Below are 133,989 nucleotides of genomic sequence, written 5' to 3'. Positions count from 1 at the left end.
TAATAGTTAATAGTAATCATAGCAATAATAGTAATCATAGCTTATATTCACTGGGAGCTCTCTGTGCCAGCCTCTGTGCTCAGTGTGATCTAATTTAATCCCCAGAACAGCTGTGAGAGGGGATTATTGTCATTATTTTAGCCATAGCACAGGGAGGCATAAAGGGTATGTAATTTGCCCACTGTTAACACAGTTTAAAAGAGGTGAAGCTGAGATTTGAACCTAAGCCCTGGGATTCCACAGCCCATGGTTCCCCCACCGCCTCCCAAGCAAAAGTCTCAACCTTCCAATGTGTGAGCCAGGCTCAACCAACAAACTGTTTTCTTTGGCCCACATTTTATTTTTGAAAATGTGAATTAGTGGTCAACTCATTCCCTATAAACATCCAGGAGGAGTCCAGCTTCTTTTGAAAATAAAAACCCCAAATTTGGCAATGTTTGGCTCACATTCCCTGACAAAAATCATCTGGATTCAATAGTGACTGTCTCTTTAGACAAGTTATGAGTTCCCAATCTCCACCAGCCCCTCTTCTCACACTAACATGACTTCCCAGGGCCCTGTGGACATTCTTTTATGGTTTTGTTTTTCTTGGGCGGGGGGCGGTGGTTGGTGGGGTGGGGTGGAGATTGCAAACTTCCACAGAATACTTAATACTGCTACTTACCTATCCCTCAGCTTCAGGAATTGCCAGACATGTGGTCCAGTGTTGCATTCTTTTGTTTTCTCTTTTTTCTGGAACAATTTAAATCCCCGATGTCCTGTTAGCTTCCAAGAAATATTTGAATTCTCATTTCTAACAGATAAAGACTAGTTTTGTAACATAATCACCTAGCCATTTTAATTTTTTTTTTTTTTTTAAGAGAGAGAGCAAGAGCGCTCCAGCAAGCATGCAAGCAGGGGGAGGGGCAGGAGAATCTTAAGCAGTCTCCACGCCCAGCACAGAGCCCAAGAAGGGGCTCAATCTCACAACCCTGGGCCAAAATCAAGAGTCAGACACTTTGGGGCACCTGGGTGGCTCAGTGGGTTAAGCCGCTGCCTTCGGCTCAGGTCATGATCTCAGGGTCCGGGGATCAAGTCCTGCATCGGGCTCTCTGCTCGGCAGGGAGCCTGCTTCCTCCTCTCTCTCTCTCTGCCTGCCTCTCTGCCTACTTGTGATCTCTCTCTGTCAAATAAATAAATAAAATTAAAAAAAAAAATAGACACTTCAGCGACTGAGCCACCCAGGCAACCCCACCTAGCCATTTTTCACACTTCACATTAGCGGTCACTTTTTTTTTTTTTTTTTTTAAGATTTTATTTATTTGTCAGAAAAGAGAGAGCACAAGCAGGGGGAGCAGCAGGCTCAACATCGAGAAAGGAGCCCGAGGCGGGACTTGACCCCGGGACCCTGAGATCATGACCTGAGCCTCCCAGGCATCCCAGCGCTCATTGCTTAATATCATCCAATGCCCAGCTCATGTTCGTGCACCTCCAAAATGTGCACAAATTTTATTTTTTTATTTTTTATTTCCAAAATGTGTCTTTCCCTGGGGGTATTTGAATGGGAAACTTCTGACTCACCCTTTGACTTCAGAGAAAAAGCAGAAGGACCAGTTGGCAGGGTAAGAGGAAAATCGGGAGAATGTGGCTTTGGGATGCTAAGAAGAAGAGAGCAGTTGTAGAAGGAAAGAGTGGAAAGCAGGTCTGGGATTTCGCCAGGATCTAGGGAAGGCAGGACCAGGGAGAGAAACATGGTGCAGATATGGAAGGCGAGGTGCAGTGAGATTAAGAAGAAATCCTACCTAGCACTGCTCTGAGTGTACGATGTGCATTGCTTTTTTTTTTTTTTTAAGGTTTTTATTTATTTATTTGTTAGAGAAAGAGAGAGAGAGTGTGGGAGAACACAAGCAGGCAGAGCAGCAGGCAGAGGCAGAGAGAGAAGCAGGCTCCCCACTGAGCAAGGAGCCCGATGCGGGACTCGATCCCAGCACCCTGGGATCATGACCCGAGCCAAAGGCAGTGGCTTAACCAACTGAGCCACCCAGGCATCCCTGCATTGATGCATTTAATTAATCCTTGCCACAGCCCTGTGAAGTAGTGAGGAGCTGTGCTTATCCCCATTTTCAAGATGGCCAAAGTACTGTTACACCCTGGCTGACGTTGAACAATAAATACTAGAGCCAAGATTCATTTCCTAGCCCCAGAGGCTCCATGCCACACTGTCCCGTTTGTAGTGCCTCTCCGCTCTGCCCTGGGCTCAGGTAGACACGTCACAGCCAAATAAGTTGCACCTGGTAAGCCCCGCTACATCGGGGGTCAGAGCTGCCCCTTGAAGTGATGGCCGCTGGGTGCAGGAGCCACCTGGCTTAGCCGCCTCGCCTTCCAAATAGAACCCGTTACTGCCTGATAACAGTGCCACGGGCATTGCCTCCAGGATTGTGACAAGGTATGCGCCCAATCTCAGGAACGTAGGGTGCTCCAGAAAGCCCCAGTGCTCGGGCCTCCTGTTGGATTTCTATGGAGTGTTCCCAGTTTTCCCAGGCAGGTGCGGTGGATCCTTCAGGAGTCATTGTTGCCTGGTGATGCTGTGGAATTATCTTAGGATTCCTGAGAAACAGGAACCTCGCCCATGGAGAAGAAAGGATTTTATTCAGCCACATTTCAAAGTCAATAGGACAGGGGCAGCTGGGTGGCTCAGTGGCTTAAGCGGCTGCCTTGGGCTCCCGTCATGATCCTAGGGTCCTGGGATCGAGCCCCAGTTATGGGTCCCTGCTCAACAGAGAGTCTGCTTCTCCCTCTTCCTCTGCTCCTCCTCTTTCCAGCTTTCACACCTGTGCTGGCTCGCATGCTCTATCTCTCTGTCCAGTGAATTTTAAAAAAGAAAAATCTTTTTAAAAAAAAGCAAAGTCAGTAGGCCAGCCCTCGTATATCTCTGGTGAGAACATGAAACAGCTTGCTGGGCTCCTCCATAAGTTACTCGTGGAGTTGACCTGTGACCCTCCAGGGTCCACATGCCTAGAAGAAGTAAAGTCAGGTGATGAAACAAAAACTTGTGTGTGCCTGTTCGAAGCAGCGCTATTCACAATAACTAGAAGGCAGAGACAGACCGAACCTGCATTCACTGGTGATAAATGGATAAACAAAATGTGGCTTATCCAGACAATGGAATATTGTATAGGCGTGTAAAAAAAATAAATAAGTTTGTTGTTATTGTTGTTCAAAAGGGAGAGAAGATGGGGAGAGACTGAGGGAGAGAATCTCAAGCAGGCTCCATGTCCAGCACGCCAGTGCGGGGCTCGATCTCATGATGCTGAGATCATGACCCGAGCCAAAATCAAGAGTCAGATGCTTAATGGATCAAGCCAGCCAGACGCCCCTAAAAATAGGGTGTTGGACGAAAAAAGCCAGGCAAAAAGAGTCACAGATTGTAAGGTTCCTTTTCTGTGAGATATCCAGAGTCAGCAAATCCACAGAAACAGGAAGCAGATCAGTGGTAGCCAGAAGCTAGGGACAGGGGAAGGGGAGAGTGACTGCCCAGTGTGAACACAGTTTCCTTGCAAGGGGTTGGAAGTATTCTAGAAGGAGATCCTGGTGATGGTGGCATGTCCTAAATGCTGCTGAACTGTATCCTTTACAATGCTTAACATGATGAGTTTTTGGTTATAATGTATCTTATGTTTAGGGGTTATTTTCCTTCTACAGAGGAAAAGAATGAGCAGGGGGGCAGAGGGGTGCAGGTGTCCTCTCCCAGAGGATTCTAGGCAGGGATTGAGCTCCCCCAGCTGCCTCCAGACCCCATTCCGAACTGTCTTCATCTCCCACAGGCCTGGCTGGACACCCAGGACCGACACTTGGGTCACTATGTAAACGGGAAGTGGTTGAAGCCAGAACACAGGAACTCAGTGCCTTGCCAGGATCCCATCACAGGTAGGAGGTGTCCCCCAGCTGCTATGGGAGGGAGAGGCATCTACACCCCCAGCTGGACCGACAACAAGGCCCCATTCCCTTTGCTCAGGGCTCTGAGGGCAGGGTATAGCCAGTGAGGGAAGGCCAAGATTTCTGGCTCTTTCTGGTAATGGTCATCCTAATTACTGCTCCAAGCCCGTGTGGATGCTTCTTGAAGTCACTCTCTACTAAGATCCCTTCCTTGATTATGGGAGACAGTCAGAGCAATGACCAACAGAGTCATCACAGAACTGGGGACTAGCTGTCCTGCCTTGGGGTGCGCCTGGGCTCTGGAAATCTCAGCCCCCTCCAGCTCTACACGGGCTCCCCCACTCTTCCCATCTGGGATCCCTCCATTCATCTCCCCAGGAGAGAGCTTGGCCAGTTGCCTCCAGGCACAGGCTGAAGATGTGGCAGCAGCCGTGGAGGCAGCAGGGACTGCGTTTGAGACCTGGAGCGGACTCCCTGGAGCCTCTCGGGCCCAGCACCTAGTCAGGTGACGCAGCTGAGGCGTGGGTCTCGGGACGTGGGGAAGGACTCCATCCCCCAGCATCTACTTGAGACTGTGGGAACAGAGACTCTCTTTCCCGAGAGCTCTAGCTCGCTGAATTACTTGCATGCTAAGGCTCCTGTGGGCTCCACACCCTCAAGCCTCTAGCAGCTAAAACATCCCATACACCAGGGCTAATATGAGAAAGCTCTGTTCCCCAGAATAGCCCCAGGGCTCACTGAGCCTCCCATTTTCCCCACCCCAATGTCCATTTTCCATTTTCTCTTATTTGGGGCAACTAGAGACAAAGTTTCCACTTTCTAAGAGAACAATTGCTCGGACTACATTTCCCATAAATCTCTGGGGGGGGTGCTCTCCACCCCTGGCAAATGATAGGGATGCCCCCAGGAGATCGTAGGGATTATAGTCCAAATACACAGGGGGTGTTCCAGGACTGTGTGACTGAGGGGCAGAGGGAAATGACTCTCCCCGGCTTTCTCTGCAGGCTGGCCAAGATGATCCAGAAACACCAGAGGCTGCTATGGACCCTGGAGTCCCTGGTTTCTGGGCGAGCCATTCGAGAGGTTCGAGACGGGGATGTCCCACTGGCCCAGCAGCTGCTCCAGTACCATGCCATCCAGGCGTCCACCCAGGAGGAGGTGCTGGCAGGCTGGGAGCCCATGGGTGAGAAGCAGGAGTCCTGGCCCCCAGCCCCTTTCTCCCCCATGACCTAGCAGTACCTGCCGCAGTCCCCTTATTTATTCTTACAGGAGTGATTGGTCTCATCTTGCCACCTACATTCTCCTTCCTTGAGATGATGTGGAGGATTTGCCCAGCCCTGGCTGTGGGTAATTGATGGGCTGGATCTGAGGGAGGAGGGGCTGGGGGCCTGCACCCCTGGGTCTGAGGGAGCAGGGGACTGAGGGCCTGGACTGCTGGGTCTGAGGGAAGAGGGACTGCGGGTCTGGACTCCTGAGTCTGAGGGAGGAGGGGCGGTGGGGGGAAACTGGACCCCTAGGTCTGAGGGAGGAGGGGCTGGTGGCCCGGACTCCTGGGTCTGAGCTGGGGGCCCAGACTCCAGGGTCTGAGGGAAGAGGGGCGGTGGGGGGAAACTGGACCCCTAGGTCTGAGGGAGGAGGCACTGGGGGCCCAGACTCCAGGGTTTTTGAGCTGCCCACCTTTTCCAGGTTGTACTGTAGTGGTCCTCGTGCCACCAGCCTCCCTGACACCCCTCCTCCTGGCCCAGCTGGCAGGGGAGCTAGACTCGTTCCCAGGAATCCTCAATGTGGTCAGTGGCCCTGCCTCCCTGGGCCCCGTCCTGGCCTCCCAGCCTACAGTCCAGAAGGTGACCTTCTGTGGAACCGTTGAGGTATCTTCGGGGCTGGGAGGGGGACAGGACGTGGCTGGGAGGCCAGAAGGCCCCTCCCTCAGCTGAATTCGGTGGGGATCCTGCAGGAAGGACGTGCCCTTCGGCGGAGCCTGGCAGGCAGGGGTGCCGAGCTGGGCCTGGCCCTGGGAGCCGAGTCGCTGCTGGTGCTGACGGAGGCGGCAGATGTGGACTCGGCTGTGGAGGGTGTCGTGGATGCGGCCTGGTCCGACCGCAACGCAGTAAGGCCCATGTGCTCGGGGTCCCCTGAGTCCTGGGGGTCATGCCTGTCCATCTCCAGACCTCAGGGGCTCTTGTCTCTCCACCAGTTGTAATTTTCAGTGTTTTGGGTTGCACATTCTCTCTCTGCACCAGCACAAGAGGAGCACAGGGCTCCTCTTCGCCTCAGATTCCTGGATCTCCCTGTCCCGGCCCTCCTGTTTCTGCAGGAGCTCATGTCTCTTGTTTTTAGAGGTTCTGTGCACTTTTCTGAGTGTGCATGTCCCTAGTTTTCCAACCTCTGTCTTCACTCTGAGTCACCCTCTTCTGTAACTTGCCCCCCTGCCTGACTGTGGCGCCTTGGTGAGTGTCTGGGCTCCCCAGTCACTCCTCCCTGACTCTCCTCTGATCTGTGTATGTCCGCAAGGCTCGACCCTCTGTGGGGGACTGTCCCCTAAAGGTGGGCCCTGCTTTGCCCTCCCTGACATCCCTCTCCCTTGCAGGGGGGACTCAGGCTCCTCATCCAGGAGTCTGTGTGGGACGAGACGATGAGGCGGCTCCAGGAGCGGATGGCCCGGCTTCGGGGTGGTCGAGGACTGGATGGGGCCGTGGACATGGGGGCTCGAGGGGTGGCCGCACATGACCTGGCCCAGCGCTATGTGCATGAGGCCCAAAGTCAGGGCGCACAGGTGAGCAAGGGGCACAGACTCCAGGATGCCAGGGGAGGAGGGACCTGGAGACCTGACCCCTGGGTCTGAGGGAGGAGGGGCTGGGGCGAGGACTCCCAGGTCTAAGGGAAGAGTGGCAAGGGGCAAGGACTCCTGGGTCTGAGGGAGGAGAGGCTGGGTGTCTGGACTCCCGGGTCTGAGGGAGGAGGCGCCAGAAGTGAACTTGTCGATCTGCTTCTCTTCAGGTGTTCCAGGCTGGAGATGTGCCTTCAGACAGTCCGTTCTTCCCCCCGACTTTGGTCTCTGACCTGCCCCCAGCTTCCCCATGTACACAGGCAGAGGTGAGCCCTCCAAGGCCCCAGAGATCCTATTCCATCCACCCACCTGCGGCCAGACCTGAGCAGCAAGACTCCGCCTGCCGAGGCCCCCGTGGGGTGACCCCTGGGTCTGGGTCCGGGGGCTGCTTATGGTTGGAAGCTGCTCCCCTAATGGATGTTGGGGAGAGAAGCTATCCGGGCCCCCTGAGCTCCGTCCTCACCCCTTCCAGGTTCCCTGGCCCGTGGTCGTGGCCTCCCCATTCCGCACAGCTAAGGAGGCCCTGGCTGTTGCCAACAGGACGCCCCGAGGAGCCAGTGCCAGTGTGTGGAGCGAGAGACTAGGGCAGGCCCTGGAGCTGGGCTGGGGGTCAGTCGGCGCCTGCGGGGGCCACAGGGGGCAGCCTGTTGGGGGGCGCCCAGCTTCTGCTCTTTTTTCTCAGTCTTGAGGTCTCTATCCCCTCTCTCTGGAGTTCTGCCCGCCCCTCCTCCCTGACTCCAGGCCCCCCGCCACTTTCCACTCTTGCCACTCTTGCTCCCGTCCCCCTCTCTCCCCACAGGCTCCAGATGGGCACCGTCTGGATCAATGCCCATGGCCTGCGAAACACTCAGGTGCCCGCAGGCGGCTGCAAGGAGAGTGGGTCTTCCTGGCACGGGGGCCCCGACGTGAGTGCGCCCCTCCTCCGCCCGATCATCACCCCCTTCAGCCACCGCATGCCCTCTCCTGTGTCCTTCTGACACTGCCTCTCCCCCAGGGTCTGTATGAGTATCTGCGGCCCTCAGGAACCCCCGCCCGGCTGTCTTACTTTTCTGAGAATCTGAACTATGACACCTTTGGCCTCTCTGTCCCCTCCACCCTGCCAGCAGGGACTGAAAAAGGACCCAGGTGAGTTGTCTCGGGCTGCAACTCCCAGAATCCCCCCGGGGTGGGGAAGGGGAGAAGGGAGGTTGGGGCTGGCTCCTCGTGGGCTGCAGTGGGGGGTTCATTAGAGCTGTCTTGAGGGGTCCCTGTGTGGCTCCACTCCGACTCCCTCTCCTAAGGAGAGTCTCCATCCTGCTGAAAGAAGGACTGTGCTCTCCCAGAGGCACAGCGGGGTGGAGCATGGGGTCTGAGGAGACGTGACCCCAGGACCCACACCCACGCCTCACCCTTCTCCAGCCCGGCAGCCCCCTATGGGCTCTTCATTGGCGGCGGTTTCCAAGCTCCGGGGTCCCGGAGCTCCAGACCCATCCAGGATTTGCAAGGCAATCTCCACAGCTACGTGGCTGAGGGCGGAGCCAAGGATGTCCGAGGGGCTGTGGAGGCTGCTCACCAGGCTGCCCCTGGGTAAGGAAGTCACGTGGGAGAACCCAGAGGTAATGGGGCATTAGAAAGAGTGGTCTGAGACCCCCAAGTGCTGGGGGCATATGGGGTCTGGGACTGGTGGGCTGTGAGGTCCGAGCTCCCAAGGCTGACAGGATACGGGTCATGGCCCTCACTCCCCTCCGCAGACAGATGAGGCTGTGGGGCCTGGAGCCCCATCATCAGGGCTGTGGACAGAGGAGGGATATCTGGAAGGATCCAGGACCAGAAAGCTGACCCTAATTTGCACTGTGTCCCCTTCCCCCCAGCTGGGTAGGCCAGTCGCCAGGGACCCGGGCGACCCTGCTGTGGGCCCTTGCAGCTGCCCTGGAACGCCGGGAGTCTGCCCTCACCTCGAGGCTGGAGAGGCATGGTGTGATGCTCAAGGACGCCCAGGCGGAAGTGAAGCTGAGCGCCAGGCAGCTCCGGGCCTGGGGCACCCGTGCCCAGGCCCAGGGCCATGTGTTGCAGGTGAGAGGGTCGTGTGAGCCGGCAGACAGCGAGGGCAGCTTGGGGTGGGAGTCAGAGCAAGGATCTGGGAGTGAGCTGGACTTGCGGGAAGACAGCGAGAGAGCACGAGCGGGAGGGCAGAGGGAGGGAGACCCTCAAGCAGGCTCTGCACTGAGCGAGGAGCCCAACAGGAGGCTCGATCTCATGACCCTGAGATCATGATCTGAGCCGAAACCAAGAGTTGAAAGCCCAACAGACAGAGCCACCCAGGTGCCCCTAACTCCTAGGTTTTAATCTGAGAACAGTGAAAACTTGTATCCATACGGGATTTATGCCCCAATTTTATAGTGACATTATTCCTAATAGCTGAGGACTGGAAACAGTCTCGCGCCCGGCCCCGTCTGTACCGCACGTGACTCTTGATCTCAGGGGGAGTGAATTTGAAGCCACTCTTTGGGCATGGGGTTTATTTCTATTTATTTATTTTTATTTTTATTTCTTTTAAAGATTTTATTTATTTATTTGGCAGACAGAGATCACAAATAGGCAGAGAGGCAGGCAGAGAGAGAGGAAGGGAAGCAGGCTCCCCACCGAGCAGAGAGCCCGATGCGGGATTCGATCCCAGGACCCTGGGATCGTGACCTGGGCTGAAGGCAGAGGCCTCAACCCACTGAACACCCAGGCACCTGGAGTTTATTTTTAAAACAAATAAATAAATATGATAAATAAAACAAAAAGTGGGAGTAATCCAAACGTCCCTTGGGAGGTTTAACGAACAAAGCGTGCCTCACCCGTAACAGCGGGACCCTGCTCAGCGTCCTGTGGGTGAATCTCAAAGGGACCCTGAGGAGTGAAAGAAGCCAAATTAGAAACAGTGCAGCCTATATAATTCTGTATCTAGAAAATTCTAGAAAAGACAAACTATAGTGAGCGGAAGCAGAGCGGTGGTTGAGGAGGGAGAGGGTTCAGGTGGAGTCAGGTGGAAAGGATCACTAAGGGGCACAGGGAGGTTTGGGGGAGTGAAGTCCATTATCTTGATTGTAGTGATGGCTTCAAGCGATTTGAGGGCATCTGGCAGGCTCAGTTGGTAGAGTATAAAACTTGATCTCAGGGTCATGAGCTCAAGCCCCATGTTGGGCATAAAGTTACTCAAAAAAAAAAAAAGAAAGAAAAAAATAACAAATTATGACCTTTAAAATGCATGCAGTTTAGTGAATGTCAATTATATTCAATAAAGTTTAAAAAAAATTATACACATGCACATAGAAACAAACCCACGGGCCAGGTTCTGAGCTCTCTGCACACAATTTATTTCATTTCAACAACAAACCTCTGAGGGAAGCACCGTTTGGCTCATTTGAAAGATGGGGCACTGAGGCCAGGAGAGGTTAAGTAACTCCCCCAAGATCACACAGCTGGTGAGTGGCAGAGCCCACAGCCTGGCTCCAGTCGGCTCTGCACTTTTACCCAGTGAATCATCTATAGGCGTTGTTACAGAAAAGGAAAGGTGGGGAGAGGAGGAATGGGGCAGATGACGAGGCTCCTGTGCCCAGCCCTTGACCTCCTGCATGTCCCTGCAGGTGGCAGAGCTGAAAGGCCCGGTGCTCCGGCTGCGGGAGCCGCTGGGCGTGCTGGCCATTGTGTGCCCTGACGAGTGGCCCCTGCTTGCCTTCGTGTCCCTGCTGGCTGCTGCCCTGGCCCATGGCAACACTGTGGTCCTGGTGCCCAGCGGGGCCTGTCCCATCCCCGCCCTGGAGGTCTGTCAGGTACAGTTTCCTGACTTCCTGCTGCAGCTCCCAGCCACCCCTGGGGCAGCAGGTGAATGGGAGGTGCCCGGGGCTTGCACTCACCCCACCCCCTTGGTAACCATGGTAACCCCACCCCGCCCCCATCCAAACCTGCATCCAAGCCTGCATTGCTCATCCACCCTGGGACCGTTCTGTCCAGGCCTCAAGCGTTCGCCACTCATGACCTGCGTCCCGTTCCTTCCAGGAGCCCCAAGGGCTCTCCCCAGATGCTCACTCCTCACCCAGCCTATTGCCTCCGGGTCTCTGACTCCCTTCTCGCCCAATCGTCTCTACTGTCCCCTAGGATATGGCCGCCTTATTGCCAGCAGGCCTGGTAAATGTGGTGACTGGCGACCGGGACCACCTGACCCGCTGCCTGGCCTTGCACCAGGATGTCCAGGCCCTGTGGTACTTCGGATCTGCCAAGGTACCCTTTGCTTTGCTGTCTTTTTGCCGTCTCGAACCTCACCGACAGCCTCTCCCTTTTCTGGAATCAGGGCATTGCCACCTTAGAGTTCCAGTTACTAGGGAGGACAGACTCCTCGGCAACCGGGTTAGGAGGTCCTGCCCTTTTAGAGTCCAGGTTGCTAAGTAAGAGGATCTCCTTAGCATAGCAACAAGGGCCCAAAAACCTCATCTCATTGGACGACCGGTTGCTAAGGACCACACCCTAGTAGCAGAACCAGAGGCCCACTGTCCACCCTCCTGATGATAACAGGGGAACTCCTTGTCACCAAGAACCCAGGCCCCATTCCTTTCAATGTGGGCTGTTAATGGGGAGGAAATCCCCTAGCCACAAAGGTCAGCCTTGTTTCCCTCAGCATCTGGAAGGTCTGTGGACTACAGACCGAGCATTGTCGAAACAGAGCCTAGGTCAAGCCATCAGGCCCCTCAGTAATAAGACACAGCTGCTTGGCATCCCAGCTGGCAGAAGTCCTGATCCCCCTCTTCTCGTGCCAGGGCTCCCAGTTTGTGGAGTGGGCCTCAGCTGGAAACCTGAAGCCGGTATGGGTGAACCGGGGCTGCCCTCGCGCCTGGGATCAGGAGGCCCAGGGGGCAGGCCAAGAGCTGGGGCTGCGGGCAGCACGGACCAAGGCCCTGTGGCTGCCCATGGGAGACTGATGCCCGAGTGCCTCCCGCTCCACCTTGGACAGAGGAGAGATGGACTCTGACAGACACCAGAAGCCTGGAACTTTCTTTTATTAGGACTTCCATGTCCTCCAATAAACTCTAACCAACCTTGGCTGTGCTTCTGAGGGGAGGAAGTGGGGGAGTAGCAACTTCTGGTCTGTTCGAGGCCATCTGAGTTCAGAGACTCAGCAGCCGGGTGGGCTGGCTCTGGTACAACACAGTGTTTGTCAAACAGATAAAGGGAACTCTGAGAAGCCCCAGACAGGACCCCAGGGCCTCTTGTTTTCCCCCCGGTCTTCTCCATCCTAAGGCTCTCACTCTTTGACTTGCTCTGCCAATGCGTCGTTTCAGGATCCGTGGGGTGCTGGTACAGGGTAAAAGCACAGTGGCTCTCAGGAGTAGGATAAAGGCCTGGTAAGTAACACTCGCAGGTTCCCGTTGGAACTGGGACATGCTCCCACCATGTCAGATTTCCAGCACAGATGACTGAACAACAAACAGGCTGACAAAATTCCTGAATTTTTTTTTTAAAGATTTTATTTATTTAACAGAGAGAGAGAGAGGGAGAGAGAGTGAGCACAGGCAGACAGAATGGCAGGCAGAGGCAGAGGGAGAAGCAGGCTCCCCGCCGAGCAAGGAGCCCGATGTGGGACTCGATCCCAGGATGCTGGGATCATGACCTGAGCCGAAGGCAGCTGCTTAACCAACTGAGCCACCCAGGCATCCCAAAATTCCTGAATTTTTAACCGTCCATTCCCACGAACCCATCTGAGTGGCTCCGGCACAATGCCCATTTCAGAATTCTTTGGGATGCCAGGACCCCATTCATGCTAGCTTAGGATAAAAGGGAATTTTCTGGGAGGCTGCAGAGACCTCTCACAGAAAATAGGGCAAGACATGCACCTAAGGGGCCCCAGGTCCTGGAGAAACCAAAAGTACGCAGGAACCAGGACTGGTCCTTTCTTGGAGGCTCATGATTTCTGGGGTCTTTTTTTCCCTTCTTCCTTTTCTTTTTCCTTCTTTCTCTTTGATCTCTGGGGCTTTTCTTTCTTTCTTTTTCTTTTTAATAGTATTTTTTTTTCTAAAGATTTATTTATTTGACAGAGATCACAAGTAGGCAGAGAGGCAGGCAGAGAGAGAGAGAGGAGGAAGCAGGCTCCCTGCTGAGCAGAGAGCCCGATGCGGGACTCGATCCCAGGACCCTGAGATCATGACCTGAGCCGAAGGCAGCGGCTTAACCCACTGAGCCACCCAGGCGCCCAATAGTATTTTTTTTTTAAAGATTTTATTCATTTATTTGGGAGAGAGAGAGAGAACATGAGAGGGGGAGGTTCAGAGGGAGAAACAGATTCCCTGCTGAGCAGGGAGCCCAATGTGGGACTTGATCCTGGAACTCCAGGATCATGACCTGAACCAAAGGCAGTCGGTTAACCATGTGCCACCCAGATACCCTGTCTGGGGCTTTTCTTTTCTTTAACTTTCTTTTATTTTTTTAAAGATTTTATTTATTTATTTATATATAAAGAGAGAGATCACAAGCAGGCAGAGGGGCAGGCAGAGAGAGAGGACGAAGCAGGCTCCCTGCCAAGCAGAGTCTGATGCAGGGCTTGGTCCCAAGACCCTGAGATCATGACCTGAGCTGAAGGCAGAGGTTAACCCACTGAGCCACCCCTGTGCCCCTAACTTCATTTTCTTTTATAATCTCTATACCCAACGTGGGGCTTGAACCCATGACCCCGACATTCAGAGTCCAATGCTCCACTGACTGAGCCAGCCAGGCGTCCCATCTCTGGAGTTTTCTGTCCCTACCTGTCTGCTTCTGTCACCTCTTACAGCGATGTGACTTTAGGAAAGCTTCTTCACTGCTCTGCGCCTGTTTCCTCATCTGCAAAATGGGACTAATAGTTCCAACCAGACTGATTGACCTGGTGGGTACACGGGACATGCTTTGTGAATGCTTGCTGCTTGTTAGAGGTTAATTCTGTCATGAGGCAAATGGGAATAGGCAGCCAGCCTCCTGTCAGGATCTGACTAAGGCTGGGCGGAATAATTACCTCTCCCAGGATCTGGACGTTTGGAAAAGAAAGGAATGAGAGAGCTGGAAGGAAGTCCCTGGAAGGCTCTTGTTCCCATCTGTGGTTTGACAGTTCCCCCCAGGATCCCATGGGCTGCCTCAGTGTCCTTCCTAGTAATCCTGTTGCTTTAACCAGCAGAAGGTGACCACCAGCCAGGTCCACAACCCCCCAGCCCAGAGCCCAGGCAATTGTCCGTGCTGTTTCCAGGGAGAGAAAATCTGATTGGCCAGCTTGGGTCAGGCCTCCGCTTCTGAGCCAATCATCTCTGTCCTGGGGGGGGGGCAGGAGGACCCGGTCTGTGCCGCCTCCAATCAGGCAACAAATACCCAGTGAGCTCTCGCTGTGAGTGAGGTGCTGTTCTAGGTGCTGGCAAGACCACCGGCTGCAGGAGCCCATGTGCTAGCAGGAGACAGGTGTATTAGGCTCCTGTCACTGCTGTAACAAAGTTCGTGGCTTAAGTAAAACAACACAAATGTATTATCTTAGGGTCCTAGACGTCAGACGTCTGAAGTGGGTCTCACTGAGAGAAAATCAAGGTTTCAGCAGGACTGCATTGCTAGCTAGAGCCCAAGGGGAGGGAGAATCACTTTCCCTGGTGCATGACCGCCTAACACTTCTTTATTTTTTTTTAAGAATTTATTTATTTATTTGAGAGCACAAGCGGGGTGGGGGGTGACAGGGACAGAGGGAGAAGCAGGGGCTCCCCACTGAGCAAGGAGCCCACTGTGGGGCTTGATCCCAGCACCCTAGGATCACGACCTGAGGCAAAGGCAGACGCTTAACTGAGCTGCCCAGGCACCCCCTGCATCACTTCTCATTGCCAACAGTGGCCACTCGAGTCTTTCTCTCATGGCATCACTCTGACTGTGATCTTCTTGCCTCCCTCCTTCTCTTCCAAATCCGTCTGTGGTGACACTCGACCTACTCAACCCGTGATAATCTCCCCATCTCAAGATAATTAACAAAGTCGTATCTGCAGAGGCCCTTTGGCCATGCAAGGGAAAAATCAGAGGTTCCAGTGGACCTCTCCGGGGCCAGGTATCCTGCCCACCGCAAGAGGAGATAGACTGAAAGCACATGAATAATCGAGAAGCATCTGTTCAGTGCAACAAGGGAGCTAAGCCAGGCTGAACGTGAAGTGAAGAGGGCAGGGAACAGAGATGGCAGGTGTAACAGGACAGGTGAGGCTTTGCTGCAGTAACAACCCCCAGACCTCTGCGGTCGTCAACCACAAGTTCATTGGTTGCTCACGCTAGCTGTCCATTGGGGGTGGCAGGGGTCCTCTGTTCATCAGAGCCATGCAGGCTCTGCTGACGTGATTCACGTGAATTGGGCTGATGGAGGCCGGATTCAACGTGGTTTCTGCCATTAAAGATCCACTCCCTGCCCTGTTAATCTCATGCAGAAGTGATGCTTGTCACTGTCCTCACTCTCACTCTCATTGAGCAAAATGAGTCACATGACCATGCCTGAGGTTTCCCCCCCCCCAGCAGGGTGCAAGGAAGGACAAGGAAGGACAGCCAAGCAAGAGATTCCCAGACACACAGATGTGGAGGGGTCTTCATATTTTCTTATTCACCACCTCAGCCCTCGATTTAGAGTTGAAGAAATTGAGGCTTAGCGAGGATAAGAGGCTGGCCAAGCTCCCGCAGTGACCCAGCCAGGGTTGGAAGCGACTCTTGCCAGGCCTGACGCGATGGGACGTATCTCCTGGGTCTTCTTGTGTGCCTGGCCCTGGCAGGGCAAAGCTGGAAACCCAAAGAAAAGTCAGACCCAGCAATCCAACAAGCTCCCAGCCTGTGCTGGGAACCCATAATCCATACATCTGTGGAGGGGACTCAGGAGGACACTGGGGGACCCAGAGGAGCCCTCACGCCAGGCTGGATTTGGAGCTGAGGACTGAGGATCTTATCAAGGGTATGGGGACGGGGGTGAAGGGAAGAGATAAAGGGAAAGTGGGCCCCGTGGCAGAAGGGCTGGAAATTTGTCCTAAGGGCAATAGGGAGCCACAGAAGTTGTGTGAGCAGAGGAGAGGTAGGCTCAGCTCTGGTTGGAAGACAGAAGGTAAGGTGACATGTACTATAATAACAGAGGAAACTCAGGGCACGTGGCGTGCCTGGAGATGGCACCCTACCCAAACTACATGAGCGTGTGTGTGTGTGTGTGTGTGTGTATGTGTGTGTGTATGAGGGAGGGAAAGATGTGTGTTGGCTCCCTTCCCAAGGAAGTTGCCATGAGTGTTGAAGCTTTTTTCCAGCTTTATTAAGGTATGATTGACAAGGAAATACTGTATGTTTTAGATATACAACATGGTTTTTAAGTGTATGGAACATGGTAACTTAATATACCCATACATTGTAAAATGGTTATGGTGATCAAGTTAATGGACAACACCCATCGCTTCACAAAGTTACCTTTTTGTGCCTGATGAGAACACTTAAGATCCACTGTCTTAATCAAACTGGAAACAAAATTCAGATATACCCAAAAGCAAAGCAAAACCCAACCTCTAGGGGCGCCTGGGTGGCTCAGTGGGTTGAGCCGCTGCTTCGGCTCAGGTCATGGTCCCAGGGTCCTGGGATCGAGTCCCACGTCGGGCTCTCCACTGGGCGGAGAGCCTGCTTTCCTCTCTCTCTCTCTCTCTCTGCCTGCTTGTGATCTCTCTCTGTCAAGTAGATGAGTGGAATCTTTAAAAAAAAAAAAAAAAAAAAAAACCAACCTCTAGGAAATTTCAGAGACAATACAGTATTGATTTTTTGGTTTTATTTCAAGGGTTATTATTTTTTGAGCGAGAGAGGGAGCAGGGGCAGAGGGAGAGAGAGAATCCCAAGCAGGCTCCACGCCCAGTGCAGAGCCCGATGTAGGGCTCGATTCCACGACCCTGAGATCGTAACCTGAGTCGAAATTAAGAGCTGGGGCGCCTGGGTGGCTCAGTGGGTTAAGCTGCTGCCTTCGGCTCAGGTCATGATCTCAGGATCCTGGGATCGAGTCCCGCGTCAGGCTCTCTGCTCAGCAGGGAGCCTGCTTCCTCCTCTCTCTCTCTCTGCCTGCCTCTATGCCTGCTTGTGATCTCTCTCTGTCAAATAAATAAATAAAATCTTTAAAAAAAAAAAAAGAAATTAAGAGCTGGATGCTTAAGCAACCGAGCCAGCCAGGCGCCCCAATACAGTATTGTTATTTATCGTCACCATGCTGTACATTGGATCCTCAGAACTTTGTGAGTTTTGACCAACATCTCCCTATCTCCCCTGCACACACACACCCCAGCCCCAGGCTGGGACTACTCACACTCTGAATTGCCTTTTTTAGATTCCACATGAGTGATACCCTACAAGATTCATCCTTCTCTGGCTTATTTCACTTAGCATCACATCCTCCAGATGTATCCACGTCGTTGCAAACAGCAGGATTTCCTTCTTGTTATGGCCGAAAGAGATTCCATTGTGTGTGTATACCACATTTTCTTTTTCCATTCACCCATCCATCAGCGGACCCTTAGGTCTTATCTTGCTATTGTGAATGAGGCTGCAGTGAACAAAGAGATAACCTCTTGAGAGACTGATTTCATTTCCTTGGGACAAATACCCAGATGTGGGATTTTCATGGGGTAGTTCTGTTATTTTCACAGTATTTTTTTGAAAAAGCGTCATACCAGTTTCCATAGTGGCTGCATCCACTTACATTGCCACCAGAGCTTAATTGACTGAGCCACCCAGGCCCCCTAACACTTCCGTCTTTTTGATGGTGATCGTCCTAACTGGTGTGTGGTGATCTCATTGTGGGTGTGATTTGGTTCTCCCTGATGATGAGCGCGTGCACTGTATCCAGAAGGACCATGAGGATCTGATGTGGCTAGAGAGCAGTCCAGGCAGAGGAGAGCATGTGCAAAGGCCCAGAGGTGGGAAACAGCCTGGTGAGAATTTAGTGGTTTGAATGGTCAGCCCACCACCCAAAAGATATGTCCACATTCTTACCCCTGGAACCTATGGATGTGACTTTATTTGGAAAAACAGTTCTTGCAGATATAATAAAGTTGGGGATCTTGAGCAAAGATCATCCTGGGTTATCCAAGTGGGCCCTACATCTCATGATGAGTGTCCTTAAAAGGGACACCCAGAGGAGAGACACTTCTAGAGAAGAAGGCCAGGTAAAGACAGAGTTGGGGATGGAGTTATGCAGATACAAGCCAAGGATCCCTGGAGCCCCCCAGAAACTACCCTTAGCCCACACATCCAAGATGGTGGTGAGGCTATGTCACAAGGGGCAGTCCCGGAGGCCAGGGCAGGACAGCAACAGCAGGGAGGTCTGTGGGCTCGGGGTGGGGATGCCCTGTTGGCCCCACACGCACCCTTCACCTGCCATCCCCCCACCCCGCCTCGACCCCCTTCTGTCTCTCCCTTTCCAGGTTCCATTCCACTCGGTCCAGTGCCCAGCCCTCCTCCTCCTGGCGCCTCTGTCCGTCTCCGACCAGTCTTCCCTATACAAGGCAAGGATGAAGGCCCCAGGCTGGCCGTCTCCTTGCCCTGCGGGCATTGCTTCCGGCTGGGGGCAGCTCCCCCTTTGTCGTGTGTCCCAGCCAGAGCTTCCACCCAGCTCAGGACTCTGGGGGCGCGAGTCGGCCGCCACCTGTCACCACCAGGGGGCGCCCCTCGCCTCAGCCAGATCCACCCCAGCTCACTGTCGCCCCCCAAAATTTCCTTTCGCTTTCGATCTCTGGCTGTCACCCGGTCTGGCCCCTTCCACGCCCAGCCGGGGCAAGCCTGGTGCGTGAGGAGAAATGGACTCTGGGTCCCCGAGGGGCGGGGCTGGGGTCCCCCTCCTGGATGAGGGAGGAGGGATGGGGGTCAGGTCGCTGGGTCCCTGGCCTGGGAAGGGTTCCGAGGACCGGACGTCGGGGTTCTTAGAAGGGGAGATGAGTTTTCACCATAACTGGGGCTCACGCAGGAAGCCCGAGGGAGTAGGAGGCGGAAACTTAGCCACATCAAGGAGCCAAGGGAGGGGTGGGGAGGTGAAGGGGCGGGTGAGGAAGGGGCTGGGGTGTGAGGGTCTGAGACTCCCTCTTCTGTCCCCTCCAAGATCCGGCCATAGGCATGAGGGGCCTCCGGCCGAGATGATAGTGCTGGCGCCAGCCGGGAGCCCAACAGTGCGTATACCTGGGGGACAAGGCGGGGGAAAGGCAGAGCAATACCAAGGTGGGCGGAGCTGAGAGAGCAGATGCACAGAGGAGGGGGACATGGACAGGGGTAAGGGAGAGAAGGAAGGGGTGGGGCACATGCACAGGGCAGGGGAACATGCACGGGGTGAGGACATGGGCAAGGGTGGGGGATATGGGCAGAGGTGTGACATGGGTGGAGCAGGGTACGTGCACAGGGGTGGGGAACACGGGCAGGAGAGAGGGACATGGACAGAGGAGGGGGGACATGGGCAGGGGTGGGAACATGGACGGGGTGGGACACGGACAGGGCAGGGTATGTGCACAGGGGTGGGGGACATGGGCAGGGGTGGGGGACATGGACAGAGGAGGGGGACATGGGCAGGGGTGGGGGAAAGAAATGGAGGGAGGTGGACACAAACGGGAAGGTAGGACACAGGCGGAGAGAGAAACGGGAGAGAGGAGCAGAGAGGGAAAGCCTGGGGCTGAGGCAAGGAGAGATGGGAGCCTCAGGCACAGCCGGCAGATGGGGAGAGGAGCCAGAAGGGTCAGCCTAGAGGCAGAGAGGAGACTGGGGAAGGCTGCTCTCAGAGGGACACGGAAGCCAGAAGGAGGAGGGCCGAGCCCTGGACGGGAGGGAATGAGACCTGGAAAAGGAGAAAGACGGCAGAGAGACAGATGGGGGCTGGGGGGGCGCAGGCGAGGGGTGCGTGTGGAGCCAACAGAGGGCGCCCCCGCCCCGTGTCGCGCCCCCAGACCTCCCTGCTGCTGCTGCTGCTGCTCAGCCCTGGCCTCCGCGGGACCCCCGACTGCTCCTTCAGCCACAGCCCCATCTCCTCCACCTTCTCGGCCACCATCCACAAGCTGGTGAGGGGCATGTCCCAGCCTCCCCGGGCGCCTGCCTGAGGCCCTGGCTCCGTCACTGGGACCGACCTCCCCGTCTAGGTGTCCTTCTTTAGGGTTCCCTGTCCCCTTTCTCTGGTTCATTGTCCCCCTCTCTGGGTCCCTGTCTCCCCCCTCTCTCTGTGGGTCCCTGTCCCCCACTCTCTGTGTCCTTGTCCTTGTGTCCTGTGTCTGTGTCCCTCTGGCTCGCTGTCCTGCTTTCTCGGGGTCATTGTCCCCTACTCTCTTCATTGGTTCCCTCTCTGTGGGTCTCTGTGCCCCTCAGCTCACTATCCCGCTCTTTCTCTGGCTCGCTGTCCCCCTCTCTCTGGGTCCCTGTCCTCCACCCTCTGGCCCACTGTCCCCCTCTCTGTGGGTCCCTGTACCTGGCTCTCTTCATTTGTCCCCTCTGTGTGTGGGTCTCTGTCCCCTTCGGCTCACTGTCCCCCTCTTTCTCTGCCTCTGCGTCCCCATAGTTCTGTTTTCTCCCGTCCTCAGCCCCGCCTGACCCTGTTTTCTCCCGCAGTCTGATTACCTGCTTCAGGACTACCCGGTCACCGTCGCCTCCAACCTGCAGGACGTGAGTCACCGATGGGCGGGGCTAGGGCTGAGGTGGGAAGGAGAGACTTGAGAAGCACCGCCCCTCGGGGGACGAGTTGGCCGACTGGCTGCGGTCCCCTCCTCCTCCTCCTCTCCCTCCCCCACCACCCATCCCGGGGATGCAGGACTCCCAGCCCCAGCCCCTCACCCTTCCTGCCCCACCAGTCCAAGCCCCCAGCCACCTCTGCCGGGCAGACCCGAGCTGGGGCTGTCTCTCCCAGGACGAGCTCTGCGGGGCCTTCTGGCGCCTGGTCCTGGCCCAGCACTGGATAGGACGGCTCAAGGCTGTGGCCGGGTCCCGCATGCAAAATCTACTGGAGGACGTCAACACGGAGATACACTTTGTCACTTTATGTTCTTTCCAGGTAAGCCCTGAACTTGGGGGACAAGCTAGGGGAGCGAGTTACCTTCCTGGGGATTGGAAGCCAAGCTATGCTAGACCTTGCTGGAGATTTCCTTTGACTAGCAACCCAGGGAAGGTGGGGCTGGAACCCCCAGCCCCCTGGGAACCCCCTTGCTGGAAAGAGCACTTCTCCAGAGACTAAATGAGGGCGGGAGTCCTGGGCCCAGTGCACCGATTCCGAGTTTATTTCTCAGGTTCTATTGCTGGGTGCTGCAGAGGGGTTCTCTCCCCCTAGCAACCCTGGGGGACAGTGGTCCGAACTCCTTCTGTGACCCAGGCCTCCAAGGGGGGGCCCCTGGTAGGCATTGCCAGGCAGGGAAGGCCCTTGGCCTGAGCAGACTGTGGGGGCGAAGCCCTGGTGACGTCTCCCTCCCCTGCCCCCAGCCCCTCCCCAGCTGTCTTCGCTTCGTCCAGACCAACATCTCCCACCTCCTGCAGGACACCTCCCAGCAGCTGGCAGCCTTGAAACCCTGGATCACCCGCAGGAATTTCTCTGGGTGTCTGGAGCTGCAGTGTCAGCCGGGTAAAAGCCCCCCCCAACATCCTCCAGCCCCCCTCCCCTCCCCCATCACACAGCCCCTCACACACCCCCCACCCCACCCCGTCCTGGCCAGCCCAGACCCCACCCTGCTCCCACTGGCTATGTGACTTTGGGCGTGTTCCCCCAAGTTCGGTCCTTTAGCTGGGTCTCATTTTCCTCACCTCTGACAAGGGAACCATAACCCCTGCCTATTTCTCCAAGGCAGCCCTGTCCTGTAGAAACATTGCAACCGCTTGTGTAAGTGCAGATTCTCTAGCAGCCAAGGTTTTTTGGTTTTTATAAAGATTTTTTATTTATTTATTTGACACAGAGAGAGATCACAAGTAGGCAGAGAGGCAGGCAGGGGTGGGGGTGGGAGGGAAGCAGGCTCCCTGCGGAGCAGAAAGCCCCATGCGGAGCTCGATCCCAGGACCCTGAGACCATGACCTGAGCTGAAGGCAGAGGCTTAACTAACGAGCCATCCATGGTTCCCTCTAACGACCAAGGTTTTTAAAGGTTTTGGGGGGTTTTTTTTTGTTTATTTTGTTTTTTTGTTTGTTTGTTTGTTTGTTTGTTAAAGATTATTTATTTGACAGAGAGAGATGAGAAGCAGGCAGAGAGGCAGACACAGAGAGAGGAGGAAGCAGGCTCCCCGCCAAGCAGAGAGCCCGATGCAGGGCTCGATCCCAGGACTCTGAGATCATGACCCGAGCCGAAGGCAGTGGCCCAACCCACTGAGCCACCCAGGCGCCCCTGTTTTTTTTTTTTTTTTTTAAGTGAATTCACTCCCCACCCCGTTACTTTTGTAGAAAATGAATGGTGGTCTTGTCTTTAAAACGTTTTCTTTTGGAATCATTCCAGATTCAAAGGAGGGTACAAAGAAATTGTACAGGGGGTGGGGTGGGGGGCTGGTCCTGGATGCCCTTTACCCATGCTTCCCATTCCTGATAGCACGATAGCCGAACCAGAAATACGGCAGGGTCCAGTCCCGCCCTATAGTCCAGAGTTGATGCCCAGTTTACGAGTCACGCATACGCACTTGTGTGCCCGCGCGTGTTGGTATCTTAGGGCTGGCGGGACTAAGTAGCGTGAACCGGGTGATCGCAACAACAGACGTAGATTATGTCACGATTCTGGAGGTCAGAGGTCTGAAATCAAAGGGTTGGTAGGATTGGCTCCTTCCCAAGGCTCAGAGGGAAGGTTCTATTCCAGGCTTTTCTCCTTGGGCTTTGCTGATGACCATTTTCACGTTCACTTGGCTTTCTCCCTCTGTGCACGCCTCCGTGTCCAGATTTCCCCTTTTTATAAGGACACCTGACATATGGGCTGAGGGCCCCCCCCCGATGACCTCATTATAACTTGGTTATTGGTGTAAAGACCGTCTCTAAATGAGGTCGCCTTCCAAGGTACTGGGGGTTAGGATTCCAATGTATTAATTTTGAGGGACACAGTTCACTCCGTAAAAGCATAGATGTCTTTGCAATTTTATTATACGTGTGGCTTCTTGTGATCCCCACCGCAATCACACGACTTAACTTGACCCCCTTTGAATAATTCCCACCCTTAGCCCTGGACAGCAGCAAATCAGTCCTTTAGAACAATGCTATTGGCTTCATAATTTTAAAATTATTATTCTTTTTTTAAAAGATTTATTTATTTATTTATTTGACAGACACACAGCAAGAGAGGGAACACAAGCAGGAGGGAGTGGCAGAGAGAGAAGCAGGATTCCCGCAGAGCAGGGAGCCCAGTGCAGGACTCGATCCCAGGACCCTGGGATCATGACCTGAGCCAAAGGCAGATGCTTAACGACTGAGCCACCCAGACGCCCCTTTAAAATTATTCTTAATAATTCGGGGCGCCTGGGTGGCTCAGTGGGTTAAGCCGCTGCCTTCTGCTCAGGTCATGATCTCAGGTTCCTGGGATCGAGTCCCGCATCGGGCTCTCTGCTCGGCAGGGAGCCTGCTTCCTCCTCTCTCTCTCTGCCTGCCTCTCTGCCTACTTGTGGTCTTTCTCTGTCAAATAAATAAATAAAATCTTTAAAATAAAATAAAATAAAATAAAATTATTCTTAATAATTCATCATTGAGGGGCGCCTGGGTGGCTCAGTGGGTTAAAGCCTCTGCCTTCGGCTCAGGTCATGATCTCAGGTTTCTGGGATCGAGCCCCACATCAGGCTCTCTGCTCAGCAGGGAGCCTGCTTCCTCCTCTCTGCCTGCCTGTCTGCCTACCTGTGATCTCTGTCAAATAAATAAATAAAATCTTTAAAAAATTTGGGGCGCCTGGATCGCTCAGTTGGTTGGGCAGCTGCCTTCGGCTCAGGTCATGATCCCAGCGTCCTGGGATCGAATCCCACATCGGGCTCCTTGCTCGGCGGGGAGCCTGCTTCTCCCTCTGCCTCTGCCTGCCTCTCTGTCTGCCTGCGCTCGCTCGCTCTCTCTCCCTCTATCCCTGACAAATAAATAAATAAAATCTTAAAAAAAAAAAGAAATCTTTAAAAAATTAAAAAATTAGGACGCCTGAGTGGCTCAGTGGGTTAAGCCGCTGCCTTCGGCTCAGGTCATGATCCCAGGGTTCTGGGATCGAGTCCCACATCGGGCTCCTTGCTCGGCAGGGAGCCTGCTTCTCCCTCTGCCTCTGCCTGCCTCTCTGTCTGCCTGTGCTCACTCGCTCTCTCTCCCTCTGTCTCTGACAAATAAATAAATAAAATCTTTTAAAAAAAATTTTTTTTTAATTTAAAAAAAAAATTTAAAAATTATAAATAAATAAATAAATAATCATTGAGGGGCGCCTGGGTGGCTCAGTGGGTTAAAGCCTCTGCCTTCAGCTCAGGTCATGATCCCAGGGTCCTGGGATCAAGCCCTGAATCTGGCTTTCTGCTCAGTAGGCAGCCTTCTTCCCCCGCTCTCTGTCTGCCTCCCTGCCTACTTGTGATCTCTCTCCCTGTTAAATAAATAAATAAACTATTTAAAAAAAAATTCATCATTGAAATCACAAATCATATTTAACCAAATGGCTCCAAAGTAGTACTATTTGAACACATACCTGATACTGTTTTCAATTCTATTTTGTTTTGTTTTGTTTTAAAGATTTAAAGTATTTTTTTAAAAATTAGTGAGATATTTTACATCCTCTATCCCCTACTAAGTCTCTATCACAAGTGTGTATTTAACAAGGATGGCATGTGGGAATTCAGAGTCGACAGAGACCATGTGTCAACGGCCCCACGGCTCTAAGGGATCAATGAGAAATAATGTCATCAGAGTGTGTGAGAGACTATGCGCTGTGGGTACTTGACTTGGCCCAGCATATTGAGGTTTACTTTGGGGCTCCCAGGTGGTTCAGTTGGTTAAGCTTCTGCCTTTGGCTCAGGTCATGATCCCAGGGTCCTGGGATCGAGTCCTGCGTTGGATTCCCTGCTCAGCAGGGAGCCTGCTTTTCCCTCTCCTGGACCCCCATTCATGTGTTTGCGCGCGCTCTATCTCTCTCCAATAAGTACATAAAATCTTAAAAAAAAAAAAAAGTTTACTTTATGGCCAAGTCCATAACAAGTTCTGTAACTGACCCTGTCTTAGGAGGAAAAGAAAAAATGAGATTAATTTTCTTGATAGGATCAGGGTTGAGTCTGTGTGAAGTATTCTCCCCACCTTACCCTGGTATTATTCAGAAGCTTCCTATCCTTGTGTTTGGTACTGCATCTGTCAAGTTCTCATCTTTATTTTTATTTTTCGTAATCTCTACACCCAAGATGGGGCTCAAACTCGCAACCGTGAGGTGAAGAGTCGCATGCTCTGCCGACTGAGCTTCCAAGCGCCCCAAGAAAGATATTTAAAAACCTTCCCCTCTAATTTTCTTACTTTCTCCCCATACTTCCGATCATCTTGCCCTCTATATTAAGCTTCATTGCTCATTTGTACTTACATTTATGACTGTTTATTCATTCAACCACATTTTATTAGGCACCTCCTGGGTACCCAGCATTAGCAACACAGCTCAGAATGAGACCCAGGTGCTTGCACGTGTAGGGTTGACATGCTAATTGAGGCAACAGGCAACAAACATGCAACCAAGTAATTAACAGGAAAAGATCTGAGTGTACTGAGCCCCATGCAGGCAAATTACAACAGGGTGATCGAATCATGGCATGAGGTGGTTGGCTAGAACATCGCTGAGGGTTGGGAAAATGAGAACAGCCAGTGCAAAGGCCCTGAGGCAGAAACCTGCCTTCATGTTTAGGGAACAGTGAAGAGGCACATGTGCCTGGAGTCTGGCAAGTGAGGGGAAGAGAGAGCAGCGGGGTGGGGGTATAGAGGGCACAAAGACCCCAGAGCCCACAGGGAGCTCACAGCCCACTGGAGGAAAAAGGAATAAACAAATCAATACATAAGCACTAGCAATACATATGTCAAATTGTAAAAGAAAATGCAAACTGACTGGTGCCACACTGTTCTAAGAACTTCCTGTGTGGCCACTCATTTAATTTTCGTGACTACCTTACCCAGTGGGTATAATGAACATCCCCATTTTACAGGTGAGGAGACTGAGGCACAGAGAGACAGGTGGCCCACCTCAGGTCACACAGCCAGCACCGGGCCTGCTTTTATTTCCTTCCCTTGTCTGGCCCAGCCCTTCTCCTCAGTCACCCAGCCTCTTTTTCTTGCCTCAGACTCTTCCACGCTGCTGCCCCCGAGGAGTCCCGGGGCCTTGGAGGCCACAGCCCTGCCAGCCCCTCAGGCCCCCCTGCTGCTGCTCTTGCTGCTGCTGCCCGTGGCTCTCCTGCTGATGGCTGCTGCCTGGTGCCTGCACTGGCAGAGAAGGAGGCGGAGGACAGCCTACCCTGGGGAGCAAGTGAGTCTGCAGGTGGACAGAGGGCATGGGGAGGTCTGGGGGCTGGCAGCTACAGGTGACCTATGCCTCCAGTCTCCAGGATATCCTGCCTCTGTGGCTCATGAAGTGTGGACTCATGTTGGTGAACCCTTCAGCAGGCTGAGAACCCTGGACTTCGTTGGGGGTGGGGGTTGCTGGGGCCAGGAGGGAGGACAGACTGGAGGCTGGCTGAGGGTCCAGGGTGAGAGGACAAGGCCTGAGTCAGGGCTAGGACCAGCATCATGGGGATGGAGAGGAGGGTCAGGCAGAGTCAGGGGTCAGGGATCAAGAAGGACAGGGCTGAAGGGTCCACAGCTGGTTCAGTCAGTGGGGTATGTGACTCTTTTTTTTTTTTTCTTAAGATTTTATTTATTTATTTGACAGAGAGAGATCACAAGTAGGCAGAGAGGCAGGCAAGGGGGCAGGGAGCAGGCTCCCTGCTGAGCAGAGAGCCCAACACAGGGCTTGATCCCAGGCTTGATGGAACCCCGCATCTGGCTCTCCGCTCGGCAGGGAACCTGCTTCCCCACCCCCTCGCCTGCCTCTCTGCCTACTTGTGATCTCTGTCTATCAAATAAAGAAATAATGCCTTTAAAAATAAATAAATAAAATAAAATCTTAAAAAAAAAAGGACAGGGCTGGAGACTGACAGGCTTGGGCAGGTGGCACAGATGACCCTGGGTCTGGCCCAGTGGGAAATGGTGGGGAGCTGAGAGATTAGGGAAAGAGGGTGAGCTCAGTAGGGATGGGGAAGGTTGTGAGGGTCCCCAGGGGAGCTATTTGGCTACAGGAGTCTGCAGGCCCGAAGAGAGTGGCCTCCTGAAGCAGGCGGAGAGAACCACCTCTGCAAAGCCCTCCAGGTGTGAAAAAGCTCTGGGTGTTCCAGTAACTTCAGCGAGCCCGGGGTTGGGTGTGAGTGTGGGTGTGAAAAGTCTAGGCCCCAAACATTGAGTAGGGGAGCTGGGACTTCCTGCCCAGGGCAGCAGGGAGGTAGGGGAGGTGAGTGATGGAAGACAGGTGTGGAGGCAGGAGGCAAGTGGGCCAGGAAGGAGGAAGCTGGGGAGGCCCTAGTGGGCTCTTGATGGGCCCAGAAGGTTCTAACAAGAAACATTTTGCAATAATTGTTGGCACATACAATGCCTCAGTGATACAGCCCTTACGCTGGGGCTTTCTACAAATTAATTTAAATGAGAAGCTGGTGCCATGATTATTCTGTTTCACAGAGGCTGAAACCAAGGCACAGAGAGGTAAACAATTTGCCAAAAGTCACTGAGCACATGAGTGACAGAACCAGGATTTGACTCTGGGCATTCTGGAAATCTAAGCTTTTCATTCTTCTGCCTCAGTTTCCTTATCTATACAAAAGACTCTAATAATAATCTTTCTATCATAGAGCCATCTGGGAGTTTAAGTGCATGCAAAGCCCTTAAAGAGAACACAACAGAAATAATCACAAGCCATATATGTTGTTGAAAACTTTAGAATAATTGGGGCACCTGGCTCTCTCAGTAAAGCATGTGACTGTGGATCTCAGGGTTGTGAGTTCAAGCCCCACGTTAGGCATAGAGATTACTTAAAAAAAATTTTTTCCCCCAGGGGCACCTGGGTGACTCCATCAGTTGGCGTCTTGACTCTTGGTCTCATCTTGGGTCATGGGTTTGGCCTGCCTTGGGCTCTACAGTGGATGTGGAGCCTACTTAAACAAACAAACAAAGAAAACAAATGACTTCCCCTCTACTTAAAGTTCTTGAAATTTACATTTGCAAAAGTAGACTAACCTGCTCAAGTTTTGAAACAAAAGTTTTCAAAAAAAGGAGAAAGAAACAAGTTTTCCAAGTACCCAAGATCAGTTTCCTTTTTTCTTTGGGGGGATTGGGGGGATAGAGGGAGAGAGAGATCATCTTAAGCAGGCTCCACACCTGTGGGACTCAGTCCCCTAACAGTGAGATCATGACCTGAGCCAAAAAATCAAGAGTCGGATGCTTAACTGAATGAGACACCCAGGCACCCCCAGGATCAGTTTCTAAGTTTAAGTGATTTTTCATTTCAGCACTTGTTTCTGTACAGTAATTTTTATTACAATTTTTTGGGAAAGGGTAGCCAGTTGGGAAGTTTTCCTCATATCCTTGCTCCTGTCCACTCTGCTTCCCTGCTCTTCTAATAAGCACACTACCAGTTTAAGTTTAAATTAGGTAAAATGTAAAACTCAGCTCCTCAGTTACCGTGGGCACATTTCGAGTGCTCAGTATTCTCACGTGGCTGCTGGGTGGCTGTGTGGGAGAGCGCGGATCTCACAGGTTCCATCTTCGCAGAACTCTGCAAAGATCTCTTGGACAGTGATGCCACGACACATAGTGGGCACTCACTGGAAATGGAATTGTTTGTAGTACTGAGTCTGTGCAGAGCGCTGAGCTTGGTGCTCTCCTCTGTCCACGGATCCCCAGAGGGTCCAGTGAGACGGACACATCTATCATCCCATTTTACAGAGGAGGACACTGAGGCCCAGAGAGACGAGTCACCTGCCAGAGGACACAGAGCTGGAACTCCGAGGACGTCAGCTAGAGACTGGTCCCTTCCTCGACAGCGCTGCCCCGCTCACGCTCTCCCCAGGATGAAGGCAACGCCAGCCCACAGCCCCAGCCCCAACTATTCCCATCTGTACAAACTCCTTGTCCCCAGGAAACTGTATATAAATCATCCTTTTCTACCAGCTCTGGCCAGGTACTGTCTGTAGATGGGACAGGGGGTGTGAGTCCTGGTTTTTCTGTTAATGCAAAGTTTCATCCGGTACCGAGAGACCCCCGACAGGGGCCTGAGCCAGTGCGTTGCAGCGCTGACCCTGACCGCGTCAGAAGCTGGCCTGTCGGGGCTCCTGATCTATGTAGGAGAAGACTCGCGACCCAGGGAGCTGCGGTTGAGCAGGACACCCGTTCTAATGTCAGCAGTCCAGGCACTCCGGGAGCCCGCGGCGGGTGACCTGACCCACCCCGAGATCCCAGGACACGCTTTGGAGGAAAGGACTCTTGAGCCAAAAAGTCCTGGGACTGTGAGAGGTCAGATCTGAGAAGGTAGGGCTGGAGGGGGGGCCATCCGAGGCAAGGGGTACAGTCGAAGAGAAGACCCAGCAGTCATCTGGAAGTCACTCCCTCGCACACTCTTAGATCTCATAGGGAAACCTACTTCCACCTGTTTTACAGATGGGGATACTGAGCCCCACACAGGGCCGGGGTTCGCCCAGGTCAGGAGGAGGCAGAGCAGGCACCAGAATCCAAACGTTTAAGCCCAGATTGAGCGCTGAAGGGAGAGCCCACTTGCCCCCTGCGGGCCACCACGAGCCCTGCAGCCTGCTGTCGCTTTAGCGAGTGACGGCGCATCCCTCCACCGCAGACACCCCGGCAATCCCCGAGAGATTAGCAGCCCCTCAAAAATATGGCGGCCAAGGCGGGCCAGCCCCGCCTCAGTAGAGCCGCTTCCTACCCCACGTGATCTCTCGCCCGGCACACCAATGGACACCTAAGAGCCGACGAGAAGGATTGAACCCGGATTGGACAGTTAAAAGACGACCCGCCTTCTAGCGGGGCCCCTCAGCGCACGCGCGAGACACTTGGGCCAATGAGAAGACGGAAAGCTGCCCGTACAGCCCCTGCGGCGTCACTTCCTCCGCCCCTGTTTCAAGGGATAAGAAACCCTGCACCGAACCTTCCTCCTTTCCCAGGCGGCTGCCGAAGATGGCGGAGGGGCAGGTGCGGGCTCCGCGCGGGCCGGGGAGGCGTGGGGTGGGGTGGGTTCCAGGCCGGAGCAAGGTTGGGCCCTCTTTTCCCTCGTAGGTGCGTTCTGAAACCTAAACTCGATAATTGAGCGAAAAGCGAGGCTTTCAGCCTAAAAGAAGTCTGTAGCAGTGGAATAATAGGAAAATACCGCGACGGTTTACTTGACCCGGAGCTGACTAAAACGCGGCATCATTTCTTCTTCGGGCGACTGTGGGGGTTCCCAAGACGAGGAGAGTTACTTTAAAATTAGGCCTCGTTTGCCTTTTTCTTAGCCAGGCCTTGGCTGAATCGGGCCCGTGTGTCCCCAGCAGCGAGGAAGCGCGCGGGAAGCGCCTGGGCGGCCTTGAGGTGATAAAGTAGATCGAGTATCGGCCAAAATGGAGGCCGCTCCCGCTCTGCCCCAGGCCCGCGTCACTTCACCCTCGTGTGAGTGCTGGTCCGTGCCCTGCAGCTCTGGTCGCTGTGGTGGGAGATCTTACCCGGTGGTTTCCGAGTTCCTGCCTACAGGACGACCAGGAACGCGTTGCTAGTCTTCCCTTGTTCGTTGGGGCTGACGGATGCTTTAAAGGCGAGGGAGCTGATAAAAGGCTGCACTGCCCGTAATTACCTGGGGGCCCTCGAGGGACGCAGCAGTAGCTTGGCTCTGAGTTCCTGGACTCCTCGTATGATTTCTTCCATGCAGGGGAGGGGATGGCTGGGGAAAAGGGTGTCCGTGGGAATTGGGTGTAATGAGTCCCAGCGGTAGAGGAAGGAAGAGGCACGACAGTGGAGTCGGGAAGGTGGTAGAGTTCTCGGAACACGTGTTCTGTGCCCTCACTGAGTACCTGGTACAGTTGGCTTTGTGTTTGGTGTCATTCGGTTGACTTAGCAGAATGTTCCTGAGGCAGATACTGTTCTCCTCATCTTCCAGGTGAGGAGGCTGGAGATTTTTAGCCAAAGTCACATTGTCAGGAATTCTGGCTTTAGATTCTGTACCCTTCTGCTTCCAACAATCACAAGTGTTTAACAAGCGCTGGGTAAGAGTGGGGACGTGACTCGTGAAGAAACTAAGGATTTGGTTTTGAGCAGTTCGTCAGGGATCCAGAGCTGAATACGGCGTAAGGTAGAGGAGATGCTCCGGGCTATTCTGCAGGGCCTCGCCTATGCTGAACCTGTTCCTTTACTGATCGTTCTGTGCTGGAAACTAATACTCTTGAGAGAATTAGCCTGTTGGGATTCCACAACTTGGATCAGGGATTACACATTCTAGCTGGGTCGAAGGACAGAGTGTTGCCAACCTTTGTTCAAATTCCAGCACATCCTCTCCCCCTTGAATATAATTGGGGCTTAGGAATTCCGGCCCTTCAGGCAGCTGAGATGTGCGGAAAGGCCCTTGTTTTATTCCATTTACTGAAATTGTGAGTCAGCCATTTGCTTTCTTGGCCATATCTGTACAGTGGACCTTGAGTCCTAGTTTCCAGGGCTGTTCATGGGTAAGAGGTACATTGGGGGAATGGTGAAAGAAACAAGTAAAAAGCCATGCTTGGTTTGGGTTGGGGAGTCAAACCTGAGGTTGCATCTAAGCAGTTTCACTTTATTTCCACCAGGTCCTGGTGCTCGATGGCCGAGGCCATCTCCTGGGCCGCCTGGCGGCCATCGTGGCTAAACAGGTGCTTCTGGGTAAGTCTGCTCTGTCCTCAGCTCCCCTGGTTATGAGTCCCAACCAGCGGTCAGTGATGAGCAACAATCACCATCTTTCGTTTGAGTCTCACGACTGTGAGATCAACCCCATGCACCGCTCTGAGACCCGGCAGCTACCCCATCTCCTGGGATCTGGGGCTCTGAGATGGAAAATTAATTTCCATCACGCTGTTAATTTAAGCACAAATCGAGCTCTGCTGGGGTCTTGGGTTTCTTGTGCATGTGGTCAGCTCCACACGGGCAGAACCCTGTTTCTGGTTCACAGCAGTAGCTGGGCAGATGGATGGTGGCCAGTTTGTAGGTAGAGCCCTTGGGTGGCTTCCTAGTCTTTGTCCTTATTTGCCTCACTTTCCTTTTCCTCTAGGCCGGAAGGTTGTAGTTGTGCGCTGTGAGGGCATCAACATTTCTGGCAATTTCTACAGAAACAAGTGTAAGTTAAGTTATGTCCTGGGAGAATGGCTGGAGAGGGTGGACCTGGGAGATTCTTGGCCTTCATTGGCTCCAAAAGTGAGCCCACTAGTGGTGGGAAGTGCTCATTTGCGTTCCCTAACAGGCCCTTGGGATTATGGATGTGTGTGTTGAAGAAGTTAGCATGTGGCTGGGGGCTGAGGCCTCGCACGCTCTCTCTCCCCAGTGAAGTACCTGGCCTTCCTCCGCAAGCGCATGAACACCAACCCATCCCGCGGCCCCTACCACTTCCGAGCACCCAGCCGCATCTTCTGGCGGACCGTGCGAGGTGAGCTGGGCCTGAGGACTGCAGGGGTCGGTGGGATGAGTGGCCAGTGATGAGGACTTCTCCCACCTGTGTTCGAGTTCCCAGACCATGAGATGACTCCACATGCACTACCATCTGAGGCCATCCCTCTACCTGTTTGGGGGGGTGAGGTGGGGTCCTTGTGAGCCCCGCAGAGCAAGCCTGCTGTGCCTCCCACCAACAGGCATGCTGCCGCACAAGACCAAGCGAGGCCAGGCTGCCCTGGACCGCCTCAAGGTGTTTGATGGGATCCCGCCACCCTACGACAAGGTGAGCTCGACGGCTGGCTGCGCAGCATTCGTGTGTCTGGCGTCCGTGATGTTGCAGTTGTACCTACATTGTTTGACCCTCATGAGAACAGCCCTGGCTGAGACGCTGCTCCAGCCAGCCTTCTGCCTTGCCTGTCCCTTACTCCAGGGCTCTTAAGCCCCTCTCCTTCTCCAACAGAAAAAGCGGATGGTGGTTCCTGCTGCCCTCAAGGTGGTGCGCCTGAAACCTACACGGAAGGTGAGTTCCAGGTTTCACCACGTTGTCTTGCTAGGGGGCAGCCTTGAGGCCCGGGACTGGCAGATGATGGCTCTTTCTCACGATGGTCTGCGGATGCTACTGTGGGCGATGCCGATAATGCCTATGGCTCAGCTGATGCCAGCAGGGGCACTGTCTCCGTGGGTGGGTGTGTCTCTGCTGGGGAAAGTTGGGTCCTATAGGACAGCTTGTCTGCTCCCTCTCCCATAGCCGCCCTGGCCCCCCTTGCTCAGGACTTCTTTCTTCTCCCTCCCCCATAGTTTGCTTACCTGGGGCGCTTGGCTCATGAGGTTGGCTGGAAGTACCAGGCAGTAACAGCCACCCTGGAGGAGAAGAGAAAGGAAAAGGCCAAGATGCATTATCGGAAGAAGAAGCAGCTCATGGTAAGGATGGGCCAGAACCTGAGGACACCACACTCCTGGGCAGGGCCTTGTGGGTGAACTCTCTCTGGACACAGTGGTCTTTGGTCCAAGGGGCCTCTGCTTGAGGCCCAGCTTGGGGCAGAGAGTACAAGTGGGTTCCCGGGCAGCAGCAATTGACCACCATCTGTCCTTTTCACCCCACAGAGGCTACGGAAACAGGCCGAAAAGAATGTGGAGAAGAAAATTGACAAATACACAGAAGTTCTCAAGACCCATGGACTCCTGGTCTGAGCCCAATAAAATTGACTGTTTGTTCCTCATGCTTGGCCTGGCCTGCCCTTCCTCCATCGCCGCCCTAGGATATGGGGAGCTCCCCGGGGCTGCTGTCCTCAAGCCACAGGCAGCCTGGGACTTAGAATGCTGGGAACACAGAAAGGGTTTTAGTCCTTGCTGTTAAGAGGGTGGAGGAAAAAAAAAAACTCTTTAAGAGTTTTGAGGCATAATTGCCTGTGACCTACTCCTTCCTGACAGTTCAATGAAATTGATAGTTGGAACAACTATTTCAGTGTTGAGATCGGAAAATGATTGGAGGGGAGCCCTGCATTGTGAATGTGGGTGTGTTTGAACTTGCCGCAGGCTTGGGTGCTAATACTCTGCAGCTGTTAGGGTGTGAGGGCGCTGGGGCCAAGCCTAGGGTTGTACAGCGGTGGTTCCAGACGCGTAGCCTGGGAAGTACAGTCAAGGGCTCACAGGCACTGCCCTTGTGCTTTCCCTGTATTTTGTGATCCAAAACTAATAAATTATTTTTAAAGAAATTTGGCGTCTTTGCTGTGTGTGTCTGCTATGGAGGCAGGCCTTTGGCAACAAGCAAAGGGAGCCCTGCTCGGGTCACTTTCTGCAGTGGTTGGATTATAACCTGTCTGTGGAGGAGTTTTTATCTACCACACAAGGAATTTTCTTCAGAATCCTGTATAGGTTTCTCAGAACCATCATGGCCTGAGGTTGCCCAGTGGACCTTAACTCTCACTAACTCAGCTGCAAAGTATGGAATTGTCATCTTAAAACCAGTCCCATCCTTGAAGGGTAGGTGGGCTGTTCTGGTCTTGTGCCACATCCAGTGGTCTGGGCATTGTGTGAAGAAACAGGGAGGTGAGTAGCATTAGGCAGTGGGGATGGGAATGTGAAATCTAATGCTTCAGAAGAGGAAAGCTAGACTTGAGAGACATGGTGGAGGGGGAGACAGAATCAAGCAGGCTCCATTCCCAGCACGGAACCCAAGGCAGGGCTCCGTCCACCCTGGGATGACCTAAGCCGAAACGGAGTCCAAAGCTGAAAAGTGACCCTGAAACTAGACTTTGATCTGGAAGAGTAAAGGGAGCATTGAGTAGGTACCAAGCTCTCTGCCATCACCTGTTTTATACTGACCTTGTAGATTAGTAGGCAGTAATAAATCTCTTTTTCGACTTTATTTGACAGCAACAGAGGGAACAGAAGCAGGGGTAAGCTGGAGGGGAAGAAACAGGCTCCCTGCCAAGCAGGGAACCAGAGGCCGGACTCAATTCCAGGGCAGACACTTCACCCCACCCCCACCCCAGGCACCTCCCACTTGGAAGTTTATAATTTAGAATTTCAATATTCAAATGCCTAACAACACAGAAACTAGATGAATGTAATACTCATTTTACTATAATGGATTTTTTTTTTAAGATTTTATTTATTTGACAGATCACAAGTAGGCAGAGGCTTTAACCCACTGAGCCACCCAGGTGCCCCAGGGCATTTTTCTTAAATGATTTTATTTATTTGACAGAGATTACAAGTAGGCAGAGAGGCAGGCAGAGAGAGAGGAGGAAGCATGCTCCCTGCTGAGCAGAGAGCCCAATGTGGGGCTCGATCCCAGGACTCTGAGATCATGACCTGGGCCGAAGGCAGAGGCTTACCCCACTGAGCCACCCAGGCTCCCCAGGTCATTTTACTTTTAATTTAGGGGGCAGATGACAACTCACATATCTGTCACGATTAGTCTTCCCAAAATGCCCAAGATGCCACAGCGACTTCTGTTTTCTCAGAATCATTTAATAAATGGGTGCTGTGTTTACCCGTCCTGGGGCTCCCCCTCACCACAGGAGCTTCCTCCAGAAGTGGCCAAAATCAAGTATTAAGTTTAGCAAAACTGCTTGTTAAAGCAGCACTAATATAGTCTCCCGAAAACATGATCCCTTGAAAAGATAAATTTGGCTGTACAAACGTAAAAACTTTCCACTTCAAAAACAAGCCACGGACTGGGAGGAAATATTTGCCAACCCCACCCCTTTTGAAGAACTTGTTTCCTGGATATATTAAAAAACAAAACAGGGGTGCCTGGGTGGCTCAGTGGGTTAAAGCCTCTGCCTTCGGCTCGGGTCATGATCCCAGTGTCCTGGGATCAAGCCCCTCATCGGGGGTCTCTGCTCGGCAGGGAGCCTGCTTCCTCATTTCTCTCTACCTGCCTCTCTGCCTGCTTATGATCTCTGTCAAATAAATAAATAAAATCTTAAAAAACAAAAACAAAAAATGGGCACCTAGGTGGCTCAGTGGGTTAAGCCTCTGCCTTCAGGTCATGATCTCAGGGTCCTGGGATCAAGCCCCACATGGGGCTCTCTGCTCAGCAGGGAGCCTGCTTCCACCTCTCTCTGCCTGCCTCTCTGCGTACTTGTGATCTCTCTGTCAAATAAATAAATAAAATCTTAAACACACACACACAGAAAAACGGGCACCTGGGTGGTTCAGTAGTTAAACATATGCCTTTGGCTCAGGTCATGATACTGGAATCCCAGGATGGAGCACCTCATCAGGCTCTATGCTCAGTGGGGAGTCTGCTTCTCCCTCTGCTCCTGCCCCCATTTGTGTTCTCCCTCTCTTTCAAATTCAAAACAAAACAAAACAAAAAACAAAAACCTCCAGACACTGTAATAAGGAAAACCAACTACAAATTGGGGAAGAATTTGAAGAAATATTTCACCAAAGATACACAAATGGCCCATAAGCACTTTAGAAGGTGCTCAACATTGTTCATCATCAGCCGGTCAAATGGGATCTCGGCCAACCCCTTAATCCTTCGGGGGCAGACACCGAGGCTCAGAACCTCCCGGTCAGCCGCAGGAACATTTTCCAAGCTCTGTCTCGCGCCCCGCCCAGTGGGCGGGCCTAGCCCATCTCCAACTCCTCCCCTAGGAGCTCTAGCACACCTTCCCATCCTGGTCCATAGCAGGGCCCAAGGGAGGGTCTTAACCTTGATAAGCATTGGGCGCACATGGCAACGTGAGCTTCCCCAGGTCAACCAGCATTTGCATTTCGGTCATGAAACCCTGGTTCAGTACGTCTGAAATCCCGCAGAGGCCAGAAACACTCCGTCAAGTGGTCATCCCTGGAGCTGGCTGGAGTTCATTATTGGGCGTCAAGGCCGTCTGACCCTGCGGGGCAGAAAGTCGATGTGGTAGGTTGTAACCAGCCTCAAAATGATAACAAACCTGAATAGAAACAGAAAGGAGAAAAATCAGTATATTGCAGGAAGGAAAGGAGAAAGTTGAGTTAGAAAGCAAGAGGAAGGAGGCAACTGGCTTGTTCAGCTGGGAAAGCATACAGCTCCTGATCTCAGGGTCATGAGTTCAAGCCCCATGTTGGGTGTAGAGATTACTTAAATAAGTAAACTTAATAAAAAGAAGAGAGAGAAACAGGTGTTTGGTCACGATGCAACCATATTTCCTACTGTGGGTTGTGGTCATTAAAAGCTGTGGGCCAAAATATCTCCAAACTGCCCCCATATCCCCCTTCACTGTGAAGCAATATATATTTTTTTGCTTTCCCTTATCATCAAAATCTCACCAGCCATTCTGAGCCATTTGCAAAATACCGAGCATTTTAAAAACTAGAGAGGAAATCACACCTAATCTCACCACCTGGAGATGCAAACCACCGGGGCAAAGTCATGCATTTCCTTCCAGGCTTTTTTCTAAGTCACTTTTGTTAGCTTAGCACACGCTGCAAATAACAGCTATAGGCCCTGCCTTTTTTTTTTTTTTTTTTAATGTGGTTTACTCTGAAACTTTATGGCTCCACTTTTTTTTTTTAATATTTTATTTATTTATTTGACAGAGAGATATCACGAGTAGACAGAGAGGCAGGCAGAGAGAGAGAGAGAGAGGGAAGCAGGCTCCCCGCTGAGCAGAGAGCCCGATGCGGGGCTCGATTCCAGGTCCCTGAGATCATGACCTGAGCTGAAGGCAGAGGCCCAAACCCCTGAGCCACCCAGGCACCCCAGCCCTGCCTTTTTTATTTTTTTTTAAACTAAATATCATAAATCCTTATCAAGTCATTCAAAAACTCCAGAAATTACTTATGTCTTCAAAAAATAGAGCTACTGGATGCCTGGGTGGCTCAGTGGGTTAAGGCCGCTGCCTTCTGCTCAGGTCATGAGCCCAGCGTCCTGGGATCGAGCCCCACATCGGGCTTCCTGCTCAGCAGGGAGCCTGCTTTCTTCTCTTTCTCTGCCTGCCTCTCTGCCTACTTGTGATCTCTGCCTGTCAAATAAGTAAATAAAATCTTAATTTAAAAAAAAAATAATAAAGCTACTACAAGGTCGGGGGTGGGGGAGACATAGAAGGTTTTAAAACAGAAAAATGAAAAGTCGGGGTGCCCGGATGGCTCAGTGGGTTAAAGTGTCTGCCTTTGGCTCAGGTCATGATCCCAGGGTCCTGGGATGCAGCCCCACATTGGGCTCTCTGCTCCGCAGGGAGCCTGCTTCCTCTCTCTCTGCCTGCCTCTCTGCCTACCTGTGATCTCTGTCTGTCAAAAAAAAAAAAAAAAACCTAAAAAAAAAACAAAAATGAAAAGTCCTTCCCTCTGAATGGTACCCCCAAAGGGACTGAAGCAATTACAGTTAAAAATGTTTCATTCAGGGGCACCTGGGTGGCTCAGTGGGTTAAGCTTCTGCCTTCAGTTTAGGTCATGATCTCAGGGTCCTGGAATCGAGCCTCGAGTGAGGCTCTCTGCTTAGCGGGAAGCCTGCTTCTCCCCCTCTTTCTGCCTGCCTCTCTGCCTACTTGTGATCTCTCTGTCAAATAAATAAAAATAAATAAATAAAATCTTTTTTAAAAATGTTTCATTCAGGGGAGGCTGGCAGACTCAGTCACCAGAGCAAGAGAGACTCTTGATCTTGGGGTTGTGGGTTCGAGCCCCACAGTTGGTATAGAGAATACTGACACAATAATACAATGTTTCAGAATTCACAAGCTTAAAAGAAAAAATTTTTTTTCACAAAACTATTAAGTGTGAAAGAAATTTAAGCAATTCAACTTTCGAATTATTTTTGTAAGTTAGTAGCATTTACATCTTCGAAGTTAGTACAACTTAAAAGACACCATATACATATGAACAGTCTACTCTATAGCTACATTGTCCAAGAGAACTTTCTGTGTTGATAAAAATGTTTTGAATCAGGGTGCCTGGGTGACTCAATCAGTTAAATGTCTGCCTTCAGCTCAGGTCATGATCCTGGGGTTCTGGGACGGAGCCCTGTCTTGGGCTCCCTGCTCAGCAGTCAGCCTGCTTCTCCCTCTCCCTGTGCTCCTCCCCCTGCTCAGGTTTCTCTCTCTCTCTCTCTCTCTCTTTCTCTCTCAAATAAATAAAATCTTTAAAAAAAAAAATGCTCTGAATGTTTTCTAATATGGAAGCCACATCTGGCTTCTGGGCACTTGACCTTTGAATAAGGTGACTGAAGAACTGAGTTTTAAATGGTATTCAATTTAAATTTAATCTGTATCTCTTAAAGAATGAAAAGCCAGTGGTTGGAAGTGCCAGGGCTCAAAGCCAGGGTTTCATAGTGCAAAGCATGGGCTCTCTCACTGAGCTACACCCTGTCACTCAATTTAAATAACCACATATAGGGTCCCATGGGTGGCTCAGTGGTTGAAGCCTCTGCCTTAAGCTCAGTTCATGATCTCAGGGTCCTGGAATCGAGCCCCGCCTTGGGCTCTTTCCTCCGCAGGGAGCCTGCTTCCCACTCTCTCACTCTGCCTACTTGTGATCTCTCTCTCTGTCAAATAAAATATTTTTAAAAATCACATATAACTATTAGTTAAGTTACTGAACAATGCAGTGTTTGAAATCTATAAAGTCTGCAGTTATATCACATAAGGAGATTTAAAAGAAAAGGCAGTCATCCCACAGACTATCAATAAATATTAAAAATAGATGGGCCATAGTATGCATTCTGTTCTGCAATTTACTTTGTCCATGTACAAATTCAACCCAAGGTAAAACAGCCTGAAGACCCATTGGAAGCTAACAGGATGACAGTGGTTGTGTTTGGAGAGGGAAACTAGGCATCGGTGTCTGGGGAGAAGAGTGGGAGAAAGATTCATTCATTTTTGTAATTTTTGAATTTTGCACCGTGGGCATGAAATACCTATTCAAAACCAGCTGCACATTTAAAACAATGAAATACGGCTTGGCAATCTTTTCATTTCCTGATCGATCGAGCTCCCTCCCCTTTATTAACTGCCTGCAGAGTATCCCATGGTGGAGACATGCCTTGATTTATAGAGCTGCCTATAAGGGTGGGCGTTTTGGCAAATCCCAATCCAAACTTCATTCATTTGATGATTTAGTCAACAAGTATGAATCGAGCACTGAACCACATGACAGCTGCCAGAAAGCCCTGGAGAGCAAAGCAGGTAAAAATTCCTGCCTTCCTTCTAGTGGAGAAAGGGAAACGGGATAAATGTAAAATCCAGCCTGCTAGCAGAGCTATGGACACCGCACACTCTTTTAAAATATTTCATGTATTTATTTGAGAGAGAGCACGGGGTGGGTGGGGGAGCGTCGGTGAACCGAGTGGAAGAGTGGAAGGCAGACGCTCAACTGACTGAGCCACCAATCGCCCCAGAAATCTCACCCTCTTCATAGTGGGTCACCAGTGTGGAATCTGGGGGGAGGGGCGGGTTGGTTTCCTCGGGAACCTGCCTGAGAGGTGAGGCGCTGAACAAAGAGTTCAGTTGAAGGGGTGCCTGGGTGGCTCAGTCAGTTGAGCTGCTACCTTCAGCTCAGGTCATGATCCTGGGGTCCTCGAATCGAGTCCAAATGGGCTCCCTGCTCAGTGGGGAGCCTGCATTTCCCTCTCCCTCTGCCTGCCACTCTGTCTACCTGTGCTTTCTCTCTATCCATCTGTCAAATAAATAAATAAATAAATAAATCTTTTAAAAAAAAAAAGATTTTATTTATTTATTTGACAGGCAGAGATCACAAGTAGGCAGAGAGGCAGGCAGAGAGAGGAAGAGAAGCAGGCCTCCTGCTGAGCAGACAGCTCGATGCGGGGCTCGATCCCAGGACCCTGGGACCATGACCCGAGCTGAAGGTAGCAGCTCAACTGACTGAGCCACCCAGGCGCCCCTAAATAAATAAAATCTTAAAAAAAAAAAAAAATTATTCAGTTGAAGAAACAGCAAGTTGAAAAGTCCCAAGGCCCAGATGGATCTACAAGTTTTAGAAGCAGCAAGGAAGGGACGCCTGTGTGGCGCAGTTGGTTGGACGACTGCCTCCGGCTCAGGGCGTGATCCTGGAGTCTCGGGATCGAGTCCCACATCAGGCTCCCAGCTCCATGGGGAGTCTGCTTCGCTCTCTGACCTTCTCCTCGCTCATTCTCTCTCTCACTGTCTCTCTCTCAAATAAATAAAATAAAATCTAAAAAAAAAAAAAAATCTACTGCTGTAGATTTAAAAAAAAAAAAAAAAAAAAAAAAAGCAGCAAGGAAGGAGGAGAGGAGAAGCGTTCTGCAGTTAAGAAAAAAAATGGAAGCGCCTCATCACTAAATGTGGCCTGTGCACCAGTGCCTCATGCTACAGGATAAGTACACAAATTGAGACGAGCTTTCAGACCCTGGGAGAGCAATTTTTTGTCAGCCGAATCGAAAAGAATAAAAAATATTAAAACCTGTGCTTCGTTAAGACTTTGCTTTCTAACAAGTGACAAAATAACAAATTTGTATCCAGTTATAGACCTGCACCGCCCAATGATATAGATGTTAGTTAGCTCCATGTAGCTGTGTAAATTTAAGTTAAATATGAAACTAAGTTAAAAATTCAGGTCCTCAGTCTCATACACATTTGAAATGAAAGCAGCCACCGTGTTGGATAGTCCGGATAATAGAACATTTTCATCACTGCGGAATGTTCAAATGGACAGTGCTGTTACAGACAGAAAATCAGCACGGGGGTGTTTGTTTTGTTTTTCACTAAACCACCACGGTCTGGGGATGAAACAGGGTATAAAGCACAACTTCATTACTCGGGGGAAAAAAACTCATGGTCCATGCCCGCCCCTCACAAAAATGGCAGCGCCGTCGGCTCATGCTCTTCAGACCGCCGACCGCCCCGCAAAAAGATGGCCGCCACCGCATCCTGTTTGAATTCTGCAGGCGCACAGCCACGCGGTTTCCATACTCCACGTGATCTTAGCCCCGTCGAAACATGCCCGCCTCCCTATAACTCTCGCGATAACGTTAGGGGGCTAGAAGCTGGCCTCGCCTTGCCAACGTGAACTAGCAGGACCAGCGCATTCCTGGCGTGAATTTGGCGAGAGCGCTTCCGCCGCTTTCCTACCCCCAGCCTTTCATACTGTGGGGCGTCCGTGCTGGCTTTGGGCCGCCCGTCAATCACAGTCGCGCCCGAAGCCCCGCCCCAAACCGTGTTCCCGCCCCCTTTCGTCACTTCCTCCTTTGCCCCTGTGCAGTCGATAAGGAAACCCGGACGTCTTTCCGGCTTTCCTTTTTTGAGGCGGCCGGGAAGATGGCGGACATTCAGGTGCGGGCTCGGGGCTGGCACGGATGCTGCGGGGCCCACCCTCGGCCTCAGGGGCGCGTCCCGGAGAGAAAGACCCTGCGCCCCAGTTTGAGGACTGATACCAGGCGACCTCGATTTCCCAGGCTTTACCTCGGGGGCACGTGTCTTTGAATTAATCTAGATAAGCGCCTCCTAAGTCCCGGGGGCTCCCCGCGTGGGGTTTAGTGGCGGCTCAGGCCTTTTTGGAGTTATCTTCTTAAAACTCACGGTTTACTGGGTGGTTTTTTCCGGAGGCCTTGGCCGTCGGGTTAATCCTGTGAGAACTGAGCCCTAAGGGCTAATCCAGGAAGCCCATGGTTTTGGTATTTATTTCTGAAATCGCATGTATTATATACGGAGAGAATCCTGGGTGGGTGTCCTTGTGGCTTGGAGAGTAGTTGCTGAAAGATGTTCACGTTGTTAAAGGAATGATTTTGTGCGCCTGGGTTTTAAGAAATGAGTGCTGCAGGTGACGGGAGGTGTTTTAGAGCATAAATGCTGAAGTAAACGCTGGTTCAGAGTTGAATCTCAACTCAAGAGACTCGGGGTGAGTGTTTTCAGTGGTAGTGATCGAGGCTTGGGAGTCTGTCGTTTGGGGAGTAAATGCTAGGAAGGATGGGTTCTGGGGTTTCTGGGAGGGCTTCCAGGCCGAGTTGCAGTCTCCAGGCTCACCAGCTGCCTCCTTGTCCATCTAGACTGAGCGTGCCTACCAAAAGCAGCCAACCATCTTTCAAAATAAGAAGAGGGTCCTGCTCGGAGAAACTGGCAAGGAGAAGCTTCCGCGATACTACAAAAACATCGGTCTGGGCTTCAAGACGCCCAAGGAGGTATGGGGGCTACCCTCAGAAGGAAGGAGACCCCTGGGTTCCTGCACGTGTGTGCGCAAACCAGTTACCTTGGCCACAGCTGGGTGGCTGGTCCCGGGGCTGGTGGGAAATGTAGTTCCCGACCCGGGGCCACGTCCCCTGGTTATTTCAGGAAGTGTTTGTTCAAGGCTCGCTTCTTTCCTTATTCAGGCCATTGAGGGCACCTACATTGACAAAAAGTGCCCCTTTACTGGTAATGTCTCCATCCGAGGGCGGATTCTGTCTGGTGAGTGAGGGCACCTGGGTGCTTGGGTTCAGATTTCTGGATCTGAGGGATGACGGGCCCGGGGTTGCTCAGATTCCTGGGTGAGGAGGGGATGGGCGGACTCCTGGTTCCATGGGGGCACTGGCAGATGTCTTTTCAAGATGGTCTTCAGTCACCCACCATGGGCATGTTGAGAAGGCCATTTGGCACAGCCGATGTCAGCAACAGGGCTTGGGATCCTACCTAGGTAGCTCCCAGTTCCCAGCATGCTCTGGGCTGCCCAAAGCCCCCGTTCCTCGTGGGGCTGACCTACAGTCTGTCCCCTCCCCCCAGGTGTGGTGACCAAGATGAAGATGCAGAGGACCATTGTCATCCGCCGAGACTACCTCCACTACATCCGGAAGTACAACCGCTTTGAGAAACGCCACAAGAACATGTCCGTCCACCTGTCACCCTGCTTCAGGTGAACACAGTGGGCCCGCAGGTTCCCAGGCAGAGAGGCGGGCGTGGTGTGCCCCCGAGGCTGAGTGACACAGGACCTGGCTGCTGTGTGGGTACTAAACTGTTGGAGATGGTGTGAGGAGACTGGTGCAGCCAAGCACAGGTCCTCAGGAGCCTCCAGTCTGGGTATAGTGGAGGGGATCGATGGAGGTCTTCTGCCCCGAGACACCTCTGAAAGGTTTGGAGTGTCCTCTGTCCAGTTTTGGGTTTGGTACCTTGGACACAGTTTGTGTTCAATAAATAATGATCGGGGACAGGTGGAACTGGAAACTGGAGCTTGGGTAGGGTGGGGAGTGGGGGGCAAAGCAGAGAGGCCTCGGCCTCCAGTGGCCTGCATGGGACAGGCCAGCCTCTGACACAGCCCCTGCCCACCTCCACAGAGATGTCCAGATCGGCGACATCGTCACAGTGGGCGAGTGCCGGCCCTTGAGCAAGACAGTGCGTTTCAACGTGCTCAAAGTCACAAAGGCTGCTGGCACCAAGAAGCAGTTCCAGAAATTCTGAGACTAGACACCTGTCCACACCCTTGAAGAAAATAAAGTTATTTTCCCAGTCGGGGACCTGGCCTAGGGTATCTGCTCCTTTGCCAGAGGGGTTGTTCCTGGGAGGGGAATGGGGTTGATGGCAAAAAATGGGGTTCTCTCTCATTCTCTGGACCCAAGTATAAAGGAGGGACCGGGAGCCACATCCTTCCTGTCCTCACATCTCTGGGTAAAGATAGGAACCTGTATTAAAACACTGCTCCCCTTTTTGCGTCTCCTTTTGGTCCATGCTACTTCTTGTAAGTAAGCCCTTCTACCTGGCGGTGGGGTGTGCTCCCCACCCCCCAGTCTCTGGGGAGGAAGTGAGTGAGGGCGGAGGGCCCTCTGGACCTGGCTAAGGTTGGGGAAGTGGGGGAGGGGGAGGCAGGGGGGCTGGTGGATGGGCTTGTGGAGTCCTGTGCTACCTGTTCTTGAGCCGCAGGGGTCTTGACTTCAGCCTGGGCTTCTCTGTCTCCCCCCTGACAGTAGAGAAGTGGAGCATGGAGGCCAGGCAGCTCCCCCCTCCAGCCCCAGGCCACGCTGCCCCTTCCTGAGTGAGCACCATGCCCCATTGCAGATGAGCAAACTCATCTGTCGCAACAGGTTCTCCCCTGGGTGAGCAGCTCAGCTCCAGGTCTCACTCAGGTTCTAGAAACTTCCTTTGCCTGAAAGTCCAAGGAAACTGGCTTTGAAGGTCCCTCTCCTAGTGAGGCAAGCTGGAGCCAGCCTGGGACCCACCTTAGCAGCACCTGCTTACAGGCTGCTAGACGTGGGTTAGGAAAGGCCCTGGAAGGGAGACTGACCAGGTCAGGGTAGCCTTGGGGGAGGAGAAAAATGGGGACAGGGTCAGGGAAAGAGCCTTCTGACATGGCCAGATGGTGATGCGGAGTGTCAGGAAAATGTGGGAAAGGGAGAGAGGTTGACCCTAACAGTGAAAGGCAGTCTTTTAGGGAAAAAGGGACATTGAGGATCAGTTAGAGACCCGGAAAGGGACTCAGCTGGGTTCTGAGCAAGGTCGGAGACCACAGGTAGTGACAGCCTCAGATTTCAGAACAAGGCCAGACAGACCTTGAGCAGGAAATCAAGTTCAAGATGATAGACCTGGGGGGCAGCAAGGTGGCGGGATTGAGGAGGGGGGAGTGGCTTTTAGAAGCTGTAGAGAGACCCTCACCGGAGTTGAAGCTGGCAGCCAGGGGAGAAGGAGGCACCTGATGGCTTCAGCCCTTGGGGCCTGGTGCTGCTGGGATCCCCAGGTCCCTGCCCCCCATACCTGTACCAGGGACTGAGGCACAGCACTGGTACAAGGGTTGGGAGACAGGGCCGAGAGGAGAGAGGAGCTGCTACCTCCAGGGACACTGCCTCTGGACTGGCTCTGCGGCTCCTTTTTTACCCAGACCCAGTGAGGGCGGGGGTTCCTGCCAGAGGAAGTGGGGCCGCATCAAAGGGGGCAGGAAGGGGCAGGGACAGGTCAGAAGGGGGCACCGCCCCGGAGTTTCAGCCTGTAAGCCTGCCCCACCCCACCCGTGCTGGAGGGCAGAGACCCCAAGGGAGGGGCCTGGGACCCAGAAGGGCTCCGAGGTGGCCCTAGGAGCCCCCCCACCACAGGTGTTTCCGTTTGGGGTGGGGCTGCGCTGTTGACAGCAGCCCAGCTACCTTGTTCCCTCCCAGTGGTCTTGGGGTGTCTGCTTGGCACCCCACTGTGTTAGGGTACATAGTCGCAGGTGGGGTGCCTGCCTGGTGTATGCTGGGGGACACCTATGCTGGGTCTGGTGGGTCATGTGGCAAAGACCAAGGAGAGATGCCCTGGGGCCATGCCACTTGTGCCTGGAGGGAGGTGACCACCGTGTCTACCCTTTGCCCTCCGCACTGCTTAGCAGGCAGCGCCCAGCAGACTTGCTCCCTCCTCTGAGTTTTCGCACTGGCTGTGCCCACTGCCTGGCAGCTCTCCGTTCAGGTGTCCACCTGGCTCCCTCCTTCTTTGTCTCAGCTGTAGTGCTCCCCAGCCTCTTGCCATCCAGCCAAACCCCCAAGCTGCCCAACCGCCCTTCCCGGCTTGACTACCCTGCAGAGACAAATGAAGCCCATTTCTTGTGTATTTGTATGTTTATTGCACAAACCCCTGTGATGGAGCGTGTTTGTTTACCTGGAAGGTGAGCTCCGCATCCCCAGCATGTGGACAAGTTGGAAGCACCCGTACGTGTTCAGGGGAGTAAACAGTTAAATTCTGCATCCCACAAGGCAGGCCTGTCCTTGGAGCTCAGCGGAAGCGGGGACCATGAAGAGATACCTCCAAGTGACAGCATGGTGACCACAGGCTCTGTGCTGATTTCCAGCTCTGCTGCTCATTAGCAGGTGACGACGGCCCCCTCTCCTGGCAATCATTGTTGCAGCTTCTGTGGTATTCTACTGTAGCAGGACTTCTGGGAGCAGGCACCTGAAATCATTTGACTGGTCTGGTCTGGTCCCGAGGTCTGTGAGTGGAGTCTGGGGAACTTGAAGTAGCTTTTGTATGTGTCTGAGCCATCCTGCTGCCCCATTTTGGGGCATTTTACCCAACATCCCAGAGTCTATCATGGCAAATCCCTGGGAGTCTAACATTCTGGTAAATCCCAGCTCTGTTATACGTTATCACAGAGGGCTCCAGCAGAGATTCTGCTAGAATGTTATAGCAGGACATCAAAGCTATTCTAGAAGAGTTTTAGGGTCTTATCAAACCAGCCCAAGGTCCTTCGTGGTTGCCATCATTCATTCTACCAATATTTACTGTCCTGGCCCCTGCAGATGCAAGAGGGAGCAAGACATCAGGGGCATGGTGTCTCAGATCCCTGGGACCCTAACAGCAGCTGGGAGTCGGAGGTAGGGAGGGGTGTACATTAAAGGAAACAAATGTTACTGTTATGCCCTACATTTGCCCCATGCCCAGTCCTTGACTCCCTGAAGCCTCTCTCCTGAGGTTGGCAGAATCGTTATCCCCACTTTATAGATAAAAAACAGGGCTCGGAAAAGCCAACGTGGAAGAAGGATTTGGTTTTGAACTCAGGCGAGATTACCTCCCGGGATCAGTAGGGGGCACTACTGGTGCAGGTGCAGAGGGCGCAATCCTAGTGCACAGGCCGCAAGGCCAAGGCGGCTTCAGATCTCATTCAGAAGGGACCCACCCTGGATTCAATGGTTCAGTGCTCTGCTCGAACCGTCTTGAAGTTGGAACGAGGGGCCCCACATTTTCGTTTGCCCCAAGCCCTGCAAATTACATAACTGGTCCTGCCATGGGCTTCATCTTCTTTATAGTGGGCCCCTGGGGAACAGCAGGAGCCCAGGGACTCTGGAGGGCACAGTGAGGATCGTTAGAGACGGACTCTGGGACTATGAGAAGGGATACCCAGGAGTTGCTATAAACAAACAGGACCCCAGAACACCTAGAAGGGACTCCCGGTGTGTCCTAAGTGACCCTGAAGGCTTTCTCTGCTGTAGCAGGAAGGAGGGATGTTATGGGGAATGTTCTGGCTGACTGAGAGCCCTCACTGCCCAGCCCTGGCAGAGGAGGTCAGCGGCGGGTATTCTAACAGGGACAAAGAAGGGCATCCTTCCTGACTGTGGTAGGCTGACATTCCCCCAAATATGAATGCTGTAATCCCCTGAAACCTGGGAATCTGTTACTTCATATGATAAGCCGGACTTTGCAGATGCAATTAAATTCAGGGTTTTGAGATGGGGAGATGATCTGGAATTATCCAGGGGACCAATGTAATCCCTAGAATACCTGTAAGAGGAAGATGGGGGCCGAGTGGCTGGCCGGTTAGTTCAGCTGGGTAGAATATGACACAACACCACCGTTGTGGGCTTGCTCCCCACACAGGCTGAGAAAAATATTCATTCTTAATGCTTAACAAAAATTAACTTAAAAAAATAAGAGGGAGGTGGGAAGATCAGAGTCAGAGAGAGATTTGAGGCTGAATGACCGCACGCACACAGAGGTCAGAAGGGAGAGAAGCAGCTGTGTTGCTGGCTTTGAAGCTGGAGGAAGGGGCCATGACAATGCAGGCAGCTTCCAGAAGCCAGAAAAGGCAGGAGAACGGACTCTCCCCTCGAGCCTTAAGAAAGAACCAGAGCTGTGGACCATTTTAGATGTCTGACTTCCAGAAGTGTAAGATCAAAAATCTGTGTGGTTTCGAGCTGCTGAGTTCATGGTTGAATTACAGCAGCAGTGGGAAATGAATGAGTGATCCGGGGCCGTGGGCGGTGGCCACTGAAGCAGGACCCTGGGACACGTGGGGAAAACCCTGCAGGAATTTTCCCAGAGTCCGGAGGACACAGACTAGCTGGACCTTGGAATGTTTAAGCAGGACTTCATGGTAGAGCTAGGAGACACTCTTATTTTTTCTTTTTTAAGATTTTTATCTGTTCATTAGAGAGAGACAGACAGACAGAAAGAGCACAGGCAGGGGAAGAGGGAGAGGGAGAAGCAGACTCCCCGCTGAGCTGGGAGCCCAATGTGGGTCTTGATCTCAAGACCCTGAGATCATGACCTGAGCTAAAGGCAGATGCTTAACCAAATGAGCCACCCAGCAACCCCTGGCCCCCGCCACCATCAAAGACTTTTCGGTAGGACCCAGTGAATATTAGAGCAGTGTTCTGACAGGTGTGGCAGTGACAGTTGGTGGGACATTGTACCAGGACTGAAGACACCCAGAGGAGACAGATACCCGGAGAGGGGTAAAGAAGGAGCTGAAGGACAGGCAGGCAAAACATGAGTGTTATGGAAGCCCAGGGACAATGTCCTAGCGTCCCGGGAGCACTGTGGCAGGAACCCAGGGCATGTCCCTTATTGCATTATTTAGGGATATAGACTATAGAGAAGATCCCTTGTGTGGGGTGGGTGGAGGTTTCTTAACCGGTAGATAGGACTCAGGGACCTAAAGAGGACACACATAGCAAGACCTCAGAGCCCCTTTTCAGTGGGGTCCCCAGGCCCTTGAGGGTGGTTCCCTCTTGGGTGAGGGAGCAACAATCTAGCTGATGAGGAGGTATGAGAAAGCCCTGATGGCAAGTCCCTGAGAAATGTGGGAGGGTTGCTGCTGGTAGGAACATTGTAGCAGGAGACAAGGGCCTGGGGCTGAGGCCCCTCTGGGGTCACACCAGGGAGAACGTTCAGGACTGGCTTAGCAGGATCCCAGGGGTGGGGTGGCCAATTCCAAGAATGAGATTAGCAGAAGCTGTTGCAGACATTATGTCTGGGCCTCAGGATTCTATCAGGGGACCCAAAGGGCATGGGGGTGGGGACCTGAGATATCAGAGACCTGGGGCCAAGGAGAGGCCTCTGGCCAGGGTCCTACAGGACAGATGGGCGATGGTTTCCAGGCTCCAAGGGAAAGTAAAGCAGGGTCCTGGGGCGCACTATCACAAGACATTGGCCCTTTTATACCAGGGTCCAAGGAACATCACAAGAAGGACCCAAAGCCTTTATTTTATTATTCACTTTGCTTGTTTTTGGTCTTGAGGTCTCTAAAATGAGAGCCCCAGGGCTGCTGGAATGGTCCCCTAGAGACACAGCCAGATCCCTAGGGACGCAGGGGGACAGCTGGGCCTGGCAGTTTCCTTGGAGGCTTTCAGGAGAAAACAGAGGGTGCTGTAACAGGATTTGTGGGGGCATGAACACAGGATCCTTCAGCACCATTAGAGGCCCCGAGGGTGGATCTTATGGACGTTCTAACAGGACCAAGGAGAGGAACGAAAAGAAATCCAGAGCTAAGCTGAATACAGATGGACCATGTGTCACGGTTAATTTCATGTGTCAACTTAGCAGGGTCCGGGCCCCAGCTGTTGGGTCAAACATTACTCTGGAGGTTTCTATGAGGATGTTTTGGGATGAGACTTCCACTAAAATCGGGCATTTGAAGGAAAGCAGACTGCCCTTCCAGAAGGTGGGTGGGCTGCAGCCCATAGACTACAGGCCTGAAGAGAAGGACAAAACGGAGCTCCCCCAGGCGGGCAGACTGCCTTCAGACTTTCCCTAGCAAGATCCACTCTCCTTGCTTCTCCAGCCTGCTGCTGTGGGACCCGCAACTCCTTCCCGAGTCCCCAGGCTGCCAGCCACCCCCTATAATATTTTAGACTTGCTAAGCCAGCACTGTCACAAGAGCCAATCCCTTAAAATAAGTCTCTTTCTATGTATGCACAACATGCCAATGTAATGAAGGCAGGGCGGCCGCGGTGTGGGCAGGGGGCGGGGGACTGGAGGGGGCCTCAACAGACAGCAATGTATCTTGGGACTATGTTATTGACGCTGAATCCAGAAGATACTAAAGAAGTGTAAAGGCATTTTAAGGGGACACTTAGGGGACGGGTTCCAAGGAGGAAATTTAGAAGGGGTCTGGGGAACATTCACCCAAGCAAGAGCTGGTGAAGGGGTGGGAGGTGGGGGTGGTTGGACAAGGAGGTAAGAAGAGGACCCCCTGAAACTCCCAAGTCTGGACTCGGACAGCGTCAGGCTCTCAACTGTGTCATGAATTTGCCGGGTGGCTCCCACCACAAAATAACAAACAAGGAGCAACCGAGAAAGACCAAAAGGAAAAGAAACAAAGAAAAAAAGTTTTCAAGAGCGAGGCAGAGACAATACTCAGAGGCTGGGCGCCTGGCCTGGGGTGTGCCCTGCAGCTGGGGGGCGGGGTTGGATATTCCCGAAGTCAGGGAGCAGTGTCCGGACAGGATGTGAGAGAGGAACTGGGGTCTCCAGTCACGGGAGCCAGCTCGGGCTGCAGGCTGGAAGGGAACTTCGCTTGCTGTGAGCAGAGCTGGGGCCCAGGCCGAGGGAGGACGGGCTGCGGTGGGGACTCATGGATCTGAGGAAGGAGTGGTTTGGGGTCCTGCACTCCGGGTCTGAGGGAGGAGGGTGCCAGGGGCTGGAGTGTGCAGTGGGAGGGGGCCTGGACACCTCGGTCTGAGAGAGGAGAGGACTGGGGACTTGGACTTCCGGGTCTGGGGAAGCAGTGGCTGTGGGGCCTGGACTCCTGGGTCTGGGGAAGGAGGGGTTGGAGGTGAGGACTCCTGGGTCTGGGGAAGGAGGCGGCTGGGGGTCTGGACTCCCGGATCCGGATCCGAGGGAAGAGAGGCTGGGGGGCCTGGACTCCCAGGTCTGAGGGAGGAGGGGCTGGAGGCCCTGGACTCCTTGGCCTGATGGAGGAGGGGGCTGGGGGTTTGGACTCCTGGGTCTGGGGAAGGAGGGGCCCTGGGACAGGGGCTCTCAGATCTGAGGGAAGAGTGGCGCGGGAGTGGAGGCACCCTGGACCCCTGGGTCTGAAGGAGGAGGGGGCTGGGGACTCGGACTCCTGGGTCTGGGGAAGGAGAGGCTGGAGGCCCGGACCCCTGGGTCTCAGAAAGGAGGGATCTGGGGGTGAGGACTACTGGCTCTGAGGGAGGAGGCGGCTGGAGGCCCTGGACCCCTGGGTCTGAGTGAGGTGGGGCTGGGGGCCCGGACCCCTGGGTCTCAGAAAGGGAGGAGCTGGGGGGCCTGAACTCCTAGGTCTGAGGGAGGAGGGGCCGAGGACCCGCGCTCTCCGTCTGAGGAGGAGGAGCTGGGGCTCGGATTCCAGGGTCTGAGGGAGGAGGAAGAGGCGGGGCTGAGCGCTGAGACAGAACTCTCAGCCTATCCAAGCTCTGTAATTAATTAACCCAAAAAGATCAAATGAAGGGGTGAAAGTTCGCCGGGGTGGAGGGCAGGGTGGCCAGCCGCGGTCGCGGAGCCCGGGGGCCCCCAGGCGCGGGTGCGCGTGCTGGCCGAGCCCCTCGGGAGCTGGGGGAGGAGGGGGCGGGGCGGGGGTCGGAGCAGTCACGCGCCCCCTCCCGCCCCAGGTCTCCCGCTCAGGATGTGGGTCCCCCGGCCTCGGCCCTGGGGGCTCGGTTTCCTGCTGTTCCTGCTGCCGACGGTGCGCGCAGGTGAGGGGCGGCGGCTGCGGGGTAGGAGGGAGGCGCCGGCGGCCGGGAAGGGACTAGGGAAGCGAAGCGAAATCTGAGGTTTCACTTGGACTGGCCCGACCTTCACCGAGAGTCACTTTATCGCTGTTCTTCCTCCGTGGCTGCGTCTGCGGGCCACCTGGTCGCTTCTCTCTGAGTCTGTCGCCCCCCTACCCCGCGTCTGTTCCTGTCCTTTTTGCGTCTTCCGCTTCCACTCTGTCCCCTCCGCCCCAAGTCTGTCCTCCTCGTGGATCTGTCCTTCTCGTGGATCTGTCCTTCTCTGGGAGTCTGTCCCTCCCCAGTCTGCCCCTTTCCTCTCTGCGTCTGTCCCATGTCCCCGTTGGCCCCAGGCTGTCTCCCACTGTCTGGTTTGTCCTTCCTCTTTGGGGTTGAGTCTTTTCTCTTTCAGGGTATTGGTCCTGCTCCCAGTCTAGGTCCTCCCCGCATCTGCTCTCTTGGCCTCTGTCTCCCTCCCGCAGAGAGCCATCTCTCGCTCCTGTACCACCTCACCGCCGTGTCCTCTCCTGCCCCTGGGGCCCCTGCCTTCTGGGTGTCCGGCTGGCTGGGTCCCCAGCAGTACCTGAGCTACAATAACCTGCGTGCCGAGGCTGAGCCATGTGGGGCTTGGGTCTGGGAAAACCAGGTCTCCTGGTATTGGGAGAAAGAGACGACCGACCTGCGGAGCAAGCAGGAGCTGTTTCTTGAAGGTCTCAAAGCCTTGGGGAAAGGAGGTAAGAACCGGACCCCCGGGGTCTGAGTGTGGAGGGGCCAGGCCCCCTGCTCTTGGGTCCTGCTTACCTGTATGTGGGCACCCCAGGACCCTACACCCTGCAGGGCCTGCTGGGCTGTGAGTTGGGCCCCGACAATGCCTCGGTTCCCGTGGCCAAGTTTGCTCTGAACGGCGAGGATTTCATGACTTTCGACCCTAAGCTGGGCACCTGGGATGGGGACTGGCCCGAGACTGAGACCATTCAGAAGACGTGGATGCAGCACGCGGGGGCGGTCAGCAAGGAGAAGACCTTCCTGCTCAACTCCTGCCCCCAGCGGCTGCTGGGCCATCTGGAGAGGGGCCGTGGGAACCTGGAGTGGAAGGGTGAGCAACCTCCAGAGGGATCCCTGGTCCCCATGGAGCTCTCCGCCCCCACACCCCCATCCTTGGCCTCCTCCTCTTCCCCCAGCCTCTTTCCTGGCCTCCTGGCCTCCACTCTCCCCACTGCAGCCCTCCCTGACATGTCCCAGAGGGTCTTTTCATACCCAGAGCTGTCCCTGCTGCTCTCCCACACACAGCCCTCCCCTGGAGCTCAGTGACTTCTGGACAGAGCTGAGTTCCTCAACCTGGCCTGGAGGCCCCAAGGGGCAGTGGCCTCTGTCCCTCCCCTCAGCCTGCACCTGCTTGGCTTAGGCAGACACGCTCACCCAGAGTTTTTTGAGCCTACATCAGTCCTCCCCTTTCTCCACCTCTGCCCTTGTCTATCTGATCCTCTGGTGTCACAGCCAGGGAGGTTTTCCTGTGGCCTGAGAGGTTGCCTCTTTTGGATCCCCATGATGCCTTGCCTGACCCTCGCGCACACACACACACACACACACACACACCCCGCTTAAACACAGAAACGTCCCAGCTGTACTTACGAGCATGGCTGGGGGATTCTCGGGGGCTCTTTTGTCCTCAGTGTCCCCATCTTGCAATCCCAACTTCCATCCTGGTCCTCAGGACAGACCATGCTCTGCCTAGCAGCCAGAGGAATGCTCTCAAACATAAATGAGTTCCTAGCCCACCACTACCTAAAACTATTAGCTTTTCTCTATTCTCAAGCTACAATGCTGCCTCTACTCTGTGGCCCACCCATCCCCGCCAGTGGCTGGGCCTGGCTGTTTTCCATCACTATAATTCCACAACACCGCAGCCATGCTGGCTTTCTCTTTTCCCTTTCTCCAACTGTCAGGTTCTTGCCCTCCTCAGGCCCTTTGCACCTGCTGTCCTGTCTGCTTACAGTTCTCTTTCTTGGAGTCCTGCCATGACTGGGTCCCCTCTGATCACCCTGGTTAAAGTGTGTCCCCATATCACCCCCATTATTGTCTCCCATGCCACTGCTTTTTGTTTTTTTAAAAAAGATTTATTTATTTATTTGACAGACAGAGATCACAAGTAGGCAGAGAGGCAGGCAGAGAGAGAGAGGGGGAAGCAGGTTCCCTGCTGAGCAGAGAGCCCGATGTGGGGCTCGATACTAGGACCCTGGGATCATGACCTGAGCTGAAGGCAGAGGCTTTAACTCACTGAGCCATCCAGGCGCCCCGTCCCATGTCACTGTTTTGTCCATTCATTCACTACAGTGTCTCTGTTTTTTCTTTTTCATTGAGGTATAACTCACCTACCTAAAGTACATTGATTATGTTTAATGGATGCCTGTGTACCAAGATCTAGAACATTTTTGGCACCTTACAAGACTTCCTTGTGTCCCCTTCCATTCCATACCTCCCAAGGGCAACAGCTGACCCAATTTTTATCACCATGGCGTTGACTGATTTTGAACTTCAGATGACCTTAAGCATGAGCCAGTTTGCGTATGGTGCTATAGGCCCCAGATTAGCTATAGCAGGTAGAGCTAAAGACTTTGCTCAAAGGGGTTAAGCCCATTTCAGAGTCTCACCAGCTGTGTTTGAGAACTCCATTTGCTCCACAGGCTTGCCAGACTTTGATATCGTCTGTCTTGAGTTTGAAGCATTCCAGTTGGTATATGATGGTGTCTTACTGTGAAGCATTTTACATTTCTCTGATGATAAATGAGCATCATATACATGATTTGGCAAAATCGGACAAAATCAGAACAGTGAGGGGGCGCCTGGGTGGCTCAGTTGGTGAAGCCTCTGGCTCTCGGTTTCAGCTTGGGTTGTGATCTCGGGGTAGTGGGATTGAGCCCTGCACTGGGCTCTGTGCTCAGCAGGGAGTCTGCTTGGGATTCTCTCTCTCCCTCCCTCTCCCCCTTCCCTCTTCAAATAAATAAATCTTTTAAAAAATTCAAGTCAGCAAGTTGATGACTAATGACGGGGAACTTCATGTTATTGACAGTGGAGTGTCCACTCTTTTGGAGTGGCTATGTGAGAGTTTTTGCCCATTGTTTAATTGGAATTTTTATCTCTTTTTCTTATTAGAGTTCCTGATATATTCTGGATATGAGTCTTTTGGCTAGGTCAGATGGTTCTATTGGAAATAACTTCTCCTGCTGTGCAGCTTATCTTTTCACCCTCTTGATGAAACATTTTTTAAAAAAGATTTTATTTATTGATTTAACAGACAGAGATCACAAGTAGGCAGAAAGGCAGGCAGAGAGAGAGAGTTGGGAGGGAGCAGACTCCCCGCGGAGCAGAGAGCCCAGTGTGGGGCTTGATCCCAGGACCCTAGGATCATGACCTGAGCTGAAGGCAGAGGCTTTAACCCACTGAGCCACCCAGGTGCCCTTGATGAAACATTTTAATGAACAAAAGTTCTTAATTTTAATGAAGAGCAACCCATCCATCTTTTCTCTATAGCTTTTGTGTGTGTTCTCTTCAGGAAATCTTTCCTCTCCCAAAGCTATGAAGGTTCTAGGTCTTTTAGAAGCTTGGTTGATAAGTAACTTTTACATGTAACTGTGATCCGTCTTGAGGTAATTGCGTGTGAGGGTGTGAGGTAAGGGTTCTAGGTTCATTTGTCCGTCAAGGATCTCCAGTTGACCCTGCATCATTTGCTGAAAGACCACCTTCCTGTCTCCTCCATGGAATTACAGGGAAGCCTTTTTCCTAAATTAGGTGTAGATGTGCTACTTGTTTTCGTTTGTTTGTTTGTTTGTTTTAAGATTTTATTTATTTATTTGACAGATGCAGATCACAAGTAAGCAGAGAGGCAGGCAGAGAGAGAGAGAGAGGGAGAAGCAGGCTTCCTGCTGAGCAGAGAGCCTGATGTGGGGCTCGATCCCAGGACCCTGAGATCATGACCTGAGCTGAAGGCAGAGGCTTAAACCACTGAGCCACCCAGGCGCCCCTGTTTGTTTGTTTTAAGAATTCACCAATGAGGGGCGCCTGGGTGAGTCAGTGGGTTAAAGCCTCTGCCTTTGGCTCAGGTGATGATCCCAGGGTCCTGGGATCAAGCCCCACATCAGGCTCTCTGCTTGGCAGGGAGCCTGCTTCCTCCCCTTTCTCTGCCTGCCTCTCTGCCTACTTGTGATCACTGTCTTTCAAATAAATAAATAAAATCTTAAAAAAAAAATTCACCAATGACGTCACCTGGGCCTGGACTTTTATTGTTGGAAAGTTTTTAAGTTATGGGTTAAAATTATTCAATCATTATAGGACTACTAAAGTTTTTTTATTTCTTCTTGTGTCAGTTTTGGAAGGTTGCATTTCCTAGGAATTTGTCCAGTTCATTTCAATTTCAAATGCACTGGTATGACGTCTGCTTACTATCCTTTAACGACTGTAGGATCTGTCTTATTTTCTCTCATCACAACACTTTCACAGTGTGTTTCCTTTTCATTTATTTGGACACAAATATTTATCTCTCTGCCCTCATTAGAACATGAGCTCCACGAAGACAGGGACTTTTGCTTAAAAAGATTTTATTTTTTTTTTTGAGACAGACACAGAAGGAGAAAGAGAGAGAGCACTAATGGGGGAGAGAGAGAGGGAGAAGCAGATTGCCTGCCAAACAGGGAGCTGGACACAGGACTCAATCCCAGGACCCTGGGATCATGACCTGAGCTGAAGGCAGATGATAAACTGACTGAGCCACTCAGGCACCCCAAGACAGGGACCTTTGTCTGTCTTTACTGCTGTGTCCTGGGTGCCTAGAAGAGTGTCTGGCATTGAACATGGTTGATGTTTAGTGTGTGTCTGTTGTAGGAAGGAATGGATGAGCGGTGGATATCCTCACTGTGGATAGGTGGGGGTCCCATCCCCTCAGGAATGTCCCTTCACCTTTGCCACTCTATCCTCCAGGCTCAGCACAGTGTGGGGGACAGGGCGGGGCCTGCTGGCTATGGTGGAAGGAATGGAGGCTTCTGTACGTCCTTCCCCGGCCCTCACCAGGTCTGGCGCTAGGGGTTCATGGGCTTGGGGCTTAGGTCTATCTGCCTGTTTGTCCGCAGAGCCACCCTCCATGCGCCTGAAGGCCCGACCTGGGAGCCCTGGCTTTTCTGTGCTCACCTGCAGTGCCTTCTCTTTCTATCCCCCGGAGCTACAACTGCGGTTCCTCCGGAACGGGCTGGCTGTGGGCTCCGGAGAAGGTGACTTTGGCCCCAATGGTGACGGCTCCTTCCATGCCTGGTCTTCATTGACAGTCAAAAGTGGTGACGAGCATCACTACCGCTGCGTGGTGCAGCACGCTGGGCTGCCGCAGCCCCTCACCGTGGAGCTGGGTAAGGTCCCGGGGAGGCCTGATACTCTCTGTCTCTGGCTGCCTTGCAACCGCCTTCTGCCCCACTGCTGCCGGTCTGCCTTCCCTGCTGCTGCTGCTAGTCTGACCATTCGTTATCTGCTGCTGCCAGTTGTCCCTCAGCCACAGCCAGTCCTCTGTGAATCAGACGGGCTACTGCTCTGTGACTGCCCTTCCTCTCTCCTAGTCAGACTACCATGCACCCTGCTGCTCTGGGTCCCTTGGCCAGTGGTACTGGGACCCATCTTGACTCTTCTATGCAAAGTGGGGGTGTTCTACACAGACCTAGAACATCAGCTGACTGGCATTCCCTCTGTCCACACCCACTCCCCAAAAACCTGATGCTGTGATCTGGGTGGTTGGGAGGGACTGAGAATCCCCAGGCTCTGGCCCTGGCTCAGATGGGCCGGAGGGTTCCCTCTGCATCTCACATCATTCTCTGGCTGCAGAATCACCAGCCAGATCCTCCGTGCCTGTGATCGGAATCGTCGTTGGCTTCTTACTGCTCATGGCAGTGGCCGCAGGAGGAGCTCTGCTGTGGAGGAGGATGAGAAAGGGGCTTCCAGGTGTGGAGCAGGAAGAGGGAAAGAACTCAGAGAGGGACAGACCTGGAGTGGGGGTGGGGGGGCCCACGGATCTAGACAGAAAGGAACAGGGACACGGGAGGTGGTGGGATGGGAGGGAGGAAACAGAGGCTCTGAGGGGGGACAGAAACCTGTGGAATAGGACAGAGACTGGGAAAGACAGACAGACACACGTGGGGGAGGGGCAGTCAGGAACCCCAGGGGATTTCAGAGATTCTCATGACCTCCCCCACCCACTTCCTCTTCCCTCAGCCCCTTGGATGTCTCTCCGTGGGGACGATGATGTTGGGGCCCTCCTGCCCACTCCCGGCGTGCCCAAGGATGCCGATTCGTAGCACGTAAATGCATTCTCAGCCGCTGATATCACCCTCCATCCTGGCTACCACCAGCTAATGTAGTCAGGCTCCCTTCATGCTGTGAGACCTCCTGGAATCCTGGTATTTCTGAGCCTCCAGAAAGAGTCCTGGGCCCAATGATCTTCTGGATTTCGCCTCTTGTGTGATCTGCCTCGGTTTCCCCTCCTGATGATCATGGCTCTTTTCCACCTCCACATATAAACACGAGTTTGGGCCCGAATCATTGTGTTTTTATCATTTCGACTTTTGGGGTGGGGGTGAGGTTAGGAGAACACGTGTGTGTGTTGTAGTGGGGGGTAGGGATAAAGAACATAAGCCCTGGGCTTCATATCTCTCCGGAGGCAGTTGCCAGTTGTGGAATATGCCAATTTTATATACCAAGTCACGTCTTTTTCACTCATAAGTTTCACCAGTATTTACCAAATGCCAACACTGTGCCACACATTTTGAGGAATTCTTGGCTGGAGTTGGACCTGTCACCTTGGGTGGAGCGGAAGAGAAGCATTGTTCCCTCTTTGAGGGAAGGGGATGCCTCCTCTGGCCCCTTGGTTCCCTTCTTTCTTAAACCGTACTCACAAAGGAAAAGATAAAAATACACCTCTGGGGCGCCTGGCCTCAGTCGGAAGAGGATGCGACTCTTGATCTTGGGGTGGTGAGCTCCAGCTTCGCCCTCAGTGTAGAGAGTACTTAAATAAATAAATAAATAAATAAATAAATAAACAAAACAACCCCAACCTCCAAAAAACCCCAAACCACCTCCCAAGAGGCTTGGGGAAATAGTACCGCTGGACGTGGTCGGTGGTCTGGCAGGGCGCTGCGACGCCTGCCGGGAGTTGTAGTTCTGGGCATCCGCGTCTCTCCCGGGCCGCCCACCCGCCTGCCCTGGGAAGCCGGGCGGAACCTCTGGGGCCGCGCTCCCCTCTGTGGACGTGGCGTCGGGGCCCGCGGCCTTCGCCGAGCTCACCGGCCCCGCCCCTTGGGGTCCTGCTGAGCGCTCATTGGTAGGAGGGCGGGGTCTCGGCGCTGCTGGAGGTGGGGCCTGGCTGGAGAGCCGCTAAATTGGGCATCTTTTCAGAGAAAGCAGAGCCCACTGTGTAGAGCGAAGTGAAGCTGGCTAAACTGGTAAAGGAAGGTGAGGGCGGGTGGCTTGCCCAGGGAGGACGGTCCGGGTTCTTTCAAGCCGGGAAAGTGGGTCCGGGCTGCAAATAACGCCTGGGGGCCTGCATGATTGCTCTCTGGACCCGACCCCGCCCCGCAGTGTGCGTGGGAAGTGCGCCACGTCTCGCGCTTGGAAACCCCCCACCAGCGGCTCCGGGACCCGTCTGGGACTCCCTCAGAAGATTCAGTCACTACCTCTGCTTTTACCTCTGAGAACCCCGCCCCCCTTTTTCCCACCCCCGGCCCTTCTTGAGCCCTAAACTTTGTGGCCAGCTACCATCTCTCTGTCTTGTCTTCGGTCTCTCCGCCCCAACCCCCATTCTCCTGTCCTGTCTCTGTTGTTTTTCCTGTGACCCCTGACTTTTAGCCTCCACTGCTCCCTAGGGACTGATGATGTGGCAACCATCACTTCTGCTGTTGCTGCTGCTGCTGAGGCGCGGTGCCCAGGGCAAGCCATCCCCTGATGCAGGCCCTCAAGGCCAGGGGAGGGTACACCAGGCGGCCCCCCTGAGCGAGGCTCCTCATGATGACGCCCACGGGAATTTCCAGTACGACCATGAGGCTTTCCTGGGACGAGAAGTGGCCAAGGAATTCGACCAGCTCAGCCCAGAGGAAAGCCGAGCACGTCTGGGGTAGGAGAGAGACGGAGGGGAGGATTCAGGGTTGTAATTTTTACAAAATTACAAATTACAAAGGTAATATTTGAGCCGTGTGGATATACAGGGTAATAGCACTCCAAGCAGAGGGAACTGTAAGTGCAAAGGCCCTGAGGCAGGAACAGGCCTGATATTTGCAGAATAGTGAGGCCCATGTGGCTGGAACCCAGTGATCCAAGAGGAGAATGTGGAAGGTGATGGCAGAGAAGGGAAAAAGGTCAGGGCCTTCAGGCCACAGTGAAGATTTCAGCGTTTCTCTGAGGGAGATGAGAGCCATGGGAGGACTCTAAGCAGAGGGAGGGTGTGAGCTGACTTAGGTTTCAACAGAATCCTTCTGGTTGCCTTTCGGGGAACAGACTAGGTGAGGAAGCATCTGCAGCGGTGCAGTTGGAATACAGGAGGGGATGATGACTAGATCAGAATGGAGAAAGTGGTGCTGACTGCTGGCTGGGAGGCTGTGCGTGGATGGGACTGGGTGAAGGAGGGAGGCAGAAAGGCAGCATAACAGGCTTCACTATTGGCGTAGCGTTGCTGCAATGCATGGCGCTGTTCTAAGTGCTTTACAAGGGTTAATTTCTTTAATCCCCACAACCAGACTTAAGGGTAGGTTCTATCATTTATCTGCTATTTTACAGAGGGGTAGACTGAGGCACAGAGAGGTTTCAGTGGCTTGCCCACTGTCACACAGCCAGCAAGATGAGGCGATAGGATTTGAACCTAAAATATCTTGCCGTGGAGCCCACGGTCTTAACAACAGCTTGAACCTCAGGATAGCATGGGAATCCCGGGACTCCAGCTCCAGACTGATCAGAGCAGACACAGCCTGTCGCGCGTGGGTTGCAGGGGCTGGCGATCTGGGCACAGCCGTGTGGGAGTCGACCCTGGGAACTGGGTTGCGGGGTTTAAGGACGGTAACCAAGAGGAGCGCTCCTTGTGGGCTCTGTGAGCGGTTGGGTAAGGACCCAAACCAGTGGCGGGAGTGGCCAGGGGACGGGGGAGGAGGCCTGGCAGCAGATCGGAGCTGCCGGAGAGAAGGTGCGCGAGGAACGGCCTTCAGGGTCTTCATAGACCGGACGGTGCCCATGATCCGGCCGAAAGCAGGAGGAAGGAACTGATGGTGGCGTTGCGGGTGATGGTCCTCGGGCGAAGCCTGAGACTGTCTGGAGGAAGTGGGGGAAGCGGCGGGACGCAGCACGGGGTCGGGCCGGAGGTAGAGGGGCCTGAAATAGGCCCGCGCAGCCAGGCCAGCGGGACAGCGGGGTGGGGGTGGGGGTGGAAGGGATGACCTGAAGACCCAACGCGCCTGAAAGGGCGAGGGGTCGGTGTGCGCGTGGCCGTGGCCATCAAGAGTTCAGAGAGAGGGGCGCCTGGGTGGCTCAGTGGGTTAAAGCCTCTGCCTTCAGCTCAGGTCATGATTCCAGGATCCTGGGATCGAGCCCCACATCGGGCTCTCTGCTCTGCGGAGAGCCTGCTTCCTCCTGTCTCTCTGCCTGCCTACCTGCCTATTTGTGATCTCTCTCTCTGTCAAATAAATAAATAAAATCTTAAAAACAAAAAAAAGAGTTCAGAGAGAGGCTTGGCCTAGGGGACTGGCGGGCGAGGGGTGCGATGTGACACCTCCTCCTTGCCCCCACCCCAACTCGGACAAATGAGAGAGGGGAGCAAGTGAAGGCCCGGGGCGGGGGCGGGGTGACGGGTGTGGTGGTCCTGGATTGCTTTAGGTCCTTCCCCCAACCAGGGCGTGTAGAGGACCGCAGCGCCGCTGTAGACCCGCAGCGCCAGGATTGAGGGGGCGGAGTTCTGTCCTGGGCGTGGCCCGGGATTGACCGGTGTCTCCCCTCCGTGCGCGGGCAGCTCTGGGACCGTTTTATCAACCCAGTATTGTGTGTGTGGGGGGGTGTTGGTGTTCAGATGGGGGCGTGGCTCCGTGTGAGGGGCGGAGCCTGGGCGAAGGCGCGTCTCCTGGTGGGCGGAGTCTGCGACTGACGTGTGCCCCGCCCCGACTCGCAGGCGCATCGTGGACCGCATGGACCGTGCAGGGGACGGGGACGGCTGGGTGTCGCTGGCCGAGCTCCGTGCTTGGATCGCTCACACGCAGCAGCGGCACATACGGGACTCGGTGACCGCGGCCTGGAACACGTACGACACGGACCGCGACGGGCGCGTGGGTTGGGAGGAGCTGCGCAACGCCACCTATGGCCACTACGCGCCGGGTACGCGGCGAGATCCCGACTCTTGCTCCCCCGAAAACACACACATTGTGACCTTGACCTTTTTGACAGCCTCATTCTGAGAATCTTTAGCCTACGAAACAGAATCCCTTACCTTTGCTTCTAACTCTTGATCAAGTTCTACCCACTTCCAGTACTCCATCACCGGAAACTCCCAATCCCTGATCTCTGGCTTCTCACTCGTGATGGCATCCACGACCTCTGTTACCGTGACTGGGGGATCCTTGCCAGGGACATCTACCTCCCATGCTCTGTCATCCTGACCGCTGATCTCTGACAGAACCCCAAATCCTGGGGCTCCTGGGTGGCTTGTAGGTTAAGCATCTGTCTTCAGCTCAGGTTATGATCCTGGGGTCCTGGGCTCGAGTCCTGCATCATGCTCATTGCTCAGCAGGGAGGCTGTTTCTCCTTTTTCATCTGCTGCTCCTCCTGCTTATGCTTTCTTGCTCTCTATCAAATGAATAATATCTTGAAAAAAAAACCCCTCAAATCCATTTACCCCATGCCCCCACTGTGTTCCCTCTTGTCTGTCCCCATGCCCCAGCCCGGCGACCCCCACTGCTCTTGTTTTCTTCCTTGTGGACCCTCCCTCCCCACTCCTCTTCCAGTCTGTCCTTCATATATCACAGAGGCGTCTTCCCACCCATGGAGTTGATCCTAATTCTCCCCTGCTCGCTGCTCTTCATGGCTCCCCCCGGGTCTCCAGAAGAGACACCCAGCTCCTCAGCCCAGCCTGGCCCACCCCTCTGGCTATGTTTTTCTGCATTTTCTGGCCAACAAAGTGGACCTTCTGTAGTTTCCCTGAACTCAGGAGCTCTTCAAACCTCCACATTCCGCTCATACCCTTTCCTTTCTTGAAAACCCCCTTCTCCTATTCTCTGTCCTATAACCTGAGTCTGTATACCTTAAAGCACCAGAGGGTGACCTTGGGGCCCAAAGGGCCAGTGTCCGCTCAGAGCTCCTTTCCTGGCTGCATGACTTCGGGCTGGTTATTTCTTCTCTGTGGGAATCCATTTTCTCCTTCATAAAGTGAGAATAGATGAAAAGCCTCTCTTGACTTACTTTTTGTGAGAATAAAATGCAATTTTGTAGGGAAAGAGCTTTGCATATAATAAGCTTTCATGACAAGGTTGCTAATATAAGTAAACAATGAATATATATTATTACAAGTTCTGTGGGGGCCTTCCTGCCCTGATTCTACTGAGATGAATCCTTTGTCTTTTCCCTCAACTTGACTGGCATTCTTTCCAGTAAAACACAGCTGAAAGAGATTGTGTTTTAAGAAATTGTCCCCTTCCCCAGGTGAGGAATTTCATGACGTGGAGGACGCTGAGACCTACAAGAAAATGCTGGCTCGGGACGAGCGGCGTTTCCGGGTGGCGGACCAGGATGGGGACTCGATGGCCACGAGGGAGGAGCTGACAGCCTTCTTGCATCCCGAGGAATTCCCTCACATGCGGGACATCGTGATTGCTGTGAGTTGGGCCCGAGGAGAAGGCTCACCACTTCCCACCCACTTCCTGGGACCCGGGCTTCTGAGGTCAGGCCCAGCCCACCAGTGTTTACCTGGTTTTCAAGCACCTTCCCCAGGGAACCTAGCCTGCAAACAGATCCGTGGAGGGCAACCTCTCCCCTGCCCATCGCCTGCCTGACCTCCTCGTGTCTGATCTCTCCTGGGTCTGCCTTCCCCTTCCTGTCTTCACGTTTGGAGTCCAGGCCCCCGGCCCGAAAACACATTCCCCAGAAGTGCCTCGGGGAGCCCCAGTCCTGGCCAAACCCCTGAAAAACCCCAACCCCGCACATGGAGTGTCTACTCTGAGGCCATTTCTGCTGACCCCTTTTATCTTCTTATTCCTTTATAATTTTTGTGCCAACCCCAATTCCTTCTCCGTTTTATAGTGGCAGGTTTTGTTTTGTTTTGTTTTGTTTTTTAGAGAGAAAGGGGGGAGGTACAGAGAGAGAGGGAGAGAGAATCTTAAGCAGGCTCCATGCCCAATGTGGATCCTGACTTGGGGCTCAATCTCATGACTTGGAGATCATAACCTGAGCCAAAATCAAGAGCTGGACACATAGCTAACTGAGCCACCCAACTTCCCCAGTAGTGGAAGGATTTTTTTCTCCTTCATTTTTTTCCCCCAACAGACCTGAAGTTTTTATTTTTATTTTATTTTAAAAGGTTTTATTTTATTTTATATTTATTTAAAGATTTTATTTACTTATTTGAGAGAGAAAGAGTGAGAGAGTACACACAGAGGGAGAGAGAAAAGCAGGCACCCTGCTGAGCCGGGGGCGCCTGACTCGGGACTTGATCCCAGGACCTTGGGACCATGACCTGAGCTGAAGGCAGACTCTTTTTTTTTTTTTTTAAGGGGGTCCCATGCTCCAACTGAGCTGGGCAGGTGTCCTTTTTTTTTTTTTTTTTTTTTTTTTTTAAGATTTTATTTATTGGGGCGCCTGGGTGGCTCAGTGGATTAAGCCGCTGCCTTCGGCTCAGGTCATGATCCCAGTGTCCTGGGATCGAGCCCCGCATCGGGCTCTCTGCTCAGCAGGGAGCCTGCTTCCCCTTCTATCTCTGCCTGACTCTCTGCCTACTTGTGATCTCTCTCTCTGTCAAATAAATAAATAAAATCTTAAAAAAAAAAAAAAAAGATTTTATTTATTTATTTATTTGACAGACAGAGATCACAAGTAGGCAGAGAAGCAGGCAGAGAGAGAGGAGGAGGGGTGCCTGAGTGGCTCAGGGGGTTAAGCCTCTGTCTTCAGCTCAGGTCATGATCTCAGGGTCTTGGGATCAAGCCCCACATCAGACTCTGCTCAGCAGGGAGCCTGCTGCCTCCTCTCTCTCTGCCTGCCTCTCTGTCTACTTGTGATCTCTGTCTGTCAAATAAATAAATAAAATCCTTAAAAAAAAAAAAGAGAGAGAGAGGAGGACGCAGGCTCCCTGCTGAGCAGAGATCCCGATGTGGTGCTTGATCCCAGGACTCTGGGATCATGACCTGAGCCGAAGGCAGAGGCTTTAAACCACTGAGCCACCCAGGTGCCCCAGATTTTATTTTTAAATAATCTCCAGATCTGCTCTGGAGCTCAAATCCATAACCCCAAGATCAAGAGTCACATTTTCCACCAACTGAGCTGGCCATATGCCCCAGGCCTTAATTTTTAGAGCAGGTTTAGGTTCAGGAGACCATATTAGCAAGGGGTCCACAGATTTCCCACACTGCCCCTGCCCCCACATGCACACCCTCCCCCCATCAACATCGTGCACCAGAGTGGGACTCTCGATTCAGTGGACAGACCAAAACCCACACGTCACCACCCAAAGTCCATAGTTCACATGAGGGTTCACTCTTTGTGGAAGGATTTACACCCATTTCTACCATGCCTAAATTTTCACTGACTGTTATTATTATTGTTATTTTAAATTTTATTTATTTACTTGACAGAGAGCGAGAGAGCACTTAAGCAGGGGGGAATGGTGAGCAGAGGGAGAGGGAGAAGCAGGCTTCCCACTGAGCAGGGAGCCTGAGGCACGACTCAATCCATGACCTGAGCTGAAGACAGACATTTAACCAACTGAGCCACCCAGGCGTCCCCAAAAATTATTATTTTAAAAATTATTTTTAAAATGTAGTTTTGGGGCACCTGGGTGGCTCAATTGGTTAAGCATCTGCCTTTGGCTCTGATCATGACCCCGGGGGTCCTGGGATCGAGCCCCTGTCAGGCTCCCTGCTCAGCAGAGAGTCTGCTTCTCCCTCTGCTCTCTCTCTCTCAAATAAATAAATAAAATCTTTAAAAAAAATAAAAAATGAGGGCGCCTGGGTGGCTCAGTGGGTTAAAACCTCTGCCTTTGGCTCAGGTCATGATCTCAGGGTCCTGGGATCAAGCCCCACATCAGGCTTTCTGCTCAGCAGGGAGCCTGCTTCCCCCTCTCTCTCTGCCTGCCTCTCTGCCTACTTGTGATCTCTGTCAAATAAATAATAAATAAAATCTTAAAAAAAAATAATGTAGTTGAATGTCTAAAATAGCTAACATACTAATGTGTTTAAATGCCCAAAGGACCCCAGAAAACTGGATAACCCTCTACCTTTCCCATCTCCACGGCCTTATCTTGTGGCTCCATTTCCACAGCTGGTGTGAGGGTCTGTGGCAAGCCTGTTAGGATCAAGGGCTCTGGGGCTAGGAGGCCTGGGTTCAAGTCCCAGCCCTGCAGCTTCCTGGCTGTGTGACCCTGGTCAAGTTACTTAACTTCTCTGGGCCTGTTCTTCATCTGTAAAATTGTGGTACTGATAACTATTCCTACATCAGGGCTGGTTGTAGGGACTAGATGAGTTAATACACATAAACCTACAAAATTGGTGATAAATGCTCCTTACGTCACATTGCATACATGTGACAGTATAGCTACTGGAGAAAACTTCCAGCAGTAGAATCCCTGCTCCCACTGGGATATGTGTTTGCAGTTGCTTCCGATATTTCTCAGGCATTTTACTGACCCGATGTGTGCACCATTGAGGTGGGCCTTCCGGCCCATTCCAGAGGTGACTACAATCCAGAGAGGAGAGAGGTCATTAACCCAGCCTTCTCGAACCCACTAGACTCCCCACCCTCCAAAACCCAAAGTCCTTTTTTTATAGCAGATAATGTTGAAATACCTTTTACGCCCCTGAGTCGAGGTTTTTTTCTTTTAAGATTTTGTTTTGTAAGTAATCTCTACCTCCAACGTGGAACTTGAACTTACAACCCCAAGACCAAGAGCCACATGCTCTACTGACTGAGTCAGCCAGGGGCCCCCTGAGTTGAGATTATTTAACAGACCCTGACAGCATGTGCTGTGTACCAGGAGCACCGTGGTAACACCTTGACCTAAGTATTAGCCTGAGTGAATCCTCATGGCAACCATATGGGGGTGGGCTAACATCTTCATTTTATTTATTATTTTTTTAAGATCTCATTTATTAGAGAGAGAGAGAGAAAGCGCACCACACGTGCACGCATGAGTGGGGGAGGAGCAGAGGGAGAGGAAGAAGCAGAATCCTGGCTGAGCAGGGAGTCCAATGTGGGGGCTCCCAGGATCCCAGGGTCATGACCTGAGCCAAAGGCAGACGCCTAACCAACTGAGCCGCCCAGGCACCCTCCCATCTTCATTTTATAGATGAGGACACCTAGGCACAGAGAGATGGGGAGACTTGCCTGAGATCACCCAGACCAGATGTGCCCCAGCTCGGATTTGAACCCCGGCAATTGAATCCATGATCCACACCAACGGTCAACAAACTGTCTAACCCATAGCAGAATCCAGCCCACAACTTGTTTTTGCAAATAAAGTTTTATTGGTATATGGCCATGATCCTAGGCTTCCATGCGCCACAACCAGAGAGCTGTTGTGTCATTTCAGCAGAGACCATACAGCACACAAACTCAGAACTATTTCCTCTCCGGCCCTTTTTGGGAAGTTTGCTGAGGCCTTGTCTAAACTCTGCTGTCCTCTTTTACATTCGTTTATATTGAGGGTCACTTAGAGGGCCCTCTGGCTGGCTCAGTCAGACCATGTGACTCCTGATCTCAGAGGCAGGAGTTCAAGAGGCACACTGGGCATGGAGCCTACTTAAAAAAAGTAATAATAATAAAAAAAAAGTCACTTATAAGAAATAACAAGAATTCCAATATATAAGTGCTACAGAGTTACCAGCTTTACCAAATAACAAAGGGCATTCAATTATACTTGAATTTGTAACAAGTAATGTAACCAATTTTTTTAGTATAAGTATGTCCCACACAAAATTTGGGATATACTTATGTTTTAAAAAAATACCTGAAATTCAAATTAACTGTACCCAGTAGCATAAGTATGTTCCGGATATTGTGTGGAGCGTCCTTATTCTAAAGAATTATTGGGGGGCACCTGGGTGGCTCAGTGGGTTAAGCCGCTACCTTCGGCTCAGGTCATGATCTTGGGGTCCCGGAATCGAGTCCCACATCGGGCTCTCTGCTCAGCAGGGAGCCTGCTTCCTCCTCTCTCTCTCTCTGCCTGCCTCTCTGCCTACTTGTGATCTCTCTCTGTCAAATAAATAAATAAAATCTTAAAAAAAAAAAAAGAATTATTGGGGTGCCTGGGTGGCTCAGTGGGTTGAGCCTCTGCCTTCAGCTCGGGTCATGATCCCGGGGTCCTGGGATCAAGCCCCACATTAGGCTCTTCACTTGGGCGGAGCCTGTTTCCCCCTCTCTCTCTGCCTGCCTCTCCGCCTACTTGTGATCTCTGTCTGTCAAATAAATAAATAAAAGCTTTAAAAAAAGATAAAGAATTTTTAGTTGTTCCTCTGAAAGTTGGACATAAGTGAGCATCCTGCATTTTTTTCTGGCAACCCTAAAATGTTGGAGCTTTCTTTGTAAGGAAGGCACAGTGGCGTGTTAGACCCTACCCCATCCTACAGTGAGTTTGAATATAAAAGTGGGGGAACAGGGGCGCCTGTGTGGCTCAGTCAGTTAAGCATCTGATCTTGATTGTGGCTCAGGTCAAGGTCTCAGGGTCATGAGATCGGCCCCCTCAGGCCCAGCTCAGTGGGTAGTCTGTTTCCCCTCTCCCTCTGTCCTTTACTCCCTCTCCCAAATAATAAACAAGCACATCTTAAAAAGTGGGGAACAGAAGCTGTTTGCCCAAGAAGTGGAGAGAAAACTGAGAGCAGAGAGGTACTGAGCCTGGGTCACAGTGGGCCACCAAGTGTGTCTCGCTCTGACGTAAAATGGAGCTGGGGTCTGGGCTCTGCTAAACAGGAAGGGGCTCCTGCCCTTGGAGAGCGTTTGCTGTTGGGTGTGAGAAAAGCGTGAGGGAGACAGGACAAGTCTTCTTGGGTGGAAGCAAGGATATCTGGGTTCTCTGACCCTCACCCACTAAGGGCAGGTAGAACCCATGTCATTATATGCCCTAGAAAGCCACCCAACCTCTAACCCTACCCGGGACAGGTAGACCCCACTGAGACTGCTCTGACGCCTGCCCATACAGCCAACCCCGAGCCAGATTCCCTGAGAGAACTTCACATCCCAGCCCCAGGGGCCCAGCCTTCCTCAGGAGCCAGCCCCAATGCCTTTCTTTCCCCCAGGAAACCCTGGAGGATCTGGACAAGAACAAGGATGGCTACGTCCAAGTGGATGAGTATATCGGTGAGTAGAAGCTGACCCCTCCCTGAGAACGCCTGTCCTCCCCCAGGCAGCCCAGAGTATACCACCCACAGGAGAGCAGCAGCCCTCTGAAGTGGGAGCAGGGACGCTGCTTCAGTTCCAGTAGCCACCAAACATTAATTGAGCACCTACTGTGTGCTGGGCCCTAAAAGTATTTATCGATCACCCACTGTGTGTGGTGCCCTGCTAACATTGATTGAGTATGTATATTTGTCAGGCCCAGCAAATCTTTACCAAGCACCTACTCTGTGCCAGGCCCAGGAAACATTTATCCAGGACCTTCTGTGGGCCAGACCAAAAAAGCACCTATTAAGCGCCCACTGTGTGCCAGGTCCAGGAAACATGTATTGAGCTCCTACTGCATGTTTGTGGTTGAGGACACAGCAGAGAATATCACAGACCGGCTTCCTTCCTGGGAGAGTCTGGATTATCTGCAGCATTAAGCCTCAGAGGCTACATTGGCTGGGGATGAGGAGATTGTCTTGAGTCTGGCATTTGCACAGCAAAGACTGTGTCTCCTGTTACTCAGGACTGGGGGGCCCCTCACAACAACCCCAGATTTCCCCTGGGCCCTGCCTCTACTCCTGCCCTCTGGGGGCAAAGAATTTGGTTGAGGGGAAAGCTGTTAAACATGGATATTTGTACGAACTGGAAAACACTTTTCTATGGCCTGTTTTTATGGAACAAACCCTCAGGCAGAACATTTTTATTTAAGCATAATTTATCTTCCTTACATCTGTGAGAAAGATAGAAGTCTTTTTTTTTTTTGGTCAGAAAAAATTCAGGGATCATCACTGAGTCACACACCTTGTTGCCACAGGCGAGGCTCTGTCCTAAGTGGCGAGCAGCTAGAAAATTGGTTTCATCCCCGTGGCAACCGACAAGAGGGGTGTTATCACCCCTTTTCACAGATGAGGAAGCTGAGGCCTGAGGGGTAGATACTTGGCTGAGGTGGAGCAGGATGGCAGTCCCAGCAGGCCGAGACCGAGGTCCCACCCTTGCCCCCTGGGCCTCTCCTTTCCCTGTGGGGTTCTGGGGAGACAGATGTAGGCCGCACCCCAGAACTCCCCAGAGTAATGTAATTTCGCAACTGTTGGATGATAGAGGGAAGGATATGAGCCAGGAAGATGGAGGGGGCGTCCTGGGCTCTGACCCCAGCTGGGAGAGCAGGTGGGTGGCATGTCCGGGAAGGTGGGAGAGGTGGGGGTGCACCGTGCTCAAGGGTGTAGGTTCTAGAACAAGTGTGCTGTGTCTCCCACCTGCCACCTCCCAGCCATGGGTCTGGAAATGAGTTCCTCAACCTGTACTTACCTGTAGAGGCCGCAGTAGAGGGGGCACCCGGGCGGCTCAGTAGGTTAAGCGTGTGCCTTTGACTCAGGTCATGATCCCACTGTCCTGGGATTGAGCCCCGCATCAGGCTCCCTGCTTGGTGGGGAGTCTGCTGCTCCCCCTGTTTGTGCTCTTTCTCTCTCTCTGACACATAAATAAATAAAAATTTTAAAAATGGTGGGAGTAGGGTACCCAGCTCCTACAATGACTTCTGGTCAACCCAGATGCCCCTGGGGGATGAATGCTAAGTGAAGGTAGGAGAGCTGTACAATGGGATGTTATTCAGCCATAAAAGGGGAGGAAGTACTCATCGGCTACAGTGTGGGTAAGTCTAGTCAACTAGGTCTCACACCCCAAACCTATGACACCCCAAACTAATGTAACACTGTGGTCAGCTACACTTGAATACAAAATAAAAACACTGTGGCAAGTGAAAGAAGCCAGACACAGAGAGCCACACTCTAATTGTATGGAGACAGGAATTAGATTATTCATGGACTGGGGCTGGGGTGGGGGTGGCAGTGTAGGCGGGGTCCCTTCTCAGTGGGAAAGGGGTCTCCTTTGGGAGGATGAAAATGTTCTGGATGGATGTGCTCTCTCTCTCTCTGTGTCAAATAAATAAGTCTTTTTTTTTTAATAAAGATTTTATTTATTTGAGAGAGAGCACAAGCAGGGGGAAGAGCAGAGGGAGAGGGACAGGGAGAGAGAGAAGCAGGCTCCTGTAGAACAGGGAGCCAGATGTGGAGCTTGATCCCAGGACTCTGGGATCATGACCTGAGCAGAAGGCAGCCGCCTTTTTTTTTTTTTTTTTTTAAAGATTTTATTTATTTATTTGACAGGGAGAGAGAGCAAGGTAGGCAGAGGGGCAGGCAGAGGGAGAGGGAGAAGCAGGTTCTTCGCAGAGCAGAGAGCCCAATGCAGGACTCCATCACAGGACCCTGAGATCATGACCCCAGCCCAAGGCAGCTGCTTAACTGACTGAGCCACCGAGGTGTCCCAAGGGAGCTTCTTAAAGTGGAGTGAGCGGTTCGAAAGGTGGCTTTTTAGTATCTCCTCACCAGGCCCAGGCCCCTGTCCCAGGCAAACAGATTGACAGCCGGTCAAGGAAATGATCAACCCGTCCAGTCCCTTTCGCCCTACCCGTGCTGGTCCGGCAGAGGAGGAGCCTGAGGCCGGAGAGAAGGGGCACTGGGCTGCGGGGGGTGCCTACGGTTGGGAGGCGGCAGGGCAGGGACCGAGCCCGGGGGTGCCCGCTGGCCCCGAACCCAGCCTAACATCGCCCCTGTCGCCCGGCACAGCGGATCTGTACTCGGCCGAGCCCGGGGAGGAGGAGCCCGCCTGGGTGCAGACGGAGCGGGAGCAGTTCCGGGACTTCCGCGATCTGAACAAGGACGGGCGGCTGGATGGCAGCGAGGTGGGCCACTGGGTGCTGCCCCCCGCCCAGGACCAGCCGCTGGTGGAGGCCAACCACCTGCTGCACGAGAGTGACACGGACAAGGTGCGCATAGGGGGCTGCTGTGCAGGCGTGGCCGGACTGGCCTGGAGCTGCCCTGGGGTCCTGCTGGACCAGGGATGAATGAGGAAAGGGGTTGGGGGGGTGGTGGAAAAGGAGGGACAGAGACCCCCCCACCCCCCGTGGATGGGGGGCAGACTAAGGCTCAGAGATGAGTCTTCCAGGCAGGGCCCCTAGTCACCCCTGCTACCCTCTGACCCTCCCTCCAGGATGGGCGTTTGAGCAAGGCCGAGATCCTCAGTAACTGGAACATGTTTGTGGGCAGCCAGGCCACCAACTACGGCGAGGACCTGACACGCCACCACGATGAGCTGTGAGCCCACCCCCCATGTGTGTGCTACAGCCTTGTAGCCCCAGGGGATGACCTGAGGAGGGGCCCCCTGTGACCAGGCCGCCCCTCCCTGTCTGGACCTGTGGGGTGTGGACACCCGCACCCGCGTCCCTCTGCCATTGAGCTCTCAGGGACCCACCAGGTCAGCGTCTCTAAGACACTGCAGTCCCTCCCAGCCCTTCCCACCCTGCCCCCAGGAGTCTCGTAGACCCCAAGGGCGAGTGAACAATCCGTTTCTCACTGGTAAAATCACCCAGCCCAGACCAGGGAGGGGCTCCCAAACCAAGCTCAGCCTCCAGGAGCCTCCACCCACCACCCCAGTGCCCCATCCCAGCCTCACACCACACAGCAGAGAAATCCACCCCAACCCCCCCCACTCCTGCCCTTGACTCACCCGAGGGCACTGGCCCCAGAATGCCTCCTCTCTGCCACGGAGGCAATAAACTCCAGTGCTGGGGTCTTGTCTGTGTGTGTCTTAGGGGGGACAGGGGCCTCAGGGAGGAATCGGGGGCTGTGGCTGGGCGTTGTGGGGACTGCGGTGCTGAAGGAGAGATCGGGCATTTGGAAAGGGGACTCAGGGTGTTAGCAGGCTTTGAGGGCACTACTGGAGACGGAAAGTAAAACTAGCAGGCTGGACCCAGCCATGAGCAAGCCAGACACAAGGTTCTAGATGGTGCAGGAAGGCAATGCTCTATTGAGTGCCCTGGAGGGGCTGTGCTGGTGAACAGAGGTGGAGGCCCTGGGGAGATCTGGAGGGAGAGCCGGCGGGGCAGAAGGAACAGAAGGGGCCCTGAAGCCAGAGTGTGTCGTGTGTGTGTGTGTATCAGCCAGCAGGCCAGTGTGGCTGGAATGGAGTCAGCAAGTGGGACTGGTGGGGAGGTGACTGGGAGTGGGTCATACAAGGTCTTGGGGATAGGTCCTCAGGTCCCTTTGTGGTGGGACAAGATCGCTAGAGGCAGAGACTCAGAGAGACATGGACAGAGTTTACTCTCAGGGAGCTGGGAGTTCCTGGAGGGTCCTGGGGAGAGGAGTAGATGTGAGCCATGAGGCGTCTTGGGTTATAACAGAGTCTCCTTGCTGCTGAGTTGAGGTGGGGACAGAAGGACGGATATTATTCCTCCTGCAGTCCCATGAGACCCACTTGTCAAATTGTCCTCTAGAGGGGCATCCGATGGCTCAGTTGGTTTCATGTCTGACTCTTGATTTTGCTCAGGTCATGATCTAGGGTTGTGAGATCGAGACTGGTGTCCGGCTCCATGCTCAGTGGGGAATCAGCTTGAGATTCTCTCCCTCCTCCTGCCCCTCCCCCACTTGCATGTGCTTGTGTGTTCTCTCTTGCTCTCTCTTTTTCTCAAATAAATAAGGGGCATCTGGATGGCTCAGTGGGTTAAGAGTATGACTCTTGATTTTGGCTCAGGTCATGATTTGGGGGTCATGAGCTGGAACCCCAGGTCCGGCTGTGTGCTGGGCATGGAGGCTGCTTGAGATTCTCTCCCTCTCTCTCTCCCCTGCCCCACCTCTCTCCCTCTCTCTGGAGCGGGGGGGGGGGGGGAAGTATCAATGTTGGCTTACCAGTTATAACAAAGTACCACACTAAAGCACTATGCTAATAAGAGGAGAAACTGGGGTGGGGTGTAGGGGCTACACCTGGGAACTCTCTGTTCTTTTCTCTCATTTTCTGTAAACCCCAAGCTGCTCTTAAAAATAAAGCCTATTTGGGTCCCTGAGTGGCTCAGTCGGTTAAGCATCTGCCTTCTGCTCAGGTCATGGTCCCGAGGTCCTGGGATCGAGTCCCACATCAGACTCCCTGCTCTGTGGGAAGTCTGCTTCTCCCTCTTCCTGCTACTCCCCCTGCTTGTGCTCTCTCCCTGTCAAATAAATAAATAAAATATTTTTTAAAAAAAAGCCTATTTGGGATGCCTGAGTGGCTCAGTCGGATAAGGATCTGCCTTTGGCTCAGGTCACGATCCCAGAGTCCTGGGATTGAGTCCCATATCGTGAGGAGTCTGCTTCTCCCCCTGCCTGCCACTCCCTCTGCTTGTGCTCTCTCTCTGACAAATAAATTAAAATAAAAAAAAATAAAGCCTATTGGTTTAAAAAAAACATAAGTAACTAAAATAGAAAATATAGTCAAATAATAAATCTCCCTTATTTGATGTTTTTTGTTTTCCTTCTTGGGGAAAGAGATGGAAACAAGCCAGGATGAGACTGTAAACATATAGACCAATGTGGGGAAAATTGGCATCTTAACAGTATTATATTTTCCAATCCACGAACATAGTATATTTTTCTGGAGATACAAATGTTGGCATTCTCTCAGCAGTGTTTTGTAGTTGTCAGAGTAAAGGTGTTAAATCTTTTATTAAATTTGTTCCTAAGTATTTTCTGGGTTTTAGGGTAGGGTAAATGAAGTTATTTTTAAATTTCATGTTCTGATTTCTTGCCTCTACAATATACAATATACAATACCATTATTTTTGTATAAAAACTTTGTAACCTGTGAACTTGCCAAAATCATTCATTCATAACTTGCCATTATTCATTCTAGAATTTCTATTCTATTTTTTAAAAATATTTTATTTATTTATTTACTTGACAGAGAGAGAGAGAGAGAGCACAAGCAGGGGGAGCAGCAGAGGGAGAGGGAGAAGCAAGTTCCCTGCTTGGGGCTCGATTCTAGGACCCTGGGATCATGACCTGAGCTGAAGGCAGACGTTTAACCGACTGAGCCAGCCAGGTGGCATTCTGTTCTTTTTCATTTCATTATTTCTATACCAAGATTTCTTCTTATTCAGTAGAAACAAACTTTCTTTTAGGTTCTTTTTTTTTTTTTTTAAAGATTTTATTTATTTATTTGACAGAGAGATCACAAGTAGGTAGAGAGGCAGGCAGAGAGAGAGAGAGGAGGAAGCAGGCTCCCCGCTGAGCAGAGAGCCTGATGAGGGACTCGATCCCAGGATCCTGAGATCATGACCTGAGCTGAAGGCAGCGGCTTAACCCACTGAGCCACCCAGGCACCCTTTCTTTTAGGTTCTTGAGCATAGATATAATAACTATTTTTTACATCTATTTTTTTTTCTTGTTCCAATATATGGGTCATTTTGGTGTTGTTCTCAGTTAACTGCCTTTTCTCCTGAGAATGGGTCATATTTTCATTTTTTTTTTTTTAAGTAATGTTAGAGTGTATCCTGGATACACTGTAAAAAACTGGAGTCTGTTATGTTCCTCTGAAGAGCATCAATTATTTTTTTTCTTGAGTAACACATTAAGTTGGTAAATTCCAACTGTAATCTCTATAAAACTCCCTCCTTTAAAATTTGTGCCTCAAATTTTAGTTGACATTTTTTAAGCTTAGCTGGGCTGTTTGGAGGGTACCCCATGTGGGTGTGGCTCTGGAGGTGGGCCGGATACTTGAGCAGAGTTTATATAAAAATACTTGGAGCCAGCACCCATGCTGGATCTCTTTTCTAGATTTATACCTTTCCTGTCACTCTGCTATTTCACGCCAGGAAGACTGGATCTTCTTCTGGTGTTTTAGTTTTAGCTGCCCTTCTCAGCAGGGGCTAGAACCTACCCCCGCTTTCTTCTTGAGCAGGCTCCACTCCCAGTCGGGAGCCCTATGCCCCGCTAGTTCTCAAGAACCTGAGATCATGGCCTGAGCTGAAATCAAGCATCAGCTGCGCAATGGACTGAGCCGCACAAACGACCCATTTCTATTTTATCGAGTGTCAGTTTCTCTCCAGTTTCACGTTGCTTTCCCCGCCCCCCTCAACTTTCCAGTGCCTTTAGGTAATTGTTTTCTGGTTTTTTTTTTTTTTTTTAAAGATTTTATTTATTTATTTGGTAGAGAGAGATCACAAGCAGGCAGAGAGGCAGGCAGAGAGAGAGAGAAGGAAGCAGGCTCCCGGCTGAGCAGAGAGCCCGATGCGGGGCTCGATCCCAGGAGCCTGGGATCATGACCCGAGCCGAAGGCAGCGGCTTAACCCACTGAGCCACCCAGGCGCCCCAATTGTTTTCTGTTTTATCCAGAGTTTATAATTGCTATCTCCGATGGGGTTGGAATGTGAGTCCCTGTGCCTGAATGGTATGGTAATGTACTGCCCCCTAGTGGCTGGAGGTGGAGACCTGGTTTATGAAAGCCTAGGATAAATTTTGTAGATCTTAAAAAAAAAAAAATTGTAGATCTTTGGGGCCGCATGTTTGAAAACATTTCAGATTTTAATTTTTTTCCTCTTTTCAAATTTTCATTTAAATTCTAGTTAAAAACATTTTTCTGAATTCAAAATAATCAACAAATGACTTATGTGGAACAGCTTATGACAGAAAGCTGAACAGCATCCTGTCACCATTAGTGCCTCTCTCAGTTTTTTGATTTTTTTTTTTTGGTCTTTTACACATTTTACTTATTTTTAAGTTTTGGCAATATACCTATAGGATACAAAATTCTAAATGTGCAAGTTGTTATATGCTAAACATGAGTCTTTCTTCCACCAAGTTCGCCTCCTCACAGGCAGCCTGTACTTCTTTCCAGGGAGAAATTTACATAGATTTAGGCAAATATGTACAAACTGTTTTTCTTTTTAATAGAAAGGATAGCAGATGACTAACAATATTTTTTTAACCTTTCTTGTTTCACATAATTTTTTTTTAAGATTTTTTTTTTGACAGACAGAGATCACAAGTAGGCAGAGAGGCAGGCAGAGAGAGAGGGAAGCAGGCTCCCTGCTGAGCAGAGAGCCCAATGCGGGGCTTGATCCCAGGATCCTGGGACCATGACCTGAGCCGAAAGCAAAGGCTTTAACCCACTGAGCCACCCAGGTGCTCCTCACATAACAATTTTTTTAACTTTCATAATTTATTTTTTATTGAGATAATAAAGACCATATATTTAAATGTATTTATTTAAGTAATCTCTACACCCAACGTAGGACTCAAAGTTATTAGCCACGAGGTCAAGAGTCACATGCTTTCCTAACTGAACCATTCGGCGGGGTTGAGGGTGCCCTGGGTATATATTTTGAAGACTATTTCAATTCAACCCATAAAAATCTAACTAGTTCTCCAATGACCACCACTGAGGCTGTTTCCAGTCTTCTAAATTTTGTTTAAAGATTTTACTTATTTATTTGACAGAGAGGGACAGAGCAAGAGAGGGAACACAAGCAGGGCGAGTGGGAGAGGGAGAGGAAGAAGCAGGCTCCCCCCTGAGCAGGGAGCCCGATGCAGGACTCCTCCCAGGACCCCAGGATCATGACCTGAGCCAAAGGCAGACACCTAACTGAGCCACCCAGGTGCCCTGTTTCCAGTCTTTTCTAAACGATGTTGCACAGAAGGCTCTAGCATATCTGGAATTTTCCATGAGTTTAATTGCAGGTAAGTTCCTAGAAGTGGAATTTATGAATTTGGTGGACGTTGCCAAATTGCCAAGCACATTTGTTATTGCTGTGAATTTCAGTAAGTTTTTTAACATACCTGATGTCTGCAACTCAAGTGTTTGGTGAAATGAATTTTTACAAACCGTGCACACATGCTTGTAGCTAGTGTTCAGGTCAAGACTCAGAATATCAGGGGCACCTGGGTGGCTCAGTGGTTAAGCCACTGCCTTCGGCTCAGGTCATGATCTCGGGGTCCTGGGACAGAGCCCCGCATTGGGCTCTCTGCTCAGCAGGGAGCCTGCTTCCTCCTCTCTCTCTGCCTGCCTCTCTTCCTGCTTGTGATCTCTGTCAAATAAATTAATGAAATCTTTAAAAAAAAAAAAAAAGAAGCAGAATATCATCTCTCAGTCCCTAGCAGGGCCCAGACATGGCTTCCACAAAGATAACCACTATCTTGATTTCAAACAGCACAGTTTTTTGTTTTTTTTTTTTTTTAAAGATTTTTTATTTATTTATTTGACAGAGAGAAATCACAAGTAGTCAGAGAGGCAGGCAGAGAGAGAGAGAGGGAAGCAGGCTCCCTGCTGAGCAGAGAGCCCAATGCGGGGCTCGATCCCAGGACTCCGAGACCATGACCTGAGCCGAAGGCAGCGGCTTAACCCACTGAGCCACCCAGGTGCCCCCAAACAGCACAGTTTTGCTTACTTACTTTAGAGAAGTGGAATCACGCTGCCTGGACTCGTACTAGGGAGATGATTCCTTCCTTTTCACTCCACTATATGTGGCCCACAATTCATCTAGTCTGTTCATAAGCTTTTCAGTTATTCCCAGACACAGGGATTGCAAACAGAGCTGCTGTGAACTTTCTTTTTTCCTTCCTTCCTTTCTTCCTTTTTCTTTTTTTCTTTCTCTTTCCTTCCTTCCCTCCCTCCCTCTTTTTCTCTCTTTCCTTCCTTCCTTTCCACCTACCTTTCTTTCTCTCTTCCCTTTCTTCCTTCTTTTTTCTCTTTCTTTTCTTAGGAAAGTGAAGCTACCAAACCCAGGGTTTTAAAAAATTATTTATTTATTTTTTTAAAGATTTTATTTATTGGGCACCTGGGTGGCTCAGTGGGTTAAAGCCTCTGCCTTCAGTTCAGGTCATGATCCCAGGATCTTGGGATCAAGCCCCTGCACCAGGCTCTCTGCTCAGCGGGGAGCCTGCTTCCCCTCTCTCTCTGCCTGCTGCTCCCCCTGCTTGTATGCACACTCTGTGTCAAGTAAATAAAATTTAAAAAAAAAAAGGTTTTTACCTTTAAGTAATCTCTAAAACCCAACATGGGGCTCAAATTCAAGAGATCAAGAGTCACACACTCCTCTGACTTGAGCCAGCTGGGCGCCCCATACTGTGAACATTCTAGTTCATGTTTTCTTGCGTCTGTTGAGTAAGTATGTCAGCGGAGTGAGATTGTGGGGCCACGGGATCCACGTATGTTAAGCTTTGACTGGGTTTGGCCAAATTACTGCTCCAGTTTCCATGCCTGCCAGTGAGGTAAAAAAAAAAAAAAGAAACCTGTTTTCTCCAGAAGGAACTTCTGAACTGTTCCTGTTTTCAGTTCTTTCTTCTGTGGCCCCCCACATGTCTAGATGAGGGTGGTTTGAATCCACGTGATTTTGAAAGCAGCCGGGGAGAAGCAACTAGTGTTGGGCCTCTAATGATGTCAGATCTTTTTTTTTTTTTTTTTTAAGATTTTATTTATTTGACAGAGAGAGATCACAAGTCGACAGAGCAGCAGGCAGAGAGAGGGGAAGCAGGCTCCCCACTGAGCAGAGAGCCTGATGCAGGGCTCGATCCCAGGACCCTGAAATCATGACCTGAGCCAAAGGCAGAGGCTTAACCCACTGAGCCACCCAGGCGCCCCCCCCCTTTTAAAAAATATTTTATGTATTTATTTGACAGAGAGAGAGATCACAAGTAGGCAGAGCGGCATGCGGCAGAGGGAGAGGGAGAAGCAGGCTCCCCACTGAGTAAGGCAGTGAGACAGGGGCTGGATCCCAAGACCCGGGATCATGACCTGATGCTTGACCAACAGAACTTCCCAGGCACCCCAGATCTTTTGATATTAAAAAAAAAAATTGTAGCGGCGCCTCGGTGGTTCCCTCAGTTTAAGCGTCTGATTCTTGATTTTGGCTCAGGTCATGATCTCAGGATTGTGAGATCGAGCCCCAAATGGTGCCCTAAGTTGGAACTTAAAATTCTTTCTCTCCCTTTCCCTCTGCTCTTTCCCCCGCCACCCATCTCTTCCTCAAAAAAAAAAAAAAAAAAAAAAAGGAGAATTTCCATTTTCTGTGCCCTCCATGAGCCAGTTGAGGCTGGAGCCCCTGTAGGAAGGCGCTGCCAGGGGTAAGCTCTGCCTCCCCTTTCTTGCTCTCAGCTTTAGACCAGTGTCTCTGGAACCTCTGCTGAGAAGAGGCATACTTTTTTTCCACTTCTCTCACTCCTGCTGATGTAGCTGAAGCTGTGGTCAGACTCTTGCTTCCTCTCCTTATCACCTTCAAAACCTCAAAGGAAACTACTTTCTTGGAGTGAGGACTTGGGCACATACCCCATCGCCTCCTCCCCACAGAGGGTGTCTCAAAGGGCCTGTGAATCAGTGGGATTTGGGTTCCTTGTGGAAACAAAGGTGCAAGACTGGAAATCCTTGAAGCTTTTACTTTTTTAATTTTTTTAAAGATTTTATTTATTTGACACAGAGAGAGAGACCACAAGTAGGCAGAGAGGCAGGCAGAGAGAGAGGGGGAAACAGGCTCCCTGCTGAGCAGAGAGCCCAATTTGGGGCTCGATCCCAGGACCCTGGGATCATGACTGGAGCCGAAAGCAGAGGCTTAACCCACTGAGCCACCCAGGTGCCCCAATCACTCCTTGAAGCTTTTATTTGGGGTATGGTCTGAACACACATGAGCAAGACTGGAGTCCCTGAAGGGGCTGAGAGAGAACTGGAAGGACCCAGGGGTGGTTGTGGCTCTTGAGAAAGAGGTTGAGGACTGGGGGCATTTAGGGACCAAGGGGGTGACTTTAAATACTCTGGGTAGAAACCGTTAGGTGGGAGTTTGTTAAGAGGCAGAGGTTTCTGAGGTACCAGTGTGGGATTACCTAGGGGAGGAAGGGCTGGGCTAGGGAGGTCTCTGCAGGTGGCTGACTTCTAAGTGAACTTGGCTTCTGTTACAGCTTTGGGCAGACTGCTGACTCTGTGGGCTCTTCTGTGAAATGGGCACAAATGTCCCTCTTCCAGGACTGTGGCCAGGACTCAAGAGAACCGTAGATTGACAGGCCCTTGAATGGGCTCCTTGAATGGCAGCTGCAACGTTTCCAGGGATTGGGGTCCCAAGAGTAGGGTGTGAGGCCCCTTAGGGACAAAAGGAAGGTTCTAGAAGTGTTTAAGAGAGCAAATTCTGGGTGTATGCGGCTCCCCAGGGTGCAAGGACGACACTGCCCACCCTCCTGCTACAGCCTTCCTCTATAGCCAGAGGGGCTTCAGCAAAGGGCAGTGAAGGATACTTCCTGGTCCCCTGAATTGGGTCTGGGCATTAGATGAGACCTTTTACTTTTACAGAAGTGAAGAGATCGAACTTGTTCACTGAACAGAATGGTATGTGCACTGAGAGGTCACGTTGGTTGAAAACACTGAGGTGTGTACCTACGTGGAGAAAGATCTGGAAGGATCTGCTCAGGGAGGCAGGAATGTGAAGGCTTGATCTTTCTGATCTCTGCCTGACTCTATACTCTGGCTCACACACTGCCCGGGGTTGCTTTTGGGAGCCAATGGTCATTAAAAGCAAAGCTCTGAGCGCCACCCCTGTGCTCCCCGCCAAGCCAACTGCAGGCCAGCCAGGCCCCACACTCTGCAGCTTCTTCACCCTTGCAGGCTGCGCTCCTCACCCATGCCAGGTCCATGCCCCCCACAGCCTATGCAAGGCTCGGCAGGAGGGCCTTTTTCCTGCTCTTGGCCTCTGCAGTGGTGTCAGAGAGGAGGGCACCCAACTGCCTTCTCTAGGCTGGGTCCCAGGAGCTTGCTCTCAGCACACGGCTTTCAGAGAGGCTATCCAGGAGATCTCACCTGCTTCCAGTGTGGCATAAGGCAGAACGATGCAGGGGGATTTCTACTTAGCCTGTTCACGTGACGCCTTCGTGCGCTCACGCTTTGCCCTGGGACTTCGGGCCACTCTTACTCAATGTTGATGCTGTGCGTGTGCATTCACTCCAGATTTTACTCCTAACGTCAGACCACCTTTAACATAATTAGCTCGCGCCTTCAGATTCTGGTCGCTGCAGCAGGCACAGGGTGGAGGGCTGCCCATGGGGGGCCCTGGGGCTCCAGCGCGGCCAAGGAAGGCACCATGAGGCCAATGAGTCCCAGCCCGTTTATTTTATCTCCCGTGCACTCAGGCCTGCATCACCGGCCTCGACTTCTCAGCCTGCAGCTTCACTCCAGAGCCCGCGAAGCCTGTACCGCCCTGGGGAGGTGGGGACAAGGCCAAGTTGGGGGCAGGTCGGGCTGCAGGGGGGGTGGGAGAGTTCTAAACCGTGTAAGGTAAGGCAGGACCCGGGTGGAAGATCGCGGGCGGGGCTGTGGAGGACGCTGCCCTCCTGGGAGGGGCGTGGCCCCGGGGAGGTGAGGGAGGAGGGGGCGGGGCCTCGGCGAGCGAGGCCGCAGCTCACCCGTTGCAGCACGATGATGTCGCGGTCTGTCAGCTTCTCCCCATTCACGGGGTCTACCATGTCTTTCCGAATCAGCTTCTCCACACACTCCAGGGTGACCACAGCCCCACTACGGTGAGCGTGAGGGTCGGGGGGCACTGATCAGAGGCCCCGCCCCCAAGAAGGAGCGCCACACCCCTGAGCCCCGCCCCGCCCCCCAGTCCCGGGATCCTCCCCCGGGTGACTCGCGGGACTCACGAGGGCCGCAGCACAGCGCAAGGCGTGGCGTTGCTCAGGCTGTCGCGGGTCACAGCGCACACGTAGCGCTCACTGCGTGTGATGAGCCCCACGCGGTCCACGGAGCTGTCGAGCGGCGTGAAGCGCACGGGGGTCAGGTCCGACATGCGCAGTGGCTTCCCGGACATAGGGCAGGTCACGATGCGCGACTGCGCAGGACAGAAGGGAGGCAGGGTCAGCGGGCAGGGCTGGGGCCAGGTGTAGTTAAGGACTGCGGGGGGTGGGGTGGGGGGGGGTGCCAGGCAGGGAAGGGACCCTGGGGGCTTCTGGCCCTCTGGGCCCAAGTGGGCACAGGGCGCTGGGGATGCTCACAGGCTTCTCCAGCTTGGTGGCCTTGGCCTCAGGGGTCAGCGACGGGATCCAGAAGCTGGGCAGCGCTTTGTCCTTGTCCTTGCTTGTGGAGCCTGCACTGGACCCAGGTCGGGCATCATCTGCCGGCGGGAAATGGGTTGAGCTGCCACACCTGGGGAGGCACCCGGCCCCAAGGGACCCCCACTCACTTGCAAGTCTGCTCCCCCTCACCTGGGCTGTTCCCAGAGGCTGCCTTGGGCGTGAAGGGGTTGAGGGGCCGGCTCACGATGGCTGCCTCCTTCTCCAGGAAGCCCCGTACCTGGTCCTGGGCCGCAGCCCTCTGCAGCTCTTTCTGCTCCTCCCGCCGGGCCCCCCGCTGCTTCTCGTAGGCCTGTGGACAGCCAGAAAAAAGTGGACTGTGCATCTCCCTGTGGGTTGTGAGTCTGACGGTGGCTCTTCCCATTTCACAGGGGGATAAACTGAGGCCAAGAAAGGGGACAATCCTGGTACTGTTCTGAGGCTGGTGACTGCCAGGGTGTGAACCTTTATTATGCTGTGATTAGAGCCGGGGTGTGGCTCTGCTGCCCTTACTTGTCCTTTCCCCTCCTGCAGGGCACAGAGGTCATCTCCCATTTAGCTGGTTTGGGACTCAGTGGCTTCTCTATTCCTGGGCAGCAGAGCAGTCAGCCGCTTGGCAGGAGACAGATGCCCAGACATAAACCTTGCCTCTGTCACTGATGAGCTCTGTGGCTTCCAGTAAGCGCTGTGACTTTGGTCTGTTTCGTCTGTAAAACGGGCTAACAACCGCGACCTACCTCGCAGGCTCACCGGGTTATGCAGGGTGATTTTTGGAAACGCTTAAAACATTGCCTGGCACATAGCAAGCGCTTCATAAATGTACTTGTGGGCCATGTTCTATTTTAGAGTGTAGGTACTAAGACCCGGTCCTGCCCTGGAGGTGAGTTCCAGGAGAGTGAGGAGCACTTAACATTCGCGGAGCCTGGGCTGCGCAGGTGGTGTGGATGTGCGCGTGCGCAGACGCAGGGACGCGGGGCTGAGATCCGAGATTGGCCATCCCGAGTGGGGGAGGAGAGCACTGCAGGTGACTGCTGTTGTGGGGTAGTGGTATCTGGTGTGGTCACCGTGATGAGGGAGAACCCAGGCAGCCACTAGATCATGCCGGGGCTCACGGGCGCTGGGGAAGCCACTTGGTCAAGACAGATGGCTCAACAAGAATCAGCCCTCGGTGTTTCTGGAGGCATGGGAAACCTGGCCAGGAAAGGAGGGCGGCAGGGCAGCTGTGCCGCAAACATGGTGATAAACGGGGTCCTGCCTGTCCACGAAAATAGTTCACCCATGGGAAGTGGTCGTGGCTCCAAGTAAAGGCCCTTTAAATTCTGATCTGTGCACGTCTCCCGCTTGCCCTGCGCTGCCCGATTTGGCCCCATCAGCCCATTTTGGAGCCATTGAAATGAAGGCCCAGAGAGATGAGGTGAGACCAATTCTCTCAACAAGCACTGGCGGAGAACCTAGGGCCAGGGGGCGGGCAAGAGATCTGTGGGGGAAGTGGGCACGTGTTGGCCTCAGACAGAATCACAACCCAACACGTGTCAAGAGAAGCTGTGGCAAGGGCAGACCCGCGGGGGGGGGGGGGCTCTGCACTAGCAGGTCAGAGGAGGCAACTCCTGGGCTGATACCTGCGGCAGAAGGATTTAAGCATAAGTGGGAGGGGGTCCTGCACCGGGCAGCGGGAAGAGCGAGGGAAGGCTCAGAGGGAAAAGGACCTCAGAAAGGAAGCCCAGGGTGGTTCTGCCTGCGAGCTCAGCATTCAGATCTGCCTGCCCCTCCCCTGTCCCACCCCCATCCCTCCCCATTACCTTCATCTGCCTGGCGATCTCTTTCTTCTGGTGCAAAATGTACTCCAGGATGGCCTCCCGCTCATATAGGTAGCCATCCGGGCTGTGAGGACAGACAGGACAGGGTGATAAGTGTTGGCTCCCTACCCTGGGCACCCATTAACACCTTACAGGGAGCAGGTCACTGGGTGCTCGTCGCGGCTCCCTAACCCTAAGATATTCATTTCCACATCCCATGGAACACGTTAGGATCACGCCCGTGTCTTGGATGAGCACACTGAGGCTCTGAGAGGTGAAGGGGCTTGCCCAGGGTGCCCCGGCTATGCGGGTGGCCAGACCCCCGCATGCAGCCCCCCCCATGCAGGTCCCCAGCTCACGTGACAACAGGGTCATGACAGGGCTGCAGAGAGAGGCAGCAGCAGTCAAAGTCCTTGACAGCATCCCGGCTCAGTCGAATGTTCTGGGTCCCGTAGCCTGAGGCCGCTGGGGACAGAGACAGAGGGATGGGGTGCCAGGAGATGTGGCCTTTGCCAAACCCCAAGAGAAAGGCACAGAGAAATCTTGGAGGCAGCAGCGGGTAGGGGGGGAAGGGGGAGGAGGGGGGTGGGGTGGAACCTCTGAGAAACAGGCAGTCTGTGTGTCTCTGTGCTGGGGACAGGGGCACAACCCACAGGAAGGCGTTCATCCGGAGGGTAAGTGACAGGCAGGCCCTGTCACTGAGGTAGCCAGGTAGAGAGGCTTACGGCTGACTCCCCTCACCCCTCTGCCCCTCTGCCCCAACTCAAGGACCTCTATCTCTCTGGGCCTCATTTCTGCCGCTGGAACAATGGCGATTCGATTCCTTCCTCAGTGGGTGGTCGGGAGTCTTAGGTGAGGTCACGTACAGAAGTGCCCATTACAGGGGTGGGGGGAAGGGAGTAGAGGATCACACAGGCTGTTCCTCATAAGTCATGACCATCTGTGGAGGGCAGGGGCAGACATGCCCTAAAGGTACAACCAGAGAGGTAGAGCGGGGATGGTGACTTCAAGAGACTTTTGTCCCCCTTCCAGACCCTGTACCTGTGTCCTTCTTCTTCTCGTGGTAGGTGTAGACGGCTCCTGCTGTGCAGTTCTTGCCATGCCGTGTCATCCTGAGGGACGGAGGGGACAGTTGCGAGGCTGTGGTGGAAGGAGGAGGGGGCCTCATAGCTGATCTGCCCCTGCCCCCGCCAGATGGGAAAACTGGGCGTGGGTCAGGGGAGGATATTATTTATTTATTTATTTTAAACAAACTGCTGGAGGGGCCGCAGAACAAGATTTAATGGGCTGTTTCTTCTCTGATCTGCATTTTATTTGATTATTTTTTTTAAAGATTTTATTTATTTATTTCAGAGAGAGACAGTGAGAGAGAACATGAGCGAGGAGAAGGTCAGAGGGAGAAGCAGACTCCCCATGGAGCTGGGAGCCCGATATGGGACCCGATCCCGGGACTCCAGGATCATGACCCGAGCCGAAGGCAGTCGTCCAACCAACTGAGCCACCCAGGAGCCCTATTTAATTATTTTTAAAGATTTTATTTATTTGATGGAGAGCGTGCGCACGAGTGGGGGTAGGAGCAGGGAGAAGCGGGCTTCCTGCCTGCCACAGGGTTCAATCCCAGCAACCTGAGATCATGTCCTGAGCTGAAAGCAGACATGTGACTGACTGAGCCAGTCAGGCGCCCCCAGGGGAGGACAGTGCTTACGAGGTATCGGCATTTGACTTTGAAAAAGACCCACATTCCGCTTGAGGAAGCAGGCATTGGAGGGGGTGCGCATGTGAGTTACTCCGAGGCGGTAGAAGGAGGATGATCTGAAATCCAAAAAAAGTTCTAGCGGCAGATGAGGCTGAGTATGTCTCCTGACACACATGGGGGAAGCGAGGGGCCTCGGAGAAGCTCCGTTCGGGGATGGGGAGCATGTGCGCGCTTTGTGGGTTCCCACAGGCTCACACAACTTAGTGCTGTCCTCTTTCTCCGGGGTGGGTGAGAGCCTCTGTAAGCAGAGGTGAAATCCGCATTCTGCTTGAACTGTTGCCTAACGTTACCAACTGCACCGGAAAAAATCCACATCATTGAAATGACCCTCCTAGCGGGGCTGACTGCACACTGTGGCGGGGACCATGGACAGAGTCCGCCACCCAGAACACAGGCTGGTGTTCAGAACATTAGCAAAGAAAGCATAGGAGACTCTGCATTTGGGTGACGTGCCCCAAAGACATCATCAGAGATATCTGCGCGGGAGCATGCCCACAGACGTCCACAGCAGTGTCATTTACACCAGAGGGGTCTCAAAGGCAAATGGACTTCCCTCCCTGGGAGAATGGGTGCTGATGGGCCCTGCCTGGAGACCACCCAGCTAGTGGGATGCAACCCGCTGGATGTGTGCGAGGCGTGGGTGGATGTTAGGGCAATACTGGGTATGAAAAGTAAGGGGGGAAAAGTAAGAAATGAAATAGGATCACTGCTAGTCTACACGTGCCCAAGGTGGTACTTTTTTTTTTTTTTTTAAAGATTTTATTTATTCATTTGACACACACAGAGAGAATGAGAGAGCACAAGCCGGGGAAACTGCAGAAGGAGAGGGAGAAGCAGACTCCCTGAGCAGGGAGCCCAACGAGGGGCTCGATCCCAGGACCCTGGGATCATGACCTGAGCTGAAGACAGATGTTAACCAACTGGGCCACCCAGGCGCCCCAAGGACAGTACATTTTAAAGAAGACCAGGTCTTCTTTAAAATGTCCTCCAGGACCCCAAGGAGGGTACACACTGTGCAGACGGGGTAGGGACCGACCAGGGGCTTCAGGTTATAGGGATCAAGGATTGGGCAAGACAACCTTGAGTCCAGGGTTGGCCATTTCCTTTCCCTGAGCCTTGGCTTAATTTGGCAAAAAGTGGGAATAACCACGGGATCTAGATGACAGGACCAGATTGCCGTGAGAACTGTGAGAGTTGCTCAGAACCCGGCACACAGCGGGTGTTGGGGAAATATTCTCTCCAGCTCTCTGGCTGTAAGAAAGATCCAGAAGGCTGGTGTGGGGGTGGGGGCGTAACCGAGGGCTCCCAGAATGCAAAAAGCAGCTCTGCCTTTATGCCCCTCTTCTGGTTGCCTTCAGAAACTTGGCTTTCACATTCAGAACTTGAACCGCAAACCTCTCTTTGAGCCGTGGATCTCGCTCTCCCCCTACCGGCTGGCGTCTGCCCTCAGGACTAATTTCTGGTCTTCGGTATAGGGACAGAATAGACGCATTGACCTTAGGGATGCAGTCTGATGCGTTCTGACAAATGTATCTGCCCTCGTGGCCACCACCCCAGCGGCAGTCACAGTGCTGCCTGCAGGAGTTAAACTTGGTGAAATACGCCAATGTGACCCACAGACCCTCCTCCTCTGACCTTCCCTCTTCCCCCAAGCTTTTGAGCAAGTGTCCAGCACCTGCTATCTCCCCTGGCTCACATGCCACCAGCTCCTCCCCAGGGCCCTCAGGCTTCCTCCCCAGCCCCCCACTCCCCCACTGCCACTCCCGAAGGTCGCGCTGACCTTCTCCTGGACAAATTCTCCGCTCTATTCTTAGTAGTCAACTGCCTTGACCCTCTGCGGTATTTGGCCCCGGTATGCTTGTCTTGTGGCCAAACAACTAGGGTTTCTACGCTCTTCGGCTTCATGGCCAGGGACACTTTCCCTCCGAGAGTGAGAGAAGCAGCTACGGAGGGAGCATCTCTTTTTTTTTTTTTTTTTAAATTGGCCAGGCAATGATAGCAACAGTCTCTGACTGTTGGTCCGGGGACCCTTGTGGGGGGTTCCCTAAGATGCTTTCAGGGCATCCACAAACTATATCCATAATAATACTAAAATGTGTTTGCCTTTGTGACTCTTATTCTCTCACAAGGGTACCATGGAGTTTTCTGGAGACTGTGTGACATGAGGATGTCACTGCTTTGACCACTAACTGAATATGTGCTTTCGTGTCCTTGGGTTTAAAAATTTTTTTAAAAGATTTTATTTATTTATTTGACAGAGAGACAGAGAGAGGGAACACAAGCAGGGGGAGTGGGAGAAGGAGAAGCAGGCTTCTCAAGGAGCAGGGAGCCTGACACAGGGCTGGATCCCAGGACCCTGGGATCACGACCTGAGCTGAAGGCAGAGGCTTAACTGACTGAGCCACCCAGGTGCCCCCTAAAAGATTTTTATTTTTTATTTTTTAAAAATCTTTTATTTATTTACTTGACAGACAGAGATCACAACTAGGCAGAGAGGCAGAGAGAGAGAGGAAGGGAAGCAGGCTCCCCGCTGAGTGGAGAGCCCGATGCGGGGCTCGATCCCAGGACCCCAGGACCACGACCTGAGCCGAAGGCAGAGGCTTCAACCACTGAACCACCCTGCGTTGGTGGTATAGTGGTGAGCATAGCTGCCTTCCACTGAACCACCCAGGCGCCCCTAAAAGATTTTTATTTTTAAGGACTCTCAATGTGGGGCTTAGACCCACAACCTTGATTGAGATCAAGAGTCGCACGCTCTAAAAAAAAAAAAAAAAAAAAAAAAAAAAAAAGTCGCACGCTCTACTGTCTGAACAAGCCAGGCACCCCATGAATATACTACTTTCTTTTTTTTTTTTTTTTAAGATTTTATTTATTCACTTGACAGACAGAAATCACAAGTAGATGGAGAGGCAGGCAGAGAGAGAGAGGGAAGCAGGCTCCCCGCTGAGCAGAGAGCCCGATGCGGGACTCGATCCCAGGACCCTGAGATCATGACCTGAGCCGAAGGCAGCGGCTTAATCCACTGAGCCACCCAGGCGCCCAATATACTACTTTCAATGGATGAATTTTGTGTTACAGGAATTATAACTCAAAAACAAAAAATTTTTTAGCATCAGTTTTAATTTCTGATATAGCAAATATTGATAGGTAGAGCTCACAAAAACAGAAGTTCTCAGGAGTCCTCAATGACTTTTAAGACATTGAGACCAAAGAGTTTAAGAACCGCTGGCCAAGGGTTGAAGGGCTGCCAGGTGACAGCGCCAGGATTTCTCTGGAAGTTGAGCTCTCCACCCACTGCTCTGTACTGTCTCCTCATTAAGGCCAATTCCAAAATAGAAAATGGAACTACTGCCATCTGCTGTCACTGGTGTTTCAGAGAGGAACTATCCAAAACGACAGCCACTCATCAGCGTGCCCACTTTCCGGGGCAGAAGACAGGCTCCCAGGATCCCTCAGCTAGGAACCCATGGAGCCAGGATTCAAACGCAGGCAAGCAGGCTGTGGGGCCGCTTTCTTGACCACGTGGCAGCTGTCAGTCCTCCCAGGAAGGGAGTATGGGCCAACCCGTTCCCCTTCTGTACGGAGGCTTCACACTCCAGAGTGCATTTTCATCTTTCAGGCCGTTTCAATGCAGACACAAAATTTTCACCAGAAACCCGTGACCTCCATTTAGGTTTTGGGATTTCCCGCTGCAAAGGTATATTCGTATATCCCCTTTGTTCCAAGCACACTTAAAAGCTTTCCAATAACTGAATCAAATGTTGGTGCTACAATTTAAATGAATGAAAATGAGGAGCCCCTGGGTGGCTCAGTCGGTTGGGCGGCTGCCTTTGGCTCTGGTCATGATCCCATGGATCCTGGGTTGGATGCCCTGTCAGGCTTCCTGCTCGGCGGGGAGTCTGCTTCTCCCTCTTCCTGCCCCACCCCCAGCCCTCAGATGAATAAATAAAATCTTTAAAAACCTAAACTGAAATTAAAGAACTAGAAAATCCAGTCCCTCAGTCAAACTAGCTACTGATCCAAGTGCTTTCCAGGCTCCTGCTCGAATAGCACCATGCTGAGATGGGATTTTAAAAAACCGTGGCCATAGTACCACTGACTCACTGATGATTCCATAACATCTACTACCTATCTGGTGTTCAAATCACTGCTTCTCTCCCAGCTATCTTTTTCTGCAGTTGGTCTGCTTGAATCCTGAGCCAGGGGTCCTTAACCTTTTTGGTGGGGCCGGTGATCCCTTGGAGAACGTAGAGAATGCTCCACAACCGCTCCCGAAAATGGCATGTGTCTGGCCATTCCAGAGGTGTGGAGGCTTCTGTGTTAAAGGAAAACCAAGGGCACCTGGGTAGCTCAGTGGGTTAAGCCTCTGCCTTCTTCGGCTTGGATCATGATCTCAGGGTCCTGGGATCGAGTCCCGAATCAGGTTCTCTGCTCAGCAGGGAGCCTGCTTCTCTCTCTCTCTCTGCCTGCCTCTCTGCCTATTTGTGATCTCTGTCAGTGTCAAGTAAAGAAAATCTTAAGAATGAATGAATAAATAAATAAAGGAAAACCAAGAGGCTAGTTACACTCAAGGAAATTGAAGACAGAAATAGGACACGATGTAAGCAGTACAGAGAGAGTTCCCTAAGTGTAAAAGTTAGCATGTGAGACTCTCTATTAATAATGGCTAATGTTTAGGGGCGCCTGGGGGCGGGCTCAGTCAGTTAATCATCTGCCTTGGGCTTGGGTCTTGATCCCAGGGTCCTGGAATCAAGCCCCACATTGGACCCCCCTGCTCAGCAAGGAGCCTGCTTCTCCCTCTCCCCTCCTGCTTGTGCTCTGTCTCTCTCTCTAACAAATAAAATCTTTTTGAAAAATAATGGCTGGTGTTTAAAAAAACAAACAAGAGCTGATGTTTATTTAAGAGGTTCAGTGAACCTGGCCCTGTTCTAAGCATTTTACGTGTATTAACTTCACCGAATCCCACAACCACACAAACGGCTGCTGAAAACAAGGACAAGGCTCAGAGAAGGTGCTCAACTGCACCTGATGTTTGACCCAGGCATCTGAGTCTGTGGCCTTGACCATCAGCCTGAGGCACTGGGCCTGACTCTCAGTGTGGAGCGGGACAGCTAGCTTTGCCTCGTTGCTCCCCTGGAAATTCTGTCCCCTTTTTCCTCCTAGACTCCATTGAGCAGCCCAGTCCTGTGGGAAGCTTGTCTCTCCAGGCTGAACTAGGTGATCCTTGTGCTCTGATAATACCCGGAGTTACCTCCAATAGAGCGGCTATCTCTTGGTATTTCTCCCTCCAGACTAGGAGCCCCTGGAAAGGATGGGCCCGGAAAGGACTCTCATCTGGGTCCCAGCACTGCCTGGCACCTGGGAGGGCTCTCACAGATTGTGATAGGATCCGTTAGCTGCTGCCAACTCTTGATCTCAGGGTGTGGGTTTGGGCCCTGTGTTGGGCTCTGTGCTGGGCATGAAGCCTACTTTAAAAAAAAAAAAAAAAAAAGAGGGGCGACTGGGTGGCTCAGTTGGTTAAGCATCTGCCTTTGGCTCAGTTCATGATCCCAGGATCCCTTGCTCAGTGGGGAGCCTGCTTCTCCCTCCCCCTCTGCCGTTCCCCCTGCTTGTGCTCACTTTCTCTCCCTGTCTGTCAAATAAATAAATAAAATCTTTTAAAATTTATTTATTTATTTGAGAGAGAGAGAGAGAGAGCAGAAGGAGGAGGAGGAGTGGAGGGAGAGGGAGAAGCAGACTCCCTGCACAGCAGGGAGCCCGATGCAGGTGGGGCTCTATCCCAGGACTCTGGGATCATGGTCTGAGCCAAAGGCAGACGCTCAACTGACTGAGCCACCCAGGCGTCCCTAGAAAGAAAATCTTTAAAAATAAATAAATAGGGGACATCTGGGTGGCTCAGTCAGTAAGCAGCTGCCTTCAGCTCAGGACATGATCCTAGCATCCTGGGATCGAGCCCCGCATTGGGCTCGTAGCTCGGGGCGAGGTGGGGGAGCGGGGGGGGGGGTGCTGGTAGGGAGCCTGCTTCTCCCTCTGCCTGCCTCTCTGCCTGCTTGTGCTCTTTTTTTTTTTTTTTTTTTAAGATTTTATTTATTTATTTGACAGACAGAGATCACAAGTAGGCAGAGAGGCAGGCAGAGAGAGGAGGAAGCAGGCTCCCCGCCGAGAAGAGAGCCTGATGTGGGGCTCCATCCCAGGACTCTGGGATCATGACCTAAGCTGAAGGCAGAGGCTTTAACCCACTGAGCCACCCAGGCGCCCCCTGCTTGTGCTCTTGATCTCTCTCTCTCTCTCTGAAAAATAACTAAAGAAAATATTAAAATAAAATAAAATAAAAACAAATAAATAAGTAAATAAAATAAAACTGGGTAAAGGATCAGAATAAACATTTTCTCCAATGAAGACAGACAAATGGCCAATAAGCACATGAAGAAAACATTCCACCTCATTACTTATTAAGGGAACACAACAGAAAAACCATGAGATACCAGTTCATGCCCAGTAGCAGAATTTCAAACAAAATGTCAGAGAACCACAAGTATAGAGAAACTAGAACCCTCATGCACCAACAGTGGGAATGGAAGCTGGGGCAGCCACTTTGGAAAAGTCTGGAGGTTCCTCAAAAGCTTAAACATAGAGTTACCGTTTCATGCAGCATTTCCACTTCCAAGGGAAATGAAAACATGTCCACCCCAAAACTTGAAAACAGACGTTTATAGTATTCAGAAGAGCCAAAAAGTGGAAACAACGCAGGTGTCCATCAACTGATGAATGAATGAACTACAGTATACCTTAGACTAAGGAATAGTATTCAGCCATAAAAAGAAAGTATAGATACATGCTACAGAATTAACCTTGAATTTAACCTTGAACCTGCATTAACCTTGAAAACATGATGTTGAATGAAGTAAAAAAAAAAGAAAGAAAGAAAGAAGTAAAGAAAAAAAAAGAAAAAATCCATTTATGTAACCTGTCCAGATTGGGTATATCCACAGCGAGAGGAAACAGAGTAGGAGATATTAGTGCTGGGTGGAGGGGAGAGTGGGGGGTATGACAGATCATGGGTATCGGGTTTCTTTTTGGAGTGATGAAAATCTAGAACTATGGTGATGGCTGCACAGCTCTCTGTATATACTAAAGACCATTGAGGGTCACCTGGCTGGCTTAGTCAGTAGAGCATGGCAACTCTTGATGCCTGCATCATGAGTTCAAACCCTACCTCAGATGCGGAATTTACTTAAAAAGCAAACGACCAACCAACCAAAACCACCAAAAAAAACCAAAACAAAACACCACCTCACTGAATTGTATACTTTTTTTTTTTTTAAGATTTTATTTTAAAGTAATCTCTACACCCAAGGTGGGGCTAGAACTTACAGCCTCGAGATCAGGAGTTGCACTCTCCTCCAACTGAGCCAGCCAGGCACCCCTGAATTGTAGACTTTAAATGGGTGAACTATATAAATAAATCTGATTTTTGTTTAAAAAAAAAAAGGTAAGTCAGCAGAATTTGGGTTTGCCCTGTTGACCCCTGGCATGGAGATCATAAGTAAAATGAGATTACAAGGAAAAAGACAAATTCATATCCAGAAGGTGTGATCAAGAGAGTAAGGGATCCAGTTTCTTTTATCAATCAATTATGCCAATAAGAAAAAAGGGTGGGATGGAGCGGACTGTTCTAAATTAAGAGGAATTTGAGAAACATAACAGCAATAACTTGACTAGATTCTGATTCAAACAAATGAAACTTTTTAAAAAGGCATTTTTGGCCCACAAGATTTGATTATCAACCAAGTAATAGGTAATATTCTAGAATTTTTGCTTTTGGAAAGTGTGATGATGGTATCGTGGTCATGTCAATGTCCCCTGTTTTTACACATGCATCCTTAAAGTTTAAGGGATGATATGTCACGATGGGTAGGATTTGATTTACATATTTAATTAAAACAGTACGTTAAGCCAATATGGCAAAAAGATTACTAATCGGTAAATCCGGGTGGTACGGATACTTCTATCATTCCTTCACTTTTATGTAAGTTTGAACAGTTTCTTTTTTTAAATTTTATTTAACAGAAAGGGGGGGGCGCACAAGCAGGTGCAGTGGCAGGCAGAGGGAGAGGGAGACGCAGACTCCTCGCTAAGCGGGGAGCACTACCTGGAGGTCCATCCCAGGACCCTGAGATCATGACCTGAGCCGAAGACAGAGGTTTAAACGACTGATCCACTCAGGCGCCCCAAGTGTGAACATTTTCATAACAGAACGTTAAAGTAAAATGCTTTGAGGTCCAAGTTCACACCGACTCAACAGCACTCAACCAGGTCGGCCGGACCCCAGAACTCCAGGGACGAAAAGGTTAAACCCTACACCAAGTAAGAGAAGGCACGGGCTGTCTGTCCAAAAGGTGCAAAGGCGGCGGCCCGCGGGGCACCATCTTCTCGCCCTCCCTGTCACAGTCTGGGAAATTGAGACAGGTACGGGATCCGTCTTCCTCAACTCCCACTCCTTAGGAACCCCCCCTTCCATACAACCAAGAGTCCCAGTCTCCCCTTCCCCTGGGACACCCGGCCCACCGCCGTCTACCGTGGAATACGAACTCTCAGCTGAACTGGCGGATGGAGGCTCGGCTACCTCCAGAGGTTCCTGGGAGATGTAGTTCAGCTTCAAACTTGGAGGCCTGGAGGACTCTATTCATGATTGACAGGGAGTCGGGAATTCGAAATCCTATCGCTGTCTCCCTCAGGACCCCAGAAGTCCAGCCCGCGGGAAGGCGATCGCAGCGACACTATCCCGCCACCGCCTGGAACTCACCTTACAAACGACTCCTCGTTCCTTCGTTGCTTCTTCAACTGTGCCCCTACACCGGAAAGGAGGGCTGTTTTCCCCGCTCCGCTTCGCCCACTTCCTCCCGGAAAAAAAAAAAAGACCGGAAGTACAGATGCCCCGAGTTACCTCGTCTGACTTGGTAAATCCTCCGTTCTTCTTTCCCTCCCTCCGGAAACGGTTGTAGCAACCTGAAGGTTCCGATTAGTGCAACTGGAGTGAATATGGGGCGCGTTTAGTATACAGTAGGCATTTCCCCGGGCGGGCGGTTATCCTGCTTAGACCCAGGCTTTGCGTCTCTCCAAGTCCGAACTTAAGGATTAACCACTTCGTCCAGAGATTGGGAAATTCATTCCCCCAAGTGTATCAAACACTTGTGACATGTTGAGAGACAATTGAGAAGGGACAATTCTTCTGTTCCCCGTTTATAAGGAGAGCAGTTGAGAAATCAGAAGTCAAACCCTTCAAATCACCTCAGGAAATAGGAACTGACTACAGCATCGCCCACCTACCCCCAGGAACCAAGGCATACTTATATTTCCCGCCAGTTTTTAGCTATCTAGCTATCTGGAGACCTCGATATTTATTTCCTAGCTCACCCAGGGAAACTTCCATCTCAGAGAGACCAAAAAGGGAAGAGGTACATATCCAATCCCCTAAGTGCCTCCCTTAAGTGCCTCCATGGTGTCGGAGACCCTGACTTCCCTCAGGACACTCTGGACCTTGGGCCCTTCCTCCTAAGGTCTCTTTAAATACTTTGTCCCTTACCTGAGTCCCGCCCAGAGCAGGTAATCACAAACCCCGCCCCTCTGCCAGAAACCGGGATCGTGTGGATTCCCGGGAGAGGGGCACCCCTTCTACCTTTCCCCTCCCCTCTCCCCTTTCCCTCATTCACAGCTGGCCGCAGCTGGCCGGAGGAAGCCCCGATTAAAAAGGAAGGGAAAGCGCTCACAAGTCTGGGCAGGTAAGTGAATGTCCCCTGGAGGCAGAGCCTGGCTTGGGGACTCTGGCCTCTTGGCTCCCTGCCCAGCTGGGACTCAGAAGTTCCCGTCCCCCAGCCCCAGGAGTCCAGGACCTCCACTCCCTTCTCCCCCTGGACCCAAGAATATAGGCTCTTTGCCTCTCCTGCTCTTGTCTCTCTTGTAATCTTTCATCTTTTGGGGGTGGATGTGGCAATGGGCACAGGGAGAGGCAAGTGTAGGTGGAAATTACTAGGAAGAAAGGAATCCTGATCACTGATGGACGTGTTTATGGGCACCTACTATGTGCCAAGATTCGTGCTGGGCGCTGCAGACTTGGTAGAGGAAAAATACGAGCTCCCTGCCCCAGTCTCGGGAGGCACGCTTCTTTCACTCAAATCCTGCTTCTGAATCTGGCAAAATATGACCTTAGGCAATTCTTTTACCTCTCTGTGCCTCATGTTCCTCATCTGTAAAATGGGGATAATAATAGCATGGCTGTGACAATTAAATCGAGTTGCTACAGGGAAACTACCTTGAACAGTAGCTCAGTGACCTAGCCCAGAATACAAGCTACATGAGTGTCTGTTATGACTATTATCACGGATCATAGCATCCAGTCGGGGGGACCTTGCCTCATTCCCCAGGGGCTGAGGCACTTGATACTGCTCCTGGTTTCAGGTGTTCATAAAATATGAGGGGCTACCCCTCTCTGCTACTGCTGTACCTGGGACTGACCACCTGCTCAGACACCTCACCTGGTGGGGAGCAAGACCAAGGTGAGTGTTTGTGGGATGAGCTGGTGTCCAGGCACAGACACCACCCCCCCATCCACCTTCCCTGGACTCAGGAACCCTTGCCTCTAGTCCTCTTCTTTCCCAGGACTCCACAGTTCTCAGTCCCCTTAGGCCCGGGTTCCTCCATGTCCCCAGTCTTAGGAACTCTCTATTTTTCTGTCCTTCGTGTCCTTTAGGTCCAGGAGTCTTCCTGGACTCCCCAGAGGCCCAGAGCTTTCTGGGAAGCCATAGACGGATTCCACGAGCCAATCACTGGGACCTGGAGCTGCTCACGCCAGGGAACCTAGAACGGGAGTGTTATGAGGAGCGATGTTCCTGGGAGGAGGCGAGGGAGTGTTTTGAGGACAATACTCTGACGGTGAGAGCCTCTCTAGGCCCTGGGATGTTCTGGCCCACAATTCCCTCTACCCGGGATCTCAGAAATCAGGGTGGGCTGGTGTGGGGGGTATGGAAGCTCCCATTGACATGCTGTCTTTCCATCTGCTCGACTTCCATCCTTTCAAGGAGCGCTTTTGGGAGAGCTACATCTACAATGGCAAAGGAGGTGAGTGAAAGGGAGGGAGGTGGAGGGGGGGTGGCTCTCGTTCTGGACAGCTAAGGCAGCCCTTTCTCCTGGAGGTTGATCCAACATCCCCTACCCCAAATTTGCCTCCTCCAAATCCCATGCTCCCTGAGTATGCTGGAGGTGGTTATTAGAAGAGTCCCCTCCTTTGAGACCAGAGTCCCTGCCCAAAGAGCCCACCACACCTCATTTGGAGGGAGTTTCCTGTCTCTAGGAAGAAGGAAGTACAGGTGGAGAGGGGTTACAGCCCTGGGGCCTGTGAGGCCTCGGGCTCAGAGGCGCCGACCCACCTGAGCCCCACTTTGGAATCCAGAGCCCCAGCCCCTTCTGCAGCTTGGTTGCTGGGGGACTGCTCCCTAGCAACGGGGCCTGGCCAGGCCAGGTCAGGTGGTAGAAGCCGCTTCCTCACCTGCCCAGGCTGTCCACCCCCACCCCTTCCTGTGAGTTCTAAGGACCCACCATGGCCGCAGTCTTGTTGCTAAGGGGGGACTGCTCCTTAGCAACCAGGCCTGGTCAGGCCGGACCAAGGAAGCCCGCAGCACTCACTACCTGGCTGGCTTCCCCTCCCCCACAGCCCCATCCCAGCCTTGGCCTGGTTACCAAAGAGGCCTCCCTAGCAACCACGCCTAGCCAGGCTCAGGACCCAAGACTCATTGCCCAGGGAGGAACCCCCTGCCTGTACCAGACGCACCCGCGCCCACCCCCCATTCTGGTGGCCTGGTTGCTAGGGGTGGATGCCCCTTAGCAACAAGCCCTAGGTCTGGGCGGGAGTCCTCACACTGGAGCCTGGTTGCTAGGGGAGGTGACTACCTCACTGCAGGCCTAGTAAGGCCTGGTGGCTCCTTGAATCCACCTGGAACCTGTCAGAATCCAGAGGGCCTGCCTTCTCAGTGTAGCTCTTTGCTAAGGGGCCTAAAGTCCTGGGTTTACCATTTGACCAAAACTCCTGACCCAGTGCTAGAGGAAGTGTCCCCAGCTGCAAGACCCCGGAGGGCCTCACCAAGCTGGAGTTATCCCTGTGTCTGCTTCCTTCAGACATGTGGCCTGGGATGGCTAAAGGCCTAGGGTCCTAGCAAAAGGTTCACCTGAGTTCTAGACACCCCCAAATCTATTATTGGGGTGGGGGAAGGTCCCGAAATTCCTGCACTAATAAATGAATTTTTCATAGCTTCTGGTCAGTTCAGAAACCTTCCTGTGATTCCGCCCTTTCTTTGGTGTTGAGGTCTTGGCCCCCTGTGACCTGGGTGTGGTAAAGGGACTATGTTCCTGAGGGGAGAGGGGTGCCAGATAAAACACAGGACCCCCCCCATCGGTTAAATTTGAATTTCAAATACACATGAATAAATTTTTTAGTATAAGTATATTCTAAATACTCCAAGGGACATACACTAAAAAAAAATTCATTTTGTCTCTAAAATGAATGTTTAATTGGGTATCATGTATTATTATTTGCTAAATCTGGTGATGCTCAGAGTGGGCATTTGCTAAATCTCATTCGTAATCTCCAGTTGCCTGCCTGAGCTCCCCACCTACACCTTCAGTGTGTCCATTGCCCTCTTAGCAGATGGATTTTGTTTGGGGGGATTTCAGCCACGCTGTGTCAGGGAGGGGCCTCTGTCACCATGGGGATCCCACTGCCATATTTTTTTAGCCCTAGATGGAGTTATCCTAGATCCTTTATGTGTTTGAGCTCAATGAATTTCCACAATGCATGGGGGAGGAGTTATTGTTCCCATTTTACAGAGCAGCAAACCGAGGCTTAGAGAACCAAATGTGTTGAGTTGCTTGGAGTCACACACCTAGGAAGAGGCCCTGGTTCTGTGTTGCTTCTTGGTCTGTACTCCTGCCACAGGGGAAAGTATTGGGTTATTGTGGTAAGTGATAGCCCCTGACACAGTGTCCCCCCCTCCACTGCAGGGCGTGGACGAGTAGACGTAGCAGGCCTGGTGGTTGGGCTGACGTCTGGGATCCTGCTCATTGTCCTGGCCAGCTTGGGAGCCTTTTGGTATCTGCATTGCCGACCGGGCAGAGGCCAGCAGCCCTGTCCCCAAGAGTAAGGGGCATTCAGAGAGAAGGGGCCCAAGGGCTGGAAAGCAGGGTGAACAGGAAGGAGGAAGGGTGGACTCAGGAGACGAGTCAGGGATTGGGACAGGTGGGTGCTGAGGAAGGATCTGAGGAGACCATCAGGTGGAGAGTCAGACTGTGAGGCTGTGCGTGGACGGGTATTGTCGTTTGTCTGACTATATCCTCAGTACCTTGTACACAGTAGGAGCTCGATCAGTATTTGCTGCCTGTTTCCATGGTACTGGGTTTTGCGTGATTATTACTGTGTGTATTGTATCTGGTGAGGCTGCATCGTGGGGTCTCTGGGTGTCCGTGACATGTCAGTTTCTGTGGTGACAGGCTGTAGCACACGTGTGTGTAGGTGTGTGTGTGTGTGTGTGTGTGTGTGCACCTTATGATTGTCTAGGTATGTGGTTCTCAGTGGCAGGGTCCAAGAAAGTGCTCGAGTGTCAGTATGGAAAGTATGGCTGGTCTGGGGGTTTTTCAGAAGAGTTTATTGTTAAGAGCGGCACTGGGAAATTTGTGAGTGGGTGTCTCTCTGTGTTGTGTTGGCTTCTGTGTATGTCGGCCTGTCTCTCTGAGGGGCTGTCTTTTTCTCCATTGCTCTCGCTGTAGCTGTAACGCATGTGTGTCTGTGAATAAGAGTGTGTCTCAGCAGTTGATTTCTGTCTCTGCCTGTCTCTGTTCGTCTGCTTGTCATTCTGAGTGGAGGGTCAGGCTGAAGGTGACCCTCTTTCTCCCTGCTATTGCTCCCTTCCTCTTGTGTCACCCTGCCACCCTCAGAGTCTCTATGTCCCTAGGTCTTCCCCACCTGCCCTCTCCCAAATCCATCCTGTAGGTTTCCCCTGCTAACGGTGTACTTTATGTCCACAGAGCTGAGCTCATTAATCCCTTGAGTCCCCTGGGCGACCTAGGCCCGCCCACGCCCCTGCCTCCACCCCCACCCCCAGGCCTCCCCACCTACGAGCAGGCGCTGGCGGCCTCTGGGGTGCATGATGCACCTCCGCCCCCCTACACCAGGTACTGGGCTGGGCTTCTACCCGGGGGTGGGACGCGGATGGGAGGATGCTGCGGGAGGAGGGGCGTAGTCTCAGGGGCGGGACTTGGAATTTCGAGCTTATTATCCCGGGCGAGGCTTGGAGCGTGGGGGCGGGGTCCTAGGCAATTGTCTGGGGGCGTGGCCCAGTGTTGTCTGTGTGGAGCTTTACGGGAGGGTGGGTCTTGTGTCCAGAGGGTCTGCGATTGGCTGAGACGCCCGCGGGCGGGTCGGAGTGGTCTTGATTCAGGGGGGAAAAACAGCCGGGTCTTTGACTGCCTGTTGTGCCCCTCCTCTTGCAGTCTCAGGAGGCCTCGGTGAGGAGCTGCTTCGGAGCCGAAGTTCCCCAGATTCACAGCGGATTTCAGAGCCCCCATGCCTCTTAAACTACGTAGCTGAGATCGGGGAGTGGTGGGAGTAGGGTCGTCCGGCCCAAGGCCTACCCTGGCACACGTGTTTCCGCCGAGTACGGATACGCGCACATCCCCGGCCAACGTGTACCCTCGCCCCGGCTACTCGCGGGTCCCCAGGCTTTTCTGACTGGGGGGGGGGGGTACCGCCAGTCCTACCCCCCGGGTAGGCGTCCGTGGAAACTCGGACCCCGGCGCGTAGGCCGGGTATACCCACTCGCGTGAGTGAGCAGGTGTGACAAGGCCATCGCCTTACAGTGCTATGGGCCACGCACACGCAGGGCCCTGCTTATGCACATGCATGTTTTCGTGTGCTCCCCGTGCACGCTCGCGGGCGCTCTGCAACCCAGGGAAAGGGTGGGGGCATATATGCAAGAGTGCTTTTGGGGGGAGGGCTCGCATTGCACCGGGAGACGAGCTGAGCTCCTCTCTTAAATGAAAAACCTTTGTAAAAGAGACAAAAAGTGAAACAAGGCAAAAAAAAAAAAAAAAGAACTAAACTAAATAAACTGAAATGCATTCACGGGCGCGTGTGCACGCGGCGGAGTTGGCTTTCTGTACAAACGCTGCGCCCTACACCCCCAGGCCCTGCTAGCGCTTAGTATCTAGCGCTCTCTCTCTTTCTTTTTTTTTTTTTTTTTTTGCATTTGCACGGGATTGTGGGAGGAAGCGGAGCGCAGCCAGACACCCCGCCGCCCGCCCCCCCTTCCCCTCCCCCCTCCCCCAGCCGCCTTGTGCAAAGATGGCTGCACCGTGAGCGCAGAGGAGGAGGAGGCGGCGGCGGCGGCGGCGAGAGAGCGAGCACCCAGCGCCCGCACCCACCCCGGGGCCGCCCGGGACGCCCCCTCCTGAGCGCGCGCCCTCCCTTCTCTCTTGCAAGCGCCGGGGCAAAGGCGGAGACAGCGGGGTCCCTCCTACCCCCCTTTCCCTCCAGGGGGAACCCCCCTTCCCCCTCCTTGGCTCGGCGGCTGCACCCCCCTCCCTTGCCCGCCCCTCCGCCCCTGCCCCCTCCCTCCCCAGCCCGGGGCCTTCCCGGGCCTTCGGCGGCTGCAAAGAAAAAGAGAGAGAGAGAGAGAGGAAAAAAAAGCAGCAGCGGAGGGAGCGGCGGCGGAGGAGAGCGCGCGCGCGCCCCCTCCCTCCCTCCCTCCCTCCCCCTCCCCCCAATTTCCACCGCGGCCAATTCATGGACAGGAACTACCCCAGCGCCGGCTTCGGGGACCCGCTCGGCGCCGGGGCGGGATGGAGTTACGAGAGGTCAGCGAAAGCTAGGTAAGGAGCCGAGGGTGGCCTGGAGGAAGGGGCCAAGGGGTGGGGGCCCAGCCGGGCCGGGCCTGGCCCGCCTGGCGACGCGTGCATCGCAAACTCCCCTCCGGCTTGCAAGGGAGCGGCCTTCCTCGGTTTGCAACAACGCCGCCGCCCCAGTTTGCAAATTGCAAACTCCGCCAAAGCCAGCTCCGGCATGCAAAGGGAGAGATGCAGCGGGAAAATGGGGGTGCAAAACAATTTCGGACGGAAAGGCCCCGGGAAGGTGGGAGGGACTGGCGAAGCAAGGCCTGGATTTCCCCCCATCCTTGGATTCCCGGCTTGCTGATTCCTACCCCTTGCGCCCCAGGCTCTGCTCTTGCTAAGGTGGGATGGAAAGGAGAATTAGAACGCAGACCTGGGGGGCGCCCCCCCTCCCGTCCTATTGTTCCGGGACTGCGCGAGGCCGCGCCACTCGGCCTCCCCCCGCCGAAATTCCGCGCGCAGAGTGGGCACAGGGCCCCGCCCCCTTTCCAAGCTGGGGTTCTGTGTGTGTAAGGGGGGGTCCTGGAATCTGAGACACGCCCCCTTTAGCTCCCCCACCCCCAAAGGCAGAGAATCCTAGTAGATGGCGAGGAGTGGAGTATTTGACCTCTCGAGTCCGAGCCATGAATCGGGGCCGTAGCATGGGAAGATTCAGATGTTTCCGTGGTGTGTGGTTGTGTGTGTGAGCGTGGGCCCTGTTCGTGCTTAGTTGGTAGCCTGCTCACCTGCGAATCAGCCCCTTTCCTGATGTGTATGTTCTGCCCTCACTCTTCACTTGTCCCCAGCCCCCCGCCCCCTGGGTTACCCAGCGTGGTTGGGCATGATCCCGCATGTGTTAGGATTTTCCATTTGGGACTTAGCGCTCTGTATGTTTCCTTCCCCACGAGTGAGCTGGATCGTCGTTTGCACACATACCTGGGTTTGCAAGGGGCCATACATTTGAACCTCAACCCCAGGGGATGGACCTTGTTCTTTTTCGCACTTGTACCTGGTACTTTCCCCTAGTCCTATCCCTTCCCCACCCCGCATCCCAGCCGTTTGGGGAACAATCTACCTTCTCCCAACTCTGTTTGCATCACCCCATGAAGTTCAGGGCCATGTGTTCCCACGTGTGTGCAGTAGAGTGGGCGTCCTTATGCACCTCTCAGGTTGGCCCCAGGGCCTCGTATCATCCAGGGGGTGGTGGGCTCGGTAGGAGGTCCATGCCTTTCACATTCTCAACTTGAGGTGCTTCCTCTGACTCTTCACCCTCTTCTGTTTGTCTCGTCTCTGTGCATGGCTGTGTTTGTAAACGTGAGACTATCTGGGCTTTATTTATTGGGGAATGTTTCATGGCTCTTTTCGTTGGGTACCCCGATTCCCTTGTCTTCTTTCCTTTAGGGCCCAAGGTTCCTTAGGATAACCCCCAGTCAGCTGGAAGATTTCCCCCCTCACCCCGGGGGATTTGCTGAGTTCCCTTCTAGGGCGGCTTTGGAGGACACCCTAACATCTCTCCCTTCCTCCCAGCTTGGTCTATGGCAGCTCCAGGACCTCGCACCCCGAGACCGACATCTTACACCGCCAGGCCTACGCAGCCCCCCACCCACTGCAAAGCTATGCCACCAACCACCACCCGGCAGGTACGGCCCCCGTCCTGCCCCGCCTGGGCTGGTCCTCCCTCCGCGGCAGCTGGTTGGCTGCTGAAAGTTCCACCCCTCCTAATTGGCCGTGCCCTGTGTCCCGGCCCGCCCCTTGCTACCTCTCCTCTGATTGGTTGCCTCTGAGGCTGCTGGTCCCTGCTCAATATCACGCTGGATTCGTCCACCCTTGTCTCTGGCCCCGCCTCTTTCGCTCCAATTGGCCCCGTCCCCTCAGCCCCCAAATCCCACCTTCTCTTCCAGGCTTTTCCTCCTCTCTATCCCATCTCAGTCCTTTCCCTCTGGGTTTGCCCGTCCTTTTGATTCCTTGGTCCTGTGAAGTCGTTCTTCCTGATTCCTTCTCGTCCTGAATGGCTCTAAGTCTTTGGACCTTCCCTTTTTTTACTGGGTTTGCCCACCACCTTACTCTTCCCTGTGTAGACCTACCTCTAGGGCTTCTGATTGGTTCCCTCCTTCCTGGCTGAACCAACAAGGAGATTATATTGTCTGATTTGATCCTTAACTTTCCTGGTTGGTTCCTTCCCTTTATTCTTGCCCCCCCCCCTTTTTTTCTGGGATCCTTCCACTTTTAATTAACCCCTTTTGGCCTGTCCTCCCAGTGCTTCTAAGTGGCCTTGGTTACCCCATACCTTCCCCTTCCTTGCTAGAATTGCCCAAATCCTTTTGTGTCTCCCCTGCCCCCGTCCTTTGCCTACCTTTCCTCTCCTGGGCTCCCTGCCCTAATGACTGGGGTATACTTCATCCTGCTGATTGGCTCCCTTTTTCCCTTTGTTGTCCTCAACCCTGTCTCCTTAGTTTGGCTGTGTTCATTTGATTCTCTTTGAATCTCCCTCTTTGCTTTCTCCAGTCCTTTTCCCTAACCCAACTTGCTTTTGGCCTTTTCCTTTTCCCTTTCAACTCTGCCACTTAGCTGACTCTGCCCCCTTGTCCTTGGCCAGGCCTCTCTGGACTCTTCGACACTGGCCTCCACCACGCGGGCTCAGCAGGGCCCGACGCCTCCGTCATGAACCTCATCTCGGCCCTGGAGTCCCGGGGCCCCCAGCCTGGCCCCTCTGCCTCCTCTCTCCTCTCCCAGTTCCGCAGTCCTTCCTGGCAAACAGGTAAGCCTAGCGCCGGCCCAGGAGTGCCAGGGTGGGGCTGGCATGTGGTCTGCCCTGACCTGTGGTCTTCTCCATCGTCCCCAGCCATGCACACGCCGGGCCCCACGGAGCTCTTCATTTCAGGCGCCCTGCCGGGTTCCAGCACCTTTCCATCCTCCTCTGCCCTGTCGGCCTACCAGCACCCGGCTTCCTTCGGCAGCCGCCCCTTCCCAGTGCCCTCATCCCTCAGCCTTCAAGACCCCCCATTCAGCCCCCCAGCTAATGGGCTCCTGTCTCCTCATGACGTGTTGCACCTGAAGCCCTCGCAGGCACCCACAGTGCCATCCTCGCTGGGCTTCGAGCGCCTGGCGGGGGGTGGTGTCCTGGGGCCCGCTGGTCTCGGCCCGGCCCAGACCCCTCCATACCGTCCCGGCCCCCCAGACCCTCCGCCACCTCCCCGCCACCTCCCGACTCAGTTCAACCTGCTGGCTTCCTCTTCTGCTGCCGCCGCTGCCGCCGCCGAACAGTCCTCCCCACAGCTGTACAACTTCTCGGGTGCTGCCCCAGGCCCCCCGCCACCCGAGCGGGCCCTGCCCCGCCAGGACACCGTCATCAAGCACTACCAGCGGCCGGCCAGTGCCCAGCCCCCGCCCCCCCCGCCCCCAGCCCATGCCCTCCAGCACTATCTGAGCTGTGGAGGCAGCTATCCCTCCATGGGCCACAGGGCTAACCTGGCCTGCAGCCCCCTGGGCGGTGGGGAGCCCTCTCCTGGTGCTGGCGAGCCTAGCAAGGCTGGGCCCAGTGGAGCGGCGGCTGGAGCATCCGGCCGGGCTGCAGGCCCTGAGGCGGCTGGGGGAGGTGGGGCAGGGGGTGGCGGTGGAGGTTACCGCCCCATCATTCAGTCGCCCGGTTACAAGACGGGCAAAGGTGGCTATGGAGCGGCTGCAGGCGGTGCCAACAGACCCCCACCACCCCGTTCGACGGCCACACCCAAATGCCAGAGTCTGGGTGGGCCAGCAGCCGCCTATGCCACCGGGAAGGCCTCTGGGGCTGGTGGGGCAGGTGGCCAAGCCTATTCTCCTGGTCAGCCCCAAGGGCTTCTAGGACCCCAGGCCTATGGGCAAGGGTTTGGAGGGGGTCAAGCCCAGGACTTGAGCAAAGGCCCGAGCTACTCAGGGGGGCCCCCGCAGCCTCCCAGTGGCCCCCCACCTCCTGGCCTAGCCACGTGCCAGAGCTACTCCCCAGATCAGCTGCAGGGGCAGCTCTATGGTGTTCAGGGTGAGCCATACCCAGGGCCAGCTGCCCACTCCCAGGGGCTGCCCACGGCCAGCCCCTCGCTCAGCTACAGCACTGGCCATTCCCCTGCGCTCTCGGGTCACGGAGGTGGCTGGGGGCCCAGCTCTCTGGGGGGGGGTGGGGAGGCCAGCCCTTCTCACATCATCCGCCCGCTGCAGTCGCCGCCCGCCCCCGGCCGCCCGCCGGGAGTCGGCTCTCCGGGGGCCCCCGGCAAATACCTGAGTTCCGTCCTGGCGTCAGCCCCGTTCCTGGCACCCCCAGGAGCCGGCAGCTATGCAGCTGGAGCAGGGGGCTACAAAGGCAAGGGGGATGGCTCGGAGCTGCTGGCAGGGCCCGGCGGCCCTCCTGCCGAGCGCACAGAAGATGAGGAATTCCTCATCCAGCATCTCCTGCAGGCTCCTAGCCCCCCACGGACCTCAGGGGCAGACGGCTTGGTGGGGGAAGATGGGGCGGCAGATGCCTCCAAGGGACTTGGGGGTAGTGGTGGGGCCGGGGGCCCACCGGGCACACCCTACGAGCTGGCTAAGGAAGACCCCCAGAGGTATCATCTACAGAGCGTTATCCGCAGCAGTGGCAGCCTTGATGAGGGTACCACAGCAGCCCTGGAGCTGGGCCTGGGGAGGCTGAAGGAGAAAAAGAAAGGGCCGGAACGGGGCGGTGAGACCCCAGAGGGGCTGGCCACCTCAGTTGTCCACTATGGGGCAGGTGCCAAGGAGCTGGGGGCCTTCCTCCAAAAGAGCCCACCACCCCCACCTCCCACAGCTCAGCCTGCCCAGCCCACACCCCACGGCCTCCTCCTGGAGGCTGGGGGCCCTGACCTACCACTGGTGCTGCCCCCACCTCCGCCCCCACAGCTGCTCCCCTCAGTCCTCAGCCATGCCCCCAGTCCCTCTCCCAGCGCCCCCAAAGTTGGCGTTCATCTCCTGGAGTCAGCCACCCGCGACGGAGCACCCCAGCCACCCCCGCCGCCGCCCCCGCCTCCACCACCCATGCCCCTCCAGCTCGAGGCCCATCTCCGCAGCCACGGCCTGGAGCCTGGTGCCCCCAGCCCCCGCCTGCGACCCGAGGAGAGTCTGGAGCCGCCGGGCACCATGCAAGAATTGCTTGGGGCCCTGGAGCCACTGCCCCCGGGGCCCGGTGACACTGGTGTGGGCCCACCTAATACCGAAGGCAAGGATCCCTCCGGTGCCTACCGCAGCCCCAGCCCGCAGGGCACCAAGGCCCCCCGCTTTGTGCCACTCACGTCCATCTGTTTTCCTGACTCCTTGCTCCAAGATGAGGAGCGCAGCTTCTTCCCCACCATGGAAGAGATGTTCGGCGGAGGGGCAGCGGACGACTATGGCAAGGCTGGGCCACCCGAGGACGAGGGCGATCCCAAGGCGGGGACTGGGCAGCCTCCAGGCCCCCCAGCCTATGATCCTTATGGGCCCTACTGCCCTGGTCGGGCGTCTGGAGCTGGGCCTGAGACGCCAGGCCTGGGCCTGGACCCCAGCAAGCCGCCTGAGCTGCCCTCCACGGTCAACGCCGAGCCTCTGGGCCTGATCCAGAGCGGGCCCCACCAGGCGGCCCCGCCACCACCGCCGCCACCGCCACCACCGCCGCCTGCCTCGGAGCCCAAGGGAGGCCTCACCTCGCCCATCTTCTGCTCTACCAAGCCAAAGAAGCTGCTCAAGACGTCCTCCTTCCACCTGCTGCGGCGCCGTGACCCGCCCTTCCAGACACCCAAGAAGCTGTACGCCCAGGAGTACGAGTTTGAGGCGGATGAGGACAAGGCCGATGTGCCTGCTGACATCCGTCTGAACCCTCGACGCCTGCCCGACCTGGTGTCCAGCTGCCGCTCCCGCCCAGCCCTCTCACCCCTGGGCGACATCGACTTCTGTCCACCCAACCCAGGCCCGGATGGCCCCAGGCGCCGTGGCCGCAAGCCCACAAAGGCTAAGCGTGATGGCCCACCCCGTCCCCGGGGGAGGCCCCGGATCCGCCCGCTGGAAGTCCCCGCCACTTCTGGGCCAGCCTCAGTCTCCACGCCCACTGATGGGGCCAAGAAACCTCGGGGCCGGGGCCGTGGTCGGGGCAGGAAGTCTGAGGAGGCGGGGGGCACGCGGCTGGAGCCCCTAAAGCCACTTAAGGTGAGAAGGACTAGAGTTCAGATGACTAAGGTTGGAGAAGGCAAAGGCTTGGGACTGCAGTTGGGTGTGGTAGGGGCTGGGGTTTATATTCCTGAGCCTCGGAGGCAATGAACCTGAGGGTTTGGATTCTAGGCTTCCACCATCAAAGAAATCTGAGAATTGAGACTTCAGGGTCTAAAGGGAAACATAGGGGATTGAAGCTTGGGTTCTTAGGTTCTGGGTCTTGAAGGAGCCATGATTGGGGATTGCTGGATTCCTGGGTCTCGTGGGAGGAGGGTCTCGAGACTGGATTCCTGGGGTGGAGGCTAAGAGGGGTCAGTGAATGCTGAGGGAGGAACGCCAGTCCTGTCATTCTGGAACCTGAGAGAAGGGGTCTGGGGGCTTTGATTCTAGGGTTTTACAGGCTGAAAGTGGGAAAGTGATCTAGGCCTTAAGGAAGTGTTGGGGGCCTGCACCTCAGCCTCTGAGCAGGGAGGGGACTTGGGGCCCCAGACTTGTGGACCCTGACTCCCCACTGCCCTGATACCTAGATCAAGCTGTCTGTGCCCAAGGCCAGCGATGGTCTGGGAGCCTCCTCAGGCGATGCTATATCCGGCGCTGACCACAACAGCCTGGATTCCAGCCTGACCCGGGAGAAGATCGAGGCCAAGATCAAGGAGGTGGAGGAGAAGCAGCCAGAGATGAAGTCCGGATTCATGGCCTCCTTCCTGGACTTCCTCAAGTCCGGCAAGCGTCATCCGCCACTCTACCAGGCCGGCCTGACACCCCCGCTCAGCCCCCCCAAGAGCGTGCCGCCCTCCGTGCCCGCCCGTGGCCTGCAGCCTCAGCCTCCTACTGCCCCCACTGTGCCACACCCCCCGCCCTCCGGCGCCTTCGGGCTGGGGGGCGCACTAGAGGCGGCCGAGAGTGAGGGGCTGGGGCTGGGCTGCCCTTCACCCTGTAAGCGGCTAGACGAGGAGCTGAAGCGGAACCTGGAGACGCTGCCCTCCTTCTCCTCTGATGAAGAAGACTCGGTGGCCAAGAACCGGGACCTGCAGGAGAGCATCTCCTCGGCCATCTCTGCGCTCGACGACCCACCCCTCGCTGGGCCTAAGGACACTTCCACCCCAGATGTGCCCTCCTTGGCAGCTGAGGCTGCGGTGCCAGGGCCTCCCCCACTCCCGGGGCTCCCTAGTGCCAGCAGCAATGGCACACCTGGTGAGCTCTGGGAAGATGGTTTGGGGGTGGGTTGTGCAGGTCGCGCACTGTGTAAGAGGCATCAGTTACACTGTAGATGAAGTAGATTTGCGAGTTCACAAATTGAGGGCATACAGTTGGTGCAAGAAAGGACTCATTTTCTGACCTGTCCACGATGCTAAGTGGGCTTTAGGTGCCCCAAGGTGGGCACTGGAGAATGCTGGGAGACAGCAGGTTTTAAGTGATGGGGACAGGGAGGTGTAAGAGTACTGAGAGGTTCTGAAGACAGCCAGGGGATATGGGGCCTGAGAAGGAGCTAGGATTTAGAGACGCATCGTAAAAGACAGAAGAATGTCTGTGGGAGTGGTAGGGAGAGACTGGAACATTGATTAATTGGGTCTTGGGGGGTGGTGAGAGGAAAAGGCTGGGGGTGTGTGCAAGGTCTGGATGGTGGTCTATCCTGAGAGAGGCTTTGGACAAATTTTAAGGTGCTTTGGATGGGGGGAAATGGAGGCATTGATTCGGAGAAGGATGTTTGGGACAGTTAGTGAGGAGGCTTGAGGGCTCAGAGGGATGAGGGGACTTCTCAGGGGTTGTAGGAAGGTGGGAAACGGGGAGCAAGGGAACAAGATGATGTGAGGCCGAAGTGGAGATAACTACCGGGGCCTTCTGAGCAGTGTCAGAATTTGCTGAAATGGAAGCGAGCCCTGGGGGGTGAGAACCTTGGAAGGGTCAGGAAGGCTTTTGGCTAAGGACACAGTGACAGAGAAAGCAGTTTAAGGGATTTTAAGGCGTCAGAGGGTGACATTAGAAAAACCCATGGGGAGTCAGGGCTATAATGGGCAGTAATGATCCCTAGTAGAGAGCAGTTCAAGGAAAGGGCAAGGAAAATTTTGGATGGAGGAAGGACAAGACTCCTGAGCAGATACGAGGAGGTAGAGGCACAGAAGGAATGATTGGAGAATTAGGAGGGAAGGTAAAAAAAAATGGGAGGTGAGAGCCAGCAAGGGCTTTGAGGCAACTAAGAGGTGTTTCAGGACTAAAAGAGGCAACAGGGCGAAAATTCAGGGACTCCGAATCAGTGTGGGAGCTGGGAAGGGGTCCTCAGGGAGGGACTTCGGCAGAGTGGAAAAGCTTTGGGGGAGTTGAGGAGCTGTTGGCATAGGGAGGGACACTCAGGGACAAGAGGAGAGGTGCTGGGGATGGTGAATGGCATTCAGGAACTAGGAGCTGTGCCAGGGCAGGGCAAGGAGTTTGTAGGGACTAGGGGAAACAAGGGGTAGATAGACTGGGGTGGGAGACAGTTGAGGGATGAGGAAGGGGTGGTGGTAGGACAAAGGATGACTGATTTTGATGGAGGGACATGGAGTAATGGTATTAACTACCCAAAGGGACAGAAGCGGGGAGTATGTGGAAGCCAGGAAAAGATGGGGAGGGACAGATCTTCATTTCCAGGTGGGAAGGCTTAGTAGGAAGTTGGAGAAAGAAGGAAACCTGGGCTTCCTCTGGCTATCTGGGGGCAGAAGTGGGTGTGAAAAGTCGGGGAGGGGAGGGCCTTGGTGCCCGGCTGGCTCAGTCAGTGAAGCATGCTGTTCTTGATCTTGGGGTCGTGCGTTCGAGTCCATGTTGGGTGTACAGATTATTTAAAAACAAAGGCTTCAAAGAAAGGGAGAGACAGATACAAGCTTTGACTGGACAAAGGGCAACAGCAGAAGAGTAAGAAGTGGAGATGAGTGGGATTTGGAGCAGCGATGGGTGTTGGGGTGTTAGGTGAAGAACTCGGTTGATCAGAAGGGGTATGGGAGCACACAGCAGGAAGAGGGCTGCTGGGACCCTGGGGAAGAGAGGAGCCTGAAAGGGCTGACAGCAGACACTGATTGACATTGACTGACACTGACTGCAGACCTGAGGGACCCGCGCATGCACTCGAGGTGGAGGGGGCCTTCCCGCGCCCGGGGGTTTGCCCTGATGGCCCTCTCACCCACAGAGCCCCCGCTGCTGGAGGAGAAGCCCCCGCCCTCGCCGCCTCCTGCCCCAACGCCGCAGCCGCCTCCGCCGCCCCCACCACCCCCGCCGCCAGCCCTGCCCTCGCCGCCCCCTCTGGTGGTCCCAGTATCCAGCTCGCCGCCCCCGCCGCCCCTGCCGTCGCCGCCCGCCCCACCGCCGCCCCCGCCGGCCGTCGCGCCCGAGGAGCCTGCCGCCCCGTCCCCCGAGGAGCCCGAGCCACCCGATGCACGGCCCCTGCACTTGGCCAAGAAGCAGGAGACGGCGGCAGTGTGTGGGGAGACTGATGAGGAGGCCGGCGAGAGCGGCGGGGAGGGCATCTTCCGGGAGCGCGACGAGTTCGTCATCCGCGCCGAGGACATCCCTTCTCTCAAGGTGAGTGTGTCTGAAAGCTAGGCCCCCGGGATTTGGCCCCAGAGCGGTGAGGGAGCGCCTGCTGGATGACAGGCTCGGCGGGGGCCATCCTGAATTCCCAGGCTGATGGGGTCTGGAGCATGCAGCCGCTGCGTGGGGCTCTGAGATTGGGGAGGGGAGGTCTTGAAAATGGGAAAAAGTAATTGTTAACGTTTATTGCAGACATTCTGGGCGTTGGGGTTCCAATAAGAAAGAATCCAGACAGGTGCTGGTCTCAGTGAAGGTTCTAATTTAATTGTACAAGCCAAGAGAGCCAGGCTGCTTTGCAACGTGTAGCATAATGGTGGAAACGTGAGGTAGTAACAAAATGTTCCTGTGAATACACACACACATAGCCAATGATTTGGGACTGTGAGGCCACATCTTAAGACACTCTTTGCAGATCGGCCCATTTCCTGCTTCCATTGACTGTACTTCACGGCTTGGCCAACTGTGGACTCCAGGAGCCAAATCCAGGCCCCTGCCTGTTGTTACGAATAAAGTTTTATTGGCATACAACCCATGCCCATGCATTTAAAATCCCCTAGGGCTGCTTTCCCCATACAATGGCAAAATGAGATAGTTGAGGCAGAGCTTAGTTGACCCACCACGCCAAAAATCTTTCTTATCTGCTCCGTTATGGAAAAACTTTGCTGACCGCTGCTATACTCGGTTCATTGGACAGGGAGATTTTGGATCAGAGGATTCATAGCATAGGTGCTTGACAAGGGTGGGTGACATGAGATGCTCATGTAAGGCTTCTCCTGGGACATGAGGCTGAACAAGTCCTTGGTGGGTCAGCAAGCCATCATCACCTTGATGGTAACACGAGAGACGACGGCCTTTCTTCCCCTTAGTGTCACAGACTGAGTATTGACCACAGGGGCCAGGAATGTGTTTGGCTCTTAAGGTACATTATCAAGTTTAATTTACTCTCTGGTGTGGCTTCTTAAGATGGAGGTATTATGGGACGAATTCATTATCAGGTTAACAGTTGTTATGCTTTGCTGCTTCCTATGTTCTATGAGGTGAACTTAATATGTCTTCTGCGGTATGATTTTTACTCCATCTTATTGTGGAAGAAGTAGAGCCACTAGAGTAACGGGACTGTAGGTAACCATCCCTCAGCTTCCAGCATCGTCCCCTCCTGGCTAGTCCTTCTCTCTCTCTGTTCTGGCACATTCTGTCCCCTGCCTTATCCCACCAATTCCAGATGTCATGTTCTGTCTTCCATACCTTGTCTTTTTTTTTTTTTTTTAGCATGGTGATTGCTTCACCTAAAAGAACATTGATAAAAGGTATATTAGGGAATTACAAAGCCAAATGCCAGAGTGATTGGTCACGTTCCTCAAACCAGCCAGCAATCCCAGAATTCCCTGCTCCTTCCTCTTGTATCTCTCCCAGTCCTTCTCAATGCCGTTATGTCTTGTGTACGTTATTTCATTTTGGGGGGAAACAATGTATTTATTAGTTATTTTTTTAAGATTTGTATTTATTTATTTGACAGAGATCACAAGTAGGCAGAGAGGCAGGCAGAGAGAGAGGGGGAAGCAGGTCTCACCACCGAGCAGAGAGCCTGATGTGGGACTTGATCCCAGGAACCTGAGATCATGACCCAAGCTGATGGCAGAGGTTTAACCCACTGAGCCACCCAGGCAACCCTATTTATTTGTTTTAGAGAGAGAAGGAGAGAGAGGGCACAGAGGGAGAGGTAGACAGAAAAAGAGAATCTCAAGCAGACTCTGTTCTGAGCGTAGAACCCTATGCTGGCCTCATGCTTTCCACCCTGGGATTGTCTTGACCTGAGACAAAACCAAGAGTCAGACACTCAACCAGCTGAGCCACCCAGGTGCCCCACATTGCTTCATGTTAACTTCATGACTTCTGAAGCTGATTTGATCTCCGGCTGGGACAAGCAAGGAAGATACTGAATGAACAGCAGTGAGAGGGACAGCTGCCAACTCCTTAGGACAGGGTTTGAGACAGATCACAGTCAGAACTAGGAATTTTGTTCTTAATTTTCTTTTAAGACATTTTATGTACTTATTTGACAGAGTGCACAAGCAGAGGGAGAGGGAGAGGCAGGCTCCCCACTGAGCAGGGCGCCTGAGGCTGGGCTCGATTCTAGGACTCCAGGAGATGAGATTCTAGGACCTGAGATGAAGGCAGAGGTTTAACCCATTGAGCCACCCAGGTGCCTCTTGTTCTTCATATTTTTAACTTAGTTAAAAAAAAATTTTTTTTTTTTTAAAGATTTTATTTATTTATTTGACAGAGAGAAATCACAAGTAGATGGAGAGGCAGGCAGAGAGAGAGAGGGAAACAGGCTCCCTGCTGAGCAGAGAGCCTGATGCAGGACTCGATCCCAGGACCCTGAGATCATGACCTGAGCCGAAGGCAGCGGCTTAACCCACTGAGCCACCCAGGCGCCCCTAAAAAAAATTTTTTTTTAAAGATTTTATTTATTCATTCGACACAGAGAGAGATCACAAGTAGGCAGAGAGGCAGGCAGAGAGAGAGGAGGAAGCAGGCTCCCTGCTGTGCAGAGAGCCCAATGTGGGGCTCGATCCCAGCACCCTGAGATCATGACCTGAGCCGAAGGCAGAGGGTTAACCGGTTACACTGAGCCACCCAGGCACCCCAACTTAGTTAAAATTTTTAAAAAACCAATCTTAATGCCCAACGTGGGGCTAGAACTCATGACCCTTAGTCAAGAGTCACATGCCCTGAGCCTGGGTGGCTCAGTGGGTTAATGCCTCTGCCTTCGGCTCAGGTCATGATCCCAGAACTTGATCCCAGGGTTCTGGGATCAAGCCCCTCGTCAGGCTCTCCGCTTGGTGGGGAGCCTACTTCCCTCTCTCTCTGCCTGCCTCTCTGCCTACTTATGGTCTATCTGTCAAGTAAATAAGTAAAATCTTTAAAAAAAAAAAGAGAGTCATGTGCTATAAGGACTGAGCCAGCCAGGTACCCCTCCTTTTTTTTACTTTAATTGTGGTAACTTTTACATATCATGAAATTTATCATTCTAACCATGTTTAAGTGGTACCATTCAGTGCCATGAAGTGTATTCACATTGTTGTGCGATGTTCACTGCTGTCTCCGGGTTTTCTCTTTATTTACTTATTATTATTTTTTAAGATTTTATTTATTTATTTGGGAGAGAGGGCGCAAGCATGAGCAGGGGGAGGAGCAGAGGGAGAGGGAGAAGCAGACTTCCCACTGAGCAGGGAGCCTGATGTGGGGCTCGATCCCAAGACTCTGGGATCATGACCTGGGCAGAAGGCAGATGCCTAACCCCAAGGCATCCTCAAGTTTTATCTTTATAATCACCTCCCATGATAGGGATTACTCTTCCCATTTTATAGGGAAGGAAACTGAGGCGCAGAGTGCCACAGTAGCCTTCCTAGACATTCATGGCCCGGGATCCACACTGGTTCTGTTGGCCCCAGGAGCCTGGGCTCTCAGCACCAGACTCAACCTTTCTCTGTGTACATTCTGGCCAACATTGACAGTGGCAGTGGCACATGTGACAGGGAGTCCAGCACTGGGCCGAAAGAGCAGGGCTTTTACAGATGAGGAAGTTCACGTTTGGAGAGGGACTCAGTCGGCTGGCGGGTGCCGAGCTGGGATTGGAGCCACAGCCATCTGACACCACCTCCCAGCTGGCATTAGGCCGGGCAAGGACTCAGATGCTTAAAATACAACACGAGTGTGCTTTACAATGGGGGGACACACAGCCCCGGACTGAATCACTTCTGCAGACATTGGAGACCCGTTGGTGTGCTTGGAGTCAGGGCAGGCTGGTGGCATCGTTGCTGAGAGCCCAGCTTTGGCCTTAACCTGACTGGTTCATTCTCTGCCACTTTTGGGCTGGGCAGGTGTCGACCCTCCCTGACTGGATTTGGTGATAGAGGTGATCTCGTTAGTACCTCCTTTAGGTAACTGGAGAATCCAGGCCTTAAAGCTCCGTGGAACCCTGGGTGGCACCCAGTAGGTGTCCCTTTGCTTAGTTCCCTCTGCAAAGCTGGGCACATTTTTTCTATAAAGGGCCAGCTAGTAAATATTTTAGGCTTTGCAGGGTGCAGTGTCTCTGCTATGTCTTCTTGTTCTGTTTTTATGATCCTTTATTTTTTTCTTAAGATTATTTATTTATTTATTTGAGAGAGATAGAGAGAATGAGAGGAGAGAGGTCAGCTGGAGAAGCAGATTCCCTGCTGAGCTGGGAGCCTGATGTGGGGCTTGATCCCAGGACTCCAGGATCATGACTTGAGCTGAAGGCAATTCCTTAGTTGTCAGCCACCCAGGCACCCCCGATCCTTTAAAAATTAGGAAGCATTCTTATTTTAAAGATCTCTGAAAATGAGCAAGGGGCCGTAGTTTTTTCCAGAACAGTGGTAGTCGACTAGAAATGTCATGGGCTGTATACATCATTTTATTTTTATTTTTTATGTCTTTTATTTTTTAAAAAAGATTTTATTTATTTGACACAGAGAGAGAGAGAGATCACAAGTAGGCAGAGAGGCAGACAGAGAGAGAGGGGGAAGCAGGCTTCCCGCTGAGCAGAGAGCCCAATTCGGGGCTCGATCCCAGGACCCTGGGATCATGACCTGAGCCAAAGGCAGGGGCCTAACCCACTGAGCCACCCAGGCGCCCCTTATTTTTATTTCTTTTTTAAAAGATTTTCTTTATTTATTTGAAAGAGAGCACAAGCACAGTAAGGAGCAGAGGGAGAAGGAGGTGCCCCACTGAGCAGGGACCCCAACTTAGAGCTCGATTCTGGGATTGATTCTAAGATCATGACCTGAGCTGAAGGCAGACGCCCAACTCACTGAGTCGGACAATTGCCCGTGAATACGTCATTTTAAATTTTCTTGTATCGTGCTTAAAAAAATGTGAGGGATGCGTGGCTGGCTCAGTCGGTAGAGCATGTGACTCTTGATCTCAGGGTCCTGTGTTCAAGCCCCACTTTGGGCGTGGAGCCTTCCTAAAAGTAAAAGAATTAAAAAAAAGTTTAAAGGGGCACCTGGGTGGCTCAGTGGGTTGGGCCGCTGCCTTTCGGCTCGGGTCATGATCTCAGGATCCTGGGATCGAGTCCCACATCGGGCTCTCTGCTCAGCAGGGAGCCTGCTTCCTCCTCTCTCTCTCTGCCTGCCTCTCTGCCTACTTGTGATCTCTCTTTGTCAAATAAATAAATAAAATCTTTTAAAAAAAAAAAAGTTTAAAAATCGGTGAGATTAGCCACAGGAGTGTATTTTCTCTAACACAGCTTATTTAGAACAATCATTTTAGCATGTAATCAATGCAGAAAAAGCTAATGAGGTGTTTTACATGTTTTGCATATCAACCCTTTGAAATCTTGAGTATATTTTTTACTCACGGAACATATTTGGGGTAGCCAAATTAGCACAAGGCTGGCCCTCGTCTCTGCTTCAGCTTCCCCAGCTATAAAGTGGGACTGATAACATTAACTTCCAGTTCTTGCTCAAGATTTAAGAGGGTATAAACGCTGAGCTTGTACGAGTTTGTTGGATGGAGAAAAGTAGGGGGCAGGCGGTCCTGATGGAGGGAGCAGGGTGCAAAGGTTGTGTCGTGAGCAAAAACACGGCGTTCAAGGGGTTGAGTGGCTGCATTGTGAGTGCTGAACGCTGAACCTGGGAAGGTGAGCAGCTGCCAGGTCATGCCGGAGTGAGATCAATGGGCACCTGCTGGAAAGTCCACTTTTGGGTTTTCCAGCAGCTGCTAGGGCCCCTGGCTAGCAGGGTGGTGGCTGGGGAGGTGTGTAGGCCTGATGGTAGTCTGTCTGCCACCTCAGTCCTGTGACACCGATTCCCTTGTTCATGGAGCATGAAGCTTTTCTTCCTTCCTTCCTTCCTTTCTCTCTCTCTCTTCTTTTTTTTTTTTTTTTTTTATTTTTTTTATTTTTTATTTTTTTTTTAAAGATTTTATTTATTTATTTGAGAGAGAGAGACAGTGAGAGAGAGCATGAGCGAGGAGAAGGTCAGAGAGCGAAGCAGACTCCCCATGGAGCTGGGAGCCTGATGTGGGACTCGATCCCGGGACTCCAGGATCACGCCCTGAGCCGGAGGCAGTCGTCCAACCAACTGCGCCACCCAGGCGTCCCTCTCTCTCTTTTCTTTTAAGTAGGCTCCACACCCGGCATGGAGCCCGCTGTGAGGCTTGAACTCACAACCCTGAGATCATTAGCTGAGATGAAGAGTCAGATGCTTAATGACTGAGCCACCCAGGCACCCCAAAGCTTTCTTACTATCATCCTGCTAGGTGCTTCTGGCTCATTCCGGTCCTGCTGCTTACTGTCCTTGTCTTTGCTTCTTAAGAGTTCACATTCCCAGAAGAGAATCTGATTGGTCCAGCTCTTCATTTGGGGCCAAGATAGGATTAGTGATTTGCCTGTTGATTGGCTGCCTGGTCAGGTCTCTTCCAATCAGCTGTGGCTTCTGTGGGGGTGGGGGCAGGAGAAGTGGGTGTGGTCAGTGATAGGATTGACACCAGGAGAGGTGAGAAGGAGGGCCTGAGGGCTGACTGGCTCTGGTTGGAGATCAGGCAAGGCTGATGCCGGGGGTTGAGTGTGATGACCCCAGAGAGGAAGAGTGGTTCTGAGAAAGCTACCAAGCTCAGTTGGGGTGTGGTGAGCCAAGGGGCCTGAGTCCAGGAGAGAATCAGTCAGTGCCTTTGAGGAGGCCAGTTAGGGAGGGGGAAGAGACGGGGTGGTCTTCCCTGGCTGGGAGGGATGCTCTGATGGCTTTCTCGCCGGCTACTGAGAACTAGAATGGGGACGATGACGTTAACACTGAGAGGCAAAAGGCGCCCGTTTGTGGGGGTGGGAGAGCACTGCATATGCAAAAACCTGGAGAATCCAACAATCTGGGGTTCATCTGCTGAATTTGGAGGGATCGGGATGGCCTGTGGGGCAGGGGCAAGAGAAGAGAACGAAAATTGAGGCAAAGCCTCAGTGTGCCAGACTGTGGAGCCTGCACTAGGGGTCCTAGAAGGTTTTGGAGCACAGCAGCATGTGGCCCAACCCTTGGGCCTCTGACCTGACTCCCCAAGGTGACCAGGAGGGAGGACTGGGAACCATAGGATAGCTGGAGAAAAGAGACCAGGGTACCTGCATTCCAGTCTCATCCTGCCTCTTGTGACTTAAGCCAAGAACCCTTCTATCTATCTACCTGTTTATTTATTTGAGAAGTTTTGGTGTATATTTTTCTTTAAGATTTTATTTGACACAGAGAGACACAGTGAGAGAGGGAACACAAACAGGGGGAGTGAGAGAGGGAGAAGCAGGTTTCCCGCCGAGCAGGGAGCCTGATGTGGGGCTCGATCCCAGGAGCCTGGAATCATGACCTAAGCTGAAGGCAGATGCTTAACGACTGAGCAACCCAGGCGCCCCCAAGAGCCCTTTTAGACCTCATTCTCATCAGGTTATTGTCATCTCTTCTTGGCACTCCCCAGGTTGATCTGAGGGACACACAAAATCATGGACACACACACAAAAATGGATGTGAAAACCACTGACCCAAACTAGGAGTGGGCAGTGGATAGCTGACAAACAGACCCCAGTGTTACAGCTCCTGCCCGGGGCAGACATCATCAATTCATTGCAGCACTTATGCTGGAGCTGGTTCTGAGCCATGACCAATCAGTTGAAATTATCATCTGAATCCTGTTATCACTTGAGTGTGATTTCTTTGAATACAGGGACTAACTTCCGTTCATCTGTGGGTTATCACAATACCCAGTGCGTGTTTCCCACTGCATCTTTTTTTTTTTTTTTTTTTAAGGTTGTGTTTATTTATGAGAGAGAAGGTGAGCAGGGGGAGGAGCAGAGGGAAAAGGAGAAGCAGACCTGCACTAAGTGTGGATTCCCCATGCAGGGCTGGATCCCACAACCCTGCGATCATGACCTGAGCTGAAACCAAGAGTCAGTCACTCAGCAGACTGAGCTATGAGGCATCCCGTCCCACACTTTTCCACACTGTCCCGTGTCATTGCTCAGCCTGCTCACAGAAGACATTGTCCTTCCAGGACTCACTTAGGTATCCCCTTTTCCAGGAAGCATTATTGGATTCAGATTGCATTTGAGGTCCTTCCTTTAGGCTTCCACAGTGTCTGGAGGGGCAGGGGCGTCTGCCATTCATGTGCTTATTGTGCTGTCATTTTTTGGTGCCATGTCTGGCTCTCCTGCTATGCCACTTACTCTCCCCAGATTATACATGCTGGGTCTGACCCATAGCCTTCAGTTTCCAGCGCCCAGCTGGGGGGGTCACAAAAGTTTCGGGCTGGGGAATTAATCTGAGTGTAGGTGGAGTGGAGATGGGAGAGCCTCATATCACTGTGTCTTGCCCTGTCGTGGAAAGGGGGATGAATTAAGTGGCCGCAGGTCATCTGTCACCTGTCTGTTCTTGGCACAAGCCGCAACCTTACCCTGTTTTATTTGCTTGTCTGTCTTGTTGTCTCTGTGACGAAGATCTCGGTCAAAGACGCAGTCAGTCTCATTCCCCACTGTACCCCAGGGCCAGCATGGCGTCTGGAAGATGGTGGCTGGGTGCACAGGCATTGACATTACTTTAAGTCCCTTTATAAAGGCCATCTTCCTGTAACGTTGTAACAGTTAAAACTTTGTAGCACAAGAAGGAACACCTTGTTTGAGGGTAAGCAGCAGTGTGGGGTGTGGGGGAAGACGTGGTCAGCCTCGAGCTGCCTCCCCAGGGCTGAGACCATCCTAGGGCCAAGACAGGTGCTGGCCAGTGTGTGGCGATACCTGTTGACGACGGTACCTTTTCTCGAAGGGGTTATCGAGGGAGAATGTAGGGCCCAGGAATTGGGGGCAGGGAGGGCTGACCTAGCTGGCCTCTTGGCACCCCTCCTCAGCTGGCTCTGCAGACGGGGCGGGAGCCCCCCCCCATCTGGCGAGTGCAGAAGGCCCTGCTGCAGAAATTCACTCCAGAGATCAAGGACGGGCAGCGGCAGTTTTGTGCCACCAGTAATGTAAGCCTGGAGGGGGCAGTGAGGACTCGGAGAGGCCCGGGAGGTGGGGGTGGGGGGGCAGCCCCACCATCATGCATGGCTGGGATTCACCACTTCTCTAGGGGGTGGCCCAAAGGGAGGCCCCACCTCCAGGAGGCTGAGGGGCTGTTATGGTGGGGCGGGAGGGGTGGAAGTCTTGGGGATCGGGTTGCCAGGCTGTCTGGCTGCTGTGGATGAAGGATTTCCTCACGTGCCTCTTTCCCTCCATAGTATTTGGGATATTTTGGGGACGCGAAAAACCGGTATCAGCGCCTTTATGTCAAGTTCCTGGAAAATGTCAACAAGAAGGATTATGTGAGGGTCTGTGCCCGAAAACCCTGGCACCGGCCCCCAGTGCCCGTCAGGTACCCTGGTGGGCGGTGGCGATGGGCATGGGGATGGAACGTTCAAGAAGAGGTAGAAGCAGGGAGAGTGGACACAGGCCCAGAGAGAGAAAGGCACCCAGGTCTGGGGTTGGGGGGCAGACAGAGGCAGGAGGAGAAGCTGGTTCTGTGCTCACTGTGATGGGGATCTCAAGAGAAGCATTGGGGTCTCTTAGGGTCTGTGGACTGCAACCATTCCCTTCCGTGTTCCCTTCCAGACGCTCAGGGCAGGCCAAGGGCCCTGCGTCTGCTGGGGGCAGCTCGGCACCAACTCCCAAGGCCCCGGCACCACCTCCTAAGCCCGAGACCGCTGATAAGACGGTATGTGAGAAGCCCCCGGAGCAGACGCCTGAGACACCCGTGCCCGAGCCCCCTGCTCTTGAGAAGCCCTCCCCGCCACGGCCCCTCGAGAAGGAAAAGGAGAAGGAGCGGGTGACACGTGGGGAGCGGCCGGCCCGGGGAGAGCGGAGCGCAGGCGGACGGCAGACTCGGCCTGAGCGGAGCCTCACTGCGGGACAGCCGGCCACCTCCCGGCTGCCCAAGGCCCGGCCCCCCAAGGTGAAGGCCGAGCCGCCCCCCAAGAAGAGGAAGAAGTGGCTGAAGGAGGCAGCGGGCAACGCCTCTGCGGGCGGGGGTCCACCAGGCAGCTCCTCGGACTCGGAGTCATCCCCGGGAGCACCCAGCGAGGACGGTGAGGCCCTCGGGAGCCACGAGGCGGGTGGGGAGGCCTGAGGAAGTGAATCCACGGCCTCTGGAGGAGATGTGGACGAGAACGGGCCACAGGGTTCCAGCAGCGAGAATTTGTAAATTAAAATAATAGCGGTATTTGTCAGTTACGTGACGCCTAACTGGAATGGGTGTCTTCTTTAAATTCTGTACACGGATTAATTTGTGCGATGATCATAGCAGGGCTACAAAGTAGATAATGTAATTTTTAAACCTTTTAATTTTTTTTAATTTTTATTTTGTTTAGATTTTGTTTGTTTATTTGAGGGGGGAGAGAGCACGAGCAGGAGCAGGGGAAGGGGCAGAGGGAGAGGGAGAAGCAGGCTCCCCGCTGAGCTGGGGCTTTGATCTCATGCCCTGAGATCACCACCCCAGCCAAACCTCGCCCAATGGACTGAGCCACCCAGGTGCTCCAAGGGTAGCTATTGTAACAGACTAAAACGTGCGGGCAGTCAAATGAGTGAGGTCTCTTTCCGTCAAAGCCCGACTTAGGTGTTGGTTTCTTGGAAAATAAGAGGCTCTTAAGTTGTCCAGGGTCTTTCTTTCTTTTCCTCTTGTTGCTCTGCCTTCTGCCTGCCTCCTCTCCTCAAGCACGTGATCAGAGGCACCCCAGCAGCCCCAAAGCCGCAGGCCTATCAGTGGGAAGTGAGTCAGGGGTCAGGGAACGGGGGTGGGTGGGTGGGGGACCTTTCTTTTAAGTTGCCAGATCTGGGCGTGGCACATAAACTGTCTCTCATGTCCCATTGGGCAGATCTGGGTCATATGGCCACACCTAGCTGCAAGGGAGTCTGGAAAATGTAGTCTTTTAATTGGGCATGGCGATGTCAATCATGCCAGGTGGAAGCAGTTAAAGGGGATGTCGTGAGGGTGCTGCAAGGGGGGGCATTTAGCAAAGGCCCAGATTTGCAGGTCTGTCTTTCTCTGGCCTTCAATTTCCCTTTCCTATTTCTTTAGCGATTTACAAATTTAAGTTGAATTAACACATCATATAGTTTGCCTACTTAAAAACATAAAATGCGGTGGTTTTTTTTAAGATTTTATTTATTTGACACAGAGAGAGATCACAAGTAGGCAGAGAAGCAGGCGGGGGTGGGAGGAGCAGGTTCCCTGCTGAGCAGAGAGCCGGATGAGATGATGTGGGGCTTGATCCCAGGACCCTGAGATCACGACCCGAGCTGAAGGCAGAGGCTCAACCCACCCAGGGGCCCCAATGCGGTAGGTTTTAGCACAGTCCTAGGCATCCATCTTGGCAGTCAATTTTAGAACACTTTCAGTACCCCACAAAGAACTCCTGTATCGATGGGTTATCACTCCCTTCCTGGACATTATGCATAAGGAAATCCTTTAACATGTAGGTTTTTTGATTGGCATCTTTCAATTGGTGTTAATATTTGGGGTTCATCCGCATGGTAGGTGTGTCAGGACCTTATTCCTTTTGTGACTGAGTACGATCCCACTGTGTGGATGGATAGACCACCCTGTATCGCCAGGCACTAGTTGATGGACTTCTGGGTTGTTTCTACTCCTTATCGGTTGTGAGTAATCCCAGTATGGAGATGCATGGACAGCTCTGAGTTTCCTGAGCGCTGGAAAGGGGAGGAGCTGAACTCCACCCTCTTATGGGAGCGGCTCCCCTGCCAAGGGTCACTATGGGTCTGGGTCTGGGTCTGGGTCTGTCTCGCCTCAGCCCATTGGACCAGGAGCAAGTGAGTGTGACTCATGCTTCACTCAGCCCAGAAGCCCGCAGAACTAACCTCCTTGCTTGTCTGAGAGCAGGGATCCTCTGTGTGTCCCAGACTGACATTCTTTCCTTTCTTAAACTCATCATAGATGTTCTAGAAGGACGTTGCAGTGACTGTCTCCTCTCACCTCCTCTAGTCTGCTCCCATTTGGCTTCCTGAGCCCTGTTCTACACATCTTTATTAAGTACCTACTTCATGCCATGGAGGAGGTTCCAGCAGTGAACAGAATAAGCAAAAACATGTATCCTCATGGGAGCTTGCAGTCTTAGCTGGGGGAGTCCATCAGATAAACACGTTATGTAAGAGAGCACAAAACAATGAGAAAAATGGTCAGGGTAAGACTGGCCAGGCTTAAAGGCAGTTCAGAAAAGCATTTCTGGTCCAGAAGATCCAGGTGGTATAGCGGGGGCTGTTTTCAGGGGGATGAGGGAGTTGGGGAAGGCTTCTGGAAATGACACTGGAACAGAGATCCAAGTGCAGCAGGGCTGGAGTTGGGTGACTGGGAGAGCGAACATTCCAGGCTGGGTGTGTCTGGGGATCAGGAAGGAGGCCAGTGGCTGGAGCGAGTGAGTAAGAGGCGAGGGTGAGAAGTGAGGGCAGAGAAGGAACAGGACCAGATCTTGGAAGGACAGGAGTCCTGGAGCCTGGTGCTCCCACTGGAAGGACTTTACCCGGAGCGAGACAAGAGCCATAGGAGGGTTCGGGCTAAGGCCTGGTGGAGTTTGACAGCCACTGCCAGGATTTCACTCTGGCTCCTGAAATGACTGTCACCAAGGACCCTCCGCGTGGATGAGTCAAATGGACATTTCTCACGCCTCTTCCTGAGGGACATTTTAGGGCCGTTCAGGGCCATCTGCTTCTCTTTTTTCCCCGATGTTCCTTCTTGGGTTTCATGTAATTGTCCCTCACTCCTGACCTTGGCCTTGTTGCTTCACCTCTCACTTGGCAGGCTCAGCTTCCCAGTGATCCTTGCTAGTTTCTTCCCACTGGCCCCCCTCCAGGCCTCCCCCAAACCCCCTCCCTCCGGATCCCACTGAGTTCCTTGTCCCAATTTTTCTATCTCAGGGGCAGCCCCACTGGCTACTCAGTCAGCAGGCCAGATCTCCCGGCACACAAGCCTTTGCTCCCTCACCTCCACAGCTGGGAAGTCCTCAGCTCTGGCCCTCTAGTCCTCCTGTTCTCCATCTCTGGATTTTGTCCTTACGACCCTGCTACGTCTTCATCCTTTTTTATGTCCATTATTCTGGCCTCTGGTCTCTGGTCTCATCCCTTTGATCCATCCCTTACATGGCCTCGAGAGGTCTTTCTACACTTAACCCTCACGCCTCCCCTGCTCACAGCTTTCCCATGGCTCCCTAGCACCCACCACGAAAAGCCCCTATTCTCTTCATTTCCCACCTCCTCCCACAGTCTTGCCCTTTGTGATCTGATCTCTGAGTGGCTTCGCTGGTTTGGAAACCAATTATGCTGCTTCTTTTTTTTTTTTTTTTAAAGATTTTATTTATTTATTTGACAGAGAGAAATCACAAGTAGATGGAGAGGCAGGCAGAGAGAGAGAGAGGGAAGCAGGCTCCCTGCTGAGCAGAGAGCCCGATGCGGGACTCGATCCCAGGACCCCGAGATCATGACCTGAGCCGAAGGCAGCGGCTTAACCCACTGAGCCACCCAGGCGCCCCAATTATGCTGCTTCTTTAGACTTTATTGAAGCCACACAGAACTAGTCAAACATGAAGTTCACTGGCCTGGAATGCTTTTTTCCCCATCAGTCAAGATTTGCCTCCTGGCTGACCTTGAACTGACCTTCCCTGGCTGGCCAGGCCGAACTGGTTACCATACATGCCTGTGACGCCCACCCTTAGAGCGTGTTGCACTGGGACTCAGGGCTCCCTGAAAACAGGGGTTTCTCTCCGGCCCTGGTACATAGAACTTTGCCACCCAGGTGGCCTCCGATGAAGGCCAAATCGTGAGCTCGGGTCTCGTTCTCACCCCCCTCTCCCCCAGAGCGGGCAGTCCCTGGGCGTCTGCTGAAGACGCGGGCAATGCGGGAGATGTACCGCAGCTACGTGGAGATGTTGGTGAGCACAGCCCTCGACCCAGACATGATCCAGGCCCTGGAGGACACGCACGGTGAGCCGAGGCCTGGGGAAGAAGGTTCTGGCACTCCCGCTCTGCCCCACCCCCTCCCTGTGCGCCATGGGGCTTCAGATCCCCTGAAGCCACCTCCTGATCTTGCAGACGAGCTGTACTTGCCGCCCATGCGGAAGATCGATGGTCTCCTCAATGAGCACAAGAAGAAAGTCCTGAAGCGGCTGTCACTGAGCCCAGCCCTGCAGGTGCCTGTGGGGCCTGGGTGGGAGGGGTCTGGAGCCCAGCGGTGGGAATCGTGAGAGATGGGTATGAGTGAGCCACGGGGTCTGCAGAGCGTCAGGCCCTGGAGGGCAGGGCTCCAGCTGGAGGTGTTCTCTGTCCACCGAGATGGAGGGGCCTTGGTGGGGGCCTGGTTGGTGGGGAGAGATCCCAGAGACTTGCGAAGGTTGGGGGTGTGCAGCTGGGAAAGCCCAGCAGAGTTTATGGAGGGAAGGTTTGGAGACAGCAGGTGGCCAAGGCCTTGCTGGGAGACAGTGGTAAGCGGATTCTGATGGCTTCTCTTCTCATATGGAATTCTTAGCGTCTCAGGCCTCACTGTTAAGTCACCTGTATGATTTCCTTTCTGGAACGGCCTCAGATTCAGGGGTACAATATTCGGGCTGCTCTGAAAATTCTGAAGGGGAGCGTTGTGTGGGACTGAGAACTTGGGGATACAATGTTAGCACAACAGAATTCTGGGATGGAGTGTTAGTCTGGCCTTAAAATGTCCCGATGGGTCCCAGTCTGGATCTGGGAATTCTGGGGTGGATTCTCGGTTGGTTCAGAAAATTCTTGGTGGCATGTTAGTCTCCCAGATGATACGGGATAAAAATGATGAATCTGATTCTGGCAGTCCGGGTGGGATGTCAGGGTAACCAAGAGTTCTGGGATGTAGAGTTAGTCTAGCTCTGACAGGTCTGGGTAGGGTGTTATCCCAGGGTTAACATTTCTGTGGTGGAATATTAGGATAAGTCTGGGAATGGTGGGATGGAGTCTTCCTCTGGTTTTAACATTCTGGGATGGAATGTCCGCTTGGCACTGGGGATTCTGGATTTTGGGCCGTGTCTTGAAATTCTGAGTAGGATGTGAGGCTGGGGCTGAGAATCCTGAGTAGAATTTTTTTTTTTTTAAAGATTTTATTTATTTACTTGACAGAGATCACAAGTAGGCAGAGAGGCAGGCAGAGAGAGGAGAGGAAGCAGGCTCCCCGCTGAGCAGAGAGCCCAACGCGGGGCTCGATCCCAGGACCCTGGGATCATGACCTGAGCTGAAGGCAGAGGCTTTAACCCACTGAGCCACCCAGGCCTCCCCCTAAGTGGACTATTAGAGGTCTCCGAGAAGCTGGGCTCGGCCCCAAAGCACAGTACATGGTCACCAGATAGGCCTAAGCTCCTCTGTCCTTTGAGACACCCAGGATTCCCGAGGGTCATCTGATCTGCAGCCCGAGGGAAACGGAGGCAGCTGAGAACTGAGTGGAACTGAGCGGGGCATTTGGAGAGTGTGGGTCCAGGGGGATGTCCCACTGACCACTTGGCTTCCCACAGGACGCCCTGCACACGTTCCCCCAACTGCAAGTGGAGCAGAGCGGGGAGGGCTCCCCGGAGGAGGGGGCCGTGCGGCTGCGGCCGGCGGGGGAGCCGTACAACCGCAAGACGCTCAGCAAACTCAAGAGGAGCGTGGTCCGAGCCCAGGTGTGGCTGGGGGTGGGTGGGCGGCGCGGGCGCCTGGCGACAGGAGCTGCCCTGCCCTGGGCAGTGGCGTGAGGCTTCTCCGCCCCGTCTGTCCAGGAGTTCAAGGTGGAGCTGGACAAGTCGGGATACTACACACTCTACCACTCCCTCCACCACTATAAGTACCATACTTTCCTGCGCTGCCGGGACCAGGTAAGCCCACCCGCCGTGCGCGACGCCCTGAGGTTCTGCCCCACAGGCTCTGCTCTGGACCCAGGGGTCTGGACCCCAGCCCCCTCCTCCCTCAGACCCAGGAATCCAGACCTCCAGCGTCTCCTCCTCCAGGCTCCCAGACTCCTCTTTCCACAAACCTAGGAGGCTAGATCTCCAGCGTCCTCCCTCAGACCCAGGAGTCCAGGCCCCCAGCCACCTCCTCCTCCCTCAGACCCAGGAGTCCAGGCCACCAGCCCCCTCCTCCTCCCTCAGACCCAGGAGTCCAGGCCACCAGCCCCCTCCTCCTCCCTCAGACCCGGTGTCCAGGTTCCCAGCCCATCCTTCCTGAGACCCAACCGTCCTGGCCCCCACCTCTCCTCCTTCAGACCCAGCCAGGGGTCTCGCTCCCAGCCCCCGTTTCCCTGGAACAGCTAGACCTCCAGGCCCCAATGGCTGCCTGTCGCAGCTCCCTGTCTAACGCCCTGCAGACCCTGGCCATCGAGGGCGGTGCTGAGGACCTGGGCCAGGAGGAGGTGGTCCAGCAGTGCATGCGGAACCAGCCGTGGCTGGAACAGCTCTTCGACTCCTTCAGCGACCTGCTGGCCCAAGCACAGGCCCACAGCCGCTGTGGGTGACCCCCGCCCAGCCTGGGGGAGCCACCTCTTCCACGAACGGAGAATTGGGACAGAACTGTGTCCTCAGGAGCTAACCCCCTGGGCCCTGTCGCCAGGGAAGGGGGGGGGTCATCGGTCAGGGTGTGTCCATGCTGCCCCCACAGGGCAGGGTTCAAAGTTCGACTCCTCCCCTCTCCCACACCCCCTCCACTCCCCCCCCCCACCCTCCCACTGTCCGGTGTACAGAGAAATTATTTATATATATGTATAAATGTCTATTTAGTAACGGTTTCCCTCCCCACCTTGCCCCAATCCTCTCTCCATGGCCACAGCCCTGCCCCCTCCACCTTGTACATAATGTATAGGAAAAGTCTATGTATGGTTGAGGGGGGCGGGGTGGCTTCAGAGAGCTGGGGGACCCCCCTCCCCCCCAATCCTCCCCTCATAGGCCAAGATCTTTGCTAAAGGCCATTCCCTCCCCAGGGCATTCGGCATTGGGTGGGAGGGGGAAAACGCATCTTGTTAATTATTTTTAATCTTATTTATTGTACATACCTGGGGTGGAGGGCTGGGGAGGTGGAGGGGGGAGAAGGGTCCCCTCCCTTTGGCCCTCCTGCTCCTTTTCTACTGCGATTGTCTGTGTCTGCCCCTCCCCCACCACCCCATCCCCTTGTTGTCTGGATGTGGTTCTATTTTTTAATCCGTCTCCTCTCCCCTTCCCTCCCCCCCCCCAACCCCTCTGCTCCTACCTCCCGACCACCCTTTGTCTCTTGCTCTTTCTTGGGCTTCTGTACAACTCAACTTGTATACACTGTGTACACACAACCAGCCAAACGAAAACCCAACAGCAAACACTTTATCAGCCGGCTGGAGTGCCTCTGTCCTGCGGCGTCTGGGTGGGCCCAGGGGTGGCAGAAGGAGAAAGGATCTGGAGTTGCAACGTGGCTTCTCTGGAAGCCCCCAGAAGTGGCCAGGCTGGGGTCGTTGTATGCCTTACATCTCGCTGTGTAAAATCAGCCACCACAGCCCCACCCTGAAATTTAGTGACCTAAAACAAGAAATGTGCAGGTCCACTAGGTGGTCTCCTCCCAGGGTCTGCTGTGAGGGTCCAGTCAAATCAGCCAGAACAGCGGTCCTCCGGGGAGTAACTGGGGTTATAGGTTCCGCTTTCAAGGTGGCTCACTTTGAGGTTTTTTTATTTTTTTAAAGATTTTGTTTATTTATTGGACAGAGATCCCAAGTAGACAGAGAGGCAGGCAGAGAGAGAGGAAGGGAAGCAGGCTCCCCGCTGAGCAGAGAGCCTGATGTGGGGCTCGATCCCAGGACTCTGGGATCATGACCTGAGCCAAAGGCAGAGGCTTTAACCCAGTGAGCCACCAGGCGCCCCTCACTTTGAGTTTTTTAAATATTCATTTGAGAGAGAGCGAGCACGAGAGGGGAGTGGGGCAGAGGGAGAAGCAGACTCCAGAGCAGGGAACCGGATGCGGGACTCGATTCCAGGACTCCAGGATCGTGACCCTAGCTGAAGGCAGAGGCTCAACCGCTCAACCGACTGAGCCACCCAGGTGCCTCAAGGTGGCTCCCTTTTAAGATGTGTGGATCTGCTGCCAGCTGGAGACTGCATTTCTGTGCTGTGGGGACCTTGCCATGGGCACCTTGAGTGTCCCCACAGCATGGCTTCCCCCAGAGCAGGGGATCCCAGAGAGAGAGCAGGAGAGAAGCCAGCAGAGTTTTCTGTCCTAACACAGCGTTGGCTCATGCATACTGCTCGTGGACAAGGGGTCCTTGAACCCAGTACCCACTTGAAGGGAGTTTCAGCTCTGCTTCAAGCAGGGAAAAGCGTAGGTACTTTTCGATACGTTTTCAGACCAGTGTAGGCTGTGGCAGGTGTCAGGAGTTGGCCAGCTTTTTTCTTGGCTGCCTAGTGTGGACTCAAGGGTGGATCTCTTGTATTCTTGAACCCTGGAACTGCAGGGTCACCAGCAGACTGGCAGTTGAGATGTGGATGGATTCCTGTGTTCTGGAGACTTGCTGCTCGAAGTGTGATTTGCCACCCTTGGGAGTTCTGTCCATCTGTCCCCACCCCCCGCAAGAGCTTGTAGAAATGTAGACTCTGGGGCTGATTCTCAGATCGGCTGAGTCAGGACCCACTTTTCAGTAATATCCTGGGAGGATTCTAATACTCAAGTTTGAGGAGCAGTGTTCTAGAGTAAGAGTTAACAATTTGGAAGTCAGCTGGAATCCAGAGGGGAGCAGTGAGTAAGCCGTTGGCATTTGAGAGCCAGTACCGTTGTAAAGAAGGCACTCTTGGTATTCTAGAACTCTGGCTTCAGCACCAATGATGTCTGGTCAGTGGGTTCTGACCTGGTGTAAGATTTAAGGGTAGACCATCTGCATTCTAGATAGATTCCCTTCTTGGTGAAATTGAGAAGGAGCCCCTAGTGTTCTGTGACCTTGGATATTGTCTTAGACTATCACCAAGGTGAATGACTCGAGAGCCCTGGTTTTACAATAACATTTAAGGGTCTTAATGGGAGAGTCAGTGATGGACCGTGGGCTTTTTAGAATTAATGGAGTTGCGAGAGGTAAGGATGGACCTTGGTGTCCTTGAACCATGGCCTGTAGCACGAGGCTCTGGGCTAGTACCTCCGATTGGAGCCAAAAATTTCCACGATCAGCGTTGCCTTGGATCAGAGCTTTCTATCAAAAGTGGGTGGGTTTTTCAGAAGGCAGGTGGCAGGGCCCTATCATCCCCTTGGTGGCAGGATAACCTTGTGGTTGGATTTTGGAATCCAGCTGCCCAGACTCGAATCGCAGCTCCAGCACTAACCAGGTGAGTTGGATACTGGCTTGTATCCCCAGCTTCGTTGTTTGTAAAATGGGCTTTTGTCAAGGTGAAGGAAACCCAATGTTTGAAGCACTTGGTGCCCATTAAACTGTAACAAGAGGCCCCAAGAGGTTTGTTGGAGGTCCAAGAGATGGCAGAAGGAGAGGGTGGCAAAGATGTTTAAAGAGGGACATCAGAACCCTGAGGCTTTGAATCATGGGCAGGGCCTGCCAGAGCACTGGGGAGGGCAGGAACGGGAGAGGCATGCGCACACCTAGGGAGTTGCCAACTAGGGCCACACCAGCCTCTTCACTGCTCTCTGAGGAACTCGGGATAGCTGGTGCTCGCGAGCCACCCAGAAATGGCCTGCCAGCTGTCGTGTGGGTTTGTATGTGTGCCTTTTTCTGGGGGTGAGCAGTAGCTTCCGTCACCTCTGCAAATCTCATTGTTGTCCTTAAAGAAGCAGGGTGTCCCAGGCAAGAACTTGGCACTGATGGACAGTGCAAAAAAAGACTAAGGCCCTCTGCCAAGGTGGCGGTGATGGGGGGGTGACCAGGGAGTGAGACCTTGGCATAGGTCTCCCCTGATTCCCTAGAGTGCTTCGCCTCTCTGGCTGGGGTTAGGGGGAGAGGTCAGAGCTCATCTGGAAAGTGATAGAACCTATCCCCCCACCCCCATCCTTGTCCTGCAGGGGTTGGGCCCCTGGCAAGCAGAGGTCCTGGGGCTAGAGGGAGTGAACGTGCAACACAATACGTGGGAGCCACGCTTATTCCCAGGGCGGAAGGTTGAACACAGGCCAAGGATTTTGTTATAATGAAACCCGGAAGGGGATATTGAGATAATCATTGTTCTGATCTGGAGTACAGAGGGACATTCATGGTTCTGGGGCAGGAGGAGAAGTGGGGCCTCCGTCGCTGATACAGAGCACTTAGTATACTCCAAACGCTGTTCATCTTCTGGGTCCAGATAGGTTCCTACAGGCCTCCCGGAAGTAGTTCTGTGATCTCCCCCGTTCGACAGCTGAGAAGTCAGAGGGGCTGCCGGGGCCATCCTCTACCCTTGAACCAGGAAGTGGGTTCTGGGGTGGGTGTGAGGGTTGCTGTTTGGAACCAAGGGTCAAGGGATCGAGTCCAAGCATGGCAGACGTTGGGGTAGGAGGAGTAGATTGTGGATTGGTGACAGTTACAAGTGGTGATCAAAGTTCCAAGGCATGGGATCTGAGGGTGAGGTTTCTGGCCTGCAGTGTTGACTCGGTGTTGGGAGTTTAGAGACACTTGTCACGCTTGGTAGGTAGGCGAGGGGTGGTCTCCCTGTGGTACCAGCCTTCCAGGTTAGCAAATAGACTGAAGAATTAGGGGTCCTGGGTGGAATTTGGAGGAATCCAAGGGCTCCCAGACAAGCTGGTTAGCAACTTTGGGGGAGGCCTGAAGATGACCCACACTTCAGCCCTTTCCAGGAGAGAGGCTCAGATGGAAAGTATGTCTACACCGGCCACAAGTTGGATTAAGGGTTTGGACTCAGATGTCAGTCCAATTGAGGACTTTGTGGAAACGAGAACTTGCCAGCCAGCTGCTTGGACACCGTTCTGCCCACCTGTCCCTGCTCCCTCCTGTAGCCAAAAGGTCTTTTTCAATATTTATTGGCGGTGGGAGGGGACAGGCAGGCGTTGTAGCAGAGGCCAGTTTCCAAGATCCTGGAGCCTTCTGGAACACCACTACCCGGTAAATTTATATAGCCACATGTAGTTTCTGGCTAGCTTACTGAACAGTGCAGTTCTAGAACTTTTCAGGAAAGAAAAAAAATTTTTTTGAGCTGTTTATTCCCATCCC

At 53.2% G+C, this 133,989-nt stretch overlaps 9 protein-coding genes and 5 non-coding genes across 22 annotated transcripts in view; 13 read left to right on the top strand and 1 right to left on the bottom strand.

The window, feature by feature from the left end:
- ALDH16A1 (aldehyde dehydrogenase 16 family member A1) overlaps positions 1 to 11,803 on the top strand; it is a 13,112-nt gene extending 1,309 nt beyond the window's left edge. Inside the window, exons 2-17 of the mRNA XM_044256886.1 lie at positions 3,804 to 3,906; positions 4,294 to 4,420; positions 4,920 to 5,098; positions 5,185 to 5,262; positions 5,602 to 5,783; positions 5,870 to 6,022; positions 6,503 to 6,688; positions 6,913 to 7,008; positions 7,215 to 7,351; positions 7,542 to 7,647; positions 7,737 to 7,867; positions 8,141 to 8,308; positions 8,593 to 8,794; positions 10,354 to 10,539; positions 10,865 to 10,987; positions 11,521 to 11,803. Of these exons, the coding sequence (XP_044112821.1) occupies positions 3,804 to 3,906; positions 4,294 to 4,420; positions 4,920 to 5,098; positions 5,185 to 5,262; positions 5,602 to 5,783; positions 5,870 to 6,022; positions 6,503 to 6,688; positions 6,913 to 7,008; positions 7,215 to 7,351; positions 7,542 to 7,647; positions 7,737 to 7,867; positions 8,141 to 8,308; positions 8,593 to 8,794; positions 10,354 to 10,539; positions 10,865 to 10,987; positions 11,521 to 11,682 (2,319 nt within the window). The 3' untranslated portion in view covers positions 11,683 to 11,803. The remainder of the gene's footprint in view (positions 1 to 3,803; positions 3,907 to 4,293; positions 4,421 to 4,919; positions 5,099 to 5,184; positions 5,263 to 5,601; positions 5,784 to 5,869; positions 6,023 to 6,502; positions 6,689 to 6,912; positions 7,009 to 7,214; positions 7,352 to 7,541; positions 7,648 to 7,736; positions 7,868 to 8,140; positions 8,309 to 8,592; positions 8,795 to 10,353; positions 10,540 to 10,864; positions 10,988 to 11,520) is intronic.
- A 6,669-nt stretch (positions 11,804 to 18,472) lies between these two features.
- On the top strand, positions 18,473 to 28,899 carry FLT3LG (fms related receptor tyrosine kinase 3 ligand). Of its 4 annotated transcripts, XM_044256884.1 has the most exons (8): positions 18,473 to 18,529; positions 18,843 to 18,909; positions 19,675 to 19,785; positions 20,327 to 20,380; positions 20,622 to 20,765; positions 21,188 to 21,326; positions 25,990 to 26,171; positions 28,676 to 28,899. In XM_044256884.1, exons 2-8 carry the CDS (start codon positions 18,877 to 18,879, stop codon positions 28,802 to 28,804), a joined length of 792 nt encoding a protein of 263 aa, XP_044112819.1. In that variant the 5' UTR covers positions 18,473 to 18,529; positions 18,843 to 18,876; the 3' UTR covers positions 28,805 to 28,899. The 4 variants fall into 4 exon arrangements, with proteins under 4 accessions (XP_044112819.1, XP_044112818.1, XP_044112817.1 ...); XM_044256883.1 differs by lacking the exon at positions 18,473 to 18,529 and having other exon boundaries at positions 18,656 to 18,909; positions 21,242 to 21,326; XM_044256882.1 differs by lacking the exon at positions 18,473 to 18,529 and having other exon boundaries at positions 18,656 to 18,909.
- Positions 28,900 to 29,832: 933 nt separating this feature from the next.
- On the top strand, positions 29,833 to 33,600 carry RPL13A (ribosomal protein L13a). Its single transcript, XM_044256881.1, has 8 exons — positions 29,833 to 29,932; positions 31,546 to 31,618; positions 32,004 to 32,069; positions 32,274 to 32,375; positions 32,578 to 32,663; positions 32,841 to 32,900; positions 33,179 to 33,301; positions 33,485 to 33,600. Exons 1-8 carry the CDS (start codon positions 29,918 to 29,920, stop codon positions 33,569 to 33,571), a joined length of 612 nt encoding a protein of 203 aa, XP_044112816.1. The 5' UTR covers positions 29,833 to 29,917; the 3' UTR covers positions 33,572 to 33,600.
- On the top strand, positions 31,665 to 31,748 carry LOC122914858. Its single transcript, XR_006385924.1, has one exon. It is a non-coding gene; the product is annotated as a small nucleolar RNA Z195/SNORD33/SNORD32 family (small nucleolar RNA).
- LOC122914857 lies at positions 32,415 to 32,499 on the top strand. The gene has a single exon (XR_006385923.1). It is a non-coding gene; the product is annotated as a small nucleolar RNA Z195/SNORD33/SNORD32 family (small nucleolar RNA).
- Positions 32,701 to 32,771, top strand: LOC122914861. Its single transcript, XR_006385926.1, has one exon. It is a non-coding gene; the product is annotated as a small nucleolar RNA SNORD34 (small nucleolar RNA).
- LOC122914864 lies at positions 32,959 to 33,045 on the top strand. Its single transcript, XR_006385928.1, has one exon. It is a non-coding gene; the product is annotated as a small nucleolar RNA SNORD35 (small nucleolar RNA).
- Positions 33,601 to 42,010: 8,410 nt separating the features above from the next.
- On the top strand, positions 42,011 to 44,273 carry RPS11 (ribosomal protein S11). Its single transcript, XM_044256880.1, has 5 exons — positions 42,011 to 42,117; positions 42,831 to 42,962; positions 43,152 to 43,227; positions 43,540 to 43,669; positions 44,088 to 44,273. Exons 1-5 carry the CDS (start codon positions 42,103 to 42,105, stop codon positions 44,209 to 44,211), a joined length of 477 nt encoding a protein of 158 aa, XP_044112815.1. The 5' UTR covers positions 42,011 to 42,102; the 3' UTR covers positions 44,212 to 44,273.
- On the top strand, positions 43,350 to 43,431 carry LOC122914865. Its single transcript, XR_006385929.1, has one exon. It is a non-coding gene; the product is annotated as a small nucleolar RNA SNORD35 (small nucleolar RNA).
- A 6,639-nt stretch (positions 44,274 to 50,912) lies between the features above and the next one.
- FCGRT (Fc fragment of IgG receptor and transporter) lies at positions 50,913 to 58,745 on the top strand. The gene is made up of 7 exons (XM_044256878.1): positions 50,913 to 51,009; positions 52,077 to 52,160; positions 52,658 to 52,909; positions 52,996 to 53,271; positions 57,299 to 57,568; positions 58,035 to 58,151; positions 58,422 to 58,745. The coding sequence occupies exons 2-7, from the start codon at positions 52,091 to 52,093 to the stop codon at positions 58,502 to 58,504; spliced, it is 1,068 nt and encodes a 355-aa protein (XP_044112813.1). The 5' UTR covers positions 50,913 to 51,009; positions 52,077 to 52,090; the 3' UTR covers positions 58,505 to 58,745.
- An 829-nt stretch (positions 58,746 to 59,574) lies between these two features.
- RCN3 (reticulocalbin 3) lies at positions 59,575 to 73,377 on the top strand. Of its 2 annotated transcripts, none has more exons than XM_044256877.1 (7): positions 59,575 to 59,647; positions 60,068 to 60,315; positions 62,350 to 62,552; positions 63,873 to 64,045; positions 69,668 to 69,728; positions 72,374 to 72,573; positions 72,798 to 73,377. In XM_044256877.1, the coding sequence occupies exons 2-7, from the start codon at positions 60,074 to 60,076 to the stop codon at positions 72,903 to 72,905; spliced, it is 987 nt and encodes a 328-aa protein (XP_044112812.1). In that variant the 5' UTR covers positions 59,575 to 59,647; positions 60,068 to 60,073; the 3' UTR covers positions 72,906 to 73,377. The 2 variants fall into 2 exon arrangements, with proteins under 2 accessions (XP_044112812.1, XP_044112811.1); XM_044256876.1 differs by having other exon boundaries at positions 59,575 to 59,657.
- Positions 73,378 to 82,673: 9,296 nt separating this feature from the next.
- LOC122911816 (nitric oxide synthase interacting protein) lies at positions 82,674 to 96,093 on the bottom strand. 2 transcript variants are annotated; one of them, XM_044256872.1, is made up of 9 exons: positions 95,994 to 96,093; positions 86,473 to 86,543; positions 85,791 to 85,896; positions 85,435 to 85,516; positions 83,789 to 83,948; positions 83,579 to 83,697; positions 83,228 to 83,415; positions 82,991 to 83,099; positions 82,674 to 82,785 (listed from the first exon to the last, which is right to left on the bottom strand). In XM_044256872.1, the coding sequence occupies exons 2-9, from the start codon at positions 86,540 to 86,542 to the stop codon at positions 82,714 to 82,716; spliced, it is 906 nt and encodes a 301-aa protein (XP_044112807.1). In that variant the 5' UTR covers position 86,543; positions 95,994 to 96,093; the 3' UTR covers positions 82,674 to 82,713. The 2 variants fall into 2 exon arrangements, with proteins under 2 accessions (XP_044112807.1, XP_044112808.1); XM_044256873.1 differs by having other exon boundaries at positions 86,473 to 86,571; positions 95,994 to 96,071.
- Positions 96,094 to 96,104: 11 nt separating this feature from the next.
- Positions 96,105 to 102,360, top strand: PRRG2 (proline rich and Gla domain 2). Of its 2 annotated transcripts, none has more exons than XM_044256875.1 (7): positions 96,105 to 96,147; positions 97,646 to 97,743; positions 97,938 to 98,119; positions 98,266 to 98,305; positions 100,241 to 100,376; positions 101,261 to 101,407; positions 101,726 to 102,360. In XM_044256875.1, the coding sequence occupies exons 2-7, from the start codon at positions 97,659 to 97,661 to the stop codon at positions 101,742 to 101,744; spliced, it is 609 nt and encodes a 202-aa protein (XP_044112810.1). In that variant the 5' UTR covers positions 96,105 to 96,147; positions 97,646 to 97,658; the 3' UTR covers positions 101,745 to 102,360. The 2 variants fall into 2 exon arrangements, with proteins under 2 accessions (XP_044112810.1, XP_044112809.1); XM_044256874.1 differs by lacking the exon at positions 96,105 to 96,147 and adding an exon at positions 96,803 to 96,969.
- Positions 102,361 to 102,831: 471 nt separating this feature from the next.
- On the top strand, positions 102,832 to 130,192 carry PRR12 (proline rich 12). Of its 3 annotated transcripts, none has more exons than XM_044256870.1 (14): positions 102,832 to 103,102; positions 104,627 to 104,739; positions 105,696 to 105,857; positions 105,942 to 109,261; positions 109,813 to 110,458; positions 112,425 to 112,816; positions 121,724 to 121,840; positions 122,090 to 122,223; positions 122,460 to 122,932; positions 126,711 to 126,836; positions 126,945 to 127,042; positions 128,381 to 128,527; positions 128,624 to 128,719; positions 129,208 to 130,192. In XM_044256870.1, the coding sequence occupies exons 1-14, from the start codon at positions 103,017 to 103,019 to the stop codon at positions 129,352 to 129,354; spliced, it is 6,057 nt and encodes a 2,018-aa protein (XP_044112805.1). In that variant the 5' UTR covers positions 102,832 to 103,016; the 3' UTR covers positions 129,355 to 130,192. The 3 variants fall into 3 exon arrangements, with proteins under 3 accessions (XP_044112805.1, XP_044112804.1, XP_044112806.1); XM_044256869.1 differs by having other exon boundaries at positions 109,792 to 110,458; XM_044256871.1 differs by lacking the exon at positions 104,627 to 104,739 and having other exon boundaries at positions 103,027 to 103,102; positions 109,792 to 110,458.
- Positions 130,193 to 133,989: the final 3,797 nt, after the last annotated feature.

This window comes from Neovison vison, chromosome 7 (assembly GCF_020171115.1).
Source record: "Neovison vison isolate M4711 chromosome 7, ASM_NN_V1, whole genome shotgun sequence".
Lineage (NCBI taxonomy): Eukaryota > Metazoa > Chordata > Mammalia > Carnivora > Mustelidae > Neogale > Neogale vison.
The sequence above is the reverse complement of the archived record's forward strand: the minus strand, read 5'-3'. Positions and strand labels throughout refer to the sequence as shown.

Coding starts and splice junctions, on each gene's coding strand:
- FLT3LG (XM_044256882.1), top strand. CDS start 18,679: ATGAGTTTTCACCATAACTGGGGCTCACGCAGGAAGCCCGAGGGAGTA. Junction 20,766..21,187: donor TCACTTTATGTTCTTTCCAG/GTAAGCCCTGAA, acceptor CCCTGCCCCCAG/CCCCTCCCCAGCTGTCTTCG. Junction 26,172..28,675: donor CAGCCTACCCTGGGGAGCAA/GTGAGTCTGCAG, acceptor CCCATTTTACAG/AGGAGGACACTGAGGCCCAG.
- RPL13A (XM_044256881.1), top strand. Junction 32,070..32,273: donor CAATTTCTACAGAAACAAGT/GTAAGTTAAGTT, acceptor CTCTCTCCCCAG/TGAAGTACCTGGCCTTCCTC. Junction 32,664..32,840: donor TCCCGCCACCCTACGACAAG/GTGAGCTCGACG, acceptor CTTCTCCAACAG/AAAAAGCGGATGGTGGTTCC.
- RPS11 (XM_044256880.1), top strand. Junction 42,963..43,151: donor GCTTCAAGACGCCCAAGGAG/GTATGGGGGCTA, acceptor TTCCTTATTCAG/GCCATTGAGGGCACCTACAT. Junction 43,228..43,539: donor CCGAGGGCGGATTCTGTCTG/GTGAGTGAGGGC, acceptor CCCTCCCCCCAG/GTGTGGTGACCAAGATGAAG.
- FCGRT (XM_044256878.1), top strand. CDS start 52,091: ATGTGGGTCCCCCGGCCTCGGCCCTGGGGGCTCGGTTTCCTGCTGTTC. Junction 52,161..52,657: donor GCTGCCGACGGTGCGCGCAG/GTGAGGGGCGGC, acceptor TCCCTCCCGCAG/AGAGCCATCTCTCGCTCCTG. Junction 52,910..52,995: donor CAAAGCCTTGGGGAAAGGAG/GTAAGAACCGGA, acceptor TGGGCACCCCAG/GACCCTACACCCTGCAGGGC.
- RCN3 (XM_044256877.1), top strand. CDS start 60,074: ATGATGTGGCAACCATCACTTCTGCTGTTGCTGCTGCTGCTGAGGCGC. Junction 69,729..72,373: donor CCAAGTGGATGAGTATATCG/GTGAGTAGAAGC, acceptor CGCCCGGCACAG/CGGATCTGTACTCGGCCGAG. Junction 72,574..72,797: donor ACGAGAGTGACACGGACAAG/GTGCGCATAGGG, acceptor CCCTCCCTCCAG/GATGGGCGTTTGAGCAAGGC.
- LOC122911816 (XM_044256872.1), bottom strand. CDS start 86,542: ATGACACGGCATGGCAAGAACTGCACAGCAGGAGCCGTCTACACCTAC. Junction 83,949..85,434: donor AGATCGCCAGGCAGATGAAG/GTAATGGGGAGG, acceptor GGCTGTCCACAG/GCCTACGAGAAGCAGCGGGG. Junction 82,786..82,990: donor ACATCATCGTGCTGCAACGG/GTGAGCTGCGGC, acceptor CCACCTCCCCAG/GGCGGTACAGGCTTCGCGGG.
- PRRG2 (XM_044256875.1), top strand. CDS start 97,659: ATGAGGGGCTACCCCTCTCTGCTACTGCTGTACCTGGGACTGACCACC. Junction 98,120..98,265: donor TTGAGGACAATACTCTGACG/GTGAGAGCCTCT, acceptor CATCCTTTCAAG/GAGCGCTTTTGGGAGAGCTA. Junction 100,377..101,260: donor CAGCAGCCCTGTCCCCAAGA/GTAAGGGGCATT, acceptor TTATGTCCACAG/AGCTGAGCTCATTAATCCCT.
- PRR12 (XM_044256869.1), top strand. CDS start 103,017: ATGGACAGGAACTACCCCAGCGCCGGCTTCGGGGACCCGCTCGGCGCC. Junction 104,740..105,695: donor CACCAACCACCACCCGGCAG/GTACGGCCCCCG, acceptor GTCCTTGGCCAG/GCCTCTCTGGACTCTTCGAC. Junction 105,858..105,941: donor CAGTCCTTCCTGGCAAACAG/GTAAGCCTAGCG, acceptor CATCGTCCCCAG/CCATGCACACGCCGGGCCCC.